A 127,641-nucleotide genomic window follows, 5' to 3' on the forward strand; every position below is an offset into this window, starting at 1 on the left:
GAGTGTGATGTTTCTATTAATTTTCACATGTTTAATGAAATGCCTAAGTAGTAGTGTCATTGAATTTATACTTCATATGAAATCTCACTATGACTGCACGATGAATGGATGGTCCGTAGTGATGTTTAAAATTGTTTACAATTTTGGACCAGTTGGCTAGCCACCCAAAATAAGGGGTGACCCGAGTTAAGTCGGCCACCCTAGATTTGTTCAATCGACCTGTACCGAATACGGACAACCGACAATAATTAGACTACGCAGGATGCTTGCACCTAATGCTGGTTGCGTCACGATTATTCGAGGGCAATCAAATTAGTCTATCAGCCGACTGATCATGTATGTTCACAATATATGACACAACCAAATGAAATATAGGATATCTCATTCCCATTGAACGAGTCTACTTATAACCATTAGCGATGCGATCCACAAGACTCATGAGCCAAGTATGGTGGTATGGGACACTTTGTCTGAGTTGGAATGACGAGCATCCCCATAGTGACCAATAAGTAATCATGAATGCTACGAGTCTTTATATCATAAATGGAATGGATGCCGTGATCACACTACAATTGCATTTGGGTGACGACTCTTACATCAATTGTGATCATCCTCCACCATGTTGTTGAAGTGACTAACCATGTGTAACCTGGGCTGCATCATCCAAGTCCTTTAAGATTGGTCAGGCCAGTTTGTTGGGCCAGTGTTAGTCCTGCATTAGCCGGAAAGTCATCGCTTGGGTGATGAACCCAAAAACAAATTAAGAGACACAAGTGAGGAACTGCTACAACCGCCTCGAGCCTTGTGAGAAACTGTGTGCATTGAATCCCTATCATTAAAAACATATTGGTGCTACGGAAGTTTTGGATCAAGTTGATATTTGTTTTTCCCTTCATCCATGTCTTTTTAACCTCATGAATAGTTATGATGATAAATAAACATTACTGTGGGCCATAGGAAGTTTCAAGGTGGACATCATTATTCCTACTGCTTCCGGTGATATGGTCTGCTTGCGCTTCCGATGTGATTTGATTTTGGTATAATGTGCTAAAATGATCCATACAAACATATATGCAAAATGGGTAAGACACATACATCCATGGTGGGCCCCACAAGAGTTTACTCAATACGTGCTTAGGAATACTAACTCATAAAGCAATCTCCTTCCTTCCAGCCTTGGAGCCTATATTCAAGTAAAAAGGGGTCCCAATATTCGTTCGTTAGGATAATGAATTTAAAGGTGGCAATAAGTAGGGTTTGAACCCGAACCCAAACCCAACCCACGACCCCTTCACCTCTGACCTGACCCAACCCAGTTAAAAATTCATCAAGCCCGACCTGACCTGACCATTTATTCATAAATGGGTCGGGTTCAACTAACCCGATTAAATGGGCCACAGGTAGGCGTAACCATCCCAGCCCTTCCCTATGGTGTGGTCCACCTGATGGACGGTTTCAATCTCACTCACATTCAGTCCCTCCACATGCTATTGGGGCACAATAAACCGTTCCTATGATTCTCAAATGATGGTGACGTGTCAATCAGGCCATCAAAATTCTCGTTCTCATTTTGGACTGAGCATAGTTGATCCTACGTGCTCAATTGTAGATGTTGCATTTTGACTCGTCGGCATCTGCATCACCTATCTGGACCGTTTGTTAGGTCCCCTGCACTGTTCCTAGGATGGCCTAAAAAAATCAGACTCATCAGACGATCTGAACCTTCTAACAGGTTGTATCCAAAGTGGATGGATATATATATATATTTCTAAAGCTGTGATTTATTTTTCAAAACTGTTAAAATAAAATAGTATTGAGATCATGAACGGTTTAAATAGGTGATGTAGAAGCTAAAACGTGCATGAGAATATTAGGATTTAAATATATATATTTTTGTTGTTAGTTTTAAACATCAGCTTTCAAATCTCAATGAAAGCATTTAATTATATTTTTCTTTTCTCCTTACTCCTTAGTGGTTTTTTGTTTTTGTTTTTATATTTTTACATTTTTATTGTTTTTGTAAATTTTCTCTTGCCCCTTAAAAATTTCCCATACCAAAATCTATGCAAGTCCATTCATCAGATAGACCAAGTGATGAGCCCTACTCGGCTCTGCATTGGGTTTGGACCTATCATTAACTTGGCTGTTGGAATGGGCTTCGGCTCATCTCTCTCTCTCTCTCTCTCTCTCTCTCTCTCTCTCTCTCTCTCTCTCTCTGTGAGTTTGTAGCAGCGCCAGGCGGCCCATCTGCGCCCTACATATGTGAGCATGTGCCCAACCAAAATTTTGGGCCTTGCTTGAAAGATTAGGGCCCAGGTCCCACCAAACCCAGCCCACTACCACCTTAATATAACCTGTTCGCCTACGCATCCCCCACCCTCTAAAAATGCCCAATACCAAAATCCATGCCAGTCCATTCATAGGGCAAGTCAAGTGAATATAAGCGAAGGATGCAAATGGGTTGGTTCAGGTCAAGGTAGGTGAGGGGGCTTAGGACCCAACCTATTTAAGAATTGGGTCAGAATATTGGACCCAAAACCAACCAATCAAAATTCAGGTTGGGTCAAAAATAGCTGACCCATTTATTTAATGTGTCCTATCTTGGACTCAGATCTCACCCATTCATCACATGGGCTGGGTCTGCATCAGGTTTATAAATTACAATTTGAGTTTCCACACAAACAATGATAGAAAGTATCCAATTAGTGGTGTTTCTCAGATTTTATGGTAAAAAATTAAAATGGTTTTTAGTATATTCTCCAATGAAAATGGGCCTACAAAATACAGTGGCCCCACATGGTTTGGACCAGCATTCTCTGTTAGGTGGGGTCCACCATGTGATGGGCTGTTACGGTGGTCCTGCAGCAAAAGTGTCCAAAGGCCAATAATGGGAGACCTAAATGAGCAATTCAAGACAAAATCCACCAAGCAGGGAGCTGCGGTTGTTCATAGAGAGATCTTTGGTCCACTACCCATTCAGTGTCCATTCATTTGTAGATGTTGGACACATCTCCACCGTCACAAAATATTAGCATCTGATAGCTGGCATACAAATTGACTGTTGAAAAAGAAACCATAGACATGTTCAATGGGAAGAGTTAGTCCACCAATCAGCTTGGCTGGGGTTGGTTGCTGTAAACCCATCATCAGTCCATCCAACATTCATGTATGGGGCCCTTGAGAGATGAAGAACTAACCACTGAAAGGCTGATCCCATCCCACCCACAGGAATTCTTCATGATCAAAGCCTTATCCCAACCCATCAAGGACGGCTACATGAATCCCATTCTATCCTTTCCACTTCATCAGTGGGACCACATGTTAAGAAAACTTCTCTCATGGAAGAAAAAAAGAGAAGAAAAAGAAAAGAAAAGCTAGTACTTCTGGGGAGCAGCAGACAGCTTGATGTCCATGCAAATCCCAAAGTGAGATCTCGTCCATCCATCCTTGGGAGAAAACAGAAAAAAGTCGGGAGAAAAACGATTGGAAGCTTGTGGATTGGGCTTGAAGAAATCAATAATTAGAATGAGTATACATTGTACTCATTCACTGAAGAAACAGGAGGCTCATATCTACTGCAAGGCAAAGTGTTCTTTCTTTCTTTCTTTCTTCTTCTTCCTCTTCCTCTTCTTCTTCTTCTTCTTCTTCTTTTTTAAAAAGAAAAAAAAGATAAAAAAGGCAAGCATCAGCTGCCAAACTCAAGTTCGACGGTATCTATCAATCACTGCAACGATAGAAATCGGTTGCACTCAACTCATCAATGTTAAGGCACAGAATACTAAACATTTACCTCTCTTTGCCAACTTTGGCTTTGTATGGAAAATGTGCCTTTGGACATCTTGTTTTCTGCATAATGAGTACTCAGGCTAGCCATGGAACGCCTCAATTCGATTTCGCATGCCAGATTGGGAGAAACCCAGAAAAATCAAGACAGTAACCTTACTCCTTTCAAGTAAATTTCAAATGTCTATCTTGCAGCAGAACATGAAGGAGCTGATGTGGCCAAAACATTGGTTACATGGATATTCAGATTTCCAAAGATGGCTGTCTGAAAGAAGCAAAAGAGGCCCAAATCTCCTTTGGGAGTTGGCTATAATAGATGGGTGAGCAGGTAGAAACATCCCACCCAATTCAGACTCTTCCAAAGCTGATATTCTCTGTGGAGCATGCAAATGTGGGTACTGATCCAAATGGCAGAAATGGACCCTACAGATTTAATAGTATGGATGGTGATGATAGACGGGTGCCTGAGCTGGTGCTGCTGCTGGTGCCACATTGCCCATGTGAGAGCTGCCATAATATGATTCACCTTCCAAAACAATGTCAGCAAACTGATATAGATTTCCTGGGTCCCTGTGGGATGGCAGCATCAATGCAGACGGCTCTGGTAAGCTTTGTGGCACAGCTGAAGGCAGGAATCCACCTAATAAGCTCTGCCCAACTGAGTGGCTGTTGAAGGCTCCATCCCTGTGCCACTCATATGACCCGATCTCATTGTCTACAAATGGCCTGCTGCTGTTTCCCATTAGCAGTCCACCACCAATCCCAACATATGGACCCACACCGCTTGATGTCGATGGCCCAAAATCGCTACCTGTCAGTTTTACCAAGGCACCTGAGTATGCATTGACCAGGCCTGGGAATGTAGGGTCAAACAAGATCTTGGGCTGTGGTGGAGAAGGAACAACTGCAGGTGTGGGTTGTCCTGGGAATGGTGTGTTTACAGTATTAGGCTGATGACGCTTAGCTGCTAGATGTTTTGCATTCTCTGAGGACCCTAGCTCCTTGGCTTTCCTCTTCTGAGCTGCTCTTTCCTGTGCCTTCACAACAAGGTCTGAGATATGTTTCTCTAACGTGGCAATTTTCTCATTGGTCTTCCAATGAGCAAGCTCATCAGCATTGAGCCTAAAGTCCTCCACACACTTGACAACTGATTTCAGAGCGGCCAGTTTCTTCTTACATACTTCTTTCTGCTGCAGCAGGTCACAGCATGGCAGCATGAGAAAAGTGACAAACCCCAATACAAGTGTTGTAGGAGTTCCTAGTAGTGGTAGTAATAGCAATAAAAATAATAAAAGAGCATACCAGTGCTTCTGGCAAACCCTGTCCTTCTTTCCTCATTTTCTTTGCAGTTTTATCAGTTACACGTAAGAAGGATGACAGCATGGCCTGAGGAGGGAACTTGTCTTTGAGCTCCAATTTGCAGACAAGACCAACGGCTGCAGTATGCATCCCATTTTTCTCCATCCATGGAATGATATCTGTGGAATGAATGAGAGAGTAAGAAGCTAATAAAGCAACAAGTAGGGTGACCATTTAGTAGGGCCAAGTAGAACACTATGAAGTACAAAGAAAAGAAACTGCAACCGATCGATGCTTACGCAATATTATCAAAAGAATGGTTGGTACATTGCAAGCAGAGAATCAAGCAAATTTTTTGTATCAAAATGAATCATAACATCAGAAGGTGAGATTGCAAGATTGTTTCCCAATCCTAATGTTTTTAGAATATAAAAAATGTCTTATAAAGAATAATATAACAAAGTCTAACAAGTAGATCACATTGCATAGCTTAATCGGTTGTGCTGTGTAACAAACATGAGGTCTCAGATTCAGTCCTAGCTTCGTTAACAAAAAGAAGAAGAAGAAGAAGAAGAAGAAGAAGAAGAAGAAGCTATGCAAAGACTAAGGCATGAGACAAATGTATCATAAAATCAGTTTGGTTTCATGATTGGGAGGTTTACTGCTGAAGCCATTTTCGTACTTAGACAATTGATGGAGAAATATATTGAGAGGAAAGAAAGGATCTCCACATTGTCTTTATTCACATAGAGAAAGCATATTAGTCTGGTGGTTGTTGGGAAAGAAATGAGTCTCAAGAGGATATATTGACATTGTTAAGGATATGTATGAGGGAGTGGTAAACAGAATGAGGAGCACTGGTACAGAGACAAGTGAGTTCCCAATTACTGTAGGCTTAAGCCAGGGGTTGGCATTGAGCCTGTACCTTTTCACATTAGTTATGGTCGAGTTAATGGGCATTTGCAAGAAGAGATCCCATGATGTATGTTGTTTGCAAATGACATAGATGAGATGCGGGATGGCATAAACACAAAGCTAGATTTTTAAGGGATGCTTTAGAAATTAGAATCTAAAATATTTAAAAGTAGCCAGGCAAAGAGAGAGAGAGAGAGAGAGAGAGAGAGAGAGAGAGAGAGTATGTGAAGTGCAATTTTAGTAATAATAGGTGGGAAAATGAGGAATTTGTTAATATTGCCGACCAAGAAGTTTTCTGAAATGACTACTTTTGATACCTTAGGTCAATAATTTACAAGTGGAGAGATTGAAAAGGATTTTGCCCACAGAATTCAAGTTGGGTGGTAGAAATAGAGATATGCCTCTAGAGTTTTATGTGATTATTGTGTACCACTTAAAGCTGAAGGAGAAATTTTATAGGATATCTATAAGACTAGCCATGCTTTATGGGACAAGATGTTGGGTTGTAAAAGAACAACATGCTCATAGGATGTGTAGTTCAAATGAGGATGTTGAGATGCATGAGTGGCAAGAAGAGAAGATAGAATTAGAAATGAACGCATTCAAGGGAACTTAAGAGTAGTACCAATAGGTAATAAGATGAGGGAAAGTAGACTTAGATGGTGTGGTGATGTGCAATGGAGACCAAGAACCGTGCTAATTAGAAGGAATGAGTTGGTATAGGTTGAAGGCTCTAAAGGGCAAGGGGAAGGCCCAAAAGGACATGGATGGAGGCTGTAAGAAAAGACTTGATGACTTATGGTCTAAGTTCTAATTGAAGGTCTCTGGCCTTGATAGAGTGGAATAGCAGAATAGGATTCATGTAGCCGACCCCAAATTGGATCAGGTTTAGATGATGGGGAAAAAACATGGTCAAATCCATCATGTTCTAACATTCAGCATAAAAAAATGTTGTCATATTATAACATTCCATGGCATCCATCTCTACATGGTGTTGAACTGTACAGAACATCTGGAAACAATCGGGCACCAGAAAGAAGCCAATTCAGTTTGTTTCTTGCAAATCCATTGCATCTACCTCCAGTCCAAAGCATTTGTGAAACATTATGCAATTCCCTGTTTATTATTTCACCTGAAATTTATGCCGAAGCTGCTGCTCTCCTCCAAGGGATTAGACTAGTTATCAATCACTATCCAAGTACAATCATCATCAATGGTGATTCAAGTAAGGTGATTGGTTGGATTAAATCGCAGTGTAGTCCTTGGAGTGGCCAATCTCATTGACGAGGCCTCTGATTCCTGCTCATCCATGTCAGTGTCATTTGCCCATGTGCACCATTCAGCTAATTTGGAGATGGATTGGTTAGCTGAGGGAGTTATCAGAGATGGAATTCTGATTGTAGACAATACAAGGGAGTGTCCGTGTGCTCCTGTTTGTGGTTGTATCTGTTTTTTCTTTCTTTCTTTTCTGGCTCAGTCTTTGAGACGTTTTGCTGCTGTTTCTGTAGTTTTCTTTTTATTTTTCTCTGTAATAAAAAAATTAGCTATTCATAAAAAAGAAGGCTTGGATAGAGGTGGTGAGAGGGATATTAATGTTTGTGCAATACCAATAATAGGGTTTTATATAGGAGTGGCAAAACAGAATTCAAATGCAGATCTTGAGTAGCTATGGCAAGGCAATGATTAGGATGATAGACTGCTATTATAGTAAAAAGAGAGAGAACAGCTGACCGACAAGATAGTGGATGATTGTTTCCATACGGCAAGGATCTTTTCATACCATCCTTGGCCAAGGAATCAATGAGTACATTTGCTTCTCCAGAAACACAATGGAATAAAACTATTAAATTCACCAAAAGATTTTTAACCTTTTTTTAAGAGGTAACTGAATTTTTATTAGAAGACACACTGATAGGCGGGGAAAGAATACAACGCAACACTAAAATAAAAACCAAAAGGAAGATCAGCTGACTTGGCTTCTTTTACATAAGGAGCGCATTTCGAAACTGCTAATTTTCACTAAACAAAAAGTTTCTTCAACAGAGGAACTCTTGTTTTGAAAGCAACTGCTGTTTCGCTCTTTCCAAAAAAACCAAAAGATTCCCATTGCAACAAGCCTCCAAATAGCTTTTTGAGGTTTACCCACTATGGCTCCTCGCCAAGCCCAAGAAGATGGTCGACATACTTCGGCATCGCCCATGAGATATGGAATAGAACAGCGAAGTGTTCCCAAACTTTACTAGCATAGGGGCAATGGATGAAAAGATGATTGAATTACTCCGCATCCCTCATACACATCAAGCAGATATTGGAAAGGATCAGAGATCTTCTTTGAAGATTATCTGTGGTTACTACTCTTTTCCTCCCCACAAGCCAAACAAAAGCTGCAATCCTCAGAGGGACTCCAAACGGCCAATGATGAAACGGAAAGGAAGGCGAGATGTCTTTGGGATCAAGGTATAGAACGAGCGCACTAGAAAAACATCAGAAGCGTGATATTTCCAAACTATTGAGTCTTCTTCATGAGGGGAAGGGATGACAAGTTTCAGATGGTTGAGAAGGTGAAGGAAATCGTCAAATTCCTCATCCAACAAATTTCTTCAACAAGGGGGAGACCAAACAACGGATCCTCCTCGTAAAGAAAAGTAATGATCAACAAGGATGAACCATTCAAAGGCAACACTGGCAAGACCGAAGAGATCTTGTAAAGGCTTATCCCCAAACCAAATATCTATCCAAAAACAAATCATGTTTCCTTTCCCGAGAGTGAAAGAAACTCCCCCACGATTTTTTTTGCTCCGTGGTAACAATTGCCTTCCAAGCATGAGATGTGAGATAAAGGGATGAAGATTTTATTCTCCGATCACCCACATGGGTACCATATTTAGAAACAAGAAGATCCCTCAATAGTTTGCCCACTTCCGAACCAAACCTCCAACGCCACTTTCCAAGAAGAGCTTCATTCATAAGACCCAGATCTTTCAAACTGGCTCCCCCCTCATTAAACGGCTTACAAACATCTTCCCGTTTGAGCAAATTAAACTTCCTGTTTTCATCGGCCCCTTTCCACAAGAAATCTCTACTCACTTTATCAACAGATTTTAGGCACATTAGAGAAGAACACTTTGATAAGAGTCAACCCCCGAAAAAAAAGAAAAAGAAAAAAAAAGAAAAAAAAATAGAAAAAAAAGGTATTGACGCTTTGAAGAAGAAAATTTCTTTCAATGACCTTGTCCCGTAAGTGCTTCGCTGGCTTTCTGATGTAAAGGGGCATCCCGACATAAGATGAGGGGAAAGAACCACTCTTGCACCCAAAGATACTCGCCAGCTAAGAAAGCTCTTCCTAATTGACATGAATTCCAAACATTTCACATTTGGAAATATTGACGTTTAGCCCCGAAACCACTTCAAAACAAACAATTTTTCGAAGATTATCAACAGCCGTCCTATCTGCATCACAGAAAAGAATCGTGTCGTCTACATATTGAAGATGATGTTAGATAGAACACTTCTAATCTTAGAGCAAGGACTTTAGCTAAATTTTTATATGGACTTCTGATGAGAAATTTATAGCATTAAAACTTCAATTAAGAGTGCGGATAGTCTGTGTTGAATGCACAAGAAATTCCAGTGCTGTCATTGAATGCATAAAATCCAGTTAACAGGATACGCTGGATTTCTCTCCCCCAAATAGATTGTTTCCTATCCAACACAACTTCTAACGTGTCTAACATTTCTAAATTTTAACCCATCAAGTCCATGGTGAGATGATGTCCATTTAGTTGGGGCTCTGGAAAAACCTGCAATTTTTAGTAGTGTTACTCATAAGAACCTTTTGCAGTTTAGCAGAATCGGGATAGCCTGCAAGAAGAGTCGTTTTGCAGGTGCATTTTGGGGATTATGGGGAGGTCAGGAATCAGGTGGGTGCAACATATTCACATCTTGGGTTCAAAGACACCCATTACATATTGCGCAAGAGATTTCAAAAGTCATGAAGTGAAAAAAATTTAGTGAACAGGAAGAATATGATTGCATGCAGGTGAGCGAAAATAAAACTCAAGAGGGCTCCCTTAGAATATTCAAGACTTTAGGAGACGAGGACTAGACCATGAATGTGTGGGAATGATTTTCAAAGAGCATTACCTAATGATTGAGAGTATTTAATGGTTAAAATATATTCTAGTAATAGCAAATTGAGTTGGGTCTTGTCGAGTTTTATCGTGTCTTTTCTTTTTTCCGCAAGCTTTAATCAAATAGATTTGAGATGGCCGAGTCAACTAATGTACAAGTGATGAGTGACCAGTAATGAGTCACAATAGTTGAACTAAAATGCTAACCAAGGTTCCCACATTGAACAGGCAAAACTTGCATTAATCAGATGGTCAGGACAGGTTTGAATCAATCAATGTACTTCTGAACAGCCCATGTGGTGGCCTATCAGATCAGAAGGTCCTGATCATCATGGTGCATTTCAAAAGTAGCACCTCTTTTTCCGTTATTCTTATCTGCTTGCTCTATAACTGTGTAGTAATAATTGATGTTGAAGGCATGAAGAGAAAAAAAAGCTCATTCACCCCATCTGATGTAGTTTTGGTCGTGACTTGGTTCTGAGGATGTGGTGGACCCATCATGTCCATGCTGAGATGATGTCCATTCAGTTGGGGCTCTAAAAACCAGCAATGCTGCAATTTTTAGTAGTGTTTCACATAAGAACGTTTTGCAGTTTAGCAGAATTGGGATAGCCTGCAAGAAGGGTCGTGGCATTGTTGTTCTAGTGACTAAGCTGCATTTGTGCTTGATATTAGTGGAGTGAGCAGAACTGTTTCTACATGATGCCAGTTCCAAGAGGAATTATATGACCCTTGATCAGAGTATGTGGAGTATATTTTGAGATTTATCAGTTTGTATGAGTGAGCCTATAATTCAGAATCCAAACAATTAGTCTGGTGGGTCCCACTGTTGATGAACCATGATCTAGAAGTATACTAGAGAAGTGAATCCTAGTCCTTTGATTGGTTGCCTGCTAAGTGGATGGTTAAGAGGAGAAATACAACAACAATCGACTTCAACTGAAACACTGTTCTAAAACATGAACAAAAGCTTTGGGCCAATCTAACCTCGGTGATTAACATTCGCAATGGATTCAGGAAAGAACGGAGTGTGGGCCCAGCATGAAGATGAAGTAGACTGGTTGTTAATGTCTCCTGTTTTGAAAAAAAAAAAAAAAAATAGTTTTTAAATTTTATACACTCAAATAAATTTTTAAAAATAAAAAATAAATAAATAACTTACCAGGAAGTATGTAATCCGAGTACAGCCTTACCGGAATACTTATTTGCGCAATCTTCACACTCATTAGAGAATATCCTATTGAAGTTCTTATGTGTTTTTCTATAGTGCTTCTCGATCTGCCACCAATGTTGAAACAGAGTATCACAGTAATGACATTTAAAATTGTCTGCATCGGCATTAGCATTGGCATTTTTAATGTCATTTTCCATAGATCTGTGAATGGTAAAAGATGTTAGTCCAAAAGCAGCTGGTTTAAAAAAAGATTACAAGTAATGCATAAATAGTTTACAACTCATGCTTTAGAGAGAGGTAAATGAATGCTACACACCATTATTCGCTGTTTCAAACACTTATTCCCATTTTTTGGTGTCTTATAATGCCCTCAACGCTACATTCACCACACCGAATATCTCTTTCATACTCCACCTAATTTCAGCTCTATGTTTGTTCCGACCCTGACTTTGAGGCCGACTGTGATATATGTGACTACATCCATTCCGTCCATCCCTATTGAAAGCTCATTTTAGGGCATTATCCAAAAATAAAAATAAAAATTGAAGCAGATCCAAATCCCAGATGAACTATAGTACAGGAAACAACAGTGATTGACCATCAAAAACTTGTTGTGGGCTACAAAAGATTTAGATCAAGGTGATATTTGTGTGGTCTCTTCGTCTACATGCTTGTGACCTTATCAACAGGTTGGATTGCAAATGAATCCATTAAAATGGTTGGACAATGTATTTAAAGCTATTTGGAATGTCGTGGTCATGTACACATTTGGTGGTCGGAGTGGATTTCACGTAAAGACCATGGAGGGCCCACCCACGCGAAAACCCAATTGGCAGCAGTAACAAGGCCCATTAAAGAAGAAGAAGAAAAAGAAGTATAATATTTGAAAAGGAGAGCTTAAAATGTCCTAGAGGGGGGTGAATAGGACAATACCAAATAATCGAAATAAGTGCTGAATATGTAAATAAAGCAAAGATCTCAATTGCTTAAGTATTGAAACGTTAATTCCAAATAATTCGTAAGACAACCTTCACTTAAAGTTTTAGACATGACAATCTTATTTCACGAATTTCTTTAAAATCAAAACATCAAACTTGCAAGAGTAAAATAAAATATTACAACATTCACCACGTAACTGAAATTAAATACAATCAATTCACCACAAATAAAATAAAGGCATTCACCACTTAACACCAAGAATTATAGTGATTCGGTGCTTTAAAAACAGCCACACCTACTCCACTCCCAAAATTACTTCCCTTGTAATTTTGGCTTTCACTATGAAAGGGTTTTCTCGAATTCACTTTAATAACCTTATACAATTCTTGTGATTTTCACGGGCTATCACAATCAAACCCAAACTAAGATTTTACAAGCTATCTTAGACAAAACCTTAACTGAGACTTTAACAGGCTATCTCAGAAAAACCTAAAAGATTTTAGAAGACGTATCAGAAGCTTGTACGAGAACGACCTCTTTCTTGAATGTAGATTGTTCCTTATTCAGTCAGATAGAAATGGTCTAGAGTTCTATTGATTTTAATTAAGTTAAATCCAAAGGCTACTTGAATTAATTCTCTTGGATCTCAAAAGAATAGTATAGTTTACTCTCTTTAGAATCAAACTTAAAAGCTTTGAGAAAAATGGAATTAAAAAAAGCTATATAAATTAAATTATAAATACCATTCAATAGCTTGCTAATAACTTGAGCTTCTCTCTCTCTCTTTAAGGAGGATTTTCATAATAAACTTGAGTAATTCGGAATGAGAGAAGAACTCGATTTATAGGTAAAGAAGTTGGAACTTCGACTAGCTTAAGTTCAATGGATTTGATTCAATGGACTTCAGATCGCGTGAGATAAGATTTATCTAAAATTCGACTGGCCCGAGGTCAACTTCGGCTCGCTGAACAGCCCAGTTCGGCTAGCCGAATTTGCCCTTTGGCTAGCCAAATTCTCCCAAATTCCAAAAGATGTTGTTGTTGGAATTTGATCTGAACTTTCTCAAGCTAGCCAAATTTCAAGCTCCGGCTAGTCAAACCAAAACTCGGGTTAGCCGAATTTGCAACAAAAATTAGTTGTTGCTTCAAACTTGAAGTTGAGCTGGCCGAGAAAGCTTAGGCTAACCGAACTAAAAGTTAAGTTGGCCAAATTCCAGACAAAAATAAGCATAAAAACCCAAAATAATACATTTTTAAAAGTACCTAGTCTTAAGGTCTTTCTAGGGTTTTATACCACTTGAGATATATCAAATATCTATTCTTCTTAACTTGACTTAAACTAAGTCTCGGACTTCATCTTGACTTTGAGCTTGATCTTTTCTTAAACATTAGTCGATCTTTAGCTTAATCTTTTCTTGAGAATGGACCGGTCTTGAGCTTATCTTCTCTTGATTTTGACCTAGATCTTCTCTTGAACATAGACCGCTCTTGAAAATCTATTATCAAGTTATTTTGTCTGTACAAATTTTGACAACTAAAGTGTGCTCAACATTTTAGCACTTACAATATTTTATTATCTACCTCGGCCAGTTTGCTAATTACTAATAGATTACCTATTCCTGATAATTGCAACAGGACAGGCCCAATTGAGGTACGTTCAACCCAGGCCCACATAGTAAATCCCAGGCCAGGTTGAATTTAATATTAACAACAAAATAGAGCCTACCCAAGTTGTGGGGCCAACGTTATCAAACAACGAGACAGATAACCCCTCTCCCCCTACAGGAGATTAATAGAAAATAATCGCATAAGGATGCCACCCTTTAGTTTTTAGAGGCCCACCTCACTTTTGTACCTCATTGTATACGTGAGGTCCACTCCGAACTTTAGATGTGTAATCTTACATTAGTTACATGGCCAAAAACCAGGCTTATCTGTCATTCAGGTGGGCTATACTAAGGGAAACAGTTCGAAGAGAGACGTCCACCCTTGATGCAGAGGTCCTTACCAATTCTACGGGTGAGATGAATCGATTTCAAGAAAGAGAGGGATTGAGGAAGAGGAAAACAGAGGGCTGAGATGAATCGATTTCAAGAAAGAAAGAGGGATTAAGGAAGAGGAAAACAGTGGATTTGAAAGGAGAGAGAAGAAGAGAGTGTTTGAAAGGGAAAAGGTTTGGCGCGTCTTTAAAGAATCTTGTTCACACGAGCGGCCGTTGGCTGATTTCTGCATAAACTTTCGTGCGCAAGGATGCTGGGTGGGGCCCACCTCCATGTTTGTGTAAAATCTAATCCGTTCATCCGTTTCGCGAGATCATTTTAGGACGATAAAACAAAAATAGGTTGAATCCAAAACTCAAGTGGCCACACAACAGGGAAATTTGTAGAAATAAATTCCTACCGTTGAAAGCTTCCTGTGCTCCACCAAATAAGGTACGGCCCTTACCATAGGCCCACCTTAATGTATTTATTCTGTATCCACGCCGTCCATCCGTTTTCTTATATAAATTTAGACCATTATTCCAAAAATGAAGTAGATCCAATCGTTAGGTGGACCATACCATAAGAAATGGTGGTAATTGAGCATTAATGGCCACTAAAGTTTTGGATCAAGATGATATTTGTTTTTAACCTTAATCCAAGATTATATGAACTTATCAACAGATTGGATTGGAAATAAACCCTATAAAAACACTAAGGAGCTTCCTAAGAAGTTTTTAATGGAATAGCGTACAATCACCACCGTTTCCTATCTTATGGTACACCTGATGATTGGATCTGCTTCGGTTTCAGTTAATAACCTAACATGATCTGGAAAAACGGATGGACGGCGTGGATACAGAATACATATATCAAGTTCGGCACCACGGGAAGGGACGAACAATCTTGGGTGAGGCGGGGTTATCACCTAATTCAATCTTTAATCTTGATTCCGCGCGGCATAAAACAGAATCCGATTGTGTCCGACCCGCACCTGGATAAAAATCCGTCCGACCAGAGCTACTTTGGGGCACGCCGTGATGTATCTATTTATCCACGCCCTCCATTCATTTTCTTAAGTCATTTTGAGATATTAAACCAAAATTGAAGCAGATTCAACGCTCAAGTGAGCCACACAAGAGATGACTCTTGCATCTAATGCTTCGTGCATGGAACGAAGCTCACTTTGAACTAGTACCTTAAAATGATCTCAGAAAGTAGATAAACAGTCTGGATAATCGTATACATCACGGTGGGCCCCATAGGATCTCTGGTCGTATGGATTAATGTTTGGGTGGGGTTGGACGCAATATAAATAAAAAACTAAACAGCCCTAGGTTTCTGATGTGGCAGGATCCAATGAACTTGGCAAGTCGCAGAGCATACACCAGCGGATCGTTCAAAAAAGCAAAAGGGTTTGAAAGCACAATGTTACAAATAATTATAAGTGACATAAATAAAAACAATAAATATTCCACATGAAATGACCAATAAATGGAGATGTGAGAGGGGAAAGAAGAGACCAGACCCTCTTCGTAAAAGAGATGGTCGGATATCTTCAACCTCCGCCCTACTCCATAAGATTTGAACTATTGAGAAAAGTTGTATTGGTTGTATGGATCTATGATGGCTTTGAATAAGTTAGATTTAATTGGATGTAATGTAGGGTTTGAATGAGTGACTTGGATGGATGGGTAGATGACCTAGGTAGATTAGGTTGGATTGGATGGGTTCGATGAGTGTCTTGGACAAACTAGATTGGGTTAGATGACTAGGGTAATTAAGTTGAATAATTTGGATGATTTTTAAAATTAGTAGGTTAGAGTGAGTTGGATGGTAGGTATTAGGTGGGAAGATGGAGGCTAGGTTTTAGGTGGGAAGATGGTAGAAAATGGAGGATAGGGTTTGGATGGATGGATGCATGGATGGTTGTAGAGATGGTAGAGGGATAAGCGTGAGGTTTGTAGAAAATAGGTGTTGGAAATGGCTTTGGGCTAGAAATTTAGGTTAGGAAGCTAAAAGTCAAGGGGAAGAATGATAAGAATAGGTGTAGAGAGCTCTCTCCCCAGCTCTCTCCCTCTCTCTCTCTGTCTATAGAAAATGAAGGGGGCAGAGGCTTTTATAAATAAGGGTGATGGCAAGATTGTAATTTGGAGTTAGGTAAGGGTTGATAATGCCACGTAGAGGGTTTTAATTGGTTAATTGAGACTTAGGGACACATGTCACTCTCTCATTGATACTTGGGGTGGTATTCCATGTAATTTTGAGATATATCAAAGATATTTTAGGCAGTGAGTTAACTTTTGTATTTGCTCTTTTTCAAAAATGCTTTTCCTTGATGCACTTGTTTTCACCTACCCTCGTCAGGTGGGCCCCACCTACCACATGGCATAGTTCGGGCCCACATTGGCTGGCTCTATTTAGACTTCAGTCTCATCTAGTTTTCTAAAATAGTCTTGTAAGGCTTCTCTATTTTAACTAACCACTGAAGTCAATGGTATGTGCTATACTACACAATCAACTCCAATTTATTGTCTTCTGTAAGGTTTAGATTAACTAAAGCTACTTTGGCTATGCTGTTAGGCTTCCATATCTTCCAAAAAAAATTCACAGTTCTCTTTTTCTAGTGGGTATGTGGGGCGTACAATATGTATTCATACCATCCAACCTGCCTATAAAATGCATCACCTCAAAAAAAAAAAGAAAAAAAAAATCCTTGGAATCCAAACCATAGTTCCAAATAAAGGTCTATGGTCTTCCCGTGCGGCCTTCTATATATATATATATATATATATATATAGCTTTGATGCTTTTGTCATCTATCATTTTCTATGTTTATATATGTCCTCTATTGTATGGTTATTAATGCCACTTTTCTTGATTGAAATACTTGGCATTAATGCAAATAAGAATACTTTCATCTTCTGTAAATAGGATGAATTAAGGAGGGAGTTGGGAATGGATGAGGATCTACCTGCAGTTTTACTGATGGGAGGAGGGGAAGGCATGGGCCCGGCCCATTGAGACTACTGCTCAGGCTCTTGGAAATTCATTATATGATGAGAATCTGGGGGAGCCGATTGGTCAAATCCTTGTAATTTGCGGTTAGAGTAAGAAACTTGCCGGTAGATTATCGTCCATCAACTGGAAGATTCCGGTTCAGGTACATGAGCTACCCTTGTATTTGTGCCCAAGATATTTGTTGATTCAGTTTGGTTTGACATTTCTATACTTATTATTAATGAATCTATGATATTTTGCATCATATGGTGTTGAGAGAGAGAGAGAGAGAGTTTCCACTCGATAGTGATATAGGGAAATCGTAATCAGTAATCAAAGAAGAATATATGGAACTTCAAGCAAAATTGTTGCAATAACTGATGATTTTTAATAAAACTCCAGAAGATGTCATGACATATTAAGGGAATTAGGATTTTTCCTGTTTCTCCCATTTACCCATTCAAATGTTGATTTATTCGTCATAACTTCATATTAATGCGTGTGAATTATGCATAAACATTACAATTCGTATTAATATTTTAAATAAAATAAAATAATAAAAAAAAGTTTTAGAATTTTTTGTCATATTTAGGTTTCGGCCTATCTATGCTTTGAGTCAAAATCTCTCTTTAATCTACGTTTTAATTTAACAAAACTCAAAAGGAACAGTCACCTAAGATACAAAATCCTTGAAAAACCTACGAGTATAGTAATATTATCTCCAGCATCGCCAATAGGGAAGTGAATTGGGTCCTGCCTTACCTTGAAGATAATCTATCCAAGCAAGGGCTATGTGGGGTACACCGTGATGTATACAGTTTATCTATGTCATTCATCCATTTTTTCTAAATTATTTTAAGATATGAGTTAAAAATGAGGCAGATACACAATTTAAGTGGACCACACCACGGAAAGCAACAGTGATAAAGACACCCATCATTGAAACCTTTCAAAGGGCCACTCTCATGTTTAGTTTCCAACCACCTGTAATTAATCTTATATAGATCCGATGAACTAAAAAAAATACAAATATTAGCTTAATCAAAAACTTTTGTAGCTCCCAAGAAATTTTTAATGGCAGATGTTCAATCCTCAATGTGTCATCCCTCCAGCCCTAGATCTACTTAAATTTTTTTATTTATACCTAAAAATTATCTTTAAAAAATGAATGGTCGGTGAGGATAAAACTCAGACATCACGTTGGCCCCATGTACCCATAAGCAGATTATCATTGAGGCGGGGCAAGATGCAATCAAGTTCCCACCAATAGCATGCAACCCTTATATTGTCCAAAGGCCATATATCTCCAAATGTAGCCAATGATATCTAATCTATCGGCAATAATTGGAATTTTTTTATATTACTCACCATTTTTATATTATAATTTGACCAATATTTAACAATAATAATAATAATAATAATGCACCTAAATCATGTGGCACTCAATCAGTCAATCCTCATCATAGCCTACGCTTTCAAATCTCCATCAAAAGCATGGCCCATCTTGGGCTGCTCTCGAGACTTGATTGTCCACAAGCTGTTTCTTTTTTCGGCCTGAAAATCAAAGTCAAGTGGCTACTTTTAATATATATTTCTTTAGGTTCATACATATTAGGCTTGGATTTAACAATCCATAGCATTGATAATTGATATTATTGGGCCACTCTAGATTGCCAATTCAAGAATCTCAGTCCAATGGTTTGGTCGAACAAGTGGATGGTTGCAAGAAAGTATAGCAACGTATGGTACATATTCAACCTAAAATCCGTTAATATTTTATGGGTAAGATCTTTTGATCTTGGGGATTTTGATTCATGGGCCATCCATTGTGGGACCCACCATATCTATGGTTTGGATCACTTAGCTAGGAACCATTGTGTGGATGTCGTGCCGCGATGTCAGAAGCGAGTTGGCGGTGAAAATGCAAACATTATCCTGATTCAAAACTTCTGTGCCCCACCAATATTTCAACTGAGGACATTCAATCCTCACGTTTTCGCTCATTTTTGACCTAATCTCCTAAAATGATCTCAAAAAACGGATTGATGGGGTGGATTTCTCACGAACATCACGGTGGACCCCACCTAGGTTTCGAGCGCAGTAACTTCACGCGAAAGGCTTTCCCAGGAAATCAGCGGAGTCGGAGCTATGCGAAAACGATTGATACTCTGGCGGAGAGTGATGGTTCATATGCATCCACTGAAAATATAAACACGTGGCTTCCCTTAAAACTAAAAATATAAACATGTGGCTTCTCTTAAAACTAAAATTAAATGGTCTAAATCATGGGTTCCCGTTTAAATGGGTAGTAAAGAAAACATTACATTGAATCGATATCTTGACTGGCAGATCGGTGGACATCTAATGAATTGTCAAGATGAAAATTAATCAATGGTCAAAATTAGACAAATAAATGTCCATTAATCAGTTTCTATGAATGTGTAAAATGCCTGATTTTGGGGTTATGAACTATATGTATGTGTCCCACCATTTGGATGGTTGATTTTATTTACATCTGTTCCACGCATACAATTTCTGAGTGCGTGTTTTATGTTTTTTATGCTCTCTTCATTCATCTAATTTTGAGTAGTAATGACAAGACGATTTAAAATTAAAGAATTTTATGTTTAATTCTTTACACATAAAATATGTATAAATTGCAAGAAGTATAAATTCTAACAAGTGCAAACAAAATTAGATGAGCTAATTAGTGATATTAGAATATATCTCTAACTCCTAATTCTATATGCAATCATAAAAAATTAATCAATCTTAAATTACTCGCAATCTTAAAAGCTTTAAAACTTATGAAAACAATAAACATAAAATAATTAATATCATATACAAATTAATAAATTATATAAAGAATAAAACAAGATCACTCATATTAACACATACCAATATTTTGTCAGTTTACTCCAACATCTCAATTTTCCTAAACACAACATCTTAAGAAATTAAAACCATTTATGTTAATATCAAAATATTAAAATAAACAATTAATCATCTAAATTTGTTCGTTGAATAAAAAAAAATCTAAAGAAACTCACAAATGAATTTCTTTGCCTCTCAAATTTATAGACTCACACCTTTCACATACACAAGCTTTTATATCACACAAAATGAATTGAGTTGGGTATGATGCTCAAATGAATGAACACATGAGAACATTTTGATATGAATAGGGATTGGCTTTGGTAGATATTGAACGCATGGTAAGGTGACTTATTCATCAAGACCGTCAATCTAGTTTCTCACTTGTAGATTGAAAAATGGTTCAAGATAGACATTCATAAGATGATTGTATCCATCTGGTTAGTGAGTGGCCTTCAAAGGAACAACAGTCCACATTTGGTAGAGAAAAGTGAATGCATGAGTATGAATGTCTAATATACATGATTTCTGAAATACAGGCCATCTGTAATTGATATCCAGGTATATATGGACGGCTCTGATTCAATGCATCACTCTGCCATGCCTACCATGTAAAGATGGTTCTACCATGTCCTTTGTTATCAGAGACTGAAGGCAATGTAGGCCTCGATGTATATCCTTTTCAATTTACTAACTCAAAATTATTCAATAGTGTTTTCCTGAAGCTAGAAAAAAAAGAAGTTGAAATAAAACATGAAATTAATTAGATGAATGAAGGGAGCATAAAAAAACATATTACTACTCCGTACCTGTCCCATCCCTGGGATGATTTATGCAGCAGCATGACAAGACGATTCGGTAGGCCGGTAGTAAGCTGCAATCAGGGCCGTCCATCTACCGTTCCCTGTGATGGATGGTGTACGTTTCAAAAAAGAAAAGCTATTATACAATCCTATCCGCAGGTTGATTCCACAACAACATTTGCTTAATAAGGTAGTTCTACAACTACGTGGTGGACCCATGTGCGCATGAAAATCCACTCCATCCATCACGTGAGGACTCTCTTGATCTCCTTTGTGGCCAAAAATCAGGTGGACCGCACCATGTAAAATGATATCACAACCACTAAAATCGCTTGGCGTGGCCCACTTGAGTTTTGAAATGACATGATTATTTAAGAGTCCATTCATCTTGGTGCGATGAATCTTACGAATGTATTGGATGGAATATACAAAATACGGTGGGCCCCACACAATCAGAAAGTTTTTAATGGTGGGCATCCCCATCCCAACTATCCCAGATGGTGTGACCCACCTGTGTTTTTGGTCAATCTGATATCGATGCAAATGAAGTTGAAGGAGTGCGCCTTATGTTGTGGGCCCTACATCATGGTGGCCCATTGAATATGTGCGGTGCACAGGAACGGTGGGGTATGTTTGGTTGCTCCAAATAGCATGAAATTTCATTATATCTTAAAATATCATGATATTTGGTACGGCCAAACACACCCTTAACCAAGAGTTCGCTTTCAACTCTCTTTCTCCAAATGCTTAAACCATGTTAGTTAAGTTATTTATGAAGGCTAGACCAACTTGATTTTTGGACCATTTCACATAAAAGTTGTAAAAGAAGATAAAGAGAGAGAGAGATGGGAAAGATGAAATCATTTATGTCTCTACGTAATAAGGAAAGGTTTGTCAAGTGCACATGCATATGTAAGAGGACCACTTACCTCATGTGCTAAGCTGGCACGGATGATCCAATCGGTCCATTCGGTAGGGGTGGACCCGGCTAGGCCCTAGTCCCCTAAGCCTGGGCCCTCTTAAGTTTTAAAAGGCCCTTCGCACTAGGCTTGAATGATAGGGATAAGTCGGCTCATTAGGAAAAAGAGTAAATGACCAAACGTCTGAAAGAGTCATGGTAGAAGTAATACGTTTGGACATTTTCATTATACATGACGAGTCCCATCATATAAATGGTTTTAATCATAGAAATATTATCTTACATTTTACATGTGGGTGACCTATTTTATGATTAGACTAGACTATAAACATAGACCAATGGCCTATTTTTCGAGCATAGCTCTAGCCATCGAGCCAACTTTAGGGTCCCAAGGCCTAACCCTAAACGGCCATGCTAGGCCACTTGACCCAGAAGTGGATTAGCTGGTGTACCTCACACCAGCTATATAGCTGCTGTATGTATGTGTCATGCGAAGACGAGCACTGATGCTCCTCGAGCTTTGAGTTGTACCAATGGTTCAAAGGAGATCAAAGTTTTATGGGCCCCACAGTGATGTATTTATTATATCTACACCATTCATCTATTTTTAGAGATCATTTTAGAGCATTATCCAAAAAATGAATCATATCCAAAGATCATCTGGACCACACCATAAATTGCAACGAAGATCATGATTTTCACTGTTAAAAAATTTGCAGGGCCCACCATAATGTTTACTTTCCATCTAATCTGTTCATAAGGTCACAAATACCTGAATGAAGAAAAAAAATAAATTTCATATTGATCCAAAACTTCTATGACCCCAAAAAGGGTTTCAATGGTAGACGTTCACTCCCCCAATGTGGTCCACTTTATAATTAGATCTGTCTTATTTTTCCTCTCAAGCCTTAAGACGAGCTCGCCAGATGGATGGACGGTTTGGATATAACACATACCTCATGATCAGACCCACAGAACTTGCTGATGTCAATGCAGCAGCTATATAGCTTGTGTGAGGTACACCAGCCAATCCGCTTCCACTTGACCCACATTTTTTAATGTTGTTGCCCAAATAGAGGATGCATGTAGGGCTAACAAGCTTATAGTTCAACATCACACCTGGTTAAACAAAGTCATTTATCCGTTGCCAGCAATGATAGTCATGTGCATATACTGAAAGATTTACACTTATATAGCATGTTTGGATTGGGGTTAGGGTTATCATTGGGATGGGTAGTCCTGATGGGCCTTCGGGCTTGGGCCGTATTGGGCGGGGTTTGGGGTGGTGTATCATGCCTGATGATCGGGCTTGGGTTTAAGTCAGGAGCCTAATTGTAAAGCGGGCCGGATTTGGGCTTAGCTCCCTAAAAGTCTATAAACTTGGCCTGATCGGTGTTTTCTAAACCTACTTTTCTCACTTTTCTTTCATTTTCTCCGTCTCTCTCACACATGAGGCACACCGAAATATCATTTATCTACAGAGATATTCAGGGCTTGGGCTCGGGCGGTCTCAAGTCAGGCTTTGTGTAAATGTCCCGGGATGGGCTCAAGCTGGACTTTTTTAGCCCGTCATGGGCCCAAGTTGTACTTGGGCTTAGGTTCAGAATTACAAGCCAGGCTTAGAAAGAGCTCGGCTCAGCCCCAACCCGTCCCATTGACAGCCCTAATTGCGGTATTGTAATGTAGTGTAGCGTAACGTTGCGATGATTAGTAAAATTCAACACTTCTATATCATTACATAGGAATTTTGACCGATGAAGACCATGTTTGTACAATTCAATTTATTTGTACATCCACAAGCAACCTCAAGAAATACTAGAGGATTTCTTTTTATCTCATCCATGCATTTATTTCCTCTCTTCTTCTTCTTCTTCTTCTTCTTCTTCTTCTTTTTGTTGACCATTGACTTTGAAGAAGATTTGTTGTTGGTTCATTGCTTCCACTGGAGAAAATGGCCAAACCCAAGAATGAGTAGACAACATGCATCCAAGGCTCAGTCCCGAGAGAAAAAGCCACTTTGTGACTTTTGGATTTTTCCGAAGGTAGGATGGGTTTAAGAAGATAGAGAGATAGGGAGGATGTGGCTCAAAAAAGCGAAAAATTAGAATTTGAGAACATAAGTGACCATTTGAAATATCAGTTTATTAAAAGGAAGACGAGATTGGAAAACCCCCATGGAATCGTTAGGAAATTGAAAACTGCCGAACCCAATAGTTTGATTTGGGGTGAAGTTTTCCATTAATGCCATGTTTGGATACATGTGTTCAAAGGGGAAAGAGAGAGATGCCATGTTTGGATACATGTGTTCAAAGGGGAAAGAGAGAGATGCCATGTTTGGATACATGTGTTCAGAGGGGAGAGAAAGAAAGAGAGAGAGAGAGAGAGAGAGAGAGAGAGAGAGAGAGAGTAATAATTAGGCAATTAATGAATGTCTCCATGACCACTATTGAAACATAGATTCCATTTGTAGAGGTTTAGTTTGAATAGTAAATTGAAATCTCATACTTATGATGTAATATCGGTTAGTTTCTTATACCAGAAAATTCAAATTATGAAAAGATGCAATGATACTTTGTAAAATCCTTTATTTTTTCTTATGTCTATACTTATAAAAATTGTCACATCAATGGAATTGGAAAACCATTTCCATTACAATTTCCATTTCCATTGATTTCCAGGGTATTAGTGATATCCAAACATTCCCTAAAAAAAGGTCTACGGTCAAACTACCAGAACTGTCTCCAATGACCTTATGAATCTACATTTTACAGGTCTTTTGAAAGATATCAATGTCCACAGTTTTTTTTTAAAAAAACTTGGAAATGGAAATCAATTTTTATCCCTGATTTATTTTTTCCCAGGAATGATATCTATGGAAATTAATTTATTTTCTAAAGTTGTCACCGAGGCGTGTTTGGATACAAAAATGAATTGACTTGCAACAATTCAAATAAATCAAGAGGAGAAGAATCATGGTTTTAGACTCAGATCACCTCATTCAATCTGAAATCAAGTCATGTTGCCCAAGTCAGGAGGTGTCTCGGTCTGACACTGGTGGTATCTAACTGGATCAGTACCCGATCTGAGTCAGCTCAGCAGAGTAGTATCGATCTTGTCCGAGTCTTAAAACCATAACATGAATGTTAAGGAGTCTATTACAATTTAGTTATGTCCACTTTACTGAACTGATAACTGTAATTCAATTCAATAATGCATCCAAAACACAGCCTCAAACACTAAAAAATACACCATTCCTCCCAAACTTGATTCAATTCATCCGTGCATCCAAACAAAGTGGAAAAAAAAAAAAAAACAAGACTTAGAGTCTTTAATTGAATGTTCTAGTGGGAAATCAGAGAATAATACCGCTCAAACTATTTTAAGACAAGTCCATGTAGTCATCACATGCAAGGCTGGGATTTATTTCTTTTTACAAGTCCAGGCTTGGGCCGGACTCGGTTATGAACAAAGCAGCCCGGCTTGAACCCCAGAACCTTGACAGCCCTATTTCCTATAAAGCTGTTGACAGAGCGGCCCGGCTTGAATCCGGAACATTGACAGCCCTACTTCCCATAAATCCGTTGTTTTAGGGCAGTCTGAACTAGCCTATTCAAAATTTTGATCTTTCGTGGCCTGAGCCCAGCTCCAATTGTTTTATAGGGTGTAGGGTTGTACTTCTCTCTATGGTTATTCTTTGCAAGAAATTGCACCATCCGATGTAACATACTCAAGTCTCACAAGACCATCAAGCAAACTCTAATAATCTTTAATCTTGGGTGTCCGCGGGGTCGCGCCGGACAGGCGGTGGCCCCGCCCAGCTCTTTTTGGGTCGGCGGGGTCGTGCCGAACCCACGGCGGCCCATAGATCTATGGGCCCACTACAGTTTTTTTTTTTTTTTTACTTGGAAATGGAAATCAATTTTTATCCCCAATTTTTTTACCATGAATGATATCTATGGTGTATGATCTAGAAAAATATATGGACGGAATGTATGAAACACAAACATCATCGTGGTGGGCCCATTGATCACCGACCACCAGCCATTGGCTGGTGGCAGGGGGAGTAGCCAATCCGTCTCCCTTCTTTTTGTTTCCTTTGGAACGCACGGACGCGGATTTCCTGATAAAGCCGTTCACAGAAGGTTCCTGCGCATGGGTGGGGCCCACAGATGTGTTTTTATGAAATCCACCCCGTCCATCTGTTTTGAGAGCTCATTTTAGGAAGTGCGAAAAAAAAAAGTGTATCCAACACTCAAGTGGGCCACACGAGAGGAAATAGTGGGAATTCAGTGAGAACCGTTGAAGCATTCTTACAGGCATAAAAGTTGTGGATAAGGCTATATTTTCGTTGTTTTCACTTCATCCCATTTGGAATGACCTTATAACCCGTTTGAATAGCATATAAACATCAAGTTGGAGCCACGGTAGGAATTTCTTTCCCCCAATTTTCCCTCTCGTGTAACCCACTGAGTTATCCACCTCATTTTTTGTCTCACTTCCTAAATTAGCTCGCAAATATTACGGAATGAATTTCTTACGCACATTGCAGTCCCCACCCAGCATCCGCACCCAGGATGAACTTGCTGCGAAAGGCTTTGGCAGGAAATCCGCGTCCGGAAGTCGAAAGGCGTCAAAGTTCCTGCACTAGAAACTTAGGTGTGACCCACCATGATGTTTGTGAGAAATCAACCCGGTTCATCCGTTTTGTGAGTTCATTTTAAGACTTGAGCCCAAATTTTACGAGGATCCAAGACTCAAGTGGACCACACTAAAGGAAAAGGTGGATAGGAAAATTGTTACCGTTGATTGGTTTTTTTTTTTTATTTTCTTTGGAACGCACCAAGGATCCGGCGGATGAAATCTGATTGGGTATTGAGTAACTTACTAAGCTTGATGGCACTGAGTAAACTCTGCTGGGCCACCGTCAATGTATGTAGTTTATCAACACCATCCTTCCATTTTTTTGGTCTAAGGGTTCATTCCACAGTTTAAAAAGAAAAAAATTAACACCTTTGACACTTTCTTAGAAAAAGCAGAAGTATTTACATCTTTATTGGTTGGTCCATACAAATACAGGTCTAGTTTAGTAAGATAAGTTTTGCCCGGGTCAAATAAAAAAAAGGTGAGTGGTAGGTCGCCTCTATAGTAAAAAATTACCCTTATCCAAATCTCAAGCGTAGTACACCACCGAAAATGGGCAAAAATTGATTAATGATTTCCACCATTGAAACCTTATTAGGGCCCACGGTAATGTTTATTTGTCATCCAACCACTTCATAAGATCACACTGATATGGATGCAAGGAAAACACAAATATCAGCTTTATCCAAAACTTGTAGAATTTTTCAATCGGTAGGTGGACTGTCAATTCACACTGTTTCATGTGGTGTAGTCCAAATGAGCTTTGTATACCCTTCATTTTTTGTCTAAAGCATTAAAATTATCTGATAAAATGGATGGATGGAGTAGATAAAATATGTAAATTACGCTGGGCCCCACTGATAGATAACACGTCCAAACACATTGCCGGATCAACCGTGCACTTTCCGAGCTAGAGTCTAGGAGGGATGGCTATAAAAACCCTAGCAGAAGATCGATTCAGTCATTATGAGTTAACACAGAAAACCCTGTCGAGTCCACGACCGGGTCGAGGCTTGCTTGGAGGGCTGTAGCTTCAGCAATTCGTGAGAAATCCGGTTTGGAACCGAGTCAAGGCCGAGTCGCAACCGAGTCAGGGCTGAATCAGGGCGAGTTACAATATAGTGAATTGGCGCGTACCTTTTCTCGCATTAGCAATCGCATATGAGCATGATTCTCCATTCGATTCAAGACTATTAGATTTGTTGGATTTGTAACTTATTTAGGAGTTTGAATTTATGATTTGGAATCTTGTTATTTTGTTTTCACTATTATCACTTGTTGAAAATTCATAATGCAATTTTCTGTTTTCTAGGCTATCCTTTGAGAGTATAAATTTGAGATGGTCTTGACAATTTATGTAGAAATTGATGATTTCGATCCATGGTTAGAAATTTTATGATTACATGAATGTATTTTGACGCCTTGGAAAGTCTAGAAAACTAAGTGCTTGATTGTGAAAGACTTTGGAAATAATTTTATTCGATTCATGCATTGAACGATTAAAAACTCCAGTTATTACCTTTGGGAGAGTATCCTAGTGTGTGCAATAGTTCCTTTAATTATCTTAAGGTGAGCATCCAAGTGTGTACAATAAGCTAATTGAATATTTTCGGGTGAGCGTCAAAGTGTGTGCAAAATTCTCTAGCTAAGCGCTTACGTGTGTGCAATAGACCATGTACTTAATCAATTGTGATCGGGTTGGATAAGTGCCCAGGTTTGTCCAATTTACCAATTATTATGTATTCAGTTGATTGTGGTGAATTGGGTGAGTGCCCAGGTGTGTACAGGAGGCCAGATTTGTACGCCCCACAAAGATTTGTCAATAGTGTAAGCCCGACTGAATGAAACTTGCTCTAAATGTTTTATTGATAACGGTACCGAGAAAGTTCATCCACACATACATACTCCTACATGCCAAATTCTGAGCTGTTACACCAGGACTCACCCAAGATGGTGCAGCTCTTAATGTGGGCCCCACCTTCACGTAAGTATTCTATATCTACATCGTCCCTCTGATTTTCCATATCATTTTAGGGCATTATGCCAAGCATGAAACAGATCCAATTAGAAGGGGACTGAGGAAACAGTGTTGATTGAACGCCCTACCATTAAAAACTTCTTAAGATGCACCTTAATGTTTCCATAGTGTTTATTTGTCATCTAATCTATTGATAAGGTCATATAGGCATGGATGAATGGAAAAAACAAATATTAGCTTGATCCAGAACCTCAGTCGCCCATTAAAGGTTAATAATCACTGGTTCTTATGAAATGGTCTATCTAATAATTGGATTTGCTTCATGTTTGGGATAATGCCCTAAAATGATCTAGGAAAACAGATGGATGGAGTAGATACAGAATACATACATCAAGGTGGGGCCCACAGTAAGGACCTCCCCACCGTCTTGGTAAGGCCGGGGTCTCACCAAATCACCTCTGACTGCTATGTTCAATTTGAACCCCCAACCTGATGCATGTGCATCTCCACACTAAGGTGGGCTGACTCACGAGATGGGGTCTGTTAGATGCAAAATGGCCACGGGATGGGTCCCACCATGAGACCTGTGAGATTCGAGATAGCCTACGGGGAGATTTTAGTCAGTTAGCGAGGAAGGGCATAGATAAAGGGATATTCTAGTGCTTTCCAAATAACTTTGGAGCTTTTGGTGCATTGGCCGGTACTTGTAAAAATGGATGAATGGTGTGTTTCTTGTGGTTTGGTCAAGCTTTGGATATGATTTACTTTTGGATCATATCCTGAAATGATAAGTAAAAAAGGATTGACCTTTTTTTTAGTAGTAATTATCTTTTTATTTCCACTCTAGGTAAATAGAAAATTACACTTCTGGTTTCAATTTTAAATTCTTTAAGTTTTATGTGCCCAATTTAGTAGTATAAGCTAAAGCCTGATTGGATTTGAGATGTACTATTGATTTACTTTGCTCCAAGTACTTTTATAATAGAGATGTAATATTTACCATGATCCCTTCATCTAATTTCATGTTTTATTTCACTTTTTTTTTTCCGGCTCCAAGGAAACACAGTTGCATAATCTTGAGTGATCAGTATATTGAGAAGGATGTACATGTCTGACTCGTCCCAACTTCAAAATGAACTGCTACGTACCATCGCTGAATTACTATCGGCCAATAGCGATTATCTGGCATTTCGTGCCACTTGCAAGTCATGGCGATCAGCCGTAGAGGAAATGCCTCTCCATTACCCTTACCAGCTACCACTGTTAATGCTTCCATATGACAAGAACACCGAGTCCTATGGTGCCTTCAGTCTATCTGATAATAAGATATTTTACCTCAAGCTATCAGAGGCTCATGGGCTAAGGTACTGTGGTTCTTCCATTAATGGTTGGTTGGTTGCAGTAGAAGAGACCCCTATTAGTTGTTTATTGAATCCATTTACCAAGGCCCGGATCCATCTTCCTCTCATAACAACGTTTTCAGAAGTACTAGGGTTTGACAAATCCAGAGTGGGTGAAGAGTACAGTGCCCAATGTTTATTTGATGGTGAAGTAGAAACCCCCGGACTCCAAATGGATAAGAACCCACTTCAAAAAGAAGGCTGTGCTATCGACCTGGTGTCGAACCCCGACTATGTTGTTATGGGCATTCATGGCGGGCTTCACAAACTGGCATTCTGTAGACATGGGGACAAGGAGTGGTCCGTAATTGAAAAGAGATGGTGTCCTTATCAAGACATTTTGCATTATAAAGAACAATTCTATGTGGTAGATTGTGAAGGAAGAGTTGCAAGTTGCAACATTGATGGTCTTCTTGAGGTGGTGGAGGTCATGCCAGAAATGAAAATCTATGGCAGGTCAATCTATTTAGTGGAATCATTGGGGGAGCTATTACAGGTTATTAGATATTTAGGAGACAATCATAAAGATGAGGATGAAGATGATGATAATTGGACATATTATACAGTTAGATTTAAAGTTTTTAAGTTGGATATATGTAGGGGAGAGGTTTGAGGTAAAAACTCTTGGTGATTGTATGTTGTTCTTAGGCTCAAACTACTCGTTATCTTTATCGGCTCATGATTTTCCTGGCTTCAAAAGGAATTGCATTTGCTTTACTGATGACTGTGAATGGTTGTATATGGCTGGCGTAGGAGGGGGTCATGATTTAGGCGTGTTCAACTTGGAGGATAATAGCATCACATCGTTGCCATACCAATACCATTCAAGCAATGACTTGGGAAGGCCTCCACCCATATGGTTGCACACATCTTATGGTCGTAATGAGGCATTGGAAGAATTGTCGTAATGAGGCGTTGGAAGAATAATTGCATTTAATGTTTTTTTTTTAATTATTTCTCAAATGCACATTGGATTAATATTATTTCTTTCCATGATTCTTGTTAGTTTATATTATTAGATATTTACTAATTTGATTGGAGATTGAAGAGTCAAACTTGAAAGTTTGACCAAGTTTTAAATTATTTTACTAATTTTAAATTATTTCTCAAATGCGCAGTGATGGTTCTCCAAAATAGTTTTACTTGGTGTGGCCGACATTAATCACAAATAGATCTGATTTTTGTGCCCTATGCCTAAATTTTGGTGTGGTATCTAATAATATGGAGTGGATTTCATATAATCATCATAGTTGCCTTGTAAAAATCAAGGGTGGATCTCTCCAAACCTTTTCCTTTGCTCTGCCCCACCTGAACCATAAGTTAGCCTTATCATTTGGCCTTGGGCTTATTTGGGATTACACTATACATTGCAGGGTGAAAACACAAAAAACATCTTAAGATAGGAAATCCCATTAGAGGCTTACTCATTAGGTTTCACAACTCATCCTGTTGAGATTTTTAAATTTTAGAAAATGGACCTCCTTAGAGTGGTCAAGGACAGAGTCGTGATTGCCTTATTTAAATTTTCAATTATTATTGTAATAAATTAAAATATGGAAGTCATACTTTGAACATTATGAACATGGACCTGGTTAGAGCGGCAATGGTCTACTTTCGACTTAAGAAAGGTCCTTGATAGGTGGTTAGGATCTTCCAGCCTCAAAGACTGCCACAGCACGGTCCATTCACTTAGAGCTTCATGGTCAAAACCCTCAACTAAGGTCCCGCTTGTACAAACAGATCCATATTCAATTGAAGAAAGGCCTGAAATTGGTGGCTTTATGGTGCAACCCATGTCTTGAATGCTCCGATCATCAATATGTCTGGGCACACCACCGGACATAATGGTCAAACTAGAGTGAAAGCAGTAGGCTCAAGTTTCAGTTTGTAGACAGGGCCATGGTTCAGGGAACTAAACCATCAATGTGATGGGCCCCACTCTGGATGACCATGCACCACAAATCACCCAAATGGAAATTCTGGTCTTCAAATTGGTATTGGTCCACATTTGACCAACAAAAAACCAAAGATTCAACAGCTAGGATCTCTAATCTTGAAATTTTCAGTGCACATCCATGGTGGAGCCAATCAAATCAACAGTTCAGATCACCGAGCCACAGGACCCGCTTGGAGAAGCTCGACAAACCCACCACACCACATGAACAAATGGTGCTCTCAGTCATGCATTGAGATTCAAAAAGCAACTGAAGCATTGAGAGTTATTGAAATCTCTTGAGAATTACAACAAGAAAACCCAAGAAATCTGAAGCATACTTTCCAAGAGACAGAATCACCTCAGGTTGCTTTTCGATTTACTTTGAGATATGGAAGCGCACCGATCACATTGTCATAGTCGCTTCGGTTGACTTGGATCTATAGAAAATAAACAGTGGAGCCGTCAAAAAGCATGTTGGCCAAAGATAAAGAAACATGACAATAAGTCAATGTATGGGGGCAAAAAAAAGCAACATTTGTCTGGGATGTATCCTTTAATCATCATCATGGCCACCACCATCGTCATCATCTTCGCCATTGCCATCATCATAGAGCCTTTGTCACAAGCTTATTATGTTTGGCTTCAAGAATCATGTCTTGCAAATCATATTAATGTAGAAATTCTCATGATTGTTTAGCAAATGTTCTACGACTGGCTGCCTACCAGACCAAGGTAATACCTTTTTTTTTTCTTTGAAGCGAAAATGTTTCGGCCCCATAACGGACCGTTACAGGCCATTTTCTCCATAACAGCCCTTACAGCCCCATAACATGTAACGGTTACCACCATTATCACTACATAATGGCAGTTACAGGCTTACAGCCATTCTGCAACTGTTATGGAGTACCTTGCACCTGGCATCAATCTTTCTATTTCACTCGAATTTGGGACAGTTGGACCTGTTTGGTGCATAGTATTAGGCGGAATTAGGTGCATTGTTGTCGTGTGTGACTGCGTATCCGCATATAGGATCGCATATGAACATATCCATATGCAGATTGCATATACGATCAAGGCATATGCGATCATGGCACATATGTGGTCGCATATGCGGCATATGTGAAAATATGTGATCGCATATGTGCCATATGCGAAAATATGCGATCGCATACAGCATATGTGATCGCGTATTGGCCATGGCATATTAATTTTTATTTTTATTTTTTGCAAAAAATAACATTTTGCCTATAAAAAGGCTTCCAAACTTCCTCCATTTGCAATATTCCCACTCCAAAACTCTCTTATTCTCTTACATTTCTTAATTCCAAGTGGTCTTAATCTCTCTCTCTCTTACATTTCCTTTCAAGTGGTTTTAACCTCTCTCTCCTACCTTCCCTCTCCTGGATGTTGGAAGATCAAGTTTCAAGCACTTTCAAGTTTCAAGGAAGATAGCTTGTTGATTTTCTACAATTATAAATAAATAGCTTGTTGATTTTGTTGTTACTTCTTACTTGTTAACTAATATTGTTGAATGTCGATGACTTGATGTTTAATTCATTGTTTAATTGATTTTCTCCCTCTCAAATGTATTGTAAATACATAAAATTAGTTATCTATTAATTTAGAAAAGTTCCCCTTAGTTTCTTATATTTTTTTACATTTTTTTTAAATTTTCCCTTCTTTTTTTTTAAATTTTTTGAGAAAAAAAATAAAATGCAGTTGCATATGCGATCGCACAGGATCGCATATACGATTCGACAACATGGATTAGGTGGCATGGAATTGCATTTGGTCCCATGCAAATTATACCCGAGGTTTGCAAACGATGGGAAGGATTGGATCAATCCCGGTATCATATCGTCCGGTGCCAATAGTGGATAACATGGGATTTGTGGTGGATTTCAAAATCCACTGCATCTATGGGCCCCACATTGATGCATGTGTTTTATTCACACCGTCCATCCATATTTGCCCTTTCACATGACATTCAAGTTGTATATGTGTACAGGTGACCAGAATCAGTTATAAAATCTAGTCCGTTGATTACAATTCCATGGTCCACCAAACGCATACTTCACTTAATACAGTGTATTTCCTAAAGGAATAATTTGATCCCAAATGTGGGCTTGGACGGTCAAGAATACCATCGTATTTCCAGACATGCAATTAATGTGCAAGAATGGTGTTAATTCCATCTAATACAATTCCATACCATTCAATCCCATGCACCGGCATATTCGTTACCAAGCAAAGTTTCTAGTTATGTCTCAAACTTTTAATATACACCTCTGGAACTTGAAATTTCATTACTGTGATCTCTCTTTTTTCTTTTTTTGATAGTAAGTTCCTGTTATTATAAAATAAAATTTTGAATATTTATTTTACTGGAAAATATGAATCAGGTTGTGTTGAAATTTGAAGCATATTTCCATGATAATTTATATTTTTAGAAAACATTGCAAATATGGAGATTTTGAAAATGCCATTTCTGTGAAAGTTATTCAAAGAATTTGGCTTTAAATCACCTTAGGTAATATCATTTCAAGTTATTTGACGGCACAAAACATAATCTCGATGAGCAATGTCTAGATAACCTATAATTGTATTTTATGAAACTGTTTTGATGAAGTCTGAAGGCTCAAAAGATACCAGCAAACCTGAGAGAATTACATTTGTTCTTAGCATGGTTCAAACACTAGCTCAAATGAGCCAAGTTGACCGATCCTTGAACAAGTCTTTTTTTTCAGAGGGAGGGAGGGAGGGAGGAAGAGGGAGAGAGAGAGAGAGGCCGTAATGGCCTGAAGTATAATGTAACAGTGGTGGTTGTTACCGTTACGGAATATCTTGGTCATAATGGTACACCCATCTCATGATATGAACGTAAGAGAACTTTTTTAGAGAGAGATCCAGACTCAAAATCCTAAACCCATTTTTTTTACTCCCCTCTCGCTTCAAACCCCGAACACTATATCCCAAATGGCAGTTTCAAAAAAAATAAGAAAAAAAAAAAGTACCTTCTTTTTTCTCTCCATGGCTCTCACACCCATCTTGCCCTCTACACCATTCCCTACTGTTTTTTAAACATTTACTGCTCTATTATACCCCAACTCATCACCACCAAACTTTCCACCACACAACAACATTCTACATAACAGACAAAGCATTCTAGTGGCCTGTGGAAAGGAGTTTATGGGTCATCTCGATGGCTTCTCCGTCCTAGCTTCTGACCACATTAAGTTACAACTATTTTGGAATTCTGTTGCTAGAGTACATCCTCGCATATGATTTGTAGGTCAATTGTGATTAGATGACTGTCAACTAGATATATTCCAAACCATCACCAGAAATCCTTGCTCCAAGTTCTCAACATACCGACCACTCATGCATCACCCGAGACATCCTCTCCTGGCAACCAGAAGCATGCCTAATGCGTCCACACCCAGAATTATAGAATTGCAAGGGCGGACATCCACCATTCAAGACTATTTGTCAAAAATGAAAGGGAATTTTGATCAACTGCCATTTTTTATCCTGTCTATGATAAGGATTACATTCTTTGCGTTGTTTCTTGTCTGTTGGCTTGCGGAAAATTTTAAGATGTTAAAAATTGTTCCCACAGCACACCCTCCTTTGCCCAACTTAAAGTATTTGTGGCAGTGAGATGATACGGTAGAGCCGGAAGAACCGTAATATGGAAGAGCCATCTCTCCACAGGACACATGGCAGGGTGATGTATTAATAGGGTCCACCCATATGCTGGCACCAGGACTGATGGCTAACGTTTTAAAGATAAAACCCATGAGATAATCATATCCATTGCTTTTTCTACAGTTTATCCCACTGCATATTTGACCATTAACTGTTTTTGTTTACCGCCATCACTTTAATGGCCACAAATCAAACGAATAGCAGTAATTTTGATAATAAACCATCCATGCTAGGGCCATGCATAACAGACCCGATTTGCACATCACCCTGACTCGTGTTCTGTGGGGAGATTGCGCTACCATATAACAATTGTTCCAACTCCACTGTATCATCTCCCTTTGTGGCCTCTCCTCCAACAAGAGTTGTGGAGTATCTTTAACAGTTTCATCTTCTGATCTTTTTCTCAATACAGATGGGATTCTCTATGCTGATAACTCCATAAATCAGCAGTGTGAAAAAGAGAGAAAAATTCATGGATGTGGCTTTTCCCCCAATCGTTTAAATCGGAAACCCAACTCATCATCATCATCATCCAACCTTATCCCAATTAACTGGGGTTCATTGCATGAATCCATTTCCTCCTTTCCACTCTATTGAGGGCTAAATCAGAAACCTAACTGTGCTCCGCAAAATCATTTCTGGTGATCTTTGCCTACTGTGAGAGTATGTGGACTATTTGACTATACCTCAGCATATGGGTCCTCCTAACAAACCCAAATACAGCATTTCCAAGGATATCGCCCATGAGGATCTTGTCAGTTCTGCTAGCCGATTCCTACGCACGTACGTATGCAGAAGGAGGACCCCACCATCGATCTGGCTCGATGACGACGTCCAGAGAGGGCCTCCTAGCTAGAAGACAAGTTTTGGTTCAGAAAAGTGGCCCGATAGTCAAGAAAAGCCCACCATGGGATCTCATGATCGTGGCCCACTCATCGGATTGGTTTTATATTTTAGGTTTTGCTTATTGTTATTATTTAGAACATCGTGAACGCTTTAGATTTTCTCGTTTGATTTTTATTTTAGTTTACTTCATCGCCAAGTAATAGGTGTCGCACATGGTGCGAGTTTTTGGGTATAGGGTTCTCCCTATAAATAGGCACCCCTTGTAGTTCTTTTCATTCATTGAAGTTAATAAAAAAATTCCTGCTTTATTTTTCTGCTCTCTTCGTGAGTTGTGGAAGAATTCAAAAGTGGGTGTGAAGCCCTCCCTTTTCGAAGGGCTAACTACCGTGGTGCGAAGCCACATCGATCCCAATTCACCCCCATCTTCCATCATTTTTTTTCCATCTTCCCCCACCATCCGTACTTCGAATTTGTCCTTTTGTTGCATCAGATTTCTTCATTGAAGCAGGTTTCCAGATTTCGGCCCGCAAGCGAGCTGAAACTTCGGCGGAGCACCACGCACAAACCGTACATCGGATCGAGCTGAAATTTGGAGGTTTTGGAGTCCATCCCTGGCCGACCAGGGCCAAGGTGGCCTTTTTCTGAATAGTGGGCTCCACACACGTGCGGCCAGGATCACACACACGTCCATCTGGACCATTGTTGCTGTCCACGCGCGGGATCATCTTTTGGTTCAGGGTTCCTTGAATTGAAATTAGGGAATCCCTTGGATTAGGGACTGATTTTTATGCATGAGTAGTTGATTTTATTTCCCTTTGACATTGTTTGGTTTATAATTTTATTGGTCCAGTCCTAGCCTGTGTCGGCTTGGACCCGCATAGATTCCCCTTTAATTGAATGTTTGGATTTTCATGTGGGATGTGGAATTTGTGTGATTGTTTCTGAATTGGTGTGATCTAAGCCTGCAATCTTGCATATCATATTTAATTTTCCATGTCCTGCATCAAATTTGGTATCAAAGCCTAGGGTTCTTGTAGGAGAATTCACCACATATTTAGGGTTTAGTTTGTTTGAGTCCTTCATGCATTCAGTCCATCATATATAGCTGAATTTTAGTAACAGTGTGTAGTCTCCTTCATATAGAGTCTCGTAGGGTCATTTAGTTTTTAGACGCATATAGTTGTCATAGAAGGTCTTTAGGTTGAGCAAGTCAGTGTATGCCCACACGTACGGGTCGCAGTTTCGGTTTGCACCCTACACTAAACATGGAACAATTGCAAGAGTCACTAAACAAGATATCTCAGACGTTGGAGTCTATGATTAAGCGCTTGGAAATGGACCAATGCTGTGAACAGCTTGATGTACGCATTACCCGACTAAAGACCATCGCTAGGACAAACCCCACCATTGGGGTAGATGTCCAATCTCAAGCAGGTGGCCTGGAGGATACACCAATGAATGGAGTTGGTCAAGGAATCAATTATGGGTGTGCACCCGGACACCCACCCCATGAGAGACATAAAGACCACTATTTTGAGGGGTACAACATGTGTGGCCTTGTGGCTGGAGAGAGTGCACCAGCGGCTAGTGTAGAGTTACCCACTGAGGCCATTCCGGTAATGGATGAGTTACGTGATATCTTTCCTGATGATCTACCGAATGAGTCTCCCCCTAGGAGGGATATAGAGCACACCAGAACATGGGACACCGTAATACCTACAACCGAGTTTACGTTGAATAATTTTATTGATAGGTTCACAGGTCTAAGTCCTCGTGAAGTCCTTACTGATTATAGACCTAGGAAACTTATTGATCTTGTCCCTATGTCACTGTCCCATAGGCCGTCAGAGTCTGCAGAGTCTTTTGCGCATCACATTCATTCATGGCATCAAGAAATCAGGCAGAAGATCATGACTAATAATGAACATTGCACATTTTCTACAGACCAATATAAATTTTTCAAAGGATTCAATATTGGGGACTCTGTGATGGTCTGCATCAGGCCCGAGCGGTATCCTTCGAGGGCCGTTCGTAAGTTACACGCGTGTAGCGCTGGACCCGTCAAAATTATAAAACGAAACGGTCTCAATGTGTATGAGGTAGATCTTCCACCTTTCATGGGAATTAGTTTCACATCCGATGTGGAGGATTTAGTTACTTTTCAGGGGACCACTGATACTTTGTTCGGCCCTTCGCCCACCCATCCTGATTCTCCATATTTATCCCTTGAACCATGGCCCATTCTCAACCCATTTTTCCAGCCTCTACGTCCCATACCTACCCGTCCCGACCCATTTTCTCAGCCTCTACCTCCCATATCTATCCTTCCTAACCCATATTTTCAGCCTCTACGTCCCATACCTACCCTTCCCGACCCATTTTCTCAACCTCTACCTCTCATACCCACTCTTTCTGACCTTTCTTTCCAGCCTCTACCTCCCATACCTACCTTTCTCGATCCATTTTCCCAACCTCTACGTTCCATACCTACCCGTCTTGACCCATTTTCCCAACCTCTACCTCCCATACTTATTCTTCCTGAGATTTTTTCTCAACCTCTCCCTCCCATACCTAACTTTCACACGCCCAGAGAGGAAATAGAGAATATCCAGGACCATCAGATAGTTTCAACGTCGGACGGCGGGTTTCAGAAGTACGTGGTTAAATGGAAGTCACGCCCAGCTTCAGGCAGCATGTGGCTCACTGAGGAGCTTCAGAGACTTGATCCTGACATCCTGAAGCGGTTCAGGAGTTTTATTTCTCCAGTGGCGAAATCTTTGCAGCCGGGGAGAATTGATGGGGACATCACGCGCACACGCGCACTCACGCCGCCCCCCCTACGCACGTACGTACGTATGCAGAAGGAGGACCCCACCATCGATCTGGCTCGATGACGACGTCCAGAGAGGGCCTCCTAGCTAGAAGACAAGTTTTGGTTCAGAAAAGTGGCCCGATAGTCAAGAAAAGCCCACCATGGGATCTCATGATCGTGGCCCACTCATCGGATTAGTTTTATATTTTAGGTTTTGCTTATTGTTATTATTTAGAACATCGTGAACGCTTTAGATTTCCTCGTTTGATTTTTATTTTAGTTTACTTAATCGCCAAGTAATAGGTGTCGCACATGGTGCGAGTTTTTGGGTATAGGGTTCTCCCTATAAATAGGCACCCCTTGTAGTTCTTTTCATTCATTGAAGTTAATAAAAAATTCTTACTTTATTTTTCTGCTCTCTTCGTGAGTTGTGGAAGAATTCAAAAGTGGGTGTGAAGCCCTCCCTTTTCGAAGGGCTAACTACCGTGGTGCGAAGCCACATCGATCCCAATTCACCCCCATCTTCCATCATCTTTTTTTTTCCATCTTCCCCCACCATCCATACTTCGAATTTGTCCTTTTGTTGCATCAGATTTCTTCATTGAAGCAGGTTTCCAGATTTCCGCAGGCGAGCTGAAACTTCGGCGGAGCACCACGCACAAACCGTACATCGGATCGAGCTGAAATTTGGAGGTTTTGGAGTCCATCCCTGGCCGACCAGGGCCAAGGTGGCCTTTTTCTGAATAGTGGGCCCCACACACGTGCGGCCGGGATCACACACACGTCCATCTGGACCATTGTTGCTGTCCACACGTTTATCACCTTAGGGTTCCTTGAATTGAAATTAGGGAATCCCTTGGATTAGGGACTGATTTTTATGCATGAGTAGTTGATTTTATTTCCGTTTGACATCGTTTGGCTTATAATTTTATTGGTCCAGTCCTAGCCTGTGTCGGCTTGGATCCGCATAGATTCCCCTTTAATTGAATGTTTGGATTTTCATGTGGGATGTGGAATTTGTGTGATTGTTTCTGAATTGGTGTGATCTAAGCCTGAAATCTTGCATATCATATTTAATTTTCCATGTCTTGCATATCGCCCATGAGGATCTTGTCAGTTCTGCTAGCCGATTCAATTACTTTTTGTCTCTCAGCTCATGGATCAATGTCAATGCTCTTTTATATTTACTCCCTCGTGTTGTTGTGAAGGATCATCCATGGAAAGAGATACTGGCTAAAAGACCACAATGGAGTGATCTCTACTTCCCATCAGCTAGTGCTCAGAATACATTATCAGGCAAAGCATCATCATTGTCATCTCTCATCATGTGGGAGCATCAATCGGACCACACCAATTTTAGAATAGTTGAGTCTTGTAAACAGCGGCTCCTACATGTACAAGATCCCATCTGTTGCAAACAATAAGTTTGCTGATGAGTAGGACCTCTTCTTTAAATATAAGGAAGGTTATAAAAATTTTGCTGAAGTAAAGGGTGTGTTTGGTTGCACTCAATTGCATGATATTTCATTATTAATCAGTCTAATTTCATGCAGAATATCATGAAATTTCATGATCTTCGATGCAAATAAACACACTCTAAAATATTAGACCAGAATTAGGATAAGGGGAATCATGTTAACGAGCATTTAGATGGAAAGCCAAATTGGTCAGGGAAGAAGATGCAATGAGGTTGACAAAGAACAAAACCATGAAAGAGAAAAGGTAAATCTTTCTGGTTCGTATACAGAGGAAATTCCAGAGATGGACGGGATCAGTGGGTGGTGATTTTCGGTCCATTGAGGGCCATCAGAGAACGATCCAGATCAATGAAATACGGGCCCTACTTGTACAGATTGTGGGCCAAATGGAAATCACAAGTAATTCGGTCAAGCATTGTAAAATCCTAAATCGACATTAAGCTCAATTACACAGTTAGAGACTAAAAACTGCAAATCTAAGGCATATACAAACACGATTACATGAACACAGTAAGGAATTCTAGAAAACAAACCATTTTCGAGAGGCGAAGCTTCCTCTTCGTATTCTTCTTCACCAACAAGTGCTGCTTTCCAGCCCGCCTCCGCATTATCTTCCCATTCCCCGTCACACGGAACCGCTTTGCCGAAGCCTAAAATCCAAAATCACAATATTGGTTTTTCTTTTTCCGGCAGAAATATTCAATGTCCAGCCAAAATGACCTGCATTTCATTCAGGCCAGCATTCCATCAATGCAGGGCCCAGCTTCCAGGGACAAAAAGCATTCATCCAGTAGGCCCCTAGGGACAATTCTTCAAAAGGACCCCCAATTGGACAATTCCGGCCATTCATCATCAACCTGCAAGCATGTAGTTTAAACTAAAACATACCCAACGGTCCATATGAAATAGCAAGAATTTCACTGATCGTTTGATCTGGGTGGTCCAATTGAGTACATTTATTTTAGTCCATCGCTCATCCATTGCAGGGCCTACCAGATGGACGGTCTGGATCAAAGAAATGTCAGCCACAAGCTTCCCAAACAAAGAAAGGCGGTAATCTGGCTAGTACTACTTTCTTTCTTTCTTTTGTTCTTCTTTTTTTTTCTCTTTTTTTCAATACCCCAAATATCAAAATCATACAAAAAAAATCAAGATTTCATGGAAGAGAAAAATCCAGAGAAACGAATACCTTGTGGGTTTTCATTTTATAGCCCTTTGCAGCGAAAACAGTGAAAGGGGGAGGATTTGAAGGGGTAGAGATGACTGGGGACAGCTTGATGGGGAGAATGGAAGAGAACCCAGAGATGGTTTTGGAAGAGCTGAGCTTCAAGGCAGCTTTCTTTGAAAAAGTTGGGAGGCTAACGCCATGGACGGCCTGGATTGAAGGATTTGAAGTGGAAAATCTCAAGCAGATGGACGAAAATGCTATTGTGGCAGAAGCCATGGCTCCTCTCTCTCTTGAAGTTTTCAAGAGCTTTTTGAAGCTATTTACTTGTATTTGATGTGGATAGAGAGATTGCAGTCCCCTTCTTCTTGTTCTTTTTCATTATTCCCTAAATGCCCCTTACACAAAATTGTGGGCCCCACCCCGCACATGGACCCATAGTTCCTTATGTGGGTCACTAGGAAGGGGAGCGGATTAGGTGAGACCCCGGATCCACCGGAAACGGATCGGCTACTCCCCTGCCACCAGCCAATGGCTGATGGTCGGTGCTCTGTGGGCCCCACTATGATGTATGTGTTTCATCCATGCCGTCCATATTTTTTTCTAGATCATTTCATGCTATGAGACAAAAAATGAGGTATATCCCATTCTCAAATGGACCACAGTACAAGAAACAGTGTTGAATGGACATCGATCATTAAAAACTTTTTGGGGGCATATAAAAGTTTTGGGTCAAGATAATATTTGTTTTTTCCCTTCATCTGGATCTTTATGACCTAATCAACAGATTGGATGTCAAATAAAAAGTACAGTGGGCCTCAGGAGGATTTTAATGGTGGATATCCAATTACTATTGTTTTCCTGTGGTGTGTTCTACCTGAGATTTATATCCCCTAATTTTTGGGATCAAGTGCTAAAATGATCTGTAAAAATGGATGAACGGAATGGATAAAGCACATACATCATAGTGGGGCCCACGGAGCACCGACAATCAGCCACGGGGCCGGTGGCAGGGGGAGTAGCCAATCCGTTTCCGGATCCACCAAGGTGGGTGGGACCGCTGTGGGGATATGTATATGACTACATCCACGCCGTCCATCCATATTTAAAGCTCATTTTAAGGCATGATAAAAAAACATGAAGCAGATCCAAATCGACCATAATACAGGAAACAGTGGTAATCGATGGTTATAAACTTCTCGTGGCCCATCAAAGTTTTGGATCAAGCTTATATTTGTATTGTCTCTTCATACAGGTCTTTGTGACCTTATCAACGGGTTGGATGGCAAATAAACATTCTGATGGCTCATGAAATTTTTAATGGTGGGACTTTAATCACTACTTTCTCTGTGGCATGGTCCACATAAGATCTGGATTTGCTTAATTTTTTTGGATCATGGCCTAAAAAGGGCTTTCAAAACGGTTGTACAGTGTGGATTTAAGGCATATACATGACTGTGAACCCCAGTCGGGGTCCCACTCGCCTAATTTGCTCCCACTAAGGTGGTTACTGTCCATTTTTCTGTGGACCCTACAATGATATAGTTTCATCTGGTCAGTCGATCCATCTTTTCATATTATTCCAGGAGCCCAAGAAATGAATTAGGATCCGGAGTCTCACCTAATCCGCTCCCATTAGGACGGTGGCTACCGCACAGTTCCCTGCGGGCCCTATAATGATAGATGTGTTTTATCTAAGCTTTTCATCTATCTTTTCAGGTTATTACAGGGAGCCCACAAACTGAAATAGAAACTAATCTCAAGTACACCACACTACAAGAAAATAGTGATGATTAAATGCCTACCATTAAAAACTTCCTAAGAACTATTGTGATATTTATTTCCCATGAGACTTGGATGAAGAGAAAACATAAATACTAGCCTTGTCTAAAACTGTCATGGCCTCTTAAGAAATTTTAACGGTGAACATTCAATCATCATTGTTTCCTATGATATAGTCTACATGAATTTTGTGAGCTCTTGACCTAATATAATGTCGAAAATGGATGAACAATGTGGATAAAACACCTAAATCATACCACTGTTCAGTAGCTATTGGCCACTGACAACATAGTAGGCAACCTGTGTGTCCATTGAGAAATAGATTTCTTGTACATAGATCAATTGCAAGGTTGGTGATCCTGGAGTTGAAGAAAAAACTATTTTAAAAATAGTAGGACTTAAAGAGAAGCCAATTCAAAATAGAAAAGCATCTCAAGACAGGCGCTATAAAGGGATTTATCAAATTAGTAAGAGTTTTATTTAAAGCCTATTTTTAACTCATTTCTTGTATAGATTTGAGCGAGTCCTTATGTCGGCTACTAGAGGGCATGTACATGGTTTGTCCTTATATAGAATCAAATGAGAGTTTGAGATCCAAGCTTATAAGTCTATGTGTGAGCTATGGACAAGTGTATATGCATAACTGTGTAAGCCCTAACACATGTGAACATGTAAGTCTTTGTGTAGGTCTCCAAGGGGAGTATACGTAGATTAATTCTTGTGTAGGGTTAATCGAGTAATTTACTAGACCTAAACCTTTTAAGTAAACTCCATGGAACCACCTTGATTTATATATTTTATCCATGCCATTATCCCATTTCCATCCATTTTACTGACTATTCTAGTGTCTGAGTTTAAAAATGAAGCATAACTAAAGCCAAAGTGGACCATACCAAAGGAAATTGTGTGATTACAAATTAAATGAGAAATAAACATCACTGTGAGCCCTAAAAAGATTTCAGCGATAGATATCATTATTCCTACTATTTCCTGTGGTGTGATCCACTTGAGCTCTTGATACAAATTAATTTTGGTATAATACCCTAGGAAAAATGGATGTATGTCATGAATAAGACACATACATTCATGGTGGGCTCCACGTAGTTTACTCACTACACAATCCGCTTTCGGGTTGGGTTACTACGACGTGAAAGTCCCACTTATGGTATGGTGGGCCCCACACCAGCTCTGCGAATGAATGGTTGAAAATTAAAACTAGAAAAAGCATTTTACATTGGATTCAAGTACCCATTATGGTGTGTGTGGGTGTGACTAGGGGTGCACATGGGTCGGTCCGGTCCGGTTTTAGGGTGAAACTGGAACTAAACTGTTCCCAATGGTTCTAGGATATTTGGAACCCGAACCGGACCGTTAGCACCTTAGAACCGAGCCGGAACCGGACCGTTAAAACTGGTTCGGTTCCATGGTTCTGGGCTTTTTATAATCCAGCCCAATTGCATGTTTTCTTTTATAATATTGCCCATGTCCATTCATGTTGTGATCCATTTGATGAATGGTTTAGATATTGTATAAAGTGTGCTAAAATACATTTATGGAAACAATCAAATGGTGTAAACCATAAATCATGAGTCAAATATAGAAATAATCAAAGGGTTTATGGTTCAGTTCCAAGTTCAGTTCCAGGTTTGGTTTCACAGTTCAGATCCACGGTTTGGTTCTATGGATCTGTTCACAGTTTGATTCGGTTCGGTTCTAGATACCCCCAAACCAAGAACCGAACCGATGTAATCGGTTCTTTGATTTTTAGAACCGGAACCAAAACGGTGCACTATAGAACCGGACTAAATCGGACCGTCTGGTCGATTCCGGTCCGATTCCACAGTTCTACCAGTTCGATGTGCAGCCCTAGGTGTGACCGCGTGAGGGTGTGTACGTAGGTAAATAAATAAGTAAGCATTTTGCATTGGGGAGTTGTTTGATACTCGGGCTGTTTGTGAGGTTTAATACTCAGGCACATAGCAATTGTACTCGTGGCTAAATTACAGAAACCATTGTCTTTAAGTCACGATCCCAAAATCATAATATTTGAATGATCCCATCGTCTGATTCGTGGACACTTGTTTGTTGAAATAATACCGTTAGATACTTTTATTTTAACAGTCCAATAATTATCCTTCAATCGGATACTCAGATATCCAAACAAATTTATTTTTTCGTTCATGATACATCTACACTTTGTTGTATTTTGTTTTAAAATAGTATTAAATTTGAATTTTCAAATTTTCGGTGATTTCCCTCCATTTTTGAAAAGTTGTAGTACTTTTGAGTTGTGGATTTTGTCTCACATCGGATTTGATATTGTAAACTATCTTGTATATAAGATAGTCTTTTTGCCTAGGGTTGAGCCCCTTTCAAGGGGCATGTGAATTTGGTCTTGGGGGGGCTATGCCAATAGCTCTAATCTATGTCATTGACCACACACGCGCGCGCGTTGAGTCTGTGTTCGCGTGCGCGACGGGCTGAGTTGGGTGCGGGTGTACTCGCGTGGGTTTGTGTGTATGGGTACTCGCGAGACTTTAGGGACGGGATAGGAAGGGCTGGGCTGGGCGTGGGCGCGGGCACCGGTGAGGGTGCGGTGTGTGTGTACTCGCATGGGTGTGTGTATGGGTACTTGCAGGACTGTATATGTGGGAGTGTACTCGCATTTGCGCTTTTTCGTTTTAAACTAGAGAGATGCGTCCCTTCCGGTTGGTCGCCCCTGTTGGGTTTAAACCCAACGGACCTAACCTTTTATAAAGGGTGCTTATGCACCACTTTGGAGTCTATATAAAGACTACCGATTCCAGTTTTAACATACGAAATTATTATCTCTCTTACAAAACTCTCTCTGATACAATTTTAAGAATTTTACTGAGTTCATCGCTGAGTCAACTCAGCACTTTCGGATTAAACTGCAAGTGGTTCGAGCCCGTGTACAGTGAGTGCACCGCTGAGACCGGGTCATAGTCGTTGTATCCTGGAGGTCGAATGCTCTGGAAACCTGTTGCACTTGGGACGCTGTCCAAGGGGAGCAAATTCAATTTCAAGCCGAGTGACTCAGTCACGCCTCGACTCAATTCAATAAGTTCTTCTTTCTCAAAATTTTATTTTCCTTTTTTGGTTCTCGATTTTTAATAGTCTATTTAATTCAACCAAATATTCTAACAATCTTGAAATCAAATTTTGTTGAATTATATAGACTATGGCTACAGTAACAGTAAATGCTTCTACTGAGTTAGCCAAAATCGAACCGTTCGCTGGACAATCATTTAAACGGTGGAAACAGAAACTGATGTTCGCTCTGACCACCCTGAAAGTTTCATACATTTTATCTAAATCATTTACTATAGATCCAGCAAATCAAACTGAAGTAACAGATGAAAATAATTGTAAAAATTATATTCTAAACTCTTTATCCAACGAACTTTATGACGTGTATGCTTCTTACGTGTCTGCTAAAGACATATGGACTGCTTTGGAAAAGAAATACATATTAGAAAATACAGGCGCTAAGAAACATGCAATTGATAATTTCCTTCATTATGAAATGACAGACGATATACCTGTCACAAATCAGATTCACGATTTTCAAAGTCTAGTTCACGAACTATCGACAGAAGAAATTAAGTTGGATGAAGTGTTTCTTTCAGGAGCACTAATAGAAAAAGTACCGCCCTCCTGAAAAGAATATAAGAATAGAATGAAACATAAAAAGAACGGTGTTTCTTTGGAAACCACTATCGTACACATACGAATAGAGGAGGCCAATAGAATCAGAGACCAAAAAGAAAATAAAAATGAGATAGATTCAAAGGTGAATCTTGTGGAATCAAGTCGGGCAAATAATAAGAAAAAGGGCAACTGTCATAACTGTGGCAAACCTGGACATTATGCAAATGAATGCAGGCTTAAAAAGAAGAATGCAAATAATCAATTCAAGAAAAAAGGAAACTGTTACAACTGTGGAAAGCCTGGGCATCATGTCAAAACCTACAGGCTTAAGAAAAACAAAGATAAGCGGCAAACTAATCTTACAGAAACAGGCAATGAATCTGACATGATAGTAGTTGTGGTGTCAGAAGTCTTCCTTGTAAACAACTTGGAGTGGGTGCTAGACACTGGTGCAACTAGGCACATGTGCAAGGATCGTAGCATGTTTACCTCCTACCAAGTATCAGGAGATGATGAACAGGTGTTCATGGGTAATGATAGAATGTCTCCAGTTGTAGGGAAAGGGAAAGTACTTCTGAAACTCACTTCTGGAAAGACTCTAATGCTGAATAATGTCTTACATGTGCCTGACATTAGAAGAAACTTGGTCTCTGGTTCACTCCTCAATAAGGCTGGTGTTAAGTTAGTATTTGATTCAGATAAGCTTGTAATGACTAAGAATGGAACTTTTGTTGGTAAGGGGTACTGTAGCGATGGTTTATTCATTATAAATGTATCCAATGATAATAATGAGAAGACATTCAGTTCTGTTTATATCGTTGAACCTTTTTATCTACGGCACAGTAGATTAGGTCATGTGAATATAACATCTTTAAAGAAAATGAAAAGATTAGGTTTATTACCTAATATATCTAATGAAGAATTTGACAAATGTGAAACATGTATCGAATCAAAATTCATTAGAAAACCCTTTAAGCAAATAGAAAGATTATCTGTTCTATTAGAGTTAATACACAGTAACTTAGGTGATTTTAGAAATCATATGTCTAGAGGTGGAAAAAGATATTACATAACTTTTGTAGATGATTACTCTAGGTTCACTAAAGTCTATTTATTAAGAAACAAAGATAAAGTTTTACATGTTTTTTTCTAAATACAAACTTGAAGTTGAAAATCAGTTAAATATAAAAATTAAAAGACTTAGAACAGATAGAGGAGGTGAATATGAATCTTCTCAATTTAGAGAATTATGTGAAAAGAATGGAATAGTTCATGAAACTACAGCTCCTTATACACCAGAACAAAATGGAATAGCAGAACGTAAGAATAGAACTTTAAAAGAGATGATGAATGCTATGTTAAATAGTTCAGGCTTACCCTCAAATATGTGGGGAGAAGCAATTCTATCTGCTTGATATATTCTAAATAGGATTCCTTCTAAATCTTCTGAACAAACACCATATGAACTTTGGAAGAATCATGTTCCTAGTTACAAATATATTAAAGTGTGGGGGTGTCTTGCTAAAGTAGGATTACCTGAAACTAAGAAAAGAAAGTTAGGTCCTAAAACGACTGACTGTGTTTTTATAGGTTACGCACAAAACAGTGCGGCCTATAGATTTTTAGTTTTAAAAACTAAGGATAATATTCTAAATCCTAATACAATTATAGAAGCTAGGGATGCAGAATTCTTTGAGAACGTATTTCCTATGAAATCTAAATCTATAGGAATAGAGGAAGTCAATGAATCAGATGTTGCGTCTACTAGTAAAAATGCTTACGAGAAAGCAGTAGAAGAAATACAACCAAGAAAAAGTACTAGGATTAGAAGAGAAACTAACTTAGGAGATGGTTTTTTCACTTTCTTAGTAGAAGATGATCCTACAACCTATATAGAAGCAATTAACTCTCCAGATGCAACCTTTTGGAAGGAAATAATAAATGATGAGTTAAAATCTATTATATCTAATAACACTTGAAAAATTATAGACCTACCACCTAGAAATAAACCAATAGGTTGTAAATGGGTGTTTAGAAAGAAACTAAAACCAGATGAGACTATTGATAAGTTTAAGGCTAGGTTGGTAGCGAAATGCTTTAAACAAAAAGAAGGAATAGATTACTTTGATACATACTCTCCTGTAACTAGAATTACAACAATCAGGGTCTTAATAGTGAAAGCAAAGAGTAAAATATATAATGGAAAGAGAAGGCATATTAGACTCAGACACAATATAGTGAAACATATGTTGCGTGATGGAGTCATATCTATTGACTTTGTGAGGTCAGAAAAGAATCTAGCAGATCCTCTGACCAAAGGACTATCTAAAACGTTAGTCAATGATACATCGAAGGGAATGGAGCTAAGCCTAATATATGAGCTGCCAGTGTGGGCAACCCAACCTATACAAGTGGAGATCCCATGAGATAGGTTCAATGGGTAAACAACAAGACACGAGGTAAACGATTGCACTGAGTTGTATGAGCCCCTTCTATGGTGTACAGTGCGAGCAGCAACGCAGAAGGATGAATTGTTAGAACTCTTAATGAATCAATAGCCATATATTTGGTGGTGTATACAGTTGCTGCATACACTTGATGGAATTCACCTATATGGGTGTGGAGGTGGAGGCCGCTTCTTATGAGAATCTAGGCGAATTCTCTAGAGCACTCATGAAATCCAGGTAATGGTGTATGGCCGAAACGCACCGAACCGCAGAATCACTTGCAGATGAAGAGTTGTGTGAGTAGCATGTACTTGCGATCTACATTAAAAGGATTCAGGTTCAAGACTATAGTGTCACCTGATTCCTGTAGACCTGTCTTGCTTACTCTAATATTGGTTCAAGTCTATGGTGACACCAGCACAATTGCACAACTATTACGCTTTAATCCGAAAGAGTTTTATTTTAAAACATGTGGGGGATTGTTGTATTTTGTTTTAAAATAGTATTAAATTTGAATTTTCAAATTTTCGGTGATTTTCCTCCATTTTTGAAAAGTTGTAGTACTTTTGAGTTGTGGATTTTGTCCCACATCGGATTTGACGTTGTAAACTATCTTGTATATAAGATAGTCTTTTTGCCTAGGGCTTGAGCCCCTTTCAGGGGGCATGTGAATTTGGTCCTGTGGGGGGCTATGCCAATAGCTCTAATCTATGCTATTGACCACACGCGCGCGCGTGCGCCGAGCCGAGCCGAGCCGAACCGAGTCCGAGTCCGTGTCCGTGTGCGCGTGCGCGATGCGACGGGACAGGACGGGACAGGACGGGCTGGGCTGGGCGTGGGCGTGGGCGTGGGCGCGGGCGCGGGTGCGGGTGCGGTGTGTGTGTACTCGCGTGGGTGTGTGTATGGGTACTCGCAGGACTGTATATGTGGGAGTGTACTCGCATTTGCGCTTTTTCGTTTTAAACCAGAGAGATATGTCCCTTCCGGTTGGTCACCCCTGTTGGGTTTAAACCCAACGGACCTAACCTTTTGTAAAGGGTGCGTATGCACCACTTCGGAGTCTATATAAAGACTACCGATTCCAGTTTTAACATACAAAATTATTATCTCTCTTACAAAACTCTCTCTGATACAATTTTAAGAATTTTACTGAGTTCATCGCTGAGTCAACTCAGCACTTTCGGATTAAACTGCAAGTGGTTCGAGCCCGTGTACAGTGAGTGCACCGCTGGGACCGGGTCATAGTCGTTGTATCCTGGAGGTCGATTGCTCTGGAAACCTGTTGCACTTGGGACACTGTCCAAGGGGAGCAAATTCGATTTCAAGCCGAGTGACTCAGTCACGCCTCGACTCAATTCAATAAGTTCTTCTTTCTCAAAATTTTATTTTCCTTTTTTGGTTCTCGATTTTTAATAGTCTATTTAATTCAACCAAATATTCTAACACACTTTGGGCCCACAATTCCGCGGGTTTAATTTCAATTACTTGTATACCACACATGCAATATCCGAGTGCCTGCGTATCATTCATTACAGTCTGCCAGAGAATCAAAGATTTTCCCTTTCCGGAGTTTAGGAAGCGGATTGGTTTGTGTACCACACACCAGCTATATAGCTGCTGTAGGTACGTGTCGTGCGAGGACGAGCACAGACGCTCCTCGAGCTCCGAGTTATATGAACGGTTCAAAGGAGATCAAAGTTACATAGTCTCCAAAGTGATGTATTTATTATATCTTCATTGTTCATCTATTTTTAGAGATCATTTTAGAGCATTATCCAAAAAATGAATTATATCAAAAGTCACCTGAACGACACCAGAAATAGTAGCAGAGATAATGATTTTCACCATTAAAAAACTCGTAGGGCCACCATAACGTTTATTTTTCACCAATCTGCTCATAAGGACACAAAGATCTGAGTTAAGAGGAAAAACAAATTTCATATTAATCCAAAACTTCAGTGACCCCAAAAAAGGTTTCAATGGTAGGCAATCCCCTGCTGCTTTTTGCAGTGTGGTCCACTTGATAGTTAGATCTGTCTTTTTTTCATCTCAAGACTTAAGACGAGCTGGAAAAATGGATGGCCAGTTTGGATATAACACATACCTCGTGATCAGACCCACAACTTGCTGACGTCAATACAGCAGCTTAAGAGCTGGTGTGAGGTACACTAGTCAATCCGCTTCAAAGGTTGCGGTTGCCTGATTGGTGTGATTATTTAACAGTCGGATATTCATAACAGTCATGTCATCTGGACGGTTGTGATCACCGATGGTGGCCCGAATATACAGCTGACGATAACTTTGGAGTTTTGAGGATCATCTGGACCGTTAATTGGGGGTTACCGAGGATATGGGGCCATGTGGCAAACATAATGGCAATCAAACAAACGTATTTTCCCAATGGCACTGGTTTTTATTGTGTGCCCTATTTGCAATTGGGCCTATCGTACGTCCGGTATATACCGGACGCGGATTGCGTCTTACCCGCCCGTCTCCAACTGGGATCGGGCAGGAGCTTTGAGTGGCCACCGTGATGTATGAGGCTTATCCACACCGTCCATCCATTTTTCTATATCATTTTAGATTATGAACCCAAAAATGAGGCAGATCCAATGGTCAAGTGGACCACACCATAGGAAGCAGAGGTGATAATGATTCTCACCGTTGAAACTTTTCTAGGGCCCCCCCTGATGTTTATCTTCCATCCAACTTATTCATAAAGTTACATAGACCTGGACGAAGAGAAAACACTAATATCAGCTCCATCCAAAACTTCTGTGGCCCTTAATAAGTTTTCAACGGTAAGAGTTTAATCCCCATTGTGTAGACCACTCGAGCCTTGGATCTGCCTTATTTTTGGGTTCTAAAATAATAAATAAAAAATGAATGGACGGTGTGGATTAGCCCCATACATCAGGGTGACCACTCAAAGCTCCTGCCCGTTCCCAACTAGAGACGAGCGGCTCAGGACGCAATCCGCGTCCGAGAAGCGCGTGTATATGATAGGAGGCCTGTTAGCACGTGTACGAGATCCTGATCATTCATCAGAGGGGGCCTGTTGTGAATGGGACATGCCTTAAAATCTGCTGATCGAACAATTCTAACCGTTCGGTCAGAGACTTTTGTAGTGATTGTGGATTCCCGATCAAACAATCGGAACCAACCATTATACGGTTAGGATCATCCCAAAGGTACCGACATGGAGAAAAACACGATCAACAACGGCTCATTTTTGGGTAGCCATTTTTCTTGGGACAGATTTTTTATATTAGAAAATGGATATTTTGAGGGAGCGTTTGGATGCTCAATTTAACTGAATCACAATCCATTCAGTTCAATATGGAGAAAACGACCCAGTGATGGTGGCGCCATTTTAATTCACGATTATTTACGGAGTATAAGGGTTGGGGTTGCCAATGGGCTAGGCTGGGCTGGTCCACTTCGGTCTGGGCTTGATCTGAAATACTAGATCCAAGGGCCTGGCCTAGTGGTAGACTCCTAAGTAGAGGTGGGCACGAGACGACTCGATCGGGCTAACTCGACTCGTCCGACTCATTCAAATCAAATTCGACCCGAACCGAATGGGTGAGTCGGTCCGAACCAAGTAAGCTTCGCCCAATCCGAACTCAAACTGAGTTGAGTTGAGTTCAAGTTACCCAGTAACTCACCCCAACTCGACCTGAAACTTGATCCGGTTAAACTCGACTCGATCTAAAACCCGACTCTCTAACCCTACCCTGACCCGATCCTAACCTCTCTCTCTCTCCCTCCCTCATCCTCCTCTTCCAAGCCTAGCAACCACCCACCACCATCACCCTCCCTCCCTCTTCCAAGCCCGGCAACCACCCACCACCATCACTCTCCTCCTCCTCCTCCTCTCTCTCCTCTCCACTTCCTCCCTCCCTCATCTCTAAATCCGACCCGGTACTTCTGACCGGATCAGACTCAGTCCAAATCGGTCCAGACCAAACCAAACTCGGATCGAGTCAAGCATGCTAGACTCAATATCGAGTCAGATCAAGTTTGGGTCAGGCCTATTTCAAAACCGGATCAAGTCCGACTCGACTCAATGCCCGGCTCTACTCCTAAGGGTGGCAAAAGATCTGTTGGACCGGCAGCTCAACTCGAATTTAGACTTGCCCCATGGGCTGAAAATGGGCCCAGCACGTGTTGCCGACCAATTTCTAGATGGGGCTTGGGCTTATGTTATTTTAACCGGACAGTGCCTACCCCGGCCTAGCCTATGTGTATGCTTTTATTCTACATATGGTCCGCTAATAACCCAATTAAAAAATCAAATCAATCTTTTAAAAAATAAAAATCCAACAAAATCCAAATTGGGCATTCGCAGTCTAATTTCAATTGATGGTCTTACAAGTGCATAATTCTTAGCACATATGTATCAACGGCTACGATTTCTTAGTTGTTAGAGACAGAAGTAAAGAATGTGATCGACCGGGTCCCATAAAATCTTCTTTTCAGGGAATGGGCCAGACCCAACTTATCAAGAGCTATTGTCAATGACCTCGATGCTACCACTCGTGCGGTATATGGCATCTGACCCGTCCATCACAATCAGTGACCCTGCATGTGGCATCCAACGGCCCCACTGGATGGACTGTATGCTCAACAAACAACAGTGGACCCCACACCCAACCAGTCGAGTGTAGGACATTCTCACAGGATGGTTTGATTACTCTGGTAATTAAGATTGTCTGGCTAGCAGATTAAAGGCATTTGAAATCTCGTGTGCTTGTGGTAGACTCACAAGAGTTTCAACACAGAGGTCACGGTTCCAGTACCCATTGTGGTGTGTGATGCTTGTGGTAGCCTCACAAGAGTTGCAACACAGAGGTCATGGTTCCAGTACCCATTGTGGTGTGTGGGCGTGAGTGTGTGAATAATAATAATAATAATAATAATATGATATCAGTGTGAAATTTTCATAAGTAAAAGAATATTGAAATAATATTTTATATTGTTATCTTTGTATATATTTGTTTTTTTTTTCAATTAAAAATACTTGTGTATTGCTAAATGACATTAATATTTTGTTTTAGGCTTAAATAAAAAAAATATATATATATATATATATATATATATATATGTATTTTTTAATATTTTTTTCCCGTGATTTTTCTTTCATACATAATAAGTATTAATTTATAATATTGGTCACAACCGATAAACGGCGAGTATCATCCATGCTCCCACCTCGACTGTGTTTCCGTTTTCATGCCAATATTTAAATCCATGCTCCCACTGTTTCCATTTTCATGTACCCCAAAATGACAGGCATCAAGGAGATCCATCATGTCCGTTAAAATGCTCCTCCCTGACTTGGGATTTGGGCATGACATTGTCATCTAGCCATCCCACCGTAACATGGCATGAACTAGGTTCGGGTCAGGTCCAGCTCCATGGTTCGGTAGTGGACAGACTCTGTTTCAACACTGAGATAATGGGATCAAATACCTATGTGGTGTGGGTATGAGTGTGTTAAACAACGCAAAAAAAAGCAAGCTTCAGGCCTATTGAGGGTGAAATGTAGCTTGAGAATCCCAAAATCTCACCTAAATTCAAACCATCCATTCAACACCGGTCTCCAACTAAATGGTCAGGATCCACCCATTGGTATGATCTCTGGGCTAAGATCCATCCACAATCAAGCCCATGATTTGGGGGTCCCTGATTGGCACATATGTATACTGCATATAGTGGAGATCTTGTAGTGCCCTTAGTGACGGCCTATGGCCAGATCTCAACTTCTCCTGTGCTGCTGTGAATGTCTGATGTAACTTCCTTGGATTCATGTCTGAAATTACTGAAATGGGTTGTATTCGTTATTTCAATGGAAGAAAGACGGGGACAGAAAAAAATAACCGTACCTCAAAATGCCTATTGCTCGGAACATTTAAGCAAAAGCTCGGCCCGTAGTTGGTGAGCCATGGGTTTAAGTTGTACAAGAATATTGGGGTAAAAGAACGCTTCTTTGTCTCACCAGTTCATGAAGATCATGAACGATTTTAAAAACTGCATCCGGTCGGGCATGCTTCAGTGCATTCTGAGACATGACTTTGAGCTCATCGGATTTCGGACCAAACCATTGAGCGACGATGTTTGCTATCTCTTTCGGAGACTTTGAGAACTTCCCGCATCCATTTTCCACCACGTAGGGGACATTACCAACTTCCTGTAACAGACGTAAATCACAATAATGAGAACATGTCATCGGATGAACGCTGTGATGGCTGCAGTGGTGAGGATGGGATTTTGAAATTTCACTCTTCCAGCAGCATGTGTGCAAGATCTGTGCAATTCTAAAGGTGGGTCCCGCTGCAAGGCCCGAAAATCAGGCTGATCTGGCAGCAGGTGGGCCAGAAGTATACAATGAGTGCACTGTTGTTTCTTTGGCCAACCTCTCTGAACCACACTTTTTTATACATGTGGCCTGGGTGATGACTAGAGCTTGATTTTGGACCGTGGGACATAATATCGCAGGCCACTAGATGAGCAACCATGGTGTGCCGTAAAGGCCGTTACATGCCGCCGTTACACATTACGAGGTCATAAAGGTCATAACGGCCGTTATGAAAAAAAATGACCTATAAAGGCCATTACGGCATCCGTAACGCCCCCCTAAAAGGCCGTAATGGGTCCATTGTGGAGCCAATACAGGTTTTCGGGTTTTTCTTTCAATTTTAAAAAATAATAATAAAAGAGAGAGAGAGAGAGAGAGAGAGAGAGAGAGAGAGACCATAATGGTTGTTATGCCCCTGTAACGGCTGTTACACCCCATATCATAAAGGTAATGGTAGTGGCCGTTATGACCACCGTTACCATTACGGAAATACCTTGTGAGCGACCTTACACTCACACATAGCGTGACATTAGCATGTATGGGTGATTTTAATAAAAAAGGAATCATCCTGTAGCATTGACACTACCATAACTTGGTGTCAAGTAGGATGGGGCCCACCGTGTTGCATGCATAACAACCCCAGCCATCAGGTGCACCCTCAAAAGTTTGACCTAGAGCCCAAAAAATCAGTCCAATCCAAAAATCAGGTGGGCCGCCCCACATGGAACAGTCAGGAGGTGACACCCACCCATTAAAATCTTCTAGAATGTCTGTAGGGCCCACGGTGGTTTGTACATGCCATCCAACCCATACATCAGACGCTCCCCACTAGGATGGACCTCCCAAAACTTGGGTAGGCCACATCACATGGATATAGAGGTTTTAGGCACAATTTCACATTCTTCCCTATGGCGTGGCCCACCTGAGTTCTAGATTGGCATGATTTTTGGTGCATACAGGGTTCATACATCATGGTGGGGCCCAAACAGCTCAAAGCCTGCCTACACTTTGGGATCATTCTCATATAAATCTATTGTTTTTTACTCAAACAGCAGGTGATGCATCAGACATGAACAGTGTCTCAAGGCATTGACTCCATAGAAGTGGGCCCGTAGTTCGGTGATCCAGACCATTGATCTGATGGGCCCCACTGCAGCTGGGGGTGCCCCAGCAGTCTGTCAGATTGAAAGATCCCAGCATTCCAGGTGCAACATTTCAACCAAGACAGATCTTGAGTGTTTAAACCTAGCTCTCTTATTTTTTTCTTTTTTTTCTTTTTTATATTATTTTAACACACGCACACAAACCACCACACACGCACGCCGTAGTGGAATTTCACCACCAATGGGTACTCGAACCCTCAACCAGGTGTTGAAACTCCTGAGAGTCTACCACCGGAGTTTAAACCTAGCTCTTAACTAAACATAACTGACAAAAATACAACTGCAGAAACCAATCATACCTGCCCGGCAATGTAGTCATTAAGAATTATAGGAAGGCCCCGGATCATGGCTTCTGCAATAGTCCCAGGCCCCGCCTGCAAATGTCAATTCACCTTGCATGATAAACTATACATGCTGACGCACTAAAAGTTATCAACACCTTCATGAGAAACTTACCTTTGTTATAATGCAATCACATGCACCCATGCATTCTTCCATTTTAGTAACGAATCCCTTCACCTGAAAATTCAAAGTACGAATTCTTCCATAAGGAGATTGAAAGTTCCAAGTACATTGATGTGAAAAGGAGCTCCACAATAAATCTAAACTGAAGAGGACAGTAAATGTTGTGTCGAAAATATGTGCTAAGGTGCATGGAGTATAGCATGTGAGTAGTGTTGGTGAGAATCTAATGGTGGGGCCCCGTGATTTTGCGGCACCAACCACTCACGCATGACCATTCATGTTTATGCCCAGCAACTACCCCTCATGACCATAGATTGACACCTCAGACTCGGTCAAAATCAGTTCAATTAGAGGTGCAACTCGGGTGGATCGGGTTGGGTTGAGGGTCAACCTGACCCTAATCTGACCTTAAGAGGACCCAACCCGCAAACTGACCTGACCCGAATTACAACCCGAGGTTTTCAATGAACCCAAGCTGAATTCCTCCATACTCAACCGTAAATTGACCAGACACCTAACCCAAATACATATGATTATTCTGAATCCGACCTAACCCGACTCGAATTCACTCAACCCATACCCAACCTGATTTAAATCTAGTTGGAGTTTGCCAACCCTAATACAAACCAAGGACCCTAACAACCCAACCCAACCCAAATTCGGGTTGGGTCAGTCAGGTTTGGGTTGACCTAAATCCAAGTTGCAGCCCTACATTCGATTCGACACCCCAAGTACGACTTTGGTGAGCCACTACTCCTTGGACCCAAACGAGTGGGAATGGGTTGCCAAGTCTGAAGACCATTCTCATGATGCATGTTTGCTTGTTCTTTCAAGCTTGTGTGTAATAATTTGGCTAGGGGAAAAATTACCAGGTGGACCTGAGCTAGCATGTGAGTGGTGTTAGTATGAGCCTTTGCCATTGACGGTCCCCAGAGCCCCAATAAAAGAGGAAGTTGATCTCTAATGGGAAGACAACCGTATAACTTTTTCCAATCTACCATTTAAAAGATGACACCAAATTAGTGGGAGGAATCCTAAAATGATGACGAATCTAAATAAAAAAGAAGGGAAAATATTGTTTGGAAAACTAAGTTTGATATAGAAGTAATACCATGCATTTACTAGATGCAAAGCTTGCTAATACTTATGCAAGTATTGAACACAACCAGTGTTGTTAATTACGACCGCATATTCGCATATGTGAATTACCATATGCATATCACATATGCCATGATGGCATATGCAATCGCATATCACATATGCTAAATGTGAGAGGATATGTGATCGCATATCTGCCAACTATTGGCACATTATACACACACACACACAAATTTGAACTGGTAAGTAGTGTAACTAAGTTGTAACTTGTACCTTGTAAGTCGTATTAGTGTTATAGTGTATAAATAATAGACATTAAGATGTAACTTCGAATTTGTATTTGTACGGTAAATAGCTCATTGATTGTTTTGTTACTTAACCATATTGTTGAATGTTGAATTTGATGTACTTCATTCATTTTTCTCACAAGTCACAAACTAATTTTATATATGTAAAATTACTATATTAGTTATCTATTAACTTAGGGAAGTTTCCCCAAAGTTCTTATATTTTTCTACATCATCTTTTTCAATTTTTCCCCTTATTTTTTGTTTAAAAATAAAATAAAATTAATAATATATATATATATATATATATATATATATATATATATATATGCAACCGCATATGCGATTGTGTGATCGCACATGCGTACAGGCATATGCAATCGCACAGAACCCCATATGCGTTTTGACAACATTGAACATAACCTAGATTAAGAAGTTCAATAATCCTATTATACAAATTCCAACTAATATATCCTTCTTGTCTCCTTTCAAAAAAAAAATCCAACTAATGGAAGTTCTAGAAAATTCCAAAGGCTACATTTGGATGCACCAGTTACTTAAACTGCAATTATTATTATTATTTGAAAGAAGACAATTTATTAATAAAAGCGGAAAGCTCAATAATAAAAGAACAATTACAACCCAGCTAGGAACGACCAATCATTTGAACTGCAACAATTAGTCTGATAAAATAGTATTAACCAAATTGCAATTTCCTTCCATAGCAATTACAGTGAGAATCCGCACAATGAATGTGTATGTTACTGCAATTTGAGTTCTACTATCTCATTATGAAACTAGGGAACATCAATAATTTTTGTCAATTCCTCTTGATTAGTATTAACATAAGCGATTACGCCATTGCATATGCCATTTTGGACCACTGGACCGCATATGCCATGGTGGCAAATGTGGTTATTGTGCCATTGGGGCTTATGTGGTTGCACAAATAAGTATGTGACCGCATGGTTATGCAATTATGCCATTGAATGCAGTATGCAATGGCATAACCTCTTCTTTTTTTTTACACACACTCACGCACTCACACCCCCACACGCTCTCGCGCACTCGCATCACAAGGGATGCTCGAACCCGTGACCTCGTGTTGAAACTCCAGAGAGTCTACCACTGAGGTACGGCAACAGGTGCCAATGGCATAACCTCCCAACAATTAGATTTCTGACAATTGGGACTTCTTTTTCTTCATTTCACTTTTTGCACATAAATAGGCACTCCCACATCCCTACTTTCCCCACTTTTTTACTCTGCTACTCTCTCTCTCTCTCTCTCTCTCTCTCTCTCTCTCTCTCTCTCTTCTTTATTAAAATGACATCAATAAAATATATATGTTTTACACATTTTTTAGTACAAGCATTCATTTTAGTTGTTAGTTGACTTGTTATCGTCTAATAGTCTTGTTATCATCTAATAGTCTAACAAAACTATATAAAAAATAAATAAATAATAAAATAAAAACAATTCCCTACACTTGTAGTATTTTTACATAATTTTTCATTTTCTATTTTTTCCCAAAAAAAAATGTTTGGAGGGCTGTGCGATCTCATATGCGATTATGCCATCATATAAGCACACAGCTCCCTCGGATCGCACGGGACCTCTTATGCCATTTGACAACATTGCTCTTGATTAAACCAAGCATTCGCAATTCAATTTACTTGTGCATCCAAACAGAGCCTAAAAGATTTTTTTTGCAGATGTACACATACACAGTCACGTTGAGAGGTTCCTTCAATCCCTATGCAACTTGTACAAAATGAGAACTAAAGATATCCAGAGTATTTTTTGGTAACAAGTAAAAGTAAGAGCACATGCCATTTTTAATACATCTAAAGCTATCTGATGGAGCCAAAGTGAGCCCACTCATGAATATTGCGGGGTGTAACAAGTCGAAGAGGAAGTACCTAAAAAATGGCAGTTGAACAGACCCCAGAATCCAGATGATGATATCATAATGAGTCACTGATTCAAGACATGCCCAATCACCAAAATAGGAAGCCAACAAAATTAAAAAGAGCAGGCCCTCAAACCTGTGCACAGCCTGATCGTCAGATTTGATCACTTTCTGGGCCCCATATTTACGACCAAGTCTCCATAAATAAGGTTTACATCATTTGGTGGGCCCTACATGTGATCACGGACACCTGTTTTTAGACTTAATCCGAACCATAGGCATAAAGTTCATAACAGTAAGTAATGTGTCCCTTCCTTATTTTATTGCTTTATTTAATTGGGCAGCTAGTGGTTAGATTATCTCCTTCTATTACCAACTCTAGCAATTTTAGCAACAATCCTAATTCACCTTGGATCCTTGCTTCGATTGAATTCGCCTACATAGAGGCCATGGGTATGGAAGACAAGAAACTCAATTAAAAGAGACTCTTATAGAATTTTAGAGGTGAGACTCCTTAAGTTTATGCTTTTTTTGTGGTGAGGCACAAAATCTAGTTTAGGCTTGCTTTGGGTGAGACACAAAATCTATCCCCTCAGCAACCAAGCATTCAAAACCATTCAAATCTTAGCAGTCCCCTCCAAAAACCTTCGAGTTTGAGTTTACATAGGAGTTGATTTTCTATTTAAAGAAGACTTAGGCTGTGTTTGAAAGTTACTATTTGGATTGAGTAGAATAGCCATTGTGCTCCATTGGCTCTTTGTGGTTTTGAGCCAGTTTGATGGGCTTTCGCCATTCCACTCAATGGGGAATGGGGTTTCTGCACTTCCAAACAAACTCAATTTCAAACATGAAGATAACACTGGTTAAATCGAGCATAAGGGAAATTTGAGCCCTATTCCAAGCAAAGCCCATTTCCTTTTCTTTTTCTTTTTTTCTTTTTTTATTCTAGGCATCTATTGAGAAAACATCAAAGATGAAAAGTATTCCCAAGAATGTGTGTGTGTGTGTGTGTGTTCCAAAGACACTCTCAGCTTAACCCCTCCTTCAACACATCAATGATACAATTTGCATCTCTTCATGCATATGTTTGGACTAGAGACAAGAACAAGGATCTCATTAGAAACAAACTCGGTTCCCAATCCTAGGAATTTGCCGAAGCAGCCCATGAGAGAGAGAGAGAGAGAGAGAGAGAGTATTCGCGAGACAGTCTCTCAGCTTACCTCCTCCTCCAACACATCAATGATACCATTTGTATCTCTTCATATGTTTGGACTAGAGGCAAAAACACGGATCTCATTGGAAACAAACTCCCAGAATCACAGATAGAAAGTATTTCCGAGACAGAATCTCTCAGCTTACCCCCTCTTCATGCATATGTTTGGACTGGACACAAGAAAATGGATCTCATCAGAAACAAACTCAGTTTCCAATCCTAGGAATTCTCAGCTTACCCACTCCTTCAACACATCAATAATACCATTTGCATCTCTTCATAAATATGTTTGGACTAGAGACAAGAAGATGGACACATTAGAAACAAACTCAGTTCCCAATACTAAGAATTTGCTGAAGCAGCCCATGAAATGAAATTTTCAGAATCACTTTCAAGAATAAGCGGGCCTGAAAAGTTCTTTAGGAAAATTCTCAACTATTACCTAAGATCCTCGCTTCAGCTTCACAAGTGTCCCCTGAAACGAAGTGCCTAAGGACATATGCGTGATCCCCATATCATCTCCACAATGTCTCCAATGAACTACAAGGATGGGCTTTTGCATCTATCAAAGATTCAAAGGTTCAGTACTGGGGACAAAGTCTAGTTATTGAGTTTGTTTGTAACTAGAGGATTCAGAGGACCAAAGTCGGGGAAAACTAGCTAGTATAGGATTGTTTCCACTTCCAACTAGGGAAGCTTGATTACGATTCTGAAAGAGAGAGCTTGGGTTTCTTCGGACCATATGTACTTGGGTTATGGATGGGAAATTTTTGTCCTTTATGCTATTTGCATAGACTTCTGAATATTGAACAACTGGGAAAATCATCAGTTATTGCAACAATTTTGCTTGAAGTTCCATATATTCTTCTTTGATTACTGATTACGATTTCCCCATATCACTATCTAGTGGAAACTCTCTCTCTCAACACCATATGATGGAAAATATCATAGATTCATTAATAAGTATAGAAATGTCAAACCAAACTGAATCAGCAAATATCTTGGGCCCAAATACAAGGGTAGCTCATGTACCTGAACCGGAATCTTCCAGTTGATGGACGATAATCTACTGGCAAGTTTCTTATTCCGACCGCAAATTACAAGGATTTGACCAATCGGCTCCCCCAGATTCTCATCATATAATAAATTTCCAAGAGCCCGAGCAGTAGCCTCAATGGGGCCCATGCCTTCCCCTCCTCCCATCAGTAAAACCGCAGGTAGATCCTCATCCATTCCCAACTCCCTCCTTAATTCATCCTATTTACAGAAGATGAAAATATTCTTATTCGCATTAATGCCAAGAAATTTAATCAAGAAAAGTGGCATTAATAACCATACAATAGAGGACATAAACATAGAAAATGATAGATGACAAAAGCATCAAAGCTATATATTTAAAATAATTTTAAGAAAAAAAAAAAAAAACAAAACAACAATATGGTATCCAAGTAACTAACCTTTGGCCGAACAGGTTTAACAAAAGAAGGCCGCACCGGAAGACCATAGACCTTTATTTGGGAAGGCTGCAGTCCAGCTTTGGCTGCCCTTTTTGCCACCTCGGCTGTAGGGCAATAGCATCTTGTTACAAGCTTATGAAACCTGAACAGTGAACGCAAAAGCAGGAAAGATGTTTACTACTCTAAAACAGTGCAAGCTAAAAGAAGAAGAAGAAGAAGAAGAAAAGGAATAGGTCCATCTGAGAGGATGACTCTCTCTCTCTCTCTCTCTCTCTCTCTCTCTCTCTCTCTCTCTCTCACAGAAGCCGTTGATCTGATGACCCTCATCATGTCATGGACTATGCCCAGTCCCTATCAGATGATCATATCCATCCAATGAAAATGGATGATCACAACCCATGGTCACTGTTTAGTGTGAGCCCAATGGGGCAAATTTAGGATCATCGGGAATCTTTGGGTATGTCCATCTACAATTGGCCTCACCATACAAACAATTTTGGATCATGAAACGGTGAGCCCACGTATATAGTTTGTTCAATAGAGCACAGGCTCAAATGAACATTGTATATTTAACTGCTAATAAAACTAATGCCATTGACTGAAAGAACATTATTCTATTCTACCATGTAGGATGGCAAGTGCTTAGATCGGTGACAACTGTGGTAAATACAATCTTCTTTAGAAGACCTCTTGCCCTCAAGATACGAAGCGGGACATGTTGCATCAGAGGATGTACACTGATAATAATGTCTGGCTGGTACTTCATCAGTCCTTTAGCGACCTCCCTGCAAAAATGATACCAAAAGATAAAATGGAAACATTACATTAAAGCAGCAATTTTATTTTATTTTATTTTTTGCATAAAACTAGCTTTTGAATGCCTCCAACGATTCCTGTTTTTACAGCCATTTAGAATTCATGAATATTACAAGTCCAAGAACAATGTGAAAGATCATCTTAAGGGTGTATGAGCCTTTACAAGTTGTGGAGAGAAGGATGGGCTATAATCTTCCCATCTACGGTGGTCAAGCAGAAGACCAGAGTTTTAAATAGTTACTCTATGTAGCATGTAGCTTATGCTACATAGTGTAGCTTAGCCTTAACACTATGTGGCTCATGAAAATAGCTTATGTTGCGTGTAGCCTACGCTACATGAAAATTTTGTATATGTTACACACTGCATAGCTCACATTACAAGTTATTTTTCACTACAACATTATATTTTTCTATTTTTCATCAAATTAGTTAATCTTTTCAATGCTTTTAGCGAAAAAACATGAATAACAGTATTAACTCAGTTTCGTTGCTCTTTTTTTACCTTTATATTTAATAATTACCCATTCCTATTAACTTTAGTTGCATTTGGTTGCACCAAAGATTATGAAATTCTGTTAAATTTCATTATTAATCAGTCTAATTTGGTAAATATCATGAAATTGTTTCAACCAAGCACAAACTTGATTAAAAATCTAAAAGTAGCGGGTAGCTTACGCTACACTCTATGTACCTTACGCCTGACGCTTCAAAGGGGTGAACGCTATGCTACAGACTATCTGCTATATGCATTCACACAAAAATGAAAGTACTGGACATGGAGACAATGTGAATAGAATACCCATTTTGAAGTATTTGGGTATCATGGCATCGACTAGATTCCTTGTTGAAGATGATCCTGCAGGCAAATCAGTTTTACAGAACTTGAACCACTGTTCCTCTTGCATTAGCACAATCCATAGATAGCACCAGTCAAGGGGTAGTTATAGAGCAATGTATATCGCCTGCCAAAGAACAATGTGAAGCTAATTTCCATGGCTCCTACTCCAAAGAGGATACCTAGCTTAGAACTTTCTCAAGTCTCCTTCAATTGCTGAGGCCCCCAAGAAAGAGTTAGTAAACATTCTTGAGCCATTCTGAAGAGCTAAGAGATCCACCTCAATTGACTTGACCATGCTTCCCTGCTTGGAGTATGACAAAGCAATGTCACCTTTATAGTTTCTAATGAAACCTCCTATCCTTGAAAGGTCCAGGCTTCCAATCGGGCAGCCACCAAGGTTAAGCTTTCAGAAACCCCCTAGAGGGCTTAAGTGTTCTTGATGTTCTTGTTCTTGACACTACAACTAAAATCCACTTTCCAAACGTGACAAAAATCACCCTAACAGCCCCTTCGGAATCAGATATAGCAAAAGCCCAATCAAGAACTGTACTAATGATTATTCTTTTAACAATTTCTAAGGAAAAAATCTTGTTGTCAAAGACTGCTATTTCCATCATTCCATAGTACCCACCGTAGGAGATTGTGTGGGTATGTGTTTTGTAATGGGTGCTCCTACAGAGTACCATTCCATATATTTGTTTAAGGTTTCTTTATTATAAAGAATTTATGCATGGAGACTAGGAAGTGATTGCACTCTCAAATCGTCTTTTCCTCTCCCTCATCTCTCTTACCATGAATTTCATCCCCCATATTATTGGGTACAACACCATTCCCCAAATAATTTTGCCTCTAGCTATGAAAGGTCCATCCAGCAACCTTCAAATAGATTGCCCATGGAAACATTGAGAAACCTAAAAATTCCAAAGATATTGTAAAAATCATTACACACCTCTTGCAAAATACAACGGAGGAACAAGTGATCTATTGTTCCTCCTAACACATGAAGCACTCACTTGGGAAGGTGAAGTTTCTTCACTTGTCAATTTTCAAAAATTTACCCACCATCATGGTGTGCCGAACGGCCGTTACGTAAAGGTAACAGTGGCAACCATTACACATTACGGGGTTGTAATGGCCGTAATAGCCATTATGGAAAAAATGACCCGTAATTGGCATTATGCCCCCTATAAAGGTTGTAACCGCCCCGTAACAGTTCATTACAGGGCAAATACAGGTTTTGCAGGGTTTTTTTCAATTTTAAAAAATAAAAATAAAAATAAAAAAGACTGTAAAGGCCGTTGCGGAGGGCGTAATAGTCATTATAGCCCATATCATAAAAGTAATAGTGGTGGCCATCACGGCCACTGTTACTGTTACGGAATACCTTGCTCACCACGGCCATCCAAACAAAAGCCTCCACTCTCAGTGGAATGTGATTCCCAACATGCTAGCACATGGAGGACACTCATCGGAACCATTAGCCATGGAACCAAAGACACCCTTAAAAAAACCACCATCGGAGGTGCTCTTCCAAATCTTTCAATCCTTCTCAATCAAACCAATGTAAACCTCCTTCATGATTCCCACCAGCTCTTTGAAGTGCATGTATCTCCTTATTTGCCAGATTTCAACAAAGCAAAACATTCCACACTGAGGATCCCCCCAAGTATTTACCAGCGTTTTGAATAGCTTAAACTACAAAGGGTGGCTTAGCCTTCTGGCTGTGTAGCTTATGAAAGTAGCTTAAGTTACATGTAGCCTACGCTACACACTATGTAGCTTACACTCCAAGTTATTTTTCATTGAACATTATAATTAATAATTGTTTCAATGATTTGTTGCATTTTCTATTTTCAATGGAAATTAGTTAATATTTTCGATGATTTTAGTAAAAGAGAATAAGTAAAAACATTAAATAAGTTTTGTTGCTACTTCTTTATCTTTATACTTAATCTTTGCTCAAATTTTCCTATTATTTTAGGATGTGTCTCAGTTGCTCCAAATGTCATTAAAACTTATTTGAAAATCTAGAAATAACATATAACTTACACTACACATGTAGCTTACACATCACGCTTTGAGGGGTGAACACTATGCTACATGCTATTCACTTCTTAAAGCACTGGCATTCATAAAGGTCCTTCACTAATCACCATAGCCCCTTTATTCACAGATAAGGAACACAGAGAAAGAAAAGAAATAGCAACGGATTCCTCGTCGGTCTAGATGGGCCACCCAAAAGTGCACTTATATTGCCTTTTCAACCAAAAACTGAAGGCCCGCTCTCATGCTTTTAGGAAAAAATTGTGCTTTGCTTTCAAGGGTACAACAGAAGATAGCCTCATGAGATGTGTTATAAATATGGGTTTCCTCCGGAAAAGAGGTTGCGTTTTGGATGCACAAACTAATTGAACTGCAATAGTGTTACAAATACGGGTTTCTGCAGGAAAAGAGGCTGCGTTTTGGATACACAAACTAATTGAACTGCAATAATTTGTTCAATAAAGTGGAAAAGATCAAATTGTAGTTACTAACCTACTATAGCGTTCATATTAATTAACTAGGCTCCCAATTGCAATTATCATTATTTTGAAAGATAACTTCACTTTATTATGAGAAAATGGGCAAAGATGAGAATCAATGCCCTAAAATAAAGAAAAACAAAAGATTCAAAGGAAGAGCCAGGGTCCACTCAGTTACATCCAAATTTTCCTTCCTAAATACCCCATCTGGCCTGCAGGCACAATTTTGAAAGCATTATGATTTGTCTCGGCCCAAATAGACCAAAGACTAGAAGGGAGAGAAAACCTCCAAAGATTGTCCTATCGGATCCAAAACGAACCCCATGCCAAGTGCCAACATAAGAGAAAATCATCAATCGAGAATGGCATCACCCAAGGGATCCATAGCTTGAAAAATCCTTCCCAAATTCTCTTCATGAGAGGGCAATGCATGAAGAGGTGATCCACCAATTCAGCATCCCAAAGACACAAAATGCAACTATTATTTATAAACAAAATGTCTCTTCCAATTTTTTATTTTTTATTTTTGAAAGATGTCTCTCTTACAAAGATTGACACACACCTGCAGACCTTGCTTTTGCCCACCAACCAGGCAAAAGCGATCATCCTCAGCGGAACTTTCTAGGACCTAATGAATTCTGTCAGAGCACTTCCATTCAAGGTTGAGATGGCTGGATGGCTTCGTAAAGCAATCGAACCAAAAACTTTCTTGACTTCTCCGGGTTCCAAACCCAACGGCAATTATGTTACTTCAATTCAAGAGCTACTTCCCATGAGTCATGCATTCAAATGTAGCAAGAGTTTCTTACGCAAGAGTTTCTTACTTAGGTATCACTCTTAAATGCTTATCTCATCAGAAAGTAATGTCAGGTAAGAGTGCATCTTTAGTGCAATGACCTTGAAGTTTGCAGATTTCCTGAACAGTTGGCAATGATATCATCTAAACCACAGACTAATCCAATTAATAGCAATTCAATACAACTAGGGGCCAGTTCGAGTGTACCTAAAAATGCGGAGGCAGTGGACACCCACCAGACAGAATGAGAATGGTGACAATAACAGTTCCAATCTATTGCTGTTCTATTCTCATTTTTGGGTGCATTTTGCAGACAAAGTGCCAAGTGCATCCTACCATCTGTGTTTCGTGGGATGCTCCAAACAGCTCCACTTGGACAAAATGTCTGTGAGCCGATGTGAATCTGGTTCCATCCTCATTTTGGGCTACACCAAAATAGGTCCTAAACAAAAACACCATAGTTCACTTAATAAGAACACCCATCAATACAGATGGATCCAGTGATAGTGACAAGAGAACACCCAAGAATCCTTTCAGGAACTAATATCAACACCAACAGATGTAACTGAAAGAATTATAGCCTCACCGGGCTATAAATGTTGAAGTCGCAGCGAAATGGGGTTGATGCACCAATCGTGGAGCAGTTCCATAATACGTCATCTTCCACAGAGGCCCATGTTTCACCAAGAAGTTATAGCTCCGTGGCAATTGGTTAAACGGCCAAGGCGTGTGATCTGACCACAAATCTGTCACAAACACCTGCGCCAAATAGCAGCCAACAACTGTCACAAAATACCAACACGCAAAAACATCCACATCCACTTCATAATTGAATCGCACATGCATATTGACACATCAAACTGAATAATAACTGCCACATAGAACTGCATAATATAATGATGAATCAAACTGAAAAATAACACCATCTCCTAGTAGGGGTGCAGCTCAGGCAGGTTGGGTCAGGTTGAGGGTCAACCTGAGCCCAACCCGACCTCAAGAGAACCTAACTCACAACCCAACCCAACCTAAATTCAAACCCAACCCGAATTCCTTTGTACTTGACCCAACCCAGCCCGACCCAACCCAACCCAAATACATGTAATTATTCCCAACTCAATATAACCCGACCCAAATTTGCTCAACCTGAACCCAACCCAATTTCAAATCAGATTGGTGTTTTCCAACCCAAACTGACCTGAGGACCTTGACACCCCGACCCGACCCAACCTGAATACAGGTTGGATCAATCGTGTTCAGGTTGACCCAAATCCAAGTTGCAGCCCTACCTCCTAGTTTAAACTGAATAAGGCAGAGATGCATCGGATAGAGTATTACACCCAGATTACAGAATCTGTACAATACAGGGATTTGCCACACTGGAAAAATAACACCTCCTAATTGAAATTGAATGACATAGTAATGAGTCAAATAGAAAAAGCATCTTATCTGAAACAGAATAACATAGGTGTTGAATCGAACTGAAAAATTACACCACTTCCAGATTTATACCAGACAATCTACTAATGCAACAAACTCAAAAAGCAAAAATCACTCCCTAATCTATACTGAATAATGTAGTGATGCATCAAAATCAATGGCATGGCTACGAATCAAACTGAAAAACAACACCCACCCCAAAACTGAAACTGAACAATACAGCTATTTGGATAACTGAAAAATGAAACCTATACCAAATCAAAACTGAATACTACAGAGAGATCGAATGAATTACACAGTGACGTATCAAACAGACCTGATAGTCATCGCCGAATTCTTGATTGAAAGCCGCTTTTATAGCTTCTGCGGAAGCTCTGTGGCCGCCCCCAGTATCACTCATCAAGATAAGAACTTTCTTCGGACTCTCCGGCCCCACGCTATTTATATGCACCCCATTGTCCTCCAAAACACCCGGCTCGTATTCCACCGCCTGATTCTCCCCTGACTGGGACCCAACCGACGCAAACCCAATTGGTATCTTCTCACTGTGGAATCTAACAAACCTATTGAATTCATTCCAAAACCTTTGAATCCTAGAAGCACTTCTACTCAGCCCAAGTGAAGCAACAACCTTAGGCTGCTTCTTTTGGAAAACCACAGACTCGAAGCGGCCGAAATACGATGAATTCAAGTGAATTGGAGAAGACCCATTTGAGGAAATATGCCATAGACCTCTAGAATCAAAATCAAAGCATCCCAACCTAGAGAGAAGATCAAAAGGGGTTTTGGGTTCTTGGGCAACAGCTGAAGGGTGCATTGTTTTCATCTGTGGGTGTGGAAAATCTTAATAAAGGATTGTCATTTTCAAGGAATAAGACATGGGTTCTTCTCATAGAGAGATGAGAAAGAGGATTAGAAGGAAAAACAAGGAAGTGAATGCAGTAAAGAGAAGAAGAATTCAGCAAAAAAGAAAAGAAAGAGAATAAATAAATAAAAACTGATGAAAAAGGAGAAAAACGAGTAGCAGAGATTTGGGTTTAAGGAGAGGAAAGCATGGCATAGCCGTTCCGCACAAAAAAAAACAACAGCCACAGATATCAGATTTTAGAGAGAGAGAGAGAGAGAGAGAGAGAGAGAGAGAGATTCCAAGGAATTTATATCCGATTCGCGTTGGAAGTGTAAACGTAGAAACACAACGCCAAAATCTCAAAAGATAAAATTATCTAAGTTGTAATCCAATCAAATAATCTCGACCGTCCATTAGTTGCAATCCAGACCTGATGTTCGACAAATAAGAAGGATCTCACAGATCAGATGATCCTAACCATCTGAAATTTGTCCTTGTTTTTATAGCCATCCGCTCCCAAACAATGGATTGTATGGTTAGAATTTTTTTAATCATAATGATTCACTGGAAGTAAAAGCGATCAGTGATTGGATGAACCAAATGGATGGTTTATGTTGTTGATTGGAAGTGATTTCCGTTGTGCATTTGTGTTATGGGCACCATTGACCGCATATTCACAGCCGTCAATTGTTGTGTTTTTTGCATGTTAGTCCATTGATTTCGTAATGTATATATTGGACGGTTCAGATTGATCGATTGGGCTGTATAATTGCGTCTTATGGAACTGCGAGCACAATAACTTAAAGTGGTCTGAATACACTGGATTATTTCTCAAAACGAAGGGCAGCACACCAAGGCCTGTAGCAATGTGAGTGGGGGCATGTGCGATGCACGTGGAGAGAGAGAGTGACACGTTTTATCCATGGACCCAATCCAAAGCATGTGCGAGATTGATTGATCGTTGATGGCCGGTTTCTAAGTGGACGGTTGATGGAAAGTGCCCTCCACCGCCACATACCACCGATCTGGCTGTTGTGTTGACCCATGTTGAAGTATTTGTTATATCCCAACCGTCCGTTCATTTAGCTTGCTTGTCATAAGGCTTGAGCCTGAAAATAAAAATGATTCAAAGATCAAGTGGACCACACTACAAAAAGTAGTGGGATTGAACTTCGACCATTGAAATTCTTCTGGGATCATAGATCTCTTATATCACTATGATATTTGATTTTCCTCTTTATCCAGGTCGGTGGGACCTTACGAGCAGATTGGATGGAAGATAAATGTTACGGTGGGCTTATGAATGTTTTACCGGTGAGAATTATTTTCCATTGCTACTTGTGGTGTGGTCCACTTGAGCTTTGGATATAACTCATTTTTTGGCTCATGCTCTATAATGATCTTGCCAAATGGATAAACAGTGTGGATATAATAAATACATCATCCTGGGGCCATGTAACCTTGATCTCCTTTGAACCGTTGATACAACTCGAGGAGCGTCAGCGCTCGTCTTCGCATGACGCGTACCCACACCAACCAGGTCGGTGGGTTGCGGTGCACCCTCCCGTAACATGTTAGTGTCGCAGGATTTTATCAGAGAGTAAACTGCTTCAGGACCTTTTTGGGAGTGTGGATTTGGAATCCTCCACTGTGTCTTGTATCCTGAATTCCGAATCCAATATAAAAGTAGTTATGCATGGTGTTGATGCGAAAATTTCCGGTTCGTCCTCTTAGACCTTCGTATACCTGCACAGAGAGAGGACAAAGGAGACCCTGGCTTGAGCAGGGGACCCTCCGATGCCAAAGTCAGGCCTGGATTCTGGGTCTAAATGTATTGAGGAGTTTTTAGAGAGAATTCTTTTCGTACCTCTCAAGGTGACAGGGGTCCCTCTTTTATAGCTGCTGGGGCATTTAATCGCACGAGGATTCTCTTCCTGATATTGTGCGCGGGATCTTCTCCTGGTATCACGGAGATAGGATCGTGCCCATCTCGAGCCTTCATCCGATCCCGTGAGCTTCGGGGTCGGAGATCTTATCCCAAGATATCCGGGATGAGGCTTGATCTTGCGATGGTCGATCTGGTAAGGAGGTCCGCCCGACGCATGCCCGGAATGCTGATGAGTCGTCCGAACCGACTCAACCTTTGTCTCGGTTTAGCGAATCATGCCTCGGATTTGACACATCCTTTGGTGACCCGAGGCATTAAGTCCGAGTCTGCGGACTTGTATTTTTTGTCCCCAACAGTAAGCCCCCCCTACTCCGTGTGTTTCATATGACACTTAGGAGTAGCGAGTTTTGAGTCGGTTCACAACCCAGTCCGAGACAGTAGGTAGTCATTTAATGCGTTCCGTGTCGCCTTTGACGGGAGGCGGTTCGGTTCCTGACATCGCATGCGCCGTCAGCCGTCAAATCGCTCTTCCGCCAATGAGGGTTGGACACGTAGCAAGGGCATTATTGTCGTCAGTCGACGAGCGCCACGTGTCGAGTGGGGGAATCGATGCAGGCGTCGAATCATTTCCCCATTAATTACTTCCGCCGTATGGCAATCTTATAAATTGGTGGGGGTCCCGCATTTTGAACTTCTATTGTCATTCCTTCTTTTCATTCCCTTTGGAGCCTTCTCAGTCTTTCATCTTCTTCCTTTCCTCTCTCTTAACCGTCAGCTCTTCCTTCCGTCATTTCCGTTTTCCTTTCTCCCTCCGATGAGTTTCTCCTTCCTCTTTATTAGGTAATAATGTCGGATAGGGGTTCTCGAAGTCCCCAGAGGGGAGCTTCCGGAGACGAAGGCGAAGCGCAACGTTTTTGGAATGTTGCGGAATCGCCTTCCTTACTGACGGAGATAGCAGTGGATGCCAACGCTGCTTTTCTATCTGAGAGAGTCACTGAAGCTCCGGCGGAGCGCCCTGCTTCCGTTGTTCCTTCTCGTGGTGGGTCGTCTTTATTAACCCGCCCGGGAAGGCCTAACTTTCCAAGGGGCATGGAGGAAGATGAGGAGGAAGAAGATGAAATGTTGATTGCCGAGGGAACCTCTGATCCAGTTCCTGTCGATGAATCGGCGCACGCCGAGTTTGAAGGAGAAGGATCGGGGGAAGATTTAAGCGGTACGGTTCCCTCAGTTTTAACTGAGGTGGACTTAGACAGAATCCGAATCGGGTATCACATCCCCGAGTCGGTCATCACCTATCTCCCCCGTCCGAATGACTTGCCGGATCACCCTCCTGCTGGGGCGGTCGCGATTTACCAAGTGTCAATGCAATGCGGCTTGCGTCTGCCCCTTCGGGCCATCGTCCGGGGAGTTTTGTCTCGCATTCAGATTACCCCGGGGCAGATAGTCCCGAATGGGTGGAGGAACTTATTCGGGTGTACGGTGTTGTGGGCCGAGATGGAACAGCCACCGCTTACAGTCGACGAATTTGTACCAAGTGCGAGTGAATCCGAACTACCCTGGCTTCTACGTCTTCGTCTGCTTGGCGAGGCGGAGGCGGTTCACGATAATCGACCCTCCCACTTCCAACAAACATTGGAGAGAGCGTTGGTTTTGGGCATGTGGTCGGGGAGACGGATGAGTCCGGGTCTTGCGAGGCTCGTGTTCCTTGGACATTCCAGAGAGCAGGTGACTCGGGTCTTCTCTCTCTCGCCCTTTTTCATTTTTGTAATATTACGAGTCGCGGGCTTGTGTCGAGATATTCCAAAGAAGCGGCCGAAGCTCGGCTCCAGTGCCTCGGCTCGGATCAAAGAGTTGAGGACGTTGGATCCGGCAGATAGGTCTTGGAAGGTGCTTTTACAGCCGGAACGCCTTCATCTTGCAGGTCTAGACTCGGAAGTCACAGGTAATTGAAAATGTATCTTCTGAATTTTTCGAATTTCCCCTGACTTACTTCGTTTTTTTTTTTTTATAGATCTGCCCGAAGCCCGTCCCAATCTCAGGATTGTTCACGAACCGGCTCCTTCAGAAATGACTGGAGTTTGTCCTCCCCTTAGGGCAGTCACGAAGTTGAAGGCTCCTCCGCGGTCAGTTCTTCTGTCGGAGCCTCGGCCGCCGAAGAGGCAAAGGGTGGTGCGGAAGGAGAAAGAGCCAGCGAGTTCTTCTGCCCCTTCCGTCGTCGTAATTCCCGACCCGGAAGAAAGGGCGGAAGAGACGGCGGTCGCTGCCTTGGAACCTCAGGCGGCACCCGACTTGGGACATGTCGCGACGGATGTTCCGAGACAGGAGGAAGAGGCTAGGGCCGCATCTTCCAGAGGGGAAGAAGAGACGAGGACTGCATCCTCCAGAGGGGAGGAAACGCATCAAGAAGGGTCGTCCGTCATGCGGAAGGTGGTGTCGGGGATGGTTCCCTGGGCCTTAGCCCATGGGGGCGAAAAAGAGTTCATCAGCCTCTACAACGCCCCCTCGTCGCAAACCGTCGGCCATGCAGCAAGGGTGCTTTTTGAACTTGCTCCCTGTTTGATTAAGGCCAGCAAGGAGTTATCTTCGACTCATCGGCTGCAGGCTCTTCTGTTGGAAGCCGAAGGGCGACGCGAGGAGGCCGAAATCCGGGTCGGCGTTCTGACAGGCGAGGCAGCCATTGCCCGGAAAGCTGCCAAAGACGCGAAAGCAGAGGCGGTTTTCTCCAAGAGAGCCCTCGACGAAGCACAAGCCGAAGTTACTCGGCTATTAGCTCTACTTTCGGGAGCTGAGGAAGAGAACCGACGAGTTCTCGCAGCGCATGCTTCTTGTGCTGATGACTTGGCTCGGGCCAAGCTTGAGGCGGCGGAGCATATTCAGCAGGCCGACGAGAAGACTCGGGAGGCTGAGAAGGCTAGGGACCAAGCCGTCTAAGCTTTCCTTGAGTCGGCGGAGTTCGAGGACGAGAGGGACCGCTTGTTCCAAAGCGGATATCTGGAATGCGTCAAGGATATAAAGAAATCTTTTCCTGACCTTGACCTTTCAGAAATCGAGGGCAGAGCAGCCTCGGAATCCGAGAATCCGGACGCCGCTGCTGGGACGAGGCCGGTGCATGAGGACAGTTACCAGGGCCCTTCGATTTTTTCTTTCTATTTGCTTTGATGTATTCACACGTTGTATTTGCATGTGTTTTGATGAATGAAAGAAAAAGGCTTAGCTTTATTCATTTGACTTGGCTTTAATCTTTCTTAGTTCAGAGTCTTTAAACATTGAGTACCGAGCTAAGGATAGTAGACCTTGAGGTGTTCAGCGTTCCAAGGGTGAGGCAATGGTTGTCCGTTTAGGTCTTCTAGCCGATACGTTCCTGGTCGGATGGTGCCCGAGACGATATAGGGTCCTTCCCAATTGGGTCCCAGCGTACCCGACCCAAATTCCTTGGTGTTGGAAAATACTTTCCGGAGAACCATATCTCCCATTCGAAACCTTCTAATCTTAACTCGGGTATTGTAAAACCGAGCCACTTGTCGTTGTCGCGCCTCCGTGCGCAGCCGCGCCACTTCCCTTTGTTCGTCCAGAAGGTCGAGTCCGAGTGCAAGGAGTTCTTCATTCTCTTCTGCATTGAATGAGGTGATTCGAGCCGAAGGTAATCCGATTTCAACGGGAGTGACGGCTTCCGAGCCATAAGCTAGTGAAAACGGAGTCTCTCCTGTGGCCGTTCGAGCTGTAGTTCGGTAAGCCCAAAGAATTTTCGGGAGCTCTTCGGCCCATGCTCCTTTGGCCCGGCCAAGCTTGGTCCGAAGATGTTGCTTGATAATCTTGTTAACCGCCTCAACTTGTCCGTTGGTTTGAGGATGATGAGGTGAAGAATAAACGTTTCTGATTCCGAGGTTGTCGCACATCTCGCGAAAGCTCCTATTATCAAATTGCCTTCCATTATGCATAATTTTGCGCGGTACTCCGAATCGGCAGATAATGTTTTTCCATACAAACTCGGTGATCTTCTGCTCGGTTATTTTAGCTAATGGTTCTGCCTCGGCCCACTTCGTGAAATAGTCCACTGCTACCACAGCAAACTTGGTCTGACCTTTTCCCATAGGGAGCGGTCCTATGATGTCGACGCCCCACTGCGCGAAAGGCCAGGGACCAGTCATCGGTGTCAGTGCCTCGGGTGCTTGCCTCGGAATTGCCGTGAACCGTTGACATTTGTCGCATTTTTGAACGAGCTTGCGAGCGTCATGTTGGATAGTGGGCCAGTAGTATCCCTGTCGTAGGACCTTGTAGGCGAGAGATCGCCCTCCAGAGTGGTTTCCGCAGATTCCTTCATGGATTTCACGTAATATATAGTTCGCCTCACTGGGTTTGAGGCACCATAGCAACGGAGCGTAGTAGCCTTTCTTATAAAGGGTTCCGTTGAGTATGGTGTAACGAGAGGCTCGGATCTTAATCGTTGAGCCTCGGCACGATCTTTAGGCAGCTCTCCCTTGTCAAGGTAGTGGCGGATTAGATCGATCCAGGATGGTCCCGAGTCGATTGTGTTGACGGCCTCGCCAATTGGTTCATTTACACTCGGCTTGTCGACGTGTTCGATAGGGACGGACCTGGGTATATCATCTTCATCGGTGGAGGCGAGCTTTGCTAATAAATCGGCTTTGCTATTTTCTGTACGAGGGATCCGAGTGACACGACAGAGCTGAAATCCATTGACAAGTTCTTTCGCTTTCTCCATGTATGCTCTTAATTGGTCTTTCTGTGTTTGGTATACACCGGTAACTTGATTAACAACCAACTGAGAGTCGCTGAAAACGCTTAGGTGCGTAACTCCCATACTAGCGGCGAGTCGGAGGCCGAGTAACAATGCTTCGTATTCTGCCGTATTGTTCGACGCTTGGAATCCAAGTCGTAAGGCATACTGTATATAGGTATTATCGGAAGTTTCCAGCACAACCCCAGCCCTACTGGCCTTCGAGTTGGAAGAACCGTCGACATACAGTTTCCATGGAATAGGGCAAGGGGGAGCGGTTGATGTCGGAACTGCACCGTCCTTCGGCGTATCGTTTACTGAGAGTTCGGTTGGAGGCGTCCCCTCGGCGATAAAATCAGCTATGGCTTGCCCTTTGATTACTGCCTTTGGTCTGTATTGAATATCAAACTCACTCAGCTCGATAGCCCATTTAGTGAGTCGGCCGGAAGCCTTTGGTTTCTGCAATACCTGGCGAAGAGGAAGATCGGTCATCACGATGATGGTATGGGCATGGAAATACGGCCTGAGTCGGCGAGAGGAAGTTATTAAAGCCAAGGCGACTTTTTCCAAGCTTGGGTATCTCGTTTCTGCTGGCAGTAACGCTTTGCTGACGTAATACACCGGTAGTTGCTTTCCTCCGAATTCTCGTATCATAGCCGAGCTGACCGCTGCCTCAGGTTTTGTTAAGAGAGGTGGAGAACCGAGATATGATTTTAACTGTTGAAACGCCGCTTCACATTCTTCCGTCCAACCCATCGTTTGCCTTCCTTTCAATTGTTTGAAGAAAGTGAGACATCTATCCGTGGCTCTGGACAGGAACCGATTAAGTGCTGCAACTCGTCCGGTCAACCTTTGGATGTCCTTAATGGTTTTGGGGGATTCCATATCAATCAAAGCCTTTATCTTCTCAGGGTTTGCCTCTATTCCTCGCTGACTGACCAAGAAACCGAGGAATTTTCCGGAACCTACTCCAAAAGCACATTTACTCGGATTTAGCTTCATCCGGAACTTCCGTAGGATTAGAAACATTTCTTCCAAATCATTTACATGATCTGCCGCGTGTATGCTTTTGACGAGCATATCGTCGATGTATACTTCCATGGTTTGGCCTATAAGCCGAGCAAAGATTTTGTTAACTAACCTTTGATAAGTTGCGCCGGCATTCTTCAAACCAAATGGCATCACTCGGTAACAATAAAGGCCTTTGTCGGTGACAAAGGTAGTTTTTGATTTATCTGTTTGATGCATTACAATTTGATTATACCCTGAATATGCATCCATGAAGCTAAAGAGCTCATGTCCGGCGGTACTGTCTACTAGCTGGTCTATCCTCGGAAGCGGAAAGCTATCCTTGGGGCATGCTTTATTTAAGTCGGTATAGTCAATACAGACTCGCCACTTCCCGTTGGATTTCTTTACAAGCACGACATTCGCGACCCACTCTGGATAGTGTATTTCTTCTATGAAATTAGCCTGGAGGAGTTTGTTGACTTCTTTTTCAATGATGGCGTATCGTTCGGGCCGAGCGGTCGTCGCTTCGGTCGGATCGGTCGATATGACGGATCGACGTTAAGTCGATGAGTCACCAGAGGGGTCGATTCCGGGCATATCTTCATGACTCCAGGCAAATACGTCGGCGTACCTACGGAGCAGGGCTATCAGCTTTTCTTTCAAAGGGGACTGCAGAGACGAGCCAATTCGTACCATTTTGGATCCATCTGTCTCGACCAAGGGGACCGAGACAAGATCTTCGACCGGCTGTCCTCGTTCATAATTCTCGCCCCGAGGGTCCAATGATTCGATCGTTAATATGTTGGTCGGACTCTTGTCGGCGGCTCCTTTTACAGCTATCATGTAACATCGCCTCGCATCTTGCTGGTCTCCTTTGACAATTCCGACTCCCGACTCGGTCGAAAATTTCATTGAAAGATGGTATGTGGATACCACGGCCTGGAGGAGACTCAATGAAGGTCGGCCGAGTATTGCGTTGTATACTGAGGGTTGATCGACGACCAGGAAGTCAACCATCATCGTCGTCTGATGTGGGGCACTACCAGCAGTGAGTGGTAATGAGACAGTCCCTTCGGGCAGTACCTGTCCTCCGGAAAAGCCGATCAACGGGGTCCGAACTGGGCGTAGCATGGATCGTTCTATCCCCATTTTGTCGAACGCCTGTGTAAACAACACGTCCGCAGATGACCCCGTATCGACGAGTATCCGGAACACTTTCCGGTTAGCGATAGTCAGGGTGACAATCAATGCGTCATCGTGGGGGTGATAGATACCTCGGGCATCTTCCTCAGTGAACGATATGCAATATCTTTCCCTTTTTTTTCCTTTGGTGACCGATCTATAATCATGAGCTCGGACTGAGGTTGACTAAGTTTTCTTGCATGATTCCTTCGTGCATTGTTTGAGTCGCCCCCACCTTGTGGGCCGCCGATAATCGTCCGGATTTCTTCCATAGGCTGACTCTCGGTCGGGCGTGCCTCAGCTGCCCCAGCTTTAACCATATGTTCTCTGAGTCGGCCGTCTTTTATGAGTCATTCGATCTCTTCTTTTAGGTGACGGCAATCACTTATGTTATGCCCGTGATCACGGTGATAATGGCAGTATTTATCCTTGTCCCGCCGATTACGATTACTCCTGAGCTTACTGGGCCAGTTAACAAAGCCTTCATTTTTTATTTCCATCAATACCTCTTCCTGAGTCTTGTTCAGGGGAGTATATGTGGAAAATCTTCGATCCGGCCGTTTGCCTGACCTTCGCTCATCACGCGCTTGATCATCCTTGCGTTTCCTTCCTCCGGCCGAGTCGGCTTCCTTTTTGGCCGACTCTTTGGCCAAAGTTTTAGTTTCACGCAGGATTCGCGCTTCCTCGGCATTCGCATACTTATCCGACCGTGCCATAAATTCTGCCAGAGTATCGGGCGGAGTTTTGTCTAGAGATGCCAGGAATGGCTTATCTCTAACTCCTTGCATGAGCGCATTGAGAGCCGTTTCTTCTGAATGTTTTCGAACCTGAAGGGATTCGAAATTAAAACGCTTGATATAATCTTTCAGTAGCTCTCCCTGCTTTTGAACTACGTTGTTCAGATGTGCAGGGGGCTTTAATTTCTTCTTTCCGCCGATGAAGTTGGTGAGGAAGGCGTCGCTCAGCTCAATGAATGAACTGATGGACTTTGGTTTCAACTGTTTGAACCACAGTCGAGCTACATCAGTCAATGTAAGAGAAAAGGCCCGACACATTCCGCATCCGAGGCATCGTGGAGCTCCATATAGGTTCTGAAGCATTCAATATGCTCGGTCGGGTCGGTCTTGCCGGTGAAAGGAGTGATTTGAGGTAATCGAAACCTCTCGGGCAACCGGGCCTTCAGTACCGAGTCCACAAAGGGGGACGCCTTCGCTTCGGACCCGGTTGAATATACATTCCGGCCGTGCTTCATGTCCGCCATCTCTTTCACCATCTCTTCCCGCACTTCTCTTTTAAAATTTTGAATATCGGCTTTCCAAGGTTCATTGCTCTCGGTCGTGCCTTCCGTGGAAGGGCGGTTGCACCTTCTTCGCTCTATCTCGTGTCGAAGATCGGTCGGGGGCAGGGAAGCGGTGGCCGACTGCGCTGGTTCCAAGGTTCACTGGCTCGGCCGGAAAGACTGCGGCGCGGAAGGTTGAGGATCAACCGCCGTAGTTGGTACGTGCGCTGTCTCCCCTTGAGGATGCGGGAGCGGCTGCATTTGTTGCTGATACATTCGTTCCAGCATCTGCTTCATCATATTCATATCAGACCGGATTTCTTGAACCTCCTTATCCAACCGTCCATCGTCGCGACCCCGCTGATTGTTGCTTGTCCTGGTCGCTCCTCGTTGGCGGTTGTTAGGTGGGTTCTGGGCTGCGGGGACCGCGACTGGACCCACCGGCCCTTCAATCTCATTCAAATCTTCCTCTGGGACCGTCCTTCTAGTCATTACCATTGAAATCAATATAGAGATATGCGATGGCTTTTTTGTACGGTATCCCACAGACGGCGCCAAGCTGTTGATGTGAAAATTTCCGGTTCGTCCTCTTAGACCTTCGTATACCTGCACAGAGAGAGGACAAAGGAGACCCTGGCTTGAGCAGGGGACCCTCCGATGCCAAAGTCAGGCCTGGATTCTGGGTCTAAATGTATTGAGGAGTTTTTAGAGAGAATTCTTTTCGTACCTCTCAAGGTGACAGGGGTCCCTCTTTTATAGCTGCTGGGGCATTTAATCGCACGAGGATTCTCTTCCTGATATTGTGCGCGGGATCTTCTCCTGGTATCACGGAGATAGGATCGTGCCCATCTCGAGCCTTCATCCGATCCCGTGAGCTTCGGGGTCGGAGATCTTATCCCAAGATATCTGGGATGAGGCTTGATCTTGCGATGATCGATCTGGTAAGGAGGTCCGCCCGACGCATGCCCGGAATGCTGATGAGTCGTCCGAACCGACTCAACCTTTGTCTCGGTTTAGCGAATCATGCCTCGGATTTGACACATCCTTTGGTGACCCGAGGCATTAAGTCCGAGTCTGCGGACTTGTATTTTTTGTCCCCAACACATGGTATATTTATAAAAATTTATATTTAATTATTAAATTAATTTTAATATCTTTAATTAATTTAGGCATGTAATGTTTGACATAATGATTATAATAAGCTTATTGAAATATATATTTTACTTGAAAATGATGAAATTCCAGGTCCCGGCTAAGCCACAAGCATGAGATCACATCGAAGTGACTAACCAACAATTTTAAACCAATAATTTACATATACAATGCTTGTACAGCACATGTTATCCTATCAAAGCAATTACAGTATATAGTTGATACTCTAATTGTTTTGGGATATCATCAATGAGTCATGTGCCCAATAGCTTAGTAGCCTAGTGACATATGTTAAACATGCAACCCTGGAGGGATTTTAGATGTAATCCAAGTTTCCACCTTGGAAAAGGGATTTGAAATCCCTTCGATTTGAAACACCCCCCCATTACTTTATGGTGCCAAACATATAAGGAGATTTGTTAGGGTTGAGTAATATCTATTACCTCTCGACTTATTTTTGGTCACATGTAGTGTGTGCAGACGCGCCAAAATTAATTGTGTGGCTCGATTCAAACCTAACAATTTGACCCCAAGCATTAAGATAAGCAGATACATGGAATGCAATCGTATATGATTGAAATTTGAGAAGATTCGTCACCTATATTAGTCTCTCACAAATAGTTATCAGATGATGTAGTGAATTGTCAGAGGGTGGGGTTCCTCTTCCGAAGATGGTTTGGAGCTTGCATTACATATGAAAGGACTTTTATAAAAGAAAACAGTCTGTAACATCCTGAATTTTCACTGTTTTGAAAATCCAAAATTCCTTAATTTTTTTTTATTTAATTAACTTATAATATTACTTATTAACAATTAACACTCAATGTTAGTGTATATAGGGGTGGTACCAGTAAAGAACCGCACCAGTCCAATTAATCAGCTGTAGGAAGCCAAGGAATCCGCCCGATCACTTGAACATCAGGTGTAGTGTAATGTCCCGCCCAACTAGAATAGTGTCCTGGGGCGTCCACGTAGGATTTGCCACAAGACCATTCGTTTAAGCCACTCGTAGTGAGGTATCACAAATAAATTGGATCAATATTAACCCAATTGAATAGACCAGCCGGGTCCTGATAGAACCTGGTGCGGGCCTCCAAGCCAAATGGCCGTTTACACCTAGCGACAGCCCGTGCGGGCTGTACCGCGACGCGGGAAGGTCAGAAAAATCTAAAAATTTAGGAAACCATAGAGCTCACTGGGTTTGTGGACCATCGGGGACCACGGACGCAGTGGACACCCAGAAGTAGGATCTGACACTGACTAAATGCACCCCACTTATGCCAGGACCGGAATCTGGCGCTCGCAAATGAAGCTGAGATACAAGGCTATTTAGCCGTCGGATCTCTTCTACATTTTCAGGGGAAGTCTAATGAATTTTTCTACACCCGTTCACAAACTCTGGGACCCGATCGAGGAACGGTGACCGTTGATCGCAAATCGGACCCGTGAGACCAAACCCCATATCCGATCGACCCCAAATTTTACATGGCCCTTCAACGGGCCATGGAGCACCTATCCTATAAGTTTCATGGCCAGAGGGCCACCAGAAATGCTCCAATTTTCTAAACAAGATCTAGACCGCTCGTTGGTGGGCCACTAGTTTCAAAACTATAGAATAATGTCCGTCTCATTGGGCTTGACGTCCATCGCGGGAATCAGACCTGGGTACTGTCCAGAACCGCTCAACTTGAGCCGAAGGACGAGTGCATGAGAAGCGCAAATACCTTAAAGAAAGGAATTGGAACTTAAGTGAATTGAGTCATTCACTCTTATGCAAAGTTGAAGATTTCGGACAGTCGGTTTGTGACCAAAGTTCACACGTGGAGTAAGAATATTTCCCTGCTCATATCCGTATAGTCTTGGCCCCGATCGACCATCGGTGACTGTTGAATAGACTTCTAATCATATCTGTTGATCGCCGCATCCAAATGGCGGGCCGATCATGTCCATACGTAGATCATCATTAGGGCTAACTATTCTACGGTGTAAATCAATGTGTACACCTCATAGTGGGCCCTAGATCTTGAAAGGACCCTCTCATAGGTCTAATATAGTAAAAACTCAACACTTGGGGCCATTTCCATCAAACGTGGCATTATAAAAGGGCCTCATTTGGGCTCTCTCTCTCCCCATACGATTTTGCCCTAGAGAAGGAAAGAGAGAAGAGAGGAAAAGGAGAAGAGAAAGAGGAGAAAGAAGGAGAAAGAGAGAGGAAGAAGAGAGTGAAGGAAGGTGGTGTTCATGGTGGGGCCCAAGGGAGCTCAACCTTACAACTCTCCACCTCTTCTCCAAGAAAACCTCCACCACAACCACAAGAATCGTCCGTTGGTCATCTAGGTAAAACCCCTCCCCCCTTTTTTCTTGAAATCCATGTATTGAGAAGGGATTTCATGAATTTCTAACATGCAAATGCTTTGTTTTAGGGATTCTGGCCAATCAACCCAAAATCCACACTCCTAGGTCGTTTCCAAGCCTCCAACGAATTCGAAGGTGCGGACTATTGCTCTTAGGTAGCCTAGCACCAATTCTAGTATGAGATTAATGATTTTGATTGCTTGGATGCCATATTAGGAGAACTAGAGGAACCCTAGGAATTGTATGTTTGTTGCAATAGTATGGAATTGTAGGTTTGACTCTTATGATGATTGTTCTTGTCTCTCACATGATTTTGTGTATGGATTATTATATGTTCATGCCATGTTTGATTTTCATATGTGTTGTTGCTTCATAGGATGTATGATTCATTACCCTTGTGCATGTGATTTCTTAAGTTGGAGGTAGTGTTAACTTCCTCACCAAACCACACCACACACATACACTTTATTCATGAGGTTAATAGTTTGCTTGTTAGAGAAATTTGAATTGTATGTTGAGCAACATGAGAACATGGTGTTGAATATGCTTGATATTACTTTGGTAGTTGACATGCTATGAGTCCATATTCCTATCCTTCGGTTGGTCAGGAATTTGAGAAGTGACGGTAGTCCCATCGGTTGGACTATGCTATGGCTAGACCCATGCGTTTGGCGGGTGTGTGCGGGTGGCTGTAGTTCGACTACATGGGTCCTTTGTGCCCGATGTCACTCGCCTCATGCTCGCCCGACTCGGGTAGTCTAGCCTACTGTCTGACCAACCTTGATTGTTAACCCTACTTGTTCACACTTGTATGGAACCTGGAACACCCTACAACCGTTGAAGCTCATCAATAACCCACTTGAAATTTGGTCCACAGCCTCGTGAGCCGGGCATGGTGGAATGGGACACTGTGTCCGAGCTGTCGGCCTATGCTGGGGTACCGCTCCTCCCCATAGTGACCGCGAGCGATCCCTTTCTCATGGCACTCCTCATGTGCTTGAAGTCGGGGATGAGGAACCCGACGGGATCACGGACCGCGGGGTCTCGGCCTCACGCATTGGGGGGTCTTGGCCCCGCAATCCGTTTAGGGCATTGATACGTAGGGTGTACCAGATTCTCAAATTTGCTGGATGAATGGACCTAACTAATCACACGGCTAACACGATCATTGCATCGCACTAGTTAGGTGGCGACTCGGCAGTCGAGGTCGCACTGAGGGAGTGTTGGCATTGGCGATCGTTAGATGGTGTCGCACGAGGGAGCATTGTGGTGAGGGCATGCATCATGTCATACTGCATACATGCGCATTAACAAGATTACTTAGACGTATGTGATTGTCTGCTTTTCATTAAAATCATATTAAAATTGATGCCTGTGATAACTTAAGACTAATAGCACCCACTGAGTTGATCACTCACTCCCACTCTGGGACGGTGTTTTAAAACACCAACCAGACCCGTTTATAGATGCAGGTGGTTCAGGGGCAGAGGAGCCTGGTGAGGCGAGCTTCGAGGAGGAGGACGAGTTGTCTTACTTCCAGTTGATGGACGGTTCTCCGCCAGCTTGAGAGGCGGGATTGGATCACTGAGTAGGGGGCTCAGTCCTATTCTTTTGGTCTTGCTATTCTTTTGTGATTTTGTTGGGTAGCATCTTATGCAACCCATATATTCTTTTGGACATGTATATATATATATATATATATATATATATATATTTGTATTCGGTCTCTTTCATTTCAGTGGACTTGTGTGGATGTACTTCATGCTCCAGGAGATTCCAGGCTGCGCATTTAGATTGGATCGCATATTAATGAAAAATTGGCTATAAGTGACCTCGGGAACTCGGGAGTCGAGTATATGCACGACCCCCGATTTTCAGGGCGTTACAAGTTGGTATCAGAGCATGGTTTGGAATCAATTGGGCCATGGGTCATGAACTCACTAACGCGTCCGCTGAGTTGAGAGGAAACGTAATAGAAAACACGGAAATGCTAGGAACCACCCCAATCCTTGAGCTGACGCTCTTAGACGAAAGGTAAGACTTCCAGAGTGTTAGGGTTGGGTTGCAAGAGTAAGTAGTGACACTAGGAAATAGATCCGAGAGTCCTACGATACCTCAACCCATTGAGACGAACGAGCCTGAAACTGAACAACAGGACTCGCCTCAAGTACCGAATCGACAAGTCTTAGATGGAGAATCTAACTTATGAAGGGCTTAGACTGAGGTGAGAGAGCATCACAATATTAGAATTTGACCTGGGAGCTTTGCGACATGTTGCAGCTCATTTCTGGGCAAGAATTCGGGAACTTGGCGGCAAGACCCGATTTGACTAATTAGGAAATTTAGGTAATGTAGTCCACCTAATCCCTAAGGGCCCATTTTTTAACTGCATTAGGTGGGATTAAGGTGGATGGAATTGTAAGAGTAACAATATATGTATGTGTAAGGTATTGTCCCTGGATCGTCTGTACCTCATGTTTTCCAATACCATGTTTGGGATGCATGAAATTAAAGGTAAATCCCGTGATTTCCTTTCAAATTACACTTGGAATTTCATCATCATGGGATTTGGAAATCCCATCCCACACTCGTTCTAGACATGCCATTCCCAATCTTGAGCTGGGATTGACATTGTAATCCCATTTGGTATAGCTTAATATCACAGGCCAAGCAGGCCTACGTTCAAATTCCTCTCCCCAACCTATCCCCTTAAAAATCTTCACCTACCATCACTCTATCCTCTAGTTTTTCCGGGGCATTGATAGAAATGAGCCGGAGGTTGAACGATTTAACGGTCAAAACCACTGTCCTAGATCAAATGAGCAAGTATCGGGCTAAATTTGATAGTTTCGACCCATTTGGGGGTAAAGAGTTAGGGGTGAATGAAAATTCACCGAAAATAGTAAAAATAAAGAAAAATAGGATTTTGGCCCCCTAACTAGGAATAATTTCATGAAATAGATAGGTTCATTGTGTATATCAGATTCTCCTACCCTAAATTCATATATGGCACGTCACGTAACTCATTCCGGTGTGTGAGATATGGTCGTCGCAAGATGCGATCCTCCAGCACCTCGGCGCCGCCAGCGCCCGACCGTCCAGCGGGCTGGCGCCACAGCGCCCGGGCCGGCGCCGCCAGCGTCCACAGTCCAGAGGCCCGGCGCCACAGTGCCCGGGCCGGCGCAGCCAGCGCCCAATCCAGCGGGCCGGGCGGGCCGCAGCGGGTCCGGCGGCCCGTTTTTCTGCAATTTTCAGTCCGATTTTAAAAATTCATATCTCCTTCGTTACAACTCCGATTTAGGTGATTCAAAAGCCAGATTGAAGCTTAATAAGTCTAGTTTTATATAAAAATAAAATAAAAATAAAATAAAAATTATAATATAATTAAATTTGGAATGAATTGACAACTGTCCGAAAATCATTAGTTTTAAACGACTGTTACTTCTAGAATTTTTATAATTTATTTACAACTCCAAATGACATGAAATTTGGTGAGATGACCTAAAACTTGATGGTAAATCATTATAAAAATTTTAAAAATAATTCAGTTACTAAAAGTATAAGAAACATTACAAGATATATCCCCTCCTCCTTTTCAACATACACACGAGTGGGGCCCATTTCCCTTGCTATTTAGGACCATCTAGAGTCCATAAAACCTATCTCTACTACTCCCATTACCCTCTACCATCCCTTCTAAACCCTAGGGAAAACTCTCTCATTTCCAATCTCAAAACCCAATCCCCAAACCCCACCAGCTTCTTCTTCACTCTAACCCATCTCAATCCTCATTCTCTCAAACCCTTTCCAAACTTTTCTCAATATCATTTCTTCAACTCATTCCTAATCACTTCTCAACTTCCATCCCTCAAATTCACTTTCTTAAACTCATCTTCAAATTCATCTCACTCAACATCTCCAAACCTATCTTCTCTTCCTTCACAAACCCATCACCGAATCCATTCTCAACACCATCTCAAACCCATTCACCAAATCCATTCTCAACACATCCCCTTCAACACCCCCATTTTTTTTAACCCATTCTCATCACATTCCCCTTCAACAAGACCCATTCAAAACGATCAACTCATTCACTCCCATAAGCTCATTCATAAAACCCAATGATTTGTAAAAATAGATTTTATATACTTTGGCATAGATTGATCATTAGATTGTTGCAATTAAATTTTTTTTTATATGAGGTAGTAATAATTAAGAGGCAATAAATTACTGTCTATTTTTAACTTCATTTTAGCCCAATTATTAATCTTTTCTATTCCATTTCCTTTCATAGGCCAATTGGTGCTGTTGCCACCACTCGAGCATACCCTTTGAGGTTTGTAGCTACAGACCTTAATTTCTTTCCATTCTCCAAAACTTTCCAGATAAAGAAAGCTGCTAAGGATGCTATGTAGTCCACCTAATCAATGGAATTTAAGTTGCCTTTACGATCCAACACATCGACGTAGATGGTGTGATCTGACCATTCAACAGCTTGAGCTAGGTATTCCATCTGATAAGTTGCTTTTGTTGTCTTGCTAGGGCTATAGCAGAAGTTGAGTCTTGATTGACTCCACTAGCTCTCTCCAAACCACCCTCATTTTCTACACCCTTCTCCAAACCTCCTCACCTTCAACACTCCTTCATTCTCTTCATCTTTCCTCTCCCAAAACCCACTCCCAACATTTATTTTCATCACATTCTCAACTTTCTTTTCTAAACTCATTCATGAAAACCGACCTCAAACCCATTTTCAAGAGATCTATCCAAGAGCATCCAGCCTTTACCCATTCCTCTTCATCTTCTCCAAACCCATGGTCAAACCCAATTCAAAATACATTCCCAACACCCATCTTAAAACTCAAACTTCAAACCCCATTTCAAATTCATATCCAACCCACATTTTTCAATCCCATTCTCAAATCCTTTCCCAAACCTGTCTTCTAAACTCATTTCCCCCCACTCCCACTCCATCACTCTCACTCTCCCATTCTCAAACCCATCTCCTCCTTCTTTTTCTTTTTCTTCTCCAAACCCATCATCAAAAACCCATTACTTCAATCCTTTCTTCTTCTTTTCATTCTTCTAAAGGCAATCATTGAACTAGAATATGATTATCTGAAACTCAAATGGACCATCTCATGGAATAGTTGAAAAGGAATATCCACTGTTAGTTATATACGGGGCCTACCATGGTCTTTATCCGCCACCAAATCCATTCATGTAATGTGCTTCATCACAGATAGGTGAGGTTGCTCTAAATGAAAATAAATAAACTGTGATTCCATATACACATCCCCATCTAAATATTATGTTGTCCACAATTAAAGATACTTTGTAGCCATGGACATTCAATGCTTGATTTTGGTACCAATGTTGGGTGTGGAAGTGGCTAGGAAACAGATCAGTCATGAAGACAGATGGTTGACTGGTAAAGACTCTGCTAAAATAGGAGCGGATAGGCAAGTTCCAGAATTGGCTATAGGTGTTGGAAATAGTTCTAGAAGCAGAAACTAAACAACAAGCTGAATCTATTAATGAGTTTTGTTGCAAACGCAAAATAGGTTATAATGGATTAAATTTAAACAGGTTTGCAGTAGAAACCAAATATGTAGTGAAAGATAAGAATGTTTATTTCTAATAATACTAGGAATCATCCTATGATTAGACAAAATTTTTATATATGTTTTTCTATTTTAAGTAGTTTTCAACGCCATCGAATTAGGACCCTTGAGTAGGATTGGGTTTCACAGTTTAAGGCTCCGAAAGTTCGTATTAAAGGCGGATTATGGTAAAATATGTCAAGTTTTCCAATTCTGTTAAAGAATTAAGGTTTGTACCACATTGAGAAGACGACATTCTTCGTCTTTCCTTTTCTGCATCCTTCTTAGCGTTGTTAGCACTTCAAATCTCTGAAATACCTTAGAACTTTCGATTCTTCCTTCCCTCTCGAAGTTTAGGAAACTAAAGTGCAGTCTACTCCTAACCCACTAGACATGAGATCGAAATGGTGATATACATATAAGATTTTATACTACTAGAAACCTTTTTAGGATAATCATTTGACCATAAGCACCGTGGGAGATTTAAATCACTAAGTTAGATAAGAATTAAAATGAGAACTCTCTCGGACCAAGATCCAAAGGACAACCTTATAAATAGGAGACTTAAACTTTCCAATAATGGTCGTTCCCTAAATATTTATATTGATCGAACTACGGAATTACGGAAGTATACACCTGCGAAGCATTCGCGGCTTGACTCAATTCTCAATCCTGGACGACTACCAATGGACTCACTGCTTTGACTGAGCAGAAGACCATGATCCACTAGGATGAAGAAGGGATACGACGAGTCTTTTACCCTGGTCAGGTAGATGATCGACATATCGGGTTAAAGCCCACTACAACCGTCTCTCCGTGTTGGTCTAACATTGAAAATAAATATTTCACTCTAGATAGAGGGAAGCCATCACCATGAATCTAAATCTCAAAAAAAAAAATAAAAATAGACAAATAAATAAATTTTAGTAAACTATCGGGTGAAAAAGTTTTAAGGGGGGGTAGATCACAATGAGCTACAGTAGCGTATTTATTATATACCCTAAAACGTATATAAACACGAAACCAACAAAACTTAAGCAAACGAACTGATAATATCTTTATTTATTACCCTTAGGCAATTTCGGGGACGAAATTATTTTTAAGGGGGGTAGATTGTAACATCCTGAATTTTCACTGTTTTGAAAATCCAAAATTCCTTAAAATTTTTTTATTTAATTAACTTATAATATTACTTATTAACAATTAACACTTAATGTTAGTGTATATAGGGGTGGTACCAGTAAAGAACCGCACCAGTCCAATTAATCAGCCTTAGGAAGCCAAGGAATCCGCCCGATCACTTGAACATCAGGTGTAGTGTAACGTCCCGCCCAACTAGAATAGTGTCCTGGGGCGTCCACGTAGGATTTGCCACAAGACCATTCGTTTAAGCCACTCGTAGTGAGGTATCACAAATAAATTGGATCAATATTAGCCCAATTGAATAGACCAGCCGGGTCCTGATAGAACCTGGTGCGGGCCTCCAAGCCAAATGGCCGTTTACACCTAGCGACATCCCGTGCGGGCTGTACCGCGACGCGGGAAGGTCAGAAAAATTTAAAAATTTAGGAAACCATAGAGCTCACTGGGCTTGTGGACCATCGCGGACCACGGACGCAGTGGACACCCAGAAGTAGGATCTGGCACTGACTAAATGCACCCCACTTATGCCAGGACCGGAATCTGGCGCTCGCAAATGAAGCTGAGATACAAGGCTATCTAGCCGTCGGATCTCTTCTACATTTTCAGGGGAGGTCTAATGAATTTTTCTACACCCGTTCACAAACTCTGGGACCCGATCGAGGAACGGTGACCGTTGATCGCAAATCAGACCCGTGAGACCAAACCCCATATCCGATCGACCCCAAAATTTGCATGGCCCTTCAACGGGCCATGGAGCACCTATCCTATAAGTTTCATGGCCAGAGGGCCACCAAAAATGCTCCAATTTTCTAAACAAGATCTAGATCGCTCGTTGGTGGGCCACTAGTTTCAAAACTATAGAATAATGTCCCTCTCATTGGGCTTGACGTCCATCGCGGGAATCAGACCTGGGTACTGTCCAGAACCACTCAACTTGAGCCGAAGGACGAGTGCATGAGAAGCGCAAATACCTTAAAGAAAGGAATTGGAACTTAAGTGAATTGAGTCATCCACTCTTATGCAAAGTTAAGGATTTCGGACCGTCGGTTTGTGACCAAAGTTCACACATGGAGTAAGAATATTTCTCTGCTCATATCCGTATAGTCTTGGCCCCGATCGACCATCGGTGATCGTTGAATAGACTTCTAATCATATCTGTTGATCGCCGCATCCAAATGGCGGGCCGATCATGTCCATACGTAGATCATCATTAGGGCTAACTATTCTATAGTGTAAATCAATGTGTACACCTCATAGTGGGCCCTAGATCTTGAAAGGACCCTCTCATAGGTCTAGTATAGTAAAAACCCAACACTTGGGGCCATTTCCACCAAACCTGGCATTATAAAAGGGCCTCATTTGGGCTCTCTCTCTCCCCATACGATTTTGCCCTAGAGAAGGAAAGAGAGAAGAGAGGAAAAGGAGAAGAGAAAGAGGAGAAAGGAGGAGAAAGAGAGAGGAAGAAGAGAGTGAAGGAAGGTGGTGTTCATGGTGGGGCCCAAGGGAGCTCAACCTTACAACTCTCCACCTCTTCTCCAAGAAAACCTCCACCACAACCACAAGAATCGTCCGTTGGTCATCTAGGTAAAACCCCTCCCCCCTTTTTTCTTGAAATCCATGTATTGAGAAGGGATTTCATGGATTTCTAACATGCAAATGCTTTGTTTTAGGGATTCCGGCCAATCAACCCAAAATCCACACTCCTAGGTCGTTTCCAAGCCTCCAACGAATTCGAAGGTGCGGACTATTGCTCTTAGGTGGCCTAGCACCAATTCTAGTATGAGATTAATGATTTTGATTGCTTGGATGCCATATTAGGAGAACTAGAGGAACCCTAGGAATTGTATGTTTGTTGTAATAGTATGGAATTGTAGGTTTGACTCTTATGATGATTGTTCTTGTCTCTCACATGATTTTGTGTATGGATTATTATATGTTCATGCCATGTTTGATTTTCATATGTGTTGTTGCTTCATAGGATGTATGATTCATTACCCTTGTGCATGTGATTTCTTAAGTTGGAGGAAGTGTTAACTTCCTCACCAAACCACACCACACACATACACTTTATTCATGAGGTTAATAATTTGCTTGTTAGAGAAATTTGAATTGTATGTTGAGCAACATGAGAACATGGTGTTGAATATGCTTGATGTTACTTTGGTAGTTGACATGCTATGAGTCCCTATTCCTATCCTTCGGTTGGTCAGGAATTTGAGAAGTGACGGTAGTCCCATCGGTTGGACTATGTTATGGCTAGACCCATGCGTTTGGGCGGGTGTGTGCGGGTGGCTGTAGTTCGACTACATGGGTCCTTTGTGCCCGATGTCACTCGCCTCATGCTCGCCCGACTCGGGTAGTCTAGCCTACTGTCTGACCAACCTTGATTGTTAACCCTGCTTGTTCACACTTGTGTGGAACCTGGAACACCCTACAACCGTTGAAGCTCATCAATAACCCACTTGAAATTTGGTCCACAGCCTCGTGAGCCGGGCATGGTGGAATGGGACACTGTGTCCGAGCTGTCGGCCTATGCTGGGGTATCACGCCTCCCCATAGTGACCGCGAGCGATCCCTTTCTCATGGCACTCCTCATGTGCTTGAAGTCGGGGATGAGGAACCCGACGGGATCACGGAGCGCGGGTCTCGGCCTCACGCATTGGGGGGTCTTAGCCCCGCAAATCCGTTTAGGGCATTGATACGTAGGGTGTACCAGATTCCCAAATCTGCTGGATGAATGGACCTAACTAATCACACGGCTAACACGATCATTGCATCTCACTAGTTAGGTGGCGACTCGGCAGTCGAGGTCGCACTGAGGGAGTGTTGGCATTGGCGATCGTTAGATGGTGTCGCACGAGGGAGCGTTGTGGTGAGGGCATGCATCATGTCATACTGCATACATGCGCATTAACAAGATTACTTAGACGTATGTGATTGTCTGCTTTTCATTAAAATCATATTAAAATTGATGCCTGTGATAACTTAAGACTAATAGCACCCACTGAGTTGATCACTCACTCCCACTCTGGGACGGTGTTTTAAAACACCAACCAGACCCGTTTATAGATGCAGGTGGTTCAAGGGCAGAGGAGCCTGGTGAGGCAAGCTTCAAGGAGGAGGACGAGTTGTCTTACTTCCAGTTGATGGACGGTTCTCCGCCAGCTTGAGAGGCAGGATTGGATCACTGAGTAGGGGGCTCAGTCCTATTCTTTTGGTCTTGCTATTCTTTTGTGATTTTGTTGGGTAGCATCTTATGCAACCCATGTATTCTTTTGGACATGTATATATATATATATATTTGTATTCGGTCTCTTTCATTTTAGTGGACTTGTGTGGATGTACTTCATGCTCCAGGAGATTTCAGGCTGCGCATTTAGAATGGATCGCATATTAATGAAAAATTGGCTATAAGTGACCTCGGGAACTCGGGAGTCGAGTATATGCACGACCCCCGATTTTCAGGGCGTTACACAGTCAAACAAAAAGAAAATACTTACCATCAATTGCAGAAAACAGCTGTAAGATGTCTTTCTTAAAGATAAAGTGATTATATTGATACTAGGAATAGTTCAGCGCAAAAATATAGACTTAGATTATAGTTAAAGATTACTGTTATTCTTAGGATAGATCTTAACTACAATAATTAAAGATAAATTTGATTGGTTTGTTGGATTGGTATAAGATTACATGCTTTACTGAATTCTTTTGCTATTTATAGATATCTTTACGCCTTCTTTTCAGGTGTATCTTCCTTTATTTAACGGTTATGGTAATTAAATTGGTGCCACATCAACCTTTTAGATTCTTCCTTATCTTATTGACACATGTCCCTTTGACCATTTTTTTTCACTCGATCACTTTCCGCCTTTTAGATTTCTCGATCATGCCTTGTCATCAGATGACGTGCATCATCTACCTCAACACCAGTTGTATTTTCATAAAAAAACGCTTCAAATATCTCTAAAGATCTTTTGTACACTATATATTTCTTGTGCAACGACATGTGTCATTTCCTAATTGGTTATTTCATGAATGACCAAAAATAAGATACAACATTGTCCTCCATGTCGCTTCGCCTTTGGGTAAAATTGTGAAAGCTATGGTGACTCATTGTTGAGTACAATAAATGTAATCTGCCATCTTTTTATGTGTCAACTCCCCATTGCTTCTACTCATTCAAGACAAAAAATGAAAGTGGTTGTGACATGTGATGCAGAATCGTATCATATGAGGAATGATTATCCTCTCATTAATGTTCACGTTATACAACCATTGCTCTTCATGATTCTTCTTTCGAAGTCTTCTTTTCCATTCGAAATTCTTACAATCCGCCATGGCTATTTCTTCTTTTTTTGCTCCAGATTATTATCAAGAAGATTTCCTGAGAGAACTGTATATTTTTACATTTGATATGATATTTAATGCAAGTACTTTCGATACTCTTATTGAACTAGATAGATCATTCCTTACCCTTGGCCCATCTTTTCATCCTGAAATCACTTCTAAATATATCCAATCCATAAACATATTTTTTCCTAGTTGTCTAGGTGAAAAAAATTATTCTTTAGTCCAGTTCGTTCCAAAATTTTGTTAATGTTTTCAAGACCTTAAAATTCTGGGCGAGACCCATGAAAGGATGGTTAGAATGGTCGTATCTAGACAACATTGTAATACATGGTAATAGGCTAGTATCTTGAATGTATTAGTCTATTTTTGCATGAGTATACAATCAACACTTCTTCCCGTGGTTGCTTCAACTTTTTGTAGTCGATTGACTAACACCTTTTATTTTGGATATGGTCCCATGAATTCAACGAACATGAATATTCGCGCTTTCGCTCACCTTCTTCCTTTCAGAGATTCTATTTATCCCAATTTCAACAAGGACGAGGAAAACTACATTGACCTTCCGGATAAAAATGGGTGAGTTTATTCTACTTTCTTATCCACTCAATACAAATTTTATGAAGTTGTTGACAATCAGAACATACGACATTTCTACTGATGTGGATTTGTTGTTATTTGCTCTATGTGAATGTTGTTCAGATCACCAAAGAGTATGCTTATCTGACTAAGGGGCTAGCCAGGATACGATAGCTAGATGTCGCTTCATTCGTGCTTGGCCACTTGTACGGTATCAATTTGATGCAACAGCTAAGGATTTTTACCACAACTAATGACATCTCTAGCTTTTATAGATATGGTTGTATGAATATTTTCACTCTACTTCGTGAATCCTATTCCTCATTCAGATTATTTTACTTCTTCTGGCCACTCTAATATTTTTTCCCCTAGAGTCTCTCATTCATTTGCTGATTACATAAAAATTTACCTTTTTCTTGACTCAAATAAACTCAATCGTTCTTTTTGTCCTTTCAATAATGAAGAGTTTAATTAGCCCGACTTGGTTCATGAAGGAATATGAGACAACTAATGTAGAGATGACCAATTTTTAGGACAAGGCTTGAGAAAGCTATCTCATTTGTAGAGATCTTCCCTATGGCGGCACTGTGGAGACAGGTGTCAATTTTAAGGCAGGGATTGAGTAGTACTACCCCAATATCTTAGCTCGTCAATTCGGCCTCACTCCAATGTATTCTTTATCCATTCACTTACAGAACTTGTAATCAACCTCCCTTCGAGTGTACACTAGTGAATTCGGTTAGAATTTTTCAAGCACTTAACAACAAATTTGAAATTATGTGCGTAGCCTTCGATCCTCCCATCTTCTCGAGTTCTTCTCATTGGATGTGCATTTTCTATGAATGGTGGGAAAAATATTAAAACTGATTGTTTACTGGTTTTGTCGTGCTCATTATCACCTGACTCTTTACTTCTACAATAAGGATAGAGAAACTGATGGTGGAGAAGAGAAAACAATGACCGAGGAAAATAAAAAGCAACCATGTCGATACCTTTCGACTCACTCTCGTATGGCTCACCCTCGAGCCCTGGGCAGGTTGGCTGGGTCTTTCCCTGTTGTCCCATTCCTACCATGAGAAAGAGGCATGAAAGAGGTATGCCTAGCCTGTGGAGGATCCGTTGAGAGTGTCTGTTGTCTCCATACGGAACAATACGATCTTTTCCCCTATTTTATTAAATCAATAAAAAATAGGTCTCCAAGTCAGAGAAAAACGCAGTCGCAAAGAACAACATCGGTCAGTTTGATCATCCTCCAACAACAACAAATGTGGTTGATCCAACTCATCCCCAGCCAAAGCATCAAAAGGTCACAGTCGCAGGTCCGATTAAAGAAAATATATCAATTCAACTAACCCATACATGTATAGCTCCACTCATTCTTAAGAAGATTTCTGACCTTGGATTCCTTCCAGGTCTTGTCCCTAAACCTCATGAGCCTCCTAATGTATTAGTTGCACCAGTAAATCCTTTGGCCGAAACTAGTAAAAGTGACCAATCTGTAGTGATGACTCCGGGTATCTTTTCTGCAACTGAGGTTGTCTCTACCTTTAAAACGTATTGTAAAACCAAGTATTAGTTGGGACTCTCTCATTCAAATTATTCTTGGGAAATAACAGAAGCTCATAAGAGACATGAAGAAATCTACTTTAATCAAACTTGGAATAAATGACAAAGAAATAGAGAGGTTGAACGATCCCAACCTTCATTTCGACCATTTTTTGACACCTTATCAACCTAATCCACCACCTTTTCCTACTTTTGCTTGGCCTCTGGCACTATATATCAACGATCTTTTTAAAATTCAACCAATGATCGATTGATATTCTACCATTGTTATTCGTCACGACTTAGGTGGATATTTTCCTTTTTCTCTTTCCTTTTTTACTTTCCTTTTCTATCTTCTTCAAAATTTCTAACATTTCCTCGACCTCGTACACAGTGACAAGAGTGTTATCGGCCGCTTAAAAACAGGTAGTCGTTGTACAAGCTCCATGATCTTAAGTAAAATTACCAACTACCACTGTTGTTGTAGAGAACAGACTCGAAACCCCCATGATGGAGCCTTAGGCGACTGATTCTGAAGCGATGGTGAGTGATACTACTCGACTTGATAATCAAGCTCATGAAGACATGGAAATTGTTCAATTGGTAGACCCTGTGTACATTTCTATTCGTTTTGAAACTTTGTTTGTCATGATTGATCAAGATGATGATGAGCCCAAAGAGGCGATGCCACAAAGCTCTCATAAAATTGTGTCTTCTTGCTCCATTTCTACATCGGTTAATCATTTAATTCCATCTTCCGAACAACCTACTCCTGGCATGTCTACTAGGTGAGTTCTGGTTATATACGAGGAGGAAGAAGGCATAGAACCCCCTAAAACACTTGCTAGCGCTTCCGGTTGAGCTACAACTACTGTTGTTGCTCCCTTGCCTTTGTTAGTCGAAATGGCAACAACACCTCATTCAACACCCAAGAAAATATTATCGGTCGAAGAAGTACTCACCTCCCTCGGTCAAGTGCTCAACAATGACACGACAGTGGCCAAGTCTCTAAAACCTTCCTTTGAACTTCGACAGCTTCAAAATGAATTATGATATCTTATACACTTGCGGGCTGCTGAAATCATCTCTGCGTGGTCGATCGAGAGACTTAGATACCTCATTCACAGCTATCAAGTATTCTTTCGCTTGGATAGAACCCTATTAGCCAAGATGCATGTGCTTTACAAGTTGTTGGACTTAGTGCAAGAGTATCGGGATATCAATTCTACAATCAACAAGATTCAGATTATATACTCGGCCGCATCACATAAAGTGAATGAAGTTATTGCTGCTGGAGAACAAATTTCTATTGCATATGATGAACTCAAGGAATTAAACATAGAAGTGGCCGATTTTGCTGCCCAAATCGCAGCATTAGAGGAGAAATTGGGGGAGTCAGGGAATCACCATGAAAATCTGGTAAGGATCAGGGGAGAACAAAGAATCAAAGTCAACATTTTGGTCACCTTCATCTGAGATAACATATCATCTATCGGTCAAGCCATGCAGGTGGCCTTGAAAACTCAAGCAGCTCTCGATCAACAGGAAGCTAGGCGGTTGAAAATATAAGAAAGAATGGTTGATTTTTCATCTTTTAACTTTTGATTCTTGTATCAACCTTATGACCATTTAATTAATAAAATCTGCTAAAGCATCTCTTTTATTACCTTGTGTCTCGACCATTCAGTACTTAGCATTTTTTTTTAAATCATGATAAAAGTAATAATTGCGCTGATGTTGTGGCATGGAAATGAAGAGTTATGCGCTATTTTTCTTGCCTACAATTGCTATTATGATTACTTGTTTTGTCTTCCCATAAGACGTTTAGCATTTATTAGGCATTGCAATCACTACAACGTTTTAAGAACATACATGGATTTATCCCTTATTCTCAATGCAAGTTAGCTTGTTTTGGGGTACTATCTTATAAAGAGGCTCAGTGAGATGGACATGTCTGTCAAGATGCAACCTACTTGCCTTGGATGGAAAGACCACATTTTTGATGTCTTAGTTGAACAAACAAGTTTCTACTAATAAGTGGAAGAATCATCCAATCAATCTTATTCCATGCCTACAATTTAAAAGATTTATTTGGACTTGCATATATGCTAATTGTAGTAATGTAAAGATACACCACCCCAAACCCGGCCCAATACAAGCCAAGCCCGACGGCCCATCAGGACTACCCAACCCAATGATAACCCTAACCGCAATCCAAACATGCCATAAGTGTAAATCTTTCAGTATATGCACATGACTATCATTGCTCGCAACAGATAAATGACTTTGTTTAACCAGGTGTGATGTTGAACTATAAGCTTGTTAGCCCTACATGGGCAACAACATTAAAAAATGTGGGTCAAGTGGAAGCGGATTGGCTGGTGTACCTCACACAAGCTATATAGCTGCTGCATTGACATCAACAAGTTCTGTGGGTCTGATCATGAGGTATGTGTTATATCCAAACCGTCCATCCATTTGGCGAGCTCGTCTTAAGGCTTGAGAGGAAAAATAAGACAGATCTAATTGTAAAGTGGACCACACTGGGGGAGTGAACGTCTACCATTGAAACCCTTTTTGGGGTCATAGAAGTGTTGGATCAATATGAAATTTGTTTTTCCTCTTCATTCAGGTATTTGTGACCTTGTGAACAGATTGGATGGAAAATAAACGATATGGTGGGCCCTACAAATTTTTTAACGGTGAAAATCATTATCTCCGCTGCAATTTATGGTGTGGTCCGCGTGATCTTTGGATATGATTCGTTTTTTGCATAATGCTCTAAAATGATCTCTAAAAATAGATGAATGGTGTAGATATAATAAATACATCACTGTGGGGCCCATAAAACTTTGATCTCCTTTAAACCATTTGTACAACTTGGAGCTCAAGGAGCATCAATGCTCATCTTCGCACGACAGGTACATACAACATCTATATAGTTGGTGTGAGGTACAACGGCCAATCCGCTTCCGGGTCAAGTGGCCTAGCCTGCGGTTTAGGGTTAGGCCTTGGGACCCTAAAGTTGTCTCGATGGCTAGAGCTATGCTCGAAAAATAGGCCATCGGTGTATGTTCATAGTCCAGTCTAATCATAAAATAGGTCACCCTCACGTGAAATGGAAGATAATATTTATACAATTAAAACCATTTATATGATGGGACTCAGTCATGTATAGTGGAAATGTCCTAATTTACTACTTATACTCTGACTCTTTCAAACCTTTGGTCATTTACTCTTTTTCCTAATGAGCCGACTTAGCCCTATCATTCAAGCCTAGTGTGAAGGGCCTTTTAAAACTTAAGAGGGCCCAGGCTTAGGGGACTAGGGCCTAGCCGGGTCCCTTGCCACCCCTACCGAATGGACCGATTGGATCATGTGTGCCAGCTTATCACATGAGGTAAGTGGTCCTCTTACATGTGCATGTGCACTTGACAAACCTTTCCTTATAATGTAGAGACATAAATGGTTTCAACTTTCCTATCTCTCTCTCTTTTTCTTCATTTACAACTTTTACGTGGAATGGTCCAAAAATCAAGTTGGTCCAGCCGTCATAAATAACCTAACTAACATGATACGAGCCTTTGGAGAAAGAGAGTTGGAAGCAAACTCTTGGTTAAGGGTGGGTTTGGCCGCACCAAATATCATGATATTTTGAGATATAATGAAATTTCATGCTATTTGGAGCAACCAAACACACCCCCACCATCCCGGTGCACCGCACATATTCAATGGGCCACCGTGATGTAGGGCCCACAACATAAGGCGCCCTCCTTCAACTTCATTTGCATCGATATCAGATTGACCAAAAACACAGGTGGGTCACACCATCTGGGATAGTTGGGATGGGGATGCCCACCATTAAAAACTTCCTGATTGTGTGGGGCCCACCGTATTTTGTATATTCCATCCAATACATTCGTAAGATTCATCGCACCAAGATGAATGGACTCTTAAATAATCATGTCATTTCAAAACTCAAGTGGGCCACGCCAAGCGATTTTAGTGGTTGTGATATCATTTTACATGGTGCGGTCCACCTGATTTTTGGCTACAAAGGAGATCAAGAGAGTGCTCGCGTGATGGATGGAGTGGATTTTCATGCGCACATCATGGTGGGTCCACCACGTAGTTGTAGAACTACCTTATTAAGCAAATGTTGTAGTGGAATCAACCTGCGGATAGGATTGTACAATAGCTTTTCTTTTTTGAAGCGTATACCATCCATCACAGGGAACGGTAGATGGACGGCCCCGATTGCTGCTTACTACCAGCCTACCGAATCGTCTTGTCATGCTGCTGCATAAATCATCCCAGAGATGGGACAGGTACGGAGTGGTTGGATATTCTAGTAGACTGAATGTTTATACACACGCACTCGGAAATTGTATGCGTGGAACGCATTTAACTAAAATCAAACCATCCAAATGGTGGGACACACTACAGATAGGTCATAACCCAAAATCAGGCTGTTTAGACATTCCTAGAAACTAATTAATGGACATTTATTTGTCTAAATTTGACCATTGATTATTTTTCATATTGACAATTCATTAGATGTCCCATCGATCTGCCAGTCAAGATATCGATTCATTGTAATGTTTTCTTTACTACCCATTTAAAGTGGAACCCATGACTTAGACTATTTAATTTTAGTTTAAGAGAATGCCACGTGTTTATATTTTCAGTGAATGCATTTGAACCATCACGCTCCGCCAGAGTATCAATCGTCTTGACGCGAAAACCTTCCGCGGGAAGTTCCTGCGCTGGAAACCTAGGTGGGGCCCACCGTGATATTCGTAAGAAATCCACCCCATCCATCCGTTTTTTGAGATCATTTTAAGACTTCGGGCCAAAAATGAGCCGGATCAATATTCAATTAGGCCGAAAACGTGAGAATTGAACGTACACAGTTGAAATATTAGTAGGCCACACAAGTTTTGAATCAGGATCATATCTGTCTTTTCACCGCCAACTCGCTTCTGACATTGTGGCCCACCTTATTAGTTTTTAGCCTCTATTTTTGGGCCTGCAACCATCCACTTGTTCGACCAAACCATTGAAGGGTTGAGATTCTTGCATTGGCAATCTAGATTGGCCCAATAATATCATCGGTATGGATTGTTAAATCCTAGCCCAACGCGTATGAACCTAAAGAAATATGGATTAGAAGTAGCCACTTGACTTTGATTTTCAGGCCCAAAAAGAAACAGCTTGTGGACAATTAAGTCCCGAGAGCAGCCCACGATGGGCCATGCCTTTGATGGAGATTTGAAAGCGTATTCCATGGATGAGGATTGACCGATTGAGTGCCACATGAATTGCATGCAATTTTATTTTATTTTTTAATTATTAGTCATATTATAATATAAAAATGACGAGTAATATAGAAAATTCCAAATATTGCTGATAAATTAGATATCATTGGCTATATTTGGAGATATCTGGCCTTTGGACAATATAAAGGTTGCATGCTACCGGTGGTAAGTTGATTGCATCCTGCCCCTGCCTTGACGATAATTCATTTTAAGTATGAGTCTTTAGGGCCAACATGATGTATGGGTTTTATCTTTATTATCCATTCATTTTCTTTAGATAATTTTTAGGTATGAATGAATAAAAAAAATAGATCAAACGCTAAAGGGAACACACATTGGAGATTGAACATCTGCCATTAAAAATTTATTGGGAGTCACAAAAGTTTCTGATTAAGTTAAAATTTGTATTTTTTGCATTCATTTGATCTATATAAGGTTGGTCACAGGCTGGTTGGAAACTAAACATTAGAGTGGCCGTTGTGAAGGTTTTGATGGTGGGTGTCATTATCACCTTTCTTTTATGTGGTGTGGTCCACTTAAATTGTGTACTTACCTCATTTTTAACTCATATCTTAAAGTAATTTAGAAAAAAATGGATAAATAACATAGATAAAATGTATGCATCACGGTATGCCTCACATAGCCCTTGCTTGGAAAGATTATCGCTGAGGTAGGGGAGGACCCAATTCACTTCCCTATTGGTGATGATAGAGATAATACTACTATACTCAGTTTTTTTCAAGGATTTTGTTTCTTAGGTGACTATTCCTTTTTGAGTTTTGTTAAATTAAAACTTAGACTAAAGAGAGATTTTGACTCAAAGCATGGATGGGATGAAACCTAGATATGACAAAATTCTAAGACTTTTTTTTCTTTGAAATATTAATATGAATTATAATGTTTATGCGTAATTCACACGCATTAATATGAAGTTATGACGAATAAATCAACATTTGAATGGGTAAATGGGAGAAACAGGAAAATCCTAATTCCCTTAATATGTCATGACATCTTCTAGAGTTTTATTTTAAAAAATTCACATTTTTTCCAATGTTTTACCAAGTCAATAATATGTTTTTAAGTATTGACAAATAATTTTGGTGATATCATTACATTTTTCCCTGTTCCCAACCATCCAAACATGTAATGATCCTGTTATATTCACTGGTTGCACTTGAAAAGAGGTGTCAACGGTAGCGCTGAATATAATTTCTAAAAGATGTGTGTGGACCACCTCATACAATAGCTTAATTATCAAGCCAGTTGATTGTCACCATGGGGCCCATCCATTTTCATGGTTCAGATGTCATACATTAGTGACACGTTAGCAGGGAAGAAGGGCTGTATATTAAGTTACCAAGCAACTGAACATGATTGTAAGATCTAAGCCCTCCATTAGGTGGCCCAAACGAATGGGTGCCACCCAAAAAATTGGATTAATAAGTCTCTCTCTTATAGCCACGAGGGGTGGTGTCAACGCTTCCCATCTCTTGTACCAACGGCTAGGATCTGTTTACACAATATGCCTGATTTTTCAAGGAAGACTCTGCCTCCTAAGCCCTTCATGTGGACGGTTTGGATCTTGCACGTATGCAACACATCCACACACTCGCTAGGGGTCTTTTTCAAGGTGTGAACCTTGCAGCCTGACATTGATCTAATCCATTTTTGGGTGGCACCCAAACACGCCTAAATCATGAATCATGAGAAGAAGAAGAAAATCGCATTTGGGTAAAATCTAAATCGTGTTTTGAGTGATTTATTGATGGATGACTTTAATTTGAATGAATTGGGTGGTCCAAAAATAACTAAAGATTTTAAATACGGTGGGTTGCTATTACTTTATAGAAAAAATGCTATAAATATTGTAAAGTGGGCGGCCCACTTGTAGTAATTAGGCAATAATGGGCAAATGGGAAAGTTCGTGTGCAATCATAGGGCTGTTAATCGGGTCGGGTCTTAGATTTCTCGGGCTGGGGCTGATGGGGTCCGGGTCTTGTTTGTGAGAAATGGGTCTGATTGGATTTGGATTCGGCAGCTACCCCTTTTGTAACGATGTCTCCGTACTGTTCGGTGATGGAAAAGGTCTGTGGGTCCACCATGATTTATGTGTTTTATCCGCGCCGTCCATTCATTTTAGATCATTAATTCAGTGTATGAGAATAAAAATGAGGCAGGTAAAAATCTCAGGTGGACCGCACCACAGGGAAACAGTGGTGATTGAACACTCATTATTAAAAAGTTCCTAGGGCCCGCTGTAATGTTTATTTTCGATCCAACCTATTGATTAGGTCAAACAGACCTGGATGAAGTCAAAAAACAAATATTAGATTGATCGAAACCTTTTGTGGCCCCAAAGAAGTTTTTAATGGAGGGCATTCAGTCACCACTGTTTCCTGTTGTGTGATCCACCTGAGATATAGATCTGTCTATTTTTTAGATAATACCTTAAAATGTGCATCCAAAATGGATGGACGGAATGGATAAAACACATACATCATTGTGAGGCCCACAGCACCGACCGGTACCAACCTTGGTCCTGGAGGGGTCACCACCGAATCCGAGTCCCACGTCCGGTTTGGTGCTCGTTACGTGGGGACCACTTTGATGTATTTGTATTAAATCCATTCCTTCCATCCATTTTTACATCTCATTTTAGTGCATGATACCAAAAATTCTGGAGATCTAATTATCAGGTGGACCACACCACAGGATACAGTGGTGATTGAACGCCTACCATTAAAAACCCCTTCAAGAGGCCTCCGGAATGTTTATTTGCCATTAAACCTGTTGATAAAGTCACAAAAACCTGGACGAAGGAACCACACAAATATCAACTTGCGTGGCCCACAAGAAATGTTTAATGGTTAATCACCACTCCTTCCTGGGGTGTGGTCCACCTGAAATTTGGATCTGCTGTATTTTTGAGCTCATGACCTAAAATGAGCTAGCAAAAAAAATGAACAGCGTGGATATAAGAAAAATACATCACAGTGGGCCCCACAGTCAGGGATCCACTGAACCCGCATCCGGTTTCAAGTGGGCCATGTCCAATGATGGAATTTACATGTCAGGCCCGACTAGGCCTGTTTTCTATCCGGTCCAAACTGGCAGACCCAAACCCGATCGGACTTTTAAAAGGGTCCGAGAGCTTAGACCTAGACCGGTTGAAATCAGGTCAGGTCTATAAGGGATCCGTTGACGGGCCTGGCGCGTGATGTGCACCCATGGTCGGTGGGCGCACATGTCCACCGTCCTCTGATGGTGGTGGGTGGGAATCTTTGCACGCATTTTCACATTGGGGCGTAGAAAATTTCCCTTTGTGACCTTCTGTGTAAGTTCATGCCAACTATCTTTAAATGTCCTAGCGGTTCTTGAAATAGGAATTATATTTTTATATGGCCCACCACTAAGAATCATCGCTGGGATCACTGGACGGATGTGATTTTTCGCCATGTGAAGACCAAACGTGGAAAACCTACATAGATAATAGTGAAATGTGAGGGAGTAGTGTTTGTGTGATCATTCATGTTGGGTGTGTGAGAGGATGGCCCACCATTCAAGTGCTTAGATGCATTTTGCACTTGAGATCGAAGTGTCTATTGTCAAATGTCTTTAATCTAATTGGAACATGGGTTTGTTGATGCCATCGATAGACCACTCGATACTATCGAGAGTCTATCAATCCCATCGACATACCACTCAATCATATTGAGAAAATCTCATATTTTATTTTTTTTTCATTTACTCGCTAGATAGTTTTTGGGGCATTATTTGATCTTATCGATGGGCCATCGATGCCACTCGATCCTATCGAAAGATTTGCACAATTTTGGGAAAGTGTGGGTTTTATTTTCTATTCTGGCTGTAACACTATATAAGCGGGTATAATTGAGATTAGGATATTCTAAGATATTTCTAAGGCGTTTTAGAGCAAAGTTAGGATTGTAAATGAATTTTAAGGTTTTTCGGATCGGTAAGTCCATCTATCACTTGTAAATAGAGTTGGGCATGGGATGACTTGACACGGCAAGGAATGGCCCCCTGGCCTCTGATTTCCATATAAAGGACACGACGGGGATAAAGACCCTCTTTAACTTCCATTCTGATTGACTGGATATCTCTCATAAGGAATCGAAGGAAGATGCGACGACTTGTCCAACTCGTTCAGACTTGACTTAATCCGAACCGAGTGGTGAGTCGATCCGAACCAAGTAAACTTCGTCCAATTTGAACTCAAACTGAGTTGAGTTCGGATCACCCAGTAACTCGACTCGACCTGAAATCCAACTTGACGCTGACTCGACTCGATCTGAAACTCCACTATGATATGTGTGTGTGTGTAAACTCAAATATGAGATGTCGTGTAGTTGATGGAGAGGCTGCAATTCTGCCAAGTGCACCTAGGTTTTGAGTTGTAATTTCATCTCGTGGATACCTGTTGCACCCGACTCGAATCTATTCCAACTTGACCCGACTCGGTACTTGTGATTGGGTCGAACTTGGTCCGGATTAGTCTAGGCTAGATCCAGACTCGGATTGGGTCAAGCATGCTGGACTCGGTACTATGTCGGGTCAGGTCTATTTCAAAACTGGATCGAGTCGGGTCAGCCCTAACTCGATCCGACTCGACTCGATGCCCAACTCTACTTGTAAATTCGTTTTCATAGTTGATTTGCTATCGCTTTGTGTCGTGGTTTTTTCCCATGAAAATTTTTTCATGTAAATTTGTGTGTTCTCTGTGTGCTTTGTTTGTGTTTGATTTTATCATGTTCGATTCAAATTCAGGTTTGCTTCTGTGATTCCCCAACAAGTGGTATCAGATCTAACGTTAGGTTTTGAGTTTGCGTTTGAATATGAAACATGTCATTGAATGGATCAAATGTAAAGTGCGAAACAAAGAAGTTCATTAATATAAATAACTTTGAACTATGTACGGTGAAGATGAGAGGCATTGTAGTTCAACGAGGATTGCAACACACTCTCCTTGGTAAGATGAAGTGTCCTACGTTTATGAGTGATGAATCGTGGGATGAACTTGATGAGAGGGGTACTACCTTGATCCAATTGTGTTTAGCGAACAATATTTTCTATAATATCCTATATCAAAAGACCGCTACAAGGGTATGGACAAAACTTGATAGTTTGTATATGAAAAAATGCATGGGCAATTGTTTGTATCTTAAGAAACAATTCTACAAGCTTAAGATGAACAAAGGGTCTGATATTAATAAACATATTAGCATATTCAGGGAATTATTTTACAATTTGACAAATGCGGAGATGAAAATTGAAGAGGAAAAGCAAGCCCTAATCCTATTGAACTCTCTTTCACTGTCTTACGAGAATCTCATATACATTATGTGTCATAATAGGGAGACTATAGATGTCGAAACTGTCATCTCAGCCATTTATGCTAAACAATTAAGGTAAAAAAGGACAGTGGTGGGGGTTCTTTTACGGATGTGTTGGTCGTTAAGGGAAGGAATTCTGATAAGAAAAATAGTAACTCGTGATCAAGATCCAAATCAAAAGATAAAGGCTATATGAAGTGCTAGAACTGTGGGATAATAGGACATATGAAAAAGGATTGTCGGAATCCTAAAGCTCATAAGGGAGAGAAATAAGATAATAGGCTGAAAGAGGCCAACACAACAGAATTTAGTGAGGAAGTTGATGGTAGTGATGTTCTGATCGCATTTAAATCTGAGTATCTCAGTGATGAGTGGATTTTGGATATGGGGGTTTCATATCACATGACTTTTTGACGAGATTGGTTCACCAGTTATAGCGAGTGCGATAGTGGACATGTGTTTATGGGCAATGACATTGCCTGTAAGGTTGTTAGAGTCGGATCGGTACACATAAAGATGTTTGACGGGGTTGAGTGTATCCTGAAAGATATGAGACACATTCCTGGCCTAAAGAAGAATCTGATCTCTTGGAGCACTTAAGGCACTTGGGTGCAAATTTACTAGTTTTGATTATGTACCAGAAGTTTCAAAGAGGGCACTCATAATGATGAAAGTGCAACAGAGTGGTAACCTTTACAAGTTGATCAGGAATACCATATCGAGTGGAGCCGTAACATCTGTAGCGGAGTCCGCATCGGTACATTTGTCGCATATGTGTCTAGGTCACATGAGTGAGCACAATATGGAGGTACTCTTTTATTTATTTATTTATTTTTTATCGTTGATTGATTCCTGCCTTTAAAGCATTGATTTTAATGTATGTGAACATTGCATATATCGTAAACAATCATGACTAACTTTAATATTGAAAAGCATATATGTAAGGGTGCACTGAAGTATGTGTATTCAGATGTATGGGGCTCGTTGCCCATTGTTTCTGCCAGGGGATTATCGTTTTTTATCACATTCATATAAGACTACTCCAAGAAAGTGTGAGTTTATTTTTTGAAAAATATATCCAATGTGTTTGCCATATTTAAAGTGTAAAAGTAAATGGTTAAGAAACAGTTAAGACAAAAATTGAAAGCCTTGGGGGACAAACAATGGAAGTGAATTCGAATCTAACCAATTTTGTAAGGATGAAAGGATAATGAGGTATATGCCAGAGCATAATGGTGTGGCAGAATGAATGAATCAGACTCTTATGGAGAAAGCCCAAAGCATATTGAGTAATGCTGCCCTAGGCAAGGAATTATGGATTGAGGCTGTCAATACGGCTTTTTTATATTATAAATTGGTCATCGTCTACTCGTATAGACTGTACAATTACAAACGAAGTGTGGAGTGGTCATGATATGGACTACTCACAACTGTGAGTATTTAGTTGCAATGATTACTCTCATGTACCATCAGTCGAGAGAGATAAACTAGACCAAATGGCGAAGAAGTGTACTTTTATGGGCTATGATGATGGTGTAAATAAATATAGGTTGTATGGCCGGATCATGAGGAAGATCACGATTAGTCGTAACGTCAGGTTTGATGAAGATTCCTTGTTCTACAAAGACAAACATAAGGAATCGGAGAAATTAATAATTATTGATATCTAGATTGAAAAAGTTGATACATAGGCAAAGCCTGAGCTGTAGGTACAGAAACAGGTGGAGAAGGCACCCCTCAGAAGAAATCCGCTGATAAATCGCAAATTGCTGGCTAAATACAAAGATGACTCGAATGCTGCATTCACTGTCCTTACAGATGATGGGGATTCATCATCTTTCCAAGAAGCATTGGAAGATACTAGTGTTGAGAAGTAGATGGTGACCATACATGACGAGATGACAAGAATAAGACATAGCAGATGGTGGAGCTTTCAGTTGGGCGTAAATTGATCGGATGTAAGTGGATTTACAAGAAGAACCAAGATGGGTACAAGGCGAGACTGGTGGCAAATGGGTATGATCAGAAATGAGTAAACTTTAGTGAGATATTCACACTGGTTGTCAAGTAGGTATCTATCGGATTTATATTAGCGCCGGTTGCCTAATACAACCTTGAATTGGAGCAATTGGAAGTGAAGACTACTTTCTTACATGAGAAGTTGGAAGAGCAAATCTATATGAAGCAATCAGAATGGTTTGAAGTAAATGAGTCAAAGAATAAGATTTATAGGTTAAAGAGGTTGTTGTATAACCTAAAACAATCGCTTAGGCAGTGGTACAAAATATTTGATATTTTCATTGTATGTAAGCAATTTATCATAAGTGAATATGATCATTGTGTCTAATTCAAGACACTGAATGATCGACAATTCATTATATTGGTATTGTATGTTGATGATATGTTTATCGTCATCCATAACATTTCTGAGATCAATATATTAAAGACTCAACTATCAGGGACATTTGAAATAAAAGATTTAGGAGCGGCAAAGAAGATTCTCGGCATACACACAGAGATAAAGAGAGGAAGCATGTTATATTTTTCTCAGGCAAAGTACATTGAAAAGGCATTGATGAAGTTTGGGATGGATAATGTTAAACCAATTAGCACACCCGATGCTGCTCACTTCATGCTTTCTTTGGAGCAACGTCCTACTACAGATGAAGAAAAGCAGGTTATGTCTCGTGTACCCTATTCGAGTGCAGTTGACATTTTGATGTATGTCATGGTCTCTACAAGACCAAATATTTTATATGCAGTCGGTATTGTAAGCAGATAATGTCAAACCCTGGCAAGCAAAATTGAGAGCTAGTAAAATGACTACTTCGTTCTTTATGAGGTATAATGGACTATGTATTGACATTCAAAAAATCAGAAGAAAAATTAGTAGGCTATGTAGATTTAGACTGTGCAAGAAATGTGGACAATAGAAGATCGACTTTCAGTTACTTGTTTATATAAGCAGGTGGAGCGATCAGTTGGATGTCAAAGCTTTAGTATGTGGTCGCTCTTTCCACAACCGAAGGTAAATATATGGCAGTGACGGTAGCATTCAAAGAAGGTGTTTGGTTGAGAGGAATGATAAATCAACTTAGGCTTCAACCGGAAGCCATGTTAGTTAATTGTGACAGTGAAAGCGGAATCAATTTGGCGAAGAACTTAGTTTACCATTCTCGTACTAAATATATTGATGTTCATCACCATTTTATCTGACATGTGCTTGAGAAAATACGATATGACACTTGAGAAAATCCACACATGCATCAATCTTGCAGACATACTTACAAAGGTGGTTCCTGCAGAGAAATTCAAGTTTTGTGCGACTTCTTTGGGCTGTGCGAAAGTTTAATGAAGATAGAGTGTGTACGATAAGTAATGATAATGTTGAAGCTATGATGTAGGCGATTAGAGATGGAGCTTGGAGCTGTGGTTCATGATGATTTGGAGTTATGGTGGAGAGTGTTGTCAGATGTCTTCAATCTAACTAGAACAGGGGTCCGTTGATGCCATCGATAGACTACTCGATCCTATCAAGCATCTATTGATCCTATTGACAGACCACTCGATCGTATCAAGAAAATCCTGATTTTTCCCTTATACTCACTGGAGCATTTTTGGGGCATTCTTCAATCCTATCGAGGATGGCTTTAATTCGTCGATGCCACTCGATTGTATTAAATGTCATATTGATAGAATTGCACGATTTTGCGGAAGTTTAGGTTTTATTTCCTATTCTGGTTGTAATACTATATAAGCAGGTGTAATAAGGATTAGGGTATTCTAAGATGTTCTAAAGTAAAACTAGGATGTTGTAAAAGGATTTTGAGGTTTTTCAAAATATTAAGTCCATCCATCTCTTATAAATTCATTTTCATAGTGGATTCGTTGTCACTTTATGCCATAGTTTTTTTGCTTTCTGCGAGAGTTTTTTCACGTAAGTCCATGTGTTTTCTGTGTGCTTTGTTTGCGTTTAATTTTCTCTTGTTTGGTTTGAGTTCAGGTTTGCTATCATAATTCCCCAACAGTGTCAACTCGTCTTGATAGGGTGGTAAAAAAAGGGGAACAATCACATAAGTTCAAATTACATATGTTCGAGTCATGTGAAACTCTGATGTGTGGCTATTATAAGTAAAAATATTTTAAAAAATAGCTATTTAAAAATTTCAAGAACAAAATTATTTCATGTTTGTAACTATAGTTATCTTTTTCATTAGAAACATGCACAAAATGAAGAAAAGTCCACCAAAGATATTGATTCTCAACCACAAAGGAAAATAATATTATAAGCATTACAAGATCTCTAAATTTGCTGAGTCTAGAGTTTCTAAGAAGGAACAGTTTTTAAAGCTATGGCTAAGATAAGAGAGAAGTCTCTCAAACCAAACCCTAGACTCTACTAATAAGAAAATTATGGTAGCAATGGGGTGTACAGAATTGCCCTACACTCTCTTAATAAGAAAACCCAATCTACATTCTAATTAAGTAGATCTATTGTGAGGTTTCTGAAACTATAATCCTCTATAGGAGAATGACATCTTACTAAATTTGCAACTGAATTAAAAACGAATCATTTCAATCTCCACCTGTCTTAGACTGTTGATTTTTTATTTTTTTTTCAGTTAGTTGATCTGACCACACTTAATCATGCATGTTTTGTTCCATAGATGCGCACACACAAATCTCAATTTTTAATCATGATACGTGCCCATCTACTTTTTCTATCCAACATTCAAAATATTAATATGATAATATACAAAAAAATTAAAAATAATTCATTACAAAATCTGACTATCCATTCAATCAGGCAACTTAAATAAGTATCCTATGTATCATCACCATTGTATGATTTTCTACAAGCAATCTAAGGCCTGGCCTGGTTTGCATTGCTCATATTACCTTCTCTTTGAAGTGAATCGTCTTTTTCTGGACCCCAGGTTAGCCTGTGTCCCAAAATCTAAGCTATCCATAAAGCCAGGAACGCCACGCTACGAGGAAACAATGGGTACTTGGACAGGGTGATACCCACCATAGAAACTTTCAGGTGGTCCCCCGGGCTATCTATATGTCATCCAACCCATTACTCATGTTCGCCCATTAGAGAGGATGATCTCACTCTACACGTACTTTTAACCCTAATCAAATACAAAGGTATGGTGTTCCCAAGGAGCACCAAAACACAAACAATAACTTGGGCAGCCTTATCCAGATGTCCTCAACCATGGACAGCCTTATCCAGATATCCAAGTATATCTGGATTTTAGGAAGTGCCATCCAAACACAAACCATGGACAGCCTTATCCAGATATCCAAGCATATCTGGATTTTAGGAAGTGCCATCCAAACACAAACCATGGACAGCCTTATCCTGATATCCAAGCATATCTATATCTTAACATGCATTGAAATTCATGCTAAGGATTTGAAGATTCATGGACATGGGCTTCTTCATTGACAATCCTATCCGTGCATCCAAACGGATCCTATATAAGATCAGGACCAGTATGTAATGGGGGCATGGGTCCCATCCAAACCTGTAGATGTGCCAAGTTTCCTGGGGCCAGAGCCCATCTCAACCTCAATATATTGGACTTGGCCCGGCCCAGTTTGTAGTTTCTAAATTCTACAACAGGAAGTCAACCGAAGGAATCGGTCGCAATGATGTGCGTTTGCTAGCGGCCCTTAGGAAATTTCATGTGTGAGGACATCGATCCAGGCCATCCAAATTGTAGGATTATCGTGAATGCATCATACCCAATTTGATGCCATTAATTGGACGGTCAAAAAGAAAATGATTAATTGTCCAAGTTCAATGGTACACCATTCAGATCATCTGATTATGATATTGGAACTAAGAATAAGATTTCAAACGGGCCAGGCCAGGCCCAAACATGTACATGTCCAGCCCATAATCAAATACCTCCCTCCAGATCCAGCAAAGGCTCGTGATCTGAGAAGTACACTTGGGATGGGCCGGAGGAGCGATGGAAAAGCTTGGCCCACCAATTTTGGATAAGTCATGATAACCTGGGCCCACTTAATGGGCCCACGGACAGATGCAAGCACAGATCCAGGCGAACCATTACTGGGGCAAAATGCCCACTGGGCCCTCCTTACCAGCCTACAAGATTAGCCCAGATATGGCCCAAAAGTGGGCAGCTCTCACCCAGGCCGTCCACATTTACGACACTAGCTGGGGGACCAAGCAAAAGCACAGGCTAACATGCTAATCAGGTGGGCCATTAGAGCTGGGCACGGGACGACTCGATTTGGCAAACTTGACTCATTAGATTCATTCAGATCCAACTTGATCGGAACCGAGTGGGTGAGTCGATCCGAATCAAGTTGACTTCGTCTAATCTGAACTCAAAGACTCGATACGACTCGACCCCAAATCCAACTTGGTATTGGGTCGACTCGTACATATACATTAAAAAAACACTTAGATTTGACGTTTCAGATCTGAGATGCTGTGTAGCTGATGGAGAGGCTGCAGTTGTGAATCTAGGTTTTGAGCTGTGATTTCAGCTCATGGATACCCACTGCACCCTAAGCGACTCGGTGCCAAGTCGACCCGACTTGGTACTTGTGCCTGGATTGGATTGGCCAGACCCGGACTTGGATCAGGTGAAGCATGTTGGACTTGGTACCGAGTCGGGTCCAGTTTGGGTCAGGCCTATTTCAAAACCAGATCAAGTCGGGTCAAAACTAACTTGGTCGGACTCGACTCGAAGCCCAGCTCTATGGGCCATAAAAGATATAAATGATTAAAGGTTGGAAATTGTCCAGAGATTGTATAAGCATTTGGATCATGGAAACATGATCCAAGGAATATCTTTAAATTACCACTCAAAAGTCCATTTGAACGGTCATGGCCCACTTGATCATCCATTGGGCCAGTCTGGGCCATTCATTGTTTGCCTTGGCCCATCCCAGTCCTCAAACCAAGCCCTGGCCCTACAGGGTTGGACCGGCTGCCTGGGCCGAGCCAAGGGCCCATTGACACTACAAGCCCAAAAGGAATGGAGGGCCAGGAGAAACTGATCAATGGTCCACAGTCAACATGAACATGGGACCACCACTGGGCAGAATCACCTGAATTTCTAATCACCACACGTACCCTAAGTTGGCACGTGTGAGCTTTGTAAAAGTGCACCTGTTTTCGGTTGGGGGTAATGGGAAGACAGAAGTGGGCCCCATCGCTTAAGCCAATAGGAGATCCTCATTGGAAACGGATTGGCTACTCCCCGACACCAGCCAATGGCTGCTGTTCGGTTCTCTGTGGGCACCACCATGATGTATGTGTTTCATCCAAGCCGTCCATCTATTTTTATAGATCATTTTATGATATTATACAAAAAAAGAGCTATATCCCAATCTCAAGTGGACCACATTACAGGAAACAGCGTTGAATGAATGTCGACCATTAAAAACTTTTTTGGGTGGCCATAAAAGTATTGGATCAAGCTGATCTTTGTTTTTTTTACCTTCATCTGGGTCTTTATGACCTAATCAACAGATTGGATGTCAGATAAACAGTACAGTGGGCCTCAGGAGGATTTAAATGATGGATATCCAATCACTATTAATTTTTTCCTGTGGTGTGGTCCACCTAAAATTTATATCCCTCGTACTTTTATTTTAAAGCCCTAAAATGATCTTTAAAAATGGATGAACAGAAGGGATGAAACACATACATCATGGTGGGGCCCACAGAGCACCGACCACCAGCCACGGGGCTGGTGTCAGGGGGAGTAGCCAATCCGTTTCCATCATCATTTAGGTCTACTCTGGACGGGATTTCCCGCGAGAGGCTTTCGCAGGAAGTTCCTGCACTGAGACGCTAGGTGGGGCCCACAGAGATATTTGTGAGAAATCCACCCCGTCCATCCGTTTTGTAAGCTCATTTAAGGCCAGGGACCGAAAAATGAGGTGGATCGAACATTCAAATGGGCCGCACGAGAGGAAACAGTGGGGATTCTGTGACCACCGTTGAAATAGTTTGATGGACACGAAATTTTGTTATCAGGTTAAGTTTTTCTTGTATTCACTTCATCCCAGTGAGAATAGCCTCATAAACGGTTTGGATGGAATATAAACATCAAGGTGGATCCCAAGATGGATTCAACGGCAGAAAACTATTTTCCCAGTTTTCCCTCTCGTATGGCCCACTTGAGTTATGGATACACCTCATTTTTAGTCCTGTGTCCTAAATTTAGATCAAAAAACGTATGAACCGGGTGGATTTCTCCTAAACATCACGGCGGGCCCCACCTAGCATCCCAGCGCAGGAACTTCCTGCAAAGGCTTTCGCAGGAACACCGCGACCGTCAACTCTGCAGTCCTAATTTCTTTGATACTCTGGCGGAGCGGGACGTCTCATACACATGCGGTAAGCAACTATACACGTGGCAATTATCTAACTCAATCTAAACTGCCCACATCTTGAGCGCTACTTTAAACAGTTAAAAACCAGAAGTTACGCCGAACCAATATCCTAGCTGTCCAATTGGTGGACATCTGATAGACGATCAAAACGAAATAGTTGGACAGCCCAAATTCATCAAATATATGTCCATTAATCAGAGGCCAGGATTGTCTGATCAATCTCATTCCAAGTTTATGACCTATCTACATTTGATCCGACGGTTTAGATGGCTTAATTTGAAAATATATAGGCGCCACGTGTACAATTATCAAGAGCATGTGCATGATCATAAATTGGCCCGATGACAATATCAGAGGAGAATTGGGAAGACTTTTGTAAATGGAGGCGGATTGCGTCCTGCCTCCGCCGTAATGCGTCCAGACAGGGGCTCTGTGGGGCCCACCGTGATGTATTGTTTATCCACACCGTCCATCCATTTTTTAAGATCATTTTAGTCAATAAATTTAAAAATTAGGCAGGTCCAATGCTCAAGGGGACCGCACTCAAAGGAAGCAGCGGCGACAATGAAACTCACCGTTGAAACCTTCGTAGGGTCCACCGCGATTTTTTTTCTCCATCCAACCTGTTCATAAGGTCATATGGAACTAGATGAAGGGAAAAAAAAAAATTAGATTGATCCAAAACTTCTGCCGCTCACAAGAAGTTTTTAATGGTGGAATTTCAATCTCCACTGTGTGGTCCACTTGAGCCTTTGATCTGTCTCATTTTTGGGCTTATAAAATAAAATGATCTGTAAAAATGTATGGACGGCGTAGATAAAACCCATATAACAAGGTAGCCCCACAGATTCCTGTCTGGACGAGGGGCAGGATGCAATCGGGTTTACGAGATACTCGGGCATTGCGGCGTATGAAACTTAGTACGCAGGCACTCAGAAATGTACACGTGGCATATATCAGCTCACTCAAAACAGATTAAATTGTGGAACCCACTGGCGCTAAGTCACAATCCTAAAACCAGATTAGTTTAGCAATCGTAACCGATGATTCATTAGCACTTGTCCGTTGAAAGAGGACCGTTGGATGTTTTCATTCTAAACCGTCTAATAAATGTCCACCGATCTGCTTGATTTCATGATATGACAGGTGTCATTAAATTATTGGTTAGTTTGGATTAATGTGATAGATGTGTGATTCGTTCGAGTCAACTCAGATCTAGTAAGGACCCGATCGGGTTCAACACCACGAGTCGGGCTGGTTCACTCCTAACTCGAGCGAGTCTTGAGTCAACTCGGTCCGACTCACCCCAATTTTTTAAAAATGCCTCCGAGTCTGACTCCTATACGGTGTGAAGTGGTGTGAAAAGAAATGAAGATTAGGAGAACGGAATACGTGTAAAAACTAAAAAGCTCCGCACCAAAGAACTGAACTTTTCTTAAGTCCACGTGCACACGTACGAAAATATTGGACCATTGAGAAAATATTGCCAAAGGCCACACTCAACGTGCATGTGTGGTCCACCAAATGCATTGACGGTCCTGACTTTTTGTGCTGGGTCTTCTATACGTGGGGCCCACCTGATAAATACCTGTGATGTCGGCCACTCTTACTTAGAAGGCTTAGTCCGAGGGACGCGGATTGCGTCCTACCCTGCCCGTCTCCAGCTGTGAACGGGCAGCAGCTTTGAGTAGCCACATTGATGTATGGGTCTTATCCAAACCGTCCATCCATTTTTTTTCCTATCATTTTAGGAGATAAGACAAAAAATGAGGCAGATGTGAGGGTCAAGTGGTCCACACCACAGGAAGCAGCTGTGATAATGATTCTCACCGTTGAAACTTTTCTAAGGCCTACAGTGATGTTTATTTGTCATCCAACCAATTCATAAAGTTACGTGAGCAATATCAGCTTCATCCAAAACTTCTATAGCCCCATGAAGTTTTCAACGGTAAGAGTTTAATCTCCGTTGTGAAGTCCACTTGAGCCTTGGATCTGCCTTATCTTTTGGTTTATTATCTAAAATGATACGTGTTGGGGACAAAAGATACAAAGTTCGGAGACTCGGACTTAATGCCTTGGGTCGCCAAAGGATGTGTCAGATCCGAGGCATGGTTCACTAAACCGAGACAGAAGTTAAGTCGGTTCGGACGACACATCAGCGATCCGGGGATGCATCGGGCCGATCTTCTTATCGGATCGGCCAGCGCGAGATAAAGCCTCATCCCGAATATCTCAGGATAAGATCCCCGACCTTGAAGCTCACGGGATCGGACGAAGACGGGAGATAGCCACGATCCTTTCTCCGTGATACCAGGAGAGGATCCCGCACACGATATCAGGAGAAGAATCCTCGTACGATTAAATGCTCCTGCAGTTATAAAAGAGGAACCTCCATCGTCTTGGGAGGTAAGGCAAAAACTCTTTCCCAAAATCCCTCAATACGTTTAGACCCAGAATTCAGGCCTGACTTTGGCATCGGAGGGTCCCCTGCTCAAGCCAGGGTCTCCTTTGTCCTCTTTCCGTGCAGGTATACGAAGGTCTAAGAGGACGAACCAGATTTTTGCATCAACAGTTTGGCGCCGTCTGTGGGAACCGTACAAAAAAGCCATCTCATATTTCTATATTGAATTCCATGGTGATGACTAGAAGGACGGTCCCAGAAGAAGAAATTGCGATTACAGGGCCAGCGGGTCCAGTCGCGATCCCCGCAGCCCAGAACCAACCTAACAACAATCAGCGGGGTCGCAACGATGGGCGGTTGGACCAGGAGGTTCAAGAAATCCGGTCTGATATGAATATGATGAAGCAGATGCTGGAACGAATGTATCAGCAGCAAATGCAGCCACTCCCGCATCCTCAAGGGGAGACAGCGCACGTACCGACTGCGGCGGTTGATCCTCAACCTTCTTCGCCGCAGTCTTTCCAGCCGAGCCAACCCCAAGGCGAATCAGAACCATCTCCAGCGCGGTCGACCAACACTTCCCTGCCCCCGACCGATCTTCGACACGAGATAGAGCGAAGAAGGCGCAACCGCCCTTCCATGGAAGGCACGGCAGAGAGCAGTGAACCTTGGAAAGCCGACATTCAAAATTTTAAAAGAGAGGTGCGGGAAGAAATGGTGAAAGAGATGGCGGACATGAAGCATGGCCGGAATATGTATTCGACCAGATTCGAAGCAAAGGCGTCCCCCTTTGTGGACTCGGTAATGAAGGCTCGGTTGCCCGAGAGGTTTCGATTACCTCAAATCACTCCTTTCACCGGCAAGACCGACCCGACGGAGCATATCGAATGCTTCAGAACCTATATGGAGCTCCACGATGCCTCAAATGCAGTAATGTGTCGGGCCTTTTCTCTTACACTGACCGATGTAGCTCGACTGTGGTTCAAACAGTTGAAACCAAAGTCCATCAGCTCATTCGTTGAGCTGAGCGACGCCTTCCTCACCAACTTCATCGGTGGAAAAAAGAAATTGAAGCCCCCTGCACATCTGAACAACATAGTTCAAAAGCAGGGAGAGCTATTGAAAGATTATATCAAGCGTTTCAATCTCGAATCCCTTCAGGTTCGAAAACATTCAGAAGAAACGGCTCTCAATGCGCTCATGCAAGGAGTTAGAGATAAGCCATTCCTGGCATCTCTAGACAAAACTCCGCCCGATACTATGGCAGAATTTATGGCACGGTCGGATAAGTATGCAAACGTCGAAGAAACGCGAATTCTGCGTGAAACCAAAAATTTAGTCAAAGAGTCGGCCAAAAAGGAGGCCGACTCGGCCGAAGGAAGGAAACGCAAGGATGAGCAAGCGCATGATGAGCGAAGGTCAGGCAAACGACCAGATCGAAGATTTTCCACATATACCCCCCTGAACAAGACTCAGGAACAGGTATTGATGGAAATCAAAAGCGAAGGCTTTGTCAACTGGCCCAGTAAGCTCAGGAGTAATCCTAATCGGCGGGACAAGGATAAATACTGCCATTATCACCGTGATCACGGGCATAACACAAGTGATTGCCGTCACCTAAAGGAAGAGATCGAACGACTCATAAAGGACGGCCGACTCAAAGAACATGTGGTTAAAGCTGGGGTAGCTGAGGGACGTCCGACCGAGAGTCAGCCTATGGAAGAAATCTGGACAATTGTCGGCGGTCCGCGAGGTGGGGGCGACTCAAACAATGCTCGAAGGAATCATGCGAGAAAACTTAGTCAGCCTAAGTCCGAGCTTATGATTATAGATCGGCCACCAAAGGAGAAGAAAAGGGAAAGATATTGCATTTCGTTCACAGAGGAAGATGCCCGAGGTATCTATCACCCCCACGATGACGCATTGATTGTCACCCTGACTATCGCTAACCGAAAAGTGTTCCGGATACTCGTCGATACGGGGTCATCTGCAGACGTGTTGTTTACTCAGGCGTTCGACAAAATGGGGATCGAACGATCCATGCTACGCCCAGTTCGGACCCCGTTAATCGGTTTTTTCGGAGGACAAGTACTGCCCGAAGGGATTGTCTCGTTACCACTCACTGCTGGTAGTGCCCCACATCAAACGACGATGATGGTCGAATTCTTGGTCGTCGATCAACCCTCAGTATACAACGCAATACTCGGCCGACCTTCGTTGAGTCTCCTCCAGGCCGTGGTATCCACATACCATCTTTCACTGAAATTCCCGACTGAGTCGGGAGTAGGAATTGTCAAAGGAGACCAGCAAGATGCGAGGCGTTATTACATGATAGCTGTAAAGGGAACCGCCGACAAAAGTCCAATCAACATATCAACGATCGAATCATTGGACCCTCGGGGCGAGAGTCATGAACGAGGGCAGCCGGTCGAAGATCTTATCTTAGTCCCCTTGGTCGAAACAGATGGATCGAAGACGGTACGAATTGGCTCGTCTTTACAGTCCCCCTTGAAAGAAAAGCTGATAACCCTGCTCCGTAGGTACGCTGACGTATTTACCTGGTGTCATGAAGATATGCTCGGGATCGACCCCTCTATGGTGACTCACCGACTCAACATCGATCCGTCATATCAACCGATCCGACAGAAGCGACGACCGCTCGGCCCTGAACGATACGCCATCATTGAAGAAGAAGTCAACAAACTCCTTCAGGCTAATTTCATAGAAGAAATACACTATCCAGAATGGGTCGCGAATGTCGTGCTTGTAAAGAAATCCAACGGGAAGTGGCGAGTCTGTATTGACTATACTGACTTAAATAAAGCCTGCCCGAAGGATAGCTTTCCGCTTCCGAGGATAGACCAGCTAGTAGATAGTACCGCCGGACATGAGCTCCTAAGCTTCATGGATGCATATTCAGGGTATAATCAAATTGTAATGCATTAGACAGATAAATCAAAAACTACCTTTGTCACTGACAAAGGCCTTTATTGTTACCGAGTGATGCCATTCGGTCTGAAGAATGCCGGTGCAACTTATCAAAGATTAGTTAACAAAATCTTTGCTCGGCTTATAGGCCGAACCATGGAAGTATACATTGACGACATGCTCGTCAAAAGTATACACGCGGCAGATCATGTGGATGATTTGGAAGAAATGTTTCTCATCCTACGGAAGTTTCGGATGAAGCTGAATCCGAATAAATGCGCTTTTGGGGTGGGCTCTGGAAAGTTCCTCGGTTTCTTGGTTAGTCAGCGAGGAATAGAAGCAAACCCTGAGAAGATAAAGGCTTTGATTGATATGGAATCCCCTAAAACTATTAAGGACATCCAAAAGTTGACTGGACGAGTCGCAGCACTTAATCGGTTCCTGTCCAGAGCCACGGATAAATGTCTCCCTTTCTTCAGACAGTTGAAAGGAAGACAAACAATGGGTTGGACGGAAGAATGTAAAGCGGCATTCCAACAATTAAAATCATATCTCGATTCTCCACCTCTCTTATCAAAACCCGAATCAGGGGAGTCCCTGCTCCTTTACCTAGCAGTATCCGAGGCAGCGGTTAGCTCGGCTTTGATACGAGAGTCCGAAGGAAAGCAACTGCCGGTTTATTACGTCAGCAAAGCGTTATTGCCAGCAGAAACGAGATACCCAAGCTTGGAAAAAGTGGCCTTGGCTTTAATAACTTCCTCTCGCCGACTCAGGCCGTATTTTCATGCTCATACCATCATCGTGATGACCGATCTTCCGCTTCGCCAGGTATTGCAGAAATCAGAAGCTTCCGGCCGACTCACGAAGTGGGCTATCGAACTGAGTGAGTTTGACGTTCAATACAGACCGAAGGTAGCAATCAAAGGACAAGCCGTAGCTGATTTTATTGCCGAGGGAACACCACCAACCGAACTCCCGGTCAACGATATGCCAAAGGATGTTGCAGTTCCAGCAACAACCGCTCCCCCAACAGTAATAAATTCTATTCCCTGGAAACTGTTTGTCGACGGTTCTTCCAACTCGAAGGCAAGTGGGGCTGGGGTTGTGCTGGAAACCCCCGATCATACCTATATACAGTATGCCTTACGACTTGGATTCCAAGCGTCGAACAATACAGCAGAATATGAAGCATTGTTACTCGGCCTTCGACTCGCCGCTAGCATGGGAGTCACGCACCTAAATGTTTTCAGCGATTCTCAGTTGGTCGTTAATCAAGTTACCGGTGTATACCAGACACGGAAAGACCAATTAAGAGCATACATGGAGAGAGCGAAAGAACTTATCAATGGATTTCAACTCTGTCGTGTCATTCGGATCCCTCGTACAGAAAACGGCAAAGCCGATTTATTAGCAAAGCTCGCCTCCGCCGATGAAGATGATATACCCAGGTCCGTCCCTATCGAATACGTCGATAAGCCGAGTATAAATGAACCAATTAGCGAGGTCGTCAATACAATCGACTCGGAACCATCCTGGATCGATCCAATCGGCCAATACCTTGACAAGGGAAAGCTGCCTGAAGATCGTGCCGAGGCTCGACGAGTTAAGATTCGAGCCTCCCGTTACACCATACTCAACGGAACCCTCTATAAGAAAGGTTATTACGCTCTGTTGCTGCGGTGCCTCAGACCCAGTGAGGCGAACTATGTATTACGTGAAATCCATGAAGGAATCTGCGGAAACCACTCTGGAGGGCGATCTCTCGCCCACAAGGTCCTACGACAGGGATATTACTGGCCCACTATCCAACACGACGCTCGCAAGCTCGTCCAAAAATGCGACAAATGTCAACGGTTCGCGGCAATTCCGAGGCAAGCCCCCGAGGCACTGACGCCGATGACTGGTCCCTGGCCCTTCGCACAGTGGGGTGTCGACATCATAGGTCCACTCCCTATGGGAAAAGGTCAGACCAAGTTTGCTGTGGTAGCAGTGGATTATTTCACGAAGTGGGCCGAGGCAGAGCCATTAGCTAAAATAACCGAGCAGAAGATCACCGAGTTTGTATGGAAAAACATTATCTGCCGATTCGGAGTGCCCCGTACCATTATTACAGACAATGGAAGGCAATTTGATAATAGGAGCTTTCGCGAGATGTGCGACAACCTCGGAATCAGAAACGTCTATTCTTCACCCCATCATCCTCAAACTAACGGACAAGTTGAGGCGGTTAACAAGATTATCAAGCAACATCTTCGGACCAAGCTTGACCGGGCCAAAGGAGCATGGGCCGAAGAGCTCCCGAAAATTCTTTGGGCTTACCGAACTACAGCTCGAACCGCCACGGGAGAAACCCCCTTTTCACTCGCGTATGGCTCGGAGGCCGTCACTCCCGTTGAAATCGGATTACCTTCGGCTCGAATCACTTCGTTCAATGCGGAAGAAAATGAAGAACTCCTTACACTCGGGCTCGACCTTCTCGACGAACAAAGGGAAGTGGCGCGGCTGCGCACGGAGGCACGACAACGACAAGTGGCTCGGTTCTACAATACCCGAGTTAAGATCAGGAGGTTTCGAATGGGAGATATGGTTCTCCGAAAAGTATTTTCCAATACCAAGGAGTTTGGATCGGGTACGTTGGGACCCAATTGGGAAGGACCCTATATCGTCTCGGGCACCATCCGACCAGGAACGTATCGGCTAGAAGATCTAAACGGACAACCATTGCCTCATCCTTGGAACGCTGAGCACCTCAAGATTTACTATCCTTAGTACTCGATGTTTAAAAACTCTGAACTAAGAAAGATTGAAGCCGAGTCAAATGAATAAAACTGAGCGTTTTCTTTCATTCATCAATCGCATGCGAGTACAACATGTGAGTACATCGATTTAAAAAAAAAAAAAAAAACAAAAAACACAAGGGGCCCTGGCTACTGTCCTCCGGTAGGAGCGGCACCCGAAGCGTTCTCGCATGTATCGGCCTCATCCCCAGTAGTGACTTCAGCAGCGGCGTTCGGATTCTCGGATTCTGAGGCTCCTCCTCCCTCGATTTCTGAGAGATCAAGGTCAGGAAAAGATTTCTTTATGTCTTTGACACATTCCAGATATCCGCTTTGGAACAAGCGATCCCTCTCATCCTCGAACTCCGCTGACTCAAGGAAAGCTTGGACGGCTTGGTCCCTAGCCTTCTCAGCCTCCCGAGTCTTCTCGTTGGCCTGCTGAATATGCTCCGCCGCCTCAAGCTTAGCCCGAGCCAAGTCGTCTGCACAAGAAGCATGGACTGCGAGAACTCGTCGGTTCTCTTCTTCAGCTCTGGAAAGGAGAGCCAATACCCGAGTAACCTCGGCTTGCGCTTCATCGAGGGCTCTCCTGGAGGAAGCCGCCTCTGCCTTTGCGTCTTCGGCAGCTTTCCGGGCAAGGGCCGCCTCGCCTGTCAGAATGCCGACCCGAGTTTCGGCATCCTCGCGTCGCCCTTCGGCTTCCGACAGAAGAGTCTGCAGCCGATGAGTCGAAGATAACTCTTTGCTGGCCTTAATCAAGCAGGGAGTGAGTTCAAAAAGCACCCTTGCTGCATAGCCGATGGTTTGCGATGAAGGAGCGTTGTAGAGACTGATGAACTCCTTTTCGCTCCCATGGGCTAAGGCCCAGGGAACCATCCCCGACACCACCTTCTGCAGGACGGACGGCCCTTCTTGGTTCGTTTCCTCCCCTCTAGAGGATGCAGTCCTCGTCTCTTCTTCTCCTCTGGAAGACGCAGCCCTAGTCTCTTCCTCCCGTCTCGGAACATCCGTCGCAACGTGTCCCGAGTCGGGCGCCGCCTGAGGTTCCGAGGCTGCGGCCACCGTCGCTTCCACCCTTTCTTCCGGGTCAGAAATTACGACGACTTTAGGGGCAGAAGAACTCGCGGGCTCCTTCTCCTTCCGCACCACTCTTTATCTTTTCGGCGGCCGAGGCTCCGACAGAAGAACTGATCGTGGAGGAGCCTTTAACTTCGAAACCGCCCTAAGAGGAGGATGAGCTCCAGTCATTTCCGAGGGGGCCGATTCGGGAACAATCTTGAGATGGGGTCGAGCTTCGGGCAAATCTAAAAATAATAAAAAAAAAAGGGCGAAGTAAGTCAGGAAAAATCCAGAAGATACATGAAGATACATTTTCAATTACCTGTGACGGCCGAGTCTAGACCTGTGAGATGAAGACGCTCCGGCTGTAAGAGCACCTTCCAGGACCTATCTGCCGGATCCAACGTCCTCAACTCTTTGATCCGAGCCGAAGCACTGGAGCCGAGCTTTTGCCGCTTCTTCGGAATATCTGCCAGACACAAGCCCGTCAGACTTAGAATATTGCAAAAATAAAGAAGGGCAAGAGAGAAGACCCAAGTCACCTGCTCTCTGGAACGCCCGAGGAACACGAGCCTCGTAGGACCCGGACTCAGCCGTCTCCCAGCGACCACAGGCCCAAAACCAACGTTCTTTCCAATGTTTGTTGGAAGTGGGAGGGTCAGTTATTAGGGAGCCGCCTCCGCCCCGCCAAGCAGCGAAGACATAAAAGCCGGGGTAGTTCGGGTTCACGCGCACTTGGTATAAGTGGAGAAATTCGTCGACTGTTAGCGGTGGCTGTTCCATCTCAGCCCACAACACCGCACACCCGAATAAGTTCCTCCACCCATTCGGAACTATTTGCCCCGGGGCAATCTGAATGCGAGATAGAACTCCCCGGACAATGGCCTGAAGGGGCAGACGCAAGCCGCATTGCATCGAGACTTGGTAGATCGCGACCGCCCCGGCAGGAGGATGATCCGGCAAGTCATTCGGACGGGGGAGATAAGTGATAACCGACTCGGGGATGTGGTACCCGATTCGGATTCTGTCTAAATCCGCCTCAGTTAAAACTGAAGGAACCGGGCCGCTTAGATCATCCCCCGATCCTTCTCCTTCAGACTCGGCGTGTGCCGACTCATCAACAGGAACCGGCCCAGAGGTTCCCTCGGCAAGCAGTATTTCCTCTTCCTCCTCCTTTTCTTCCTCCATGCCCCTTGGAAGATTAGGCCTTCCCGGGCGGGTTATTAAAGACGACCCACCACGAGAAGGATCAACGGCGGGCGCGGAGCTTCAGCAACCCTCTCAGAAAGAAAAGCAGCGTTCGCATCAACTGCTATCTCTGTCAGTAAGGAAGGCGATTCCGCAACATTCCAAAAACGTTGCGCTTCGCCTTCATCTCCGGAAACTCCCTCCTGGGGACTTCGAGAACCTCTAGCCGCCATTATCACTAAATAAAGAGGAAGGGGAGACTCACCGGAGGGAGGAAGGAAAACGGAAATGGCGAAAGGAGCCGCTGACAGTTAAGAAAGAGGAAAGGAAGAAGACGAAAGACCGAAAAAGCTCCAAAGGAAATGCAGAGCGGGAATGGCAGTAGAAGTTCGAAATGCGGGACCCCCACCATTTTATAAGATTGCCATATGGCGGAAGCAATTAATGGGGAAATGATTCGACGCCTGCATCGACTCCCCCACTCGACACGTGGCGCCCGTCGACTGACGACAATA

The 127,641-nt window shown here is 41.7% G+C and overlaps 3 protein-coding genes and 1 pseudogene across 4 annotated transcripts; 1 reads left to right on the forward strand and 3 right to left on the reverse strand.

Annotated features, from left to right (window-relative positions):
• Positions 1–4,214: 4,214 nt before the first annotated feature.
• On the reverse strand, positions 4,215–5,331 carry LOC131217620 (protein FRIGIDA-like). Its single transcript, XM_058212562.1, has 2 exons — positions 5,086–5,331; positions 4,215–4,973 (listed from the first exon to the last, which is right to left on the reverse strand). The coding sequence occupies exons 1-2, from the start codon at positions 5,314–5,316 to the stop codon at positions 4,215–4,217; spliced, it is 990 nt and encodes a 329-aa protein (XP_058068545.1). The 5' UTR covers positions 5,317–5,331.
• Positions 5,332–29,482: 24,151 nt separating this feature from the next.
• On the forward strand, positions 29,483–30,888 carry LOC131217075 (F-box protein SKIP23-like; annotated as a pseudogene).
• Positions 30,889–31,992: 1,104 nt separating this feature from the next.
• On the reverse strand, positions 31,993–42,119 carry LOC131217074 (large ribosomal subunit protein bL35c). Its single transcript, XM_058211818.1, has 3 exons — positions 41,803–42,119; positions 41,147–41,263; positions 31,993–32,206 (listed from the first exon to the last, which is right to left on the reverse strand). Exons 1-3 carry the CDS (start codon positions 42,055–42,057, stop codon positions 32,129–32,131), a joined length of 450 nt encoding a protein of 149 aa, XP_058067801.1. The 5' UTR covers positions 42,058–42,119; the 3' UTR covers positions 31,993–32,128.
• Positions 42,120–55,551: 13,432 nt separating this feature from the next.
• On the reverse strand, positions 55,552–71,152 carry LOC131217073 (monogalactosyldiacylglycerol synthase, chloroplastic). 2 transcript variants are annotated; one of them, XM_058211816.1, is made up of 8 exons: positions 70,361–71,151; positions 69,194–69,366; positions 64,259–64,420; positions 63,636–63,777; positions 63,211–63,435; positions 57,660–57,722; positions 57,503–57,577; positions 55,552–55,872 (listed from the first exon to the last, which is right to left on the reverse strand). In XM_058211816.1, the coding sequence occupies exons 1-8, from the start codon at positions 70,868–70,870 to the stop codon at positions 55,633–55,635; spliced, it is 1,590 nt and encodes a 529-aa protein (XP_058067799.1). In that variant the 5' UTR covers positions 70,871–71,151; the 3' UTR covers positions 55,552–55,632. The 2 variants fall into 2 exon arrangements, with proteins under 2 accessions (XP_058067799.1, XP_058067800.1); XM_058211817.1 differs by lacking the exon at positions 64,259–64,420 and having other exon boundaries at positions 70,361–71,152.
• Positions 71,153–127,641: the final 56,489 nt, after the last annotated feature.

This window comes from Magnolia sinica, chromosome 10 (assembly GCF_029962835.1).
Source record: "Magnolia sinica isolate HGM2019 chromosome 10, MsV1, whole genome shotgun sequence".
NCBI classification, from domain to species: domain Eukaryota; kingdom Viridiplantae; phylum Streptophyta; class Magnoliopsida; order Magnoliales; family Magnoliaceae; genus Magnolia; species Magnolia sinica.

What these genes read in the sequence shown, in the direction of transcription:
- LOC131217620 (XM_058212562.1), bottom strand. Translation starts at nt 5,316, where the DNA reads ATGGTCACCCTACTTGTTGCTTTATTAGCTTCTTACTCTCTCATTCAT. An exon ending in AGGGTTTGCCAGAAGCACTG is followed by an intron (nt 4,974 to 5,085) that starts GTATGCTCTTTT and finishes GACCTGCTGCAG; the next exon opens with CAGAAAGAAGTATGTAAGAA.
- LOC131217074 (XM_058211818.1), bottom strand. Translation starts at nt 42,057, where the DNA reads ATGGCTTCTGCCACAATAGCATTTTCGTCCATCTGCTTGAGATTTTCC. An exon ending in ATAAAATGAAAACCCACAAG is followed by an intron (nt 41,264 to 41,802) that starts GTATTCGTTTCT and finishes TTTGGATTTTAG; the next exon opens with GCTTCGGCAAAGCGGTTCCG. An exon ending in AGCTTCGCCTCTCGAAAATG is followed by an intron (nt 32,207 to 41,146) that starts GTTTGTTTTCTA and finishes TATTTTCTATAG; the next exon opens with ATCCAAGTCAACCGAAGCGA.
- LOC131217073 (XM_058211816.1), bottom strand. Translation starts at nt 70,870, where the DNA reads ATGAAAACAATGCACCCTTCAGCTGTTGCCCAAGAACCCAAAACCCCT. An exon ending in AGCACTTGCCATCCTACATG is followed by an intron (nt 63,778 to 64,258) that starts GTAGAATAGAAT and finishes TTCACTGTTCAG; the next exon opens with GTTTCATAAGCTTGTAACAA. An exon ending in ATGACTACATTGCCGGGCAG is followed by an intron (nt 55,873 to 57,502) that starts GTATGATTGGTT and finishes CGTCTGTTACAG; the next exon opens with GAAGTTGGTAATGTCCCCTA.